This window comes from Amblyomma americanum, chromosome 3, assembly GCF_052857255.1.
Source record: "Amblyomma americanum isolate KBUSLIRL-KWMA chromosome 3, ASM5285725v1, whole genome shotgun sequence".
Classification (NCBI taxonomy): domain Eukaryota; kingdom Metazoa; phylum Arthropoda; class Arachnida; order Ixodida; family Ixodidae; genus Amblyomma; species Amblyomma americanum.
In genome coordinates, this window is record NC_135499.1 from 182,383,387 (window position 1) to 182,488,236 (window position 104,850).

General features: G+C 45.0%; 4 protein-coding genes across 18 annotated transcripts; 2 read left to right on the top strand and 2 right to left on the bottom strand.

Annotated features, from left to right (window-relative positions):
* Positions 1 to 14,071: 14,071 nt before the first annotated feature.
* LOC144125584 (rhodanese domain-containing protein CG4456-like) lies at positions 14,072 to 25,913 on the bottom strand. Of its 5 annotated transcripts, none has more exons than XM_077659077.1 (7): positions 25,776 to 25,913; positions 24,382 to 24,487; positions 23,055 to 23,183; positions 22,060 to 22,107; positions 20,301 to 20,420; positions 18,929 to 19,091; positions 14,072 to 15,185 (listed from the first exon to the last, which is right to left on the bottom strand). In XM_077659077.1, exons 2-7 carry the CDS (start codon positions 24,482 to 24,484, stop codon positions 15,119 to 15,121), a joined length of 630 nt encoding a protein of 209 aa, XP_077515203.1. In that variant the 5' UTR covers positions 24,485 to 24,487; positions 25,776 to 25,913; the 3' UTR covers positions 14,072 to 15,118. The 5 variants fall into 5 exon arrangements, with proteins under 5 accessions (XP_077515203.1, XP_077515202.1, XP_077515205.1 ...); XM_077659076.1 differs by lacking the exon at positions 25,776 to 25,913 and adding an exon at positions 25,581 to 25,670; XM_077659079.1 differs by lacking the exon at positions 25,776 to 25,913 and adding an exon at positions 25,360 to 25,477.
* A 27-nt stretch (positions 25,914 to 25,940) lies between these two features.
* LOC144125586 (rhodanese domain-containing protein CG4456-like) lies at positions 25,941 to 32,049 on the top strand. Of its 2 annotated transcripts, none has more exons than XM_077659081.1 (4): positions 25,941 to 26,103; positions 27,007 to 27,165; positions 29,265 to 29,427; positions 31,862 to 32,049. In XM_077659081.1, exons 1-4 carry the CDS (start codon positions 25,941 to 25,943, stop codon positions 31,959 to 31,961), a joined length of 585 nt encoding a protein of 194 aa, XP_077515207.1. In that variant the 3' UTR covers positions 31,962 to 32,049. The 2 variants fall into 2 exon arrangements, with proteins under 2 accessions (XP_077515207.1, XP_077515209.1); XM_077659083.1 differs by lacking the exon at positions 25,941 to 26,103 and adding an exon at positions 26,258 to 26,622.
* Positions 32,050 to 39,097: 7,048 nt separating this feature from the next.
* Positions 39,098 to 50,571, bottom strand: LOC144124301 (uncharacterized). The gene is made up of 7 exons (XM_077656937.1): positions 50,523 to 50,571; positions 50,281 to 50,372; positions 46,300 to 46,440; positions 45,066 to 45,542; positions 43,493 to 43,804; positions 42,218 to 42,446; positions 39,098 to 40,136 (listed from the first exon to the last, which is right to left on the bottom strand). The coding sequence occupies exons 1-7, from the start codon at positions 50,569 to 50,571 to the stop codon at positions 39,343 to 39,345; spliced, it is 2,094 nt and encodes a 697-aa protein (XP_077513063.1). The 3' UTR covers positions 39,098 to 39,342.
* Positions 50,572 to 51,374: 803 nt separating this feature from the next.
* On the top strand, positions 51,375 to 104,520 carry msn (serine/threonine-protein kinase msn). Of its 10 annotated transcripts, none has more exons than XM_077659084.1 (29): positions 51,375 to 51,790; positions 59,300 to 59,365; positions 59,692 to 59,748; positions 60,595 to 60,639; positions 61,201 to 61,281; positions 61,369 to 61,417; positions 61,663 to 61,724; positions 61,826 to 61,916; positions 63,455 to 63,527; positions 63,952 to 64,009; positions 64,169 to 64,223; positions 64,540 to 64,736; positions 65,700 to 65,812; positions 68,189 to 68,409; positions 72,613 to 72,794; positions 75,391 to 75,614; positions 77,752 to 77,893; positions 78,316 to 78,810; positions 81,766 to 81,915; positions 87,136 to 87,394; positions 91,017 to 91,234; positions 92,059 to 92,125; positions 93,687 to 93,856; positions 95,585 to 95,665; positions 96,762 to 96,782; positions 97,197 to 97,275; positions 97,566 to 97,646; positions 98,469 to 98,608; positions 100,518 to 104,520. In XM_077659084.1, exons 1-29 carry the CDS (start codon positions 51,728 to 51,730, stop codon positions 100,599 to 100,601), a joined length of 3,624 nt encoding a protein of 1,207 aa, XP_077515210.1. In that variant the 5' UTR covers positions 51,375 to 51,727; the 3' UTR covers positions 100,602 to 104,520. The 10 variants fall into 10 exon arrangements, with proteins under 10 accessions (XP_077515210.1, XP_077515211.1, XP_077515214.1 ...); XM_077659085.1 differs by having other exon boundaries at positions 91,017 to 91,228; XM_077659088.1 differs by having other exon boundaries at positions 87,172 to 87,394.
* The last annotated feature ends 330 nt before the right edge of the window (positions 104,521 to 104,850 follow it).

Sequence of the window (104,850 nt, forward strand, 5' to 3'; positions counted from 1 at the left end):
GAGATGAGGGATTAGGGGACTAAAAGGAGGAAGAGAGAATGGAAAAAAGGCATAACACACACACACGCACAACGCTGTCACAATTTGTCACTCAATCCAGTCGCTATCAAGTAGGCAAAGAGTGCCTTGTATGCCTTGAGGGCAGTCGACTGCTGTGGCCACGGACCGAGGATCTTTTGCTCTGTTAATGGGCGAGGATCGAGGCGGTCCAGGGCACAACACAGTGTATGTCTTGCACTCGCAAATGCAGGGCACTCACAGAGAAGATGAGCGATGGTCTCCTCACAACCGCAGCTCTCACAGGCAGGGCTCTCGGCCATCCCCATCCGGAAAGCATAGTAATTGGTAAATGCAACACCGATCCATAAAAGGCATAACAGTGTTGCGTCGCGACGTTCTAAGTTACGTGGAAGACGAAGGCGCAGTTCAGGGTCCAGTGCCTTGAGGCGGAGGTTGCAAAACTCTCCCGTGTTCCACGCTGAAAGTGTGAGCTCCAGCGCCAAAGGGCGAAGCCCACACGCAGCGTCAGGTCTCGATATTGGGATCCTCACTGGAAAAGTCCGTCGTTGTGAGCAGAACGCGCAGCCGCATCGGCCTGGTGATTACCGTTAATTCCACAGTGTCCTGGCAACCATTGAAAAATGATGTCATGACCTTTGGAAACGGTGCCGTGGTACAGTAGACGGATCTCAGCAACAAGTTGCTCCTGCAACCCGCGGCGTAGCGCAGCTTGCAGGGCTTGAAGGGCTGCTTTAGAGTCGGTGAAAATCGTCCAGTCATGTGGAGGTTCTTGACTGATGAACTCTACCGCAGCCCGTAAGGCTGCGAGTTCCGCACCAGTTGAAGATAATGGATAGGTCGTCTTCACTTTCATGAAGATGGATCTGGCCGGTATCACCACCGACCCCGCAGAACTGGTCGAGTGAACTGATCCATCTGTGTAAATATGTATGCGGTGACTGTGGTAAGAATGCAGGTGATTCAATGTCAGTTGTTTGAGAGCGGGCAGTGATACACCAGCTTTCTTTGTAATGCCAGGACTATAGAGGGGGGAATATAGGGGGTGATAGAATTCCTTAATTTTGCCCACATATTTCCTCCTCTTTGATTCTCGACAGTCAGTTTCGTTTTGTTATGTTTCCTGTTGACAGTGCTGTTGCTATGTCCCGGATACTTTCTCTCTCCTCTGCAGCGAGATGCACAGGTTACAGGGATATGTTCACTGCGACCAACGCCACTACTATATGCGTATTTCTTATCGTGTTCATGCATGTACGCTAATACACGTGCTCCACTTTGTTTTCTGTTAGCCAACGAGGCAAAGGTGGGGTCTCTTTTTCTTCTTTCAAACGGGCATCGTTCATTTTCGTCAGACTAGAAGACGCCAAGCTAAGTTTACGTATGAACTATGTGATAGAAATGCTGAAGGTAAGCTTGCCCTCTTCAACATTTCCACCACAATGTTTATACGTAAATACGTAAACTAACCCGAATCGATGCAAAAATGTTGAACGCGGAACACTGCAGTGCGAACGAGGGTGCACAAAAAGTATGTGTGCATTCCATTACCGCGCAAATTTCCACTTACCCTTCTTTGTTTCGGCCATTCTTCGGTCTTTAGAAGAACTTGTTATTGCACTAAAGAAAGCGTGTCGAGATTCACAATGCGATTCCTTGCTTACTTGCATTTTTTCAAGGTGGGGGTCTCGTCAAATTCTCCTCTTGGGTCACTCAGGTAGCCAGGGCCTTCCTTTCTGAATAAATCTGTTCATTGATTTGCGATCTTCGGTTAATCAAATTTTGTTCGTCAAGATTTGATGAGATTAGACGTTCTTAATGAGTACGCCATACTGTCGCGAAATTTATACTATCGCAAACCGCTCTATTTGTTTGAATGAAACGCGCGGAAACAAATTAGATGTAGCATGAGCACAGTTCCAAATTATTACTGAAAAAAAGAACAAATTACAGCCACTGTTGCAGCAATGTAGCGCGAAATTCATCAATAGATGGAGGCGCTGGAGGGCTCCATGCCTGTGCGGCAGCAGGGTCTGTTATCACCGCTGTTACGTTTCGGCTACGACGCGCGGTATAGCCGGCGCGGATGCAACGGACGCCGGGGCTTCGTTCAAAGCGGCGGTCATTTGGACCCGTTCAGTGCTGCCGTAACGCCTCCCGCCAAGCGCGTCCAGGCAGGTTTCAATGCCACGTGTCGTCGTGTGTGCGTGTGTGTGTGTGCATGTTGGTGCCCACGCTTGTCAAAGCGCGGCAGCCGGGGAGAGGAGCTCCCCAACTGGGAGGCGAGGAGGTCTGACCGGCGCCGGCCCGGCGGACGCGCACGTCACGTCTGGACATGTCGAAGCGTCGCCGTATCGGGCGCCTCTTCCCAAGCCGTTCCCTCTTGCCCTCGACTCCGAGGGTATAAAACGCCGCTGCCCCGGACGCCGAGAGGGACATCGATTTGCTTCCTTCGAGTAACGTGGTCGCCCTGACCGGCTGCTCTTTTGCGATGCCAGAATAAACAAGTTGTTCTGTTGCCAGTCGACTCATCCTTTGCCGGGACCTTCGGATGTTTCCAGCTTTGCCCCAGGCCGCCAGGCCAACGCTACCCTTGGGGCTTGCAACCCAAATGCAACAACTGGTTGCCAGCGGTGAGATCCCGACAACGGAGGCCAGCAGCGAAGATATGCGGTCAACTCTATGCTGAGCAGCACAACGACCATCCGGGAGCAGTGCAACGAGCCCTGTGTGATGACTGGTTGCCTGCAGCGGAACGACTGCGCTGAATTCTTGGCTGCGAGGTTTGGTGAGTGCGGGACTTTCTTCTTCTGAGTTTTGCCAGGCTTTTGTTAGTGTCAGAAACAGAGCTGGTAATTGTGTTGTCGTTGCTGCCGGGTTAGTTTGCGGCAAGACAATAGTAGGCAGTAGAGAAAGCAGCATTCGGAGCAGCCATGGATTTGAAGTCGTTGCGCAAACCGAAATTGCTGGAGCTTGCAAGAGAGTTGGGTCTGGATGTCTCAGACAAACTCAGAAAACCAGAACTGCTAAGGGCTATTCTTGAGTTGGAGGCTGAGGATGACGAGCTGTCGGAATGCCTTGAGACCATTGAGGAGAGGGAGCAAAAAGAGGAGCGCGAACGTAAAGAGCAAAAAGAGAAAGACGAGCGCGAACGTAAAGAACAAAAAGATAAAGAGAAAGAAGAGCGCGCTTTGGAAATGAAGCGTCTCGAGGTAGAGATGGAACGCGCTCGTAATGGAAGTCAGGCACACGGTGCAGGAGAACGAGTATCGTTCAAAATGACTGACCTGATGCGGCCGTTTAAGCTTGGAGAGGACATTGGTTTGTTCCTGGTTAACTTTGAGCGAACGTGCGAGAAGCAGGGGTTCTCTCGGGAAACGTGGCCACAGCGCTTGCTCACTTTGTTACCCGGCGAGGCGGCCGACGTAGTCGCTCGCTTGAAGAGAGAGGAGGCAGAGGATTTCGACCAAGTGAAATCGAGTCTGCTAAAAAAGTACAGGCTGTCAGCGGAGGCGTTCCGTCGGAAGTTTCGGGAAAATGAAAAAGGCAGAAGTGAGTCATATACAGAGTTTGCCTACAGGCTTATGTCAAACATGCAGGAGTGGATCAAAGAAGAGAAAGCGTTTGGTGACCACGAGAAAATTCTGCAGTGTTTCGGGCTAGAACAGTTTTATAGTCGGTTACCTGAGAACGTGCGGTACTGGGTCTTGGATAGGCCAGACGTTAGTACAGTGGCTAAAGCCGCCGAGCTAGCCGATGAGTTTGTGACGCGTCGGGCTCGCGGAGCTAAGGACGGTCAAAAGGGTGAATTTGGCTCCAAGTCTGAGAGGCCGAAGTTCACACCCATGAGAGCAAGGGGGGACACACGTAGTGCGGATGCGAGTGAAAGCAGTCCGACCGAACGTAAGGAGACGGCGGCAGCCGAAGCCGAACGCAGAAAGCGGTTCGAGAGGAGGCAAGCGCGCGTGTGTTATACGTACCAGAAGCCGGGTCACTTTTCGGCGCAGTGTTCAGAAACAAAAAGAGAAGTCGTGTGTTTGTCATTATGTAGCACTGACGAGAACATGAAGCTTCTCGAGCCTTACATGCGAGACTTCCTCGTGAACGGGAAAGAGTGCCGAGTGCTTCGTGATTCCGCAGCTACAATGGATGTAGTTCACCCCTCTTACGTAGAACCCGATATGTTCACGGGCGAGTGCGCGTGGATCAAGCAAGCCGTGGAAGCTCACAGCGTGTGTCTGCCCGTAGCAAAAGTGCTTATTGAAGGACCTTTCGGAGCACTTGAGACGGAGGCCGTAGTGTCATCTATGCTGCCCCCCCAGTACCCGTACCTATTTTCGAACAGGTCCGATCACCTCCTGCGCGAGAAGGGGCTTTTGTTTGGTGAGGCTAGCGTTCAGGCCTTAACCAGATCGAGAGTTCGGGAGCTCGCTGTAAAGCGGTAGTTGCGGGGCCGACGTTGTCGAACAATGAGAAAGGGTCGGAGGCGCAGCAAGCTGATATTCAGAGCACGTCCGAACTGAATAAAATTGAGCCTGTAGCGTTGAAGGCACCAGGTACTGGAGAGGAAATGCCCGACACGGGCAAGTTAGAAGAGCTTCCGGTCGAGCTTCCGGGACTAGGCTCAGTGACGAACAGGGAAGACACTGATCAGGTCATTAGTGACTTAATCATTAAAGCACCGCTGTCGCCTGAGCAGAAAACCGAACTACACCAACTGTTACAAGAGTTTCAAGGTCAGTTCTCTGAGAGGCCTGGTAGGACTTCTGTCCTTACTCATGATATAGAACTTACCTCCCCAGAGCCAGTACGATCCAAGGCGTACCGGGTGTCACCCCGCCAGCGTGATATTATGGAGGCTGAGGTAAAGAAAATGCTACAGCTCGGTGTTATTGAGGCGGGTGAGAGTGATTATACCTCCGCTTTGATTTTAGTTGAGGTACCGGGCAAGGAACCTCGTCCTTGCGTCGACTACCGCAGGCTTAATTCCATCACTAAGGATCAAATTTATCCGATCTCTAACATCGAGGAGCGCCTTGAGAAAGTTAGTAGCGCTCAGTTTATTTCCACCCTAGATCTTGTCAGGGGTTATTGGCAGGTTCCACTTACAGAAGAGGCTAGTAGGTATGCGGCGTTCATTTCACCAATGGGAACATTCCGTCCTAAAGTTTTGAGTTTTGGTTTGAAGAACGCGCCATACTGCTTTTCAAGCCTCATGGACAAAGTGTTGCGGGGACAGGAAGAATTCGCTTTACCGTATTTAAACGACGTAGCGATATTCTCCGCATCCTGGTCTGAGCATATGGCACACTTGCGGGCAGTGCTAACCCGCCTGCGCGAAGCGGGCTTGACAAAGGCTCCCAAGTGCCAATTAGCACAGGCCGAGGTTGTCTACCTCGGTCACGTGATTGGACAGGGTCGTCGCCGCCCCTCTGAAATAAAAGTGGCCGCTGTGCGAGACTTCCCGCAACCGCGCACGAAGACCGATATTCAGTCGTTCTTAGGTGTCGCCGGCTACTATCAGAGGTACATCCCCAGGTACTCCGATATCGCGGCTCCCCTGACTGATGCTCTAAGAAAAACAGAGCCCCAAACAGTCGTCTGGGGCGAGACAAAGGAAAGAGCTTTTAGCGCCCTAAAGAGCGCCCTAACAAGCCAGCCTGTGCTACGATCGCCAGACTACACAAAAGGGTTCGTTGTTCAGTGCGATGCTAGTGAGCGAGGCATGGGCGTTGTACTGTGCCAAAGGGACAATGGAGAAGTGGAACACCCCGTCCTGTATGCTAGTCGTAAGCTGACCTGTCGTGAGCAGGCGTACAGCGCCACCGAGAAAGAGTGTGCGTGTCTCGTGTGGGCCGTTCAGAAATTGTCATGCTACCTAGCCGGCTCGAGGTTTATCATTGAGACGGATCACTGCCCTCTCCAATGGCTGCAGACCATCTCTCCCAAAAATGGCCGCCTCCTGCGCTGGAGCCTCGCTTTGCAACAATATTCCTTTGAGGTGCGTTACAAAAAGGGGAGTCTCATCGGTAACGCCGATGGCTTAAGTCGAAGCCCCTAACGTGGGAATCCGCCTCAAAGTTGTTTGTTACTGATGTTTTCTTCCTGAGGCAGGATTTTTAACATATTGCTTTTGTTTAGTGTTTCAAAGTGATTATGTGCTTTCTAGTGCAATTTTCCAATTTGTGGACGCGTTCTGAGTGCTGCTTGACTACTGTAAGCAACTAGACAGTAGTATTAAAGGGGAAAGAGCCTGGCAGAGCTTAGTGAGGGTTGTCTCGTGCTTGCTGACTGAGCGGTTGCGTTTCGGCGTAGTTCTAACGCTTGCTGGGAACGAGCACAAAAATGGCAACTCTCCCGAAGTCACTTTGCAGTGTCCTGTGTGATCCTGAACCTGAGAACGAGGCCTTCTCTGTGCGCTGCGCTCAAGCAACGTCGAGGGACGATCGGTTTCGATTACGAGCATCATCGAGCGACATCCCTCTGGACAGCGGATGCAGTCCCCTGACCATCGGGATCTCCTTCTCCCGGCGGGGCGGTCTGTTACGTTTCGGCTACGACGCGCGGTATAGCCGGCGCGGATGCAACGGACGCCGGGGCTTCGTTCAAAGCGGCGGTCATTTGGACCCGTTCAGTGCTGCCGTAACGCCTCCCGCCAAGCGCGTCCAGGCAGGTTTCAATGCCACGTGTCGTCGTGTGTGTGTGTGTGTGTGTGTGTGTGCATGTTGGTGCCCACGCTTGTCAAAGCGCGGCAGCCGGGGAGAGGAGCTCCCCAACTGGGAGGCGAGGAGGTCTGACCGGCGCCGGCCCGGCGGACGCGCACGTCACGTCTGGACATGTCGAAGCGTCGCCGTATCGGGCGCCTCTTCCCAAGCCGTTCCCTCTTGCCCTCGACTCCGAGGGTATAAAACGCCGCTGCCCCGGACGCCGAGAAGACTTCGATTTGCTTCCTTCGAGTAACGTGGTCGCCCTGACCGGCTGCTCTTTTGCGATGCCAGAATAAACAAGTTGTTCTGTTGCCAGTCGACTCATCCTTTGCCGGGACCTTCGGATGTTTCCAGCTTTGCCCCAGGCCGCCAGGCCAACGCTACCCTTGGGGCTTGCAACCCAAATGCAACACCGCCTTTCCCATAGGATATGAGAGAGGGCTCGCTTTGCGGCCGGTTCATTAGGGGGCATTGACAACATGACATCACCCCCTTCGCATCATGCGGTGTGGGAGTGGGCAGCCACTAAACCCTCTCCAATACCACCCGCAGATGTACGCATCGTCACTCCTCTCTCCACATACTGTGCCTGCCGAGACCCGCTGTTTCCGGCTTCCTCTTATGGAGCCTCTTTATCCACATACAGCAAGATAAGCCCAAGTGGGAGTAAATGGCTTGTCCTCTAGAGCGTGCGTGCAATAAGGAGGTTCTGTTAATTGTCGTGGCGCAGGAGTTCACTCGAACCCGGGCTCCTTCGGGTAGCGTGTTCGAGCCTTCGGGCTGAGGAAAGGTGGAACTTGGAAGTTGGGAAAACGAAAAAACAAGCGGGTTTACTGGTACTTTGAAGAAACCTACTTACATAATTTAGAAAAGAGCAAACAGTCACAAATTAAAGGTTCATAGCGTCGAGCGACTGGATGAGCCTTGTCGCCAGGGCCCAGAGCGTTCGTTCCCGCTCAGGACGCTCGTTAAATACTCTAAGGCTCCGCCCTTTTCACCAGGCGGTGGCCAATTCAACGCGAGGCACAAATCGGAAGAGTGACACAGCACATAGCACGCGGAGGCACCGTGAGAATGGGCGAAAAAGAGGAGGAGGAGGAGGAGGAAAAGTTCAGGAGAGTTGGGCGAGCTTATGGGTGCGGCCCTCATTCCACTGACTTGAGCTGCCCTGCGGACCTGTTGGAAGAGGGCCCGTTGGTCCTCCGGGTTATCGCTGGTCAGCAGCGCCTCCCACCGCTCAAAAGTCGTGTTTTCCGTCTGTAGAGTAGTGTTTGGTTTGGCCCCACCTCCCCACGAAATGTGGAAGAGTGCAGGGCGGGCCTGGCACCAGGGACAGGTGTCGGAGTATAATGTTGGGTGCATGAGATGTAGTCTATGGAGGTTTGGAAATGTGTTCGTCTGTAGCTGCCGCCAAGAGACGGCACCGGGGTGTCTAATTTCCTATGAGGTGGAGAGAAGTGTCTCCTTTGAAGACGCTGAAACTCGAGGCGTTCGTTATACCTAAAAGATAGAGGGGTAAAGCGGGCACGGTTTGTGGCTCTGCTCGGTTGATGATGACTCGAGCTAGAGCATGTGCCCTTTCATTTCCCTCCAGTCCCTCGTGGCCTGGCATCCAGGTGATTTGGTGGTGCTTGGTGAGGGGTGTAGTGCCCCTGAGCCGACTGACGTGCTTGGGAACTCGGCCTCTCAGGAAGTTTCGACACGCGTGTTGCGAGTCTGTGATCACATGGGCGCTTTGGCCTTGTGACTCGTAATGCCTAATGGCAATGGCCACGGCGGTGGTCTCCGCGGCCGCTGGTGTTTCGGCTCTTACAGAAGCAGTGAATAGAGTGAAGGAGAGGTGATCAACTGCCACTACTGCGTACTTTTCATGGTCCGGGTATGCTGCGACGTCAACATAAACCACGTTTGGGGAATTGGCTAGGCGTCGGCGTAGGTAGGATACTCGCGCTCGTCGTCTGCCTCTGTGAACGTCTTTAAGCATATGCTTCGGTATCGGGGCCACGCTGATGTATTTTCTGTGCTGCTTTTCTAGAGAGGGTTGAGCATCCAGTGCGCGGGTGTCCGCAACTGTGCCTACTCGGAGTAGGATAGCTCGTCCAGCTTGGGTGGTCTGAAGACTTAGTGTTTTGAGATGCACGGATGGCTTCTGTTAGTTCCGCAAAGGTTTTGAAGCTTCCTAACGCAGTCAGACGCTCCGTCGAGGTGTTTTTAGGAAGTTTAAGGGCCGTCTTGTATACCCCCATATGATGGTGTCAACTTGCCGCTCCTCTTCCTTTGTTAGCGTGTGATAGGTTAGTCCGTATGTGATTCGGCTAAGTACCGGTCAGCGCTTCCACCAACCGAAGAGTGTCTTCTTTTCGCATTCCTTGGCGATGCTTGGTAATGCGGCTGATCATGCGAGCTATCTGGTTTGCGGTGGTTTTGAGAGTCTGGATGATGTGGGTAACACGGAGGTTGCTCCGTATCCAAAGACCAAGAATGCGGATCAGGTCAACTTCCTTGATGGCTTGACACTCGATCGTGAGGTTGATGAGACCTGAAGAAACGTATCTCGGGCCATGTGCCCGTATGATCTCCGATTTCTCCGGGGCGCAGTGGAGGCCGCTTTGCGAGGCGAAGTCCTCGACGATGCGGGCTGCTGATTGTAGGGTGGTTTCTTTTTGACCCAGGGAACCCTTTGTGGCCTATATATAGTTATATCATCCGCGTATATGGTAAAACCTACATTTGGAAGTGCTTGTAGTGCACGCGATAGTCTGAGCATAGCAATGTTGAAAAGCAGGGGAGAAATAATAGTTCCCTGAGGTCTGCCTTTGTGTGGCATATCTTTGACGTCGGGGCGGGTTTGTCCGATGCCTATCGTGGCCGTGCAGCCCGTGAGGAACGCACGCACGTATAAGCAAAGACCTTTTCTCCGCCGTTAAGGTTTTTCATGGCTTGAAAAATCGCCTCGTGGGATATGTTGTCGAAGGCGCCCTTTAAATCTAAGGCCAAGATGAGATGTTCTTGACCTCAGGGGATGTTGGTAAGCACTTCTACTCGCAGGAGCAGGAAGGCGTCTTGGGCCGAAAGCCCTGGCCTGAACCTAACCATAGTAGGGGGAAGAGATCACTGTCCTCAATATAATTTTGGAGGCAGGTGTGGATGACCTGTTCACAGTTTTCCTAAACATGATGTTAAAACATGATGTTAGGGAGCTGGGCCGGAGGGAATCAAGTGACGGCCGCTTGCTGGGCTTGGGAATTTGGTGATAACTTCGGCATGACGGCAATCCTGAGGTACAATGCCCTTCTTCCAGAGTTCATCATTGAAGTAGTCAGTGATGGCTTTGATATGCGCATGACGGGTTACGAATAATCGCGTTTGTGATTTTATCCGTTCCAGGAGCGGTGTTGTGCTGCGATGCACGGGCTGCGGCTTGCAACTCGGCTATTGTTATTGGGGCATCAAGTGTGGGGTTTGGAAGGCAGTTGTAGGTGGTTGGACAAGGTGGTATTGGAGTGTCGCCAATGTAACGCGTCCACAAAGCGTCCGTGAGTTCCTTGCCGGTCCCATGGATTTGTTGAGCTATTGATTGGAGCGTATTGTTCGGGGCGAGGAGGAATCGGAGGTCCGCTGCTACTTCGCCCCAAGCTGCACGTGTCCATCCAAACACAGGTGCGGCGCCGTGGCTGCAACCTCAGCGGGCTCCCTCTCCGGTCGGGACGGCTCTTGTCCGTCACGGTTAATCACTGGAAGGCACCGTCCCCTCTTCCCTCAGTCGTCTTGTCGATCGTCGGTCGCGGCGATCCAGACAAAGGGAAGGCCATCTCCCCCCCCTCCTGAAGAGCATGGGAAAGATTCCGCAGGCAGGTTCCTAGCACATCCTTTTTATCGTGGGGTCCTCGTGGGGTCAAACTACCTGTCGTAACTGCCGCTACCGTGGTCATCCTGGTCGATGGAATCGTCGCCTTAATCCCCTTCGGCTGGTGTGCATCCCGTTCATAATTATCATACTCCATCTATATGAAGTATCCCATTTACTCCCCTACACGAGGAAGGTATTCAAAAGTACAAGGGAGCAAAATGTTCTCTCCCAAAAAGAAGGAAGGTATTTAGAAGTAAAACGGAGCAAAATTATTACTTCCCACAGAAATGGAACGCATGGCACCATGTTTATGCATCCTCTTCCTAGGCTTACTTTTACGGCTCTCCCGGCGATGGAAACGGACAGGAAGCGTCACGGGCAGCCGGCGAACCGACTTGGGCGACTGCGTTGCTCTGACGTGACCCTGCATGATTCACGTTTTTTTTTTTTTGCCGTTTACAAGCACGGTCAGTGTTACTCGAATCAGCAAGGCGGAGGCAGCAAGTCTGCTGTTCTTCCGCTTGGTTGCCTTCATCGCATGAAGCGATGTAACCTAACAAGCTCTATCGAAAGTTCACAGCTCAAGCGAGGTTTCATTGGAATTTTTGTGGTCACGCACCACGCTACAGTTCGCTAAAAGCCAGGGAATAAGTTGAAAATGAGAACACCACTGGAGGCAATCTGGCATGGCACTATTTGCTTGCCTCTTCGTGCTCTTAAAGCTTCATTTTTTAGCAACGATGCAGCCTCACAAGCTTTATTAAGAGCTCAACGTAGAAACTCTGTTCCAACGCAGTTCCATGGTGATGCACCACGATATAGCCGACTGCAACACACTGCACGAACCACGCCTAAAAAATCTGAGAATGAGGCCTATAATCGGGAGACCTTGCGGGATGGCGGCGCATACATAAGGTCAGGTACCGTGAGAGTGCGCTCGAGGTTTGAGAAGATCTCGGCAGAGGACCATTTTAACGCAGCTTACCGCTGCGTAACACGGTAACTCTCCGAACCATTTAACATGGCAGGCGCCCGTGAAGCAGCAGAAACAAGCGGTGAGCCTTGGACGATGGCAACCGCTATTATCATATGCGACCGAGCATAAGCAGGCGAAACGCTGGGTGGCTGTGCGTAAAGCGCAAAATTGTGTATTTCATTTCTATATTTGGGGTGTTAAGATCATTTCGAAACAGGAGTATAAAGAGAATTCTCCAGTTTGCTCCATCATTCAGTGACAGGAGTACAAACTTCATTTTCCTCATTCTTACTACATATTGATGGAGTAAATTATTCGTCACAGGGAGTTTAAAGGCCGACGTCAGTCATGTAAACCCCTATTACCGTTGATTCTTATTTACAGTGTACACTAAGATGGATGTATTGGTAATGTCAAGAGCACGTGCTGGCTTGTATGTACGTGAGCCTGCACGTACCTCCCGTCGCGTGCAGGCCATCACATGCGTGCATTCTCTCGTGGACATCGCCGCGACCAAGATCTCGCGGTTCGAGCCACTGACAGCTGTCGCTGAAAAAAAGAGAGAAAAAGCTGCGGTCTAAAAATGATCGATAAACATCAAACGAAGCTGGAGAATAATAATAATTGGTTTTTTGGGTAAAGGAAATGGCGCAGTATCTGTCTCATATATCGTTGGACACCTGAACCGCGCCGTAAGGGAAGGGATAAAGGAGGGAGTGAAAGAAGAAAGGAAGAGAGAGGTGCCGTAGTGGAGGGCTCCGGAATAATTTCGACCACCTGGGGATCTTTAACGTGCACTGACATCGCACAGCACACGGGCGCCTTAGCGTTTTTCCTCCATAAAAACGCAGCCGCCGCGGTCGGGTTCGAATCCGGGAACTCCGGGATCAGTAGTCGAGCGCCCTAACCACTGAGCCACCGCGGCGGGTCTGGAGAAGCGCACACCCGCTTTTTAATTTTGTGTTGTTTTCATTGCTCGTTCGTAGCTTTTCACTGACGAAAGATCGGCTCGCATGCAGTTGCGTTGTGGTACTGATCCTCTACGGACTTCTATCGCCGTGCCAGCTATCGCTTTCTCACGAGTGCAATGGATTGAGCGACACAAGACGCGGAAGAATTTGGTTTATGGGGGTTTAACGTCCCAAAGCGACTCAGGCTATGAGAGACACCGTAGTGGAAGGCTCCTGATAATTTCGACCACCTGGGGTTCTTTAACGTGCACTGACATCGCACAGCACACGGGCCTCTAGAATTTCGCCTCTGTCGAAATTCGACCGCCGCGGCCGGGATGGAACCCGCGTCTTTCGGGTCGCATAACCACTGAGCCACCGCGGCGGCCAGACGCGGAAGAATCAAACGCTCCCTTTCGGTAACTGTATATGCAGGAATATGACAAATAAGACGCTGGTGCATCAGCGTATTCCCTTCAGCAGCCTCATTATGTGCATGCGAGCAAATGACGAATCTCGGTCAACGCCAACGCTTAAGGACGATTGAGAAAACTTGCACGAAACAGCTACCGATAAGATATGCTCTCGTGGGTTTCGGGCCTGTCTATGCAAGGTATCACCTGTGATGTTGTAGTCATAGTAAATGGATGCCTCTTATGCCGGCAGGACCCACGAAGTACAGTGGTCGCTTTCTGTGTCTTAATTACGCCCCGCGACGACAGGTGGCCTCCAGGAAGTGTGTGGCGTAGTGTGGCGACGCGTGCCCTTGTTCCTTTTTTCTTCTCTATAATTGAGTGGCGCTTTTGTTCTACAAGACAGCGACACTAATGAGTACTTGTTCTGTTCACGCTGCCGCCAGCGTAGACAGTGGCAAAACATTGGAGCTAAATAATCGGCCCATGTGTTGCTGTGCGAAATGGGACACGTATAGCCAGGCGGCGAAATTCAAACTTGCGGACTCAGAACCTATACGCGTTTAGCCGAAACGGCTGTCACTTGACGGACATGTACGTGCGAACCTTTTGCAAACATAATTTAGCGCACCACGGCGAGCAGACTGGAGACAAATGCCGCCTGGTGCAGCCTTTTTTGTAGTGTGCCGCATAACTTTCCAGAGCCCCAACGTTCAGCGGCGCTCGGAGAAGCAAGGTTACGCGTGGGGTGACGGTGATGAGGCGGCGAGCGCGAAGCGGTCACGTGGGTTTCTGCATACGAAAGGCGAGCGGTTTCGCCGAAAGAAGGGCACTTCTGTTTATTGTTTATTTAGGTTCCAAAGCGACTCAGGCTATGAGAGACGCCGTAGTGGAGGGCTTCGGATAATTTCGACCGCCTGGGATTCTTTAATGTGCACTGATATCGCACAGTACGCGGGCCTCTAGCATTTCGCCACCATCGAAATGCGACCGCCGCGGCTGGGATCGAACTCGCGTCATTTGGGTCAGCAGCCGAGCGCCATAACCACTGAGCCACTCCGGCGGCCGGGCACTTCTGTCACTATAACTTGTTTGGATTCATGCAAGCACATGCAATGTTCAGTGTCACGAGAATTTAATTAAGCAGAGACATATCATTCATAACGCACAAGTGCATTTTATTATTATATAAACTTAAACAAACCTGCAACAAGTGGATCACATAAAAAATGACCAACTTTAAAGGCACACCCAGGACAAATTTAAGTTGGCTTGTATCAAGAGATTACGACGCTCCAATGATAAAGGAGGCCACTCTCACTGAAAACAGAGCTCTTATAAGCAAGAAAAGGTCAGAAAATGAAATACAGGTGTCATCACCACCCACCTCCACAAGCAAACTGCAATGACACCAAGGCAGTTTTCTGTGCGCGGATTCCTTCCCAACAATCCCAGAGGCCTCTGCAGCTCTTGACAACACAGGTTTGAATCGATGGCAATAAATTAGTCTTTTGCAGAGCAGATTTTTACTGAAAACGAAAGTCGGATGGAGCTGCCCTCAGTGGCCCTTTAAGGAAAGCATTCGACCGAATCATAACTTTTATTTTTTAGTATGCATACAATGGCCAGCTTGGATGGTCATCGGCTGGTTACGTATGGGTTCTGCAAGACACACGTCAGACATATATCAACCCTAACACATATCTCAAAACAACATCCTTCTCAGCCGTATTATGACAGAAGACAGAGATTTTGCATGCACTCACCTGACGTGCTATAGAAACTAGAGGCCTCAACAGCTGGCCAAAACTAACTACTGCACATTTCTAGAAGAACTTCTGAGGTAAAAAAAATACTTTGTCAGTAAAAGAAGGCAGTGAAATAAGACTTGACTTGCCCAAACAATATAATTAAAACGTAAAATAGCCCAATGCTTGTCAAAACTGTCATTACCATTTTAAATATGACAGGGTGATATTGGTGCACTCACTGTGCTTAAGCATGGCATTTCCTCTACCTGTGCTGCCTTACCAGTACCTGCTCTAACACAGCAATCAAACTGGTCTACTCTGTTGGTGCAGCGCACAGATGAACCAGAACAGCAACATCAAAGAACCTAGACATATAAACTAGATAGATAGCTAGATAAACTCTTAATGTTGCCATGAGATGACCAAGGCAAACTTTGCAGTTGCTGGTTCAGGTCAGCCCTTGATCACCTCTCCTCCACGCTCCTGCCAGTCGCAGAAGCTGCCTCTGTAGAACCGGGCTCTGTACATGTAGCAAAAAGAACAGATTAATAAAAATCTGAACAAGCACGATCTCCAAAAGGAAAAAAATCAAGTTGGTCAATCATAACAAAATCCAGAAGAACAGGTAGAAATCCAGTGCATTCAGATGAAACCGGCTGCGACTCCAAGCTTCCGACTACTAAACAATCAATGTACAATTGTTTAATGTGTTCAAATTTGCCACTACTTCTATTTCCTTCACTCCAGCACAAACCGTTCTGATACCCTCTCTCAGAGTTCTCAGCATGAGAGACTATTGCCAGCGTCACATTGATGCCAAGCAATATAAATTTTTGTAAATACCTTTAACAATGACACTCACTGCAGCACATTAAGAAAACAGGTTTTGCTCCCATATGAATAAGTTACTGACCGAACATTACCTTGGCAAAAAACTGCAAGAGGCCGCACACAACAATTGGTAGCATATAAACACCAAGAGAGCAGACACGTCACTTCCTGGGAATTTCACATTAATTTCAGTGCCACATGACGCTCTCTAGCTCTTTATAAAGCATAAAATACATGCCATAGAGGATGAACTTGTGAAAGTTTCTTAGTGCAGGCAAAGCTGCAGAGTGCACTTGACACAGCTCTATCCCAGCATAAAAATGTTTACAAAGACAAATGGGTGTTATGAAGCCACCTCTTACACCACCTCTTTTGAACATTTGGAAAAACAAAGGAAACTCAAGATCAATGCTGGAAACAAAAATTCGCATTTAAATTAGAGGTCTGCACCACAAGCATAGAAGTTCACAAATAACTTAGCAATTATGTAGTTATTGACTGACCCAACTTCAACTACTACATTGCAACTTGTGTGTGATTTACCTGTGATCGGTTTCTTAGGCTCATGTGACCTTGTGGCATCGCACCTCCCTGGGGGGTCATATGACCTTGCAATGTCCCACCTTCCAGACCAATCAGCGAACTTTGTGACAATGAACGACCCCGGGTTGCTCCTGACAAATTCTAAAGCCATCCAGTTTGCTATCTAGAAATTAGGTTGCTCCCAACCTAGCGGGCAGGTTGTGACGACATCACAGGACTACATGACCTCTCTCGACCAATCATTAATTTAATTGTTGCCTGCCATGGTTGCCAGGTAATGATGGCGCACAAGGTCACGTGATCTCTCTCGACCAGTCAGCAATTTTCATGACACCGGACATTGGCGAGGTTTTGGTGTAACAACTCTAATGGTATCACATTAATATTCGAAAATTACCGAGTACTCGGTAGCAATGTAATACAGCGACGACTTTAAATCCAACCGTGGCAAAACCCCAATGATGGGCAAATTATCTGAAGATCGAGTTTAATGTTCTGGAAAACAGTACAAAAGGCATTCAATTCGCTTTCTTCTCCACCGTTTATCGTGTGGATCAATCTCTTTCAGGCACTGCTAGGCTTGGACCAAATGTGAAATTTCGCAAGTGGGCTTTCCCACGTAACAGACGTCATCAGAACAAGATGGCCGACCACCGGTTTCGAAAAATCAATATGCAAAAGCGCACGGTTTTTTGCTTGATCCTTCCATAATGTGTTACACACTTAACGCCCACACCCATGGCACTCGTCCTGTCGCCTTCACAAGTCTTCTGGTGAGAGCTCCGCCACTATGATATGCGGGAGAACTCAAGGAATTTAGCATGGGTGTTGCTGGAAAAACAAAAAATAGCCTGGATGCGCAGTTTTTGTTTCTGAGCTTGGAAGGCAGCCTGTGGCGATGGTGTCTATCGGCCGCTCATTAGCTAGCCGTCTGAACCCAGTTGCATGCAGCTTTTAGACGCTGACTGGCGTTGGCTTTTTTCTTTTTTAGAAGTAGTCTTGCCGTTCCAATACTAATGCGTGTTCCCCTTGCTTACGTCCGCATTGTTCTTCCAACATGTCAAAACTGCGCACTCATTACGGGCTGTTCGCTGTTTGTGCGCTGGAGCCTTTTCTTTTTTCTTCCGGCCCTTTTAAGTCTGAATTCTCAAGGTTTTAGTACCATCATGTTACCTTTAGTTGCCAGTTATGTGTAAATTCATAGATTTTATTTTGTTATTAATTCTGCATTTCTCCATAACAGGTTGCACACTGTTATGCTGCGTAATCAAGCAGCATGCATTAGTGTGCATGTTGTGTTCTTGATTCTTTATGGAGCTGAGTGGTAGTTTTCTTTATTAGTTTTCTTTATTTCAACTGCGAAGACCACAGACTACTTTGAAAAAACAAAAAACAAAAACACGAACAAGGACATTTGGCTGCTCATCTTTTTCTGAAACTTTTTTTAATACTTAACAGATATTTGATATTTGATTTAATATTCGAAGGCAGTTTTTCTCCTTAATCGTATTCAAAAATTTCAATATTTGAACAACCCTAGTATCCACTGATGTGCACAGTTTGTTTATATCTTTTTTCAGGGTGACAGATTTTATCATTGCTCTTGATAGATGTGGAAATGCTTTTGTTGCAACAACCTCTTCCTATACTTTGCAAGTCACAATTAAAATAAGAAGCTGCAATCCATCCTTTTATGCTGCCTGAACTAAACAGCACATTCAAACCTTAATAGAAAGGCTAGAACACATTAACATCATGGTCATGTTGAGGCAAATTTGCCAACACTTCAAAGAGTATAATGCGGTTACATATGCGCAACACCATGCTGTGCAATAATGCAGCATGTATTTCCCACCGTGCAATTCAGACCATTGGCAGTGCTGATACCATAAAGTACACAATAAATATAGTTGATTTTCTAACAGCCATTTCACATTTTTGGGACCCCAGTGCAATGCTTACAGACTCCCACATATGGAACACTTGATACTTTGGTATGCCATGCCCTTGCTACATATTACACGGCATTTTGGATTTAAGGAAATTAGTGGTAGGCAAAAAACACAGTCTACTGGACAGACATGTCATCTCTGATGGAAGTGCAGATGTCATGTGTGCTCACACAAGCTTATCAGTGACAATGCAAGATGGCACAGGCAGCTTGGTGGCTCACTGTAGAAATATTGAGATGCAAGTTTGAGAATACAGGAAGAAAAATCTGATGCAATTCTCATTTACAAGATAGTAAACTAGAGCGGTCTTGCACCTTTTTACCATTGCGGTTTGTATCCTATTCCATTATCTTGTTAAGAAGTTCACTTCGGGGAACACTGGGCAGTATACAAATGACCATCAGTGCAAGCACAAGAATGGAACCAAGAACATCACTGACTGGTCCATCTTGTTGCCACGCACTTTTCTATAAACGCACCATGAAAGCAAGGAATAAAAACCAGCTTATGTGAGATATTAAAAACCCTTGTTTGGTCTTATCAAAGTAAACTGCTTTTCACGCGTGTTTTTAACATTTTTCCCACTCTTAAAGGAATTCGAAGCACATTTTATAAAGGCTGTAAAATATGTTGAGAATGAAGAAGAGTAACATGTATTATCACATACAACAATAATTTTTCAGAAGTAGTTGGTATAGGTGTATTTACTAACAATTCCCTTCAGCTTCTCTAGAGCCTTTGCCTCTTCTTACATCATTCCTAGTTCCCCTGCGCCTGCACCATTTGCTTCGGTGCATGTTCATGTCGGACAGACTGCAGCTCTGAAGAGCATGGTCATGCCCTAACGTGTTTCCTCTAGGTGTGAAACAACCTGTACACTTAACTACAGCATGTGCCACTCAGTGTTAAAAAATATGCAAGACTCAAGTTAGCTTACGCATGGTATCCCTTGGCATGAGCTGTCTGCATGGCACTTGTGGCCCGCACACCTTTTCGACATGAGAAAATAACATTGGGATCATCTGGAGATGGCTTCTCCCGACCATACTTTTCCTTGAACTTCTCTGGTGACATTTCAAGTGCAACACCAATGTCGTTTACTGTGAACAGTGAGGAGACAAAACAAAATGCAGATGTCAATAGTATGACAACCAAGGAAGTCAAATATAATTTTCTCACTAGTTTAAGGAAGCAGAAGACCAAGTGCAAGATCAAACGTGCCTACTGATAGTGCAAGGCAATGAAACTACAACTCAAAATGCCTTGCAGCCACTACCAATGATGACTATGGTAAGCTTTCTTAGACAAAGCCAAATTAGAAAAAGAATCTTTTTGCAGCTTTCACACAAGTAAGGCACTCTTCCTACAACAAAGAAAATGAGACTGTCTCCACAACACTAGGCACTCTGCAACGGCCCAAACATCATACATTACAGCTAAGTTAATAATTTTGTATGCTTACATTTCTACAGAGTTAACAAAGGAATGACATTAGAATTGAGATCTGTAGTTATGTCTGTTATGAGAGCCGAAACTATATAGGACGAACAAGTTTTCCTTGCAATTATGACAAAGTTGCTACGTAGCAGTGAAGAGAGGCATTGCAAGGCATTTAAACAAGAACAGGCAAGCTATCAGCATTCATAAACGGTGTACCACAGTACTATTACTTCAAAATAAACTGATACATTAAGCATCTAGGCATTGCATCATGCAAAAAGCAGAAAGCTTTATTTTGTAACGAGCCAGGGCAGCTGACAACAATGCTTTAAGTATTGAAAATAAATAAAATTCCCCACTGCAAAGTTGTAGCTCATCAAATGAAACGTGTAATTAGTACAATATCTGCAAAGATATCATCATCATACAAGGGTACTACCAATATTCTACAATTGCAAATTTTTCCCAAGCATGAGATAGACCAGTTTCCCAAATAATACCCATTTTTAAATGAATCAGTGCCAGCCAGGTCTCTTTAAAACTCACCAACTTCGTAGCTAAATTTATTCCAGCAGACTTAGAAAGAAATTATGACTAATTAATAAATACCAGGCACTTACTTATAAGACACAGTACATTGCCCAGAAACATTGCAATAATTTCGTCCTTCTAAAAAAAAAAGCTGTCTCCTATTTGTCTCTTAAACTTGTTCTGTAAAGGTGAAAGACACTTTACGACCAAGATGCAACAAATCTATGCTCCAGCATTCTTCATGCCCTGAAAATGATGCACTGCAGATGTACATAGGAAACACGAACAAAAAAGACTAGTGATACAACTGACAACACGAAATGAATTACACCACTTACGGGGGATGTTGACAGCGCCCGGTATGCGCCCATCATTCACAAGTTCCTTGGGTTCTCTCACATCAACAAAGAAAGCTTTCCCCTTCTGAAGCAGATCCTTCACCTCTTCGTAGTCACAACCTGTACAAGATATCAATGTTAAAGAATAAATCTTCTCATTTTTATGCATTTCTCACGAAAGCATCTTTTAAACAAGCTTTCACATGTAATTCCCTTAATGCAGTCAACTCAAGAGTGTGTGTAGTTCCTGCAAAGGCAACAAGAAAAAGCCTACTATGGCGGTGATCATTAAAGTGATTCAAGATAAATAAATGAGCATCTTTTTTGTTTCTGTAACACTTCCACCCAGCCATTCATTGTGTCCTCCACTGCTTACTGCAATGCACAGAATTTACAGAATTTATTGTAAGCACAAAATTACTGATACCCTAGACTGCTTTCGTTACGTGCAGTAGCCTCAAGAACTCAGAGCCTGCAAAGCCAATCATATGCTGTGCACAGATTACTAGTGGCATTGCACGACAGATGTCAATATATGCCACTCCTAGCAATGATGCTAACCTTGCACTAAGGAGAAGTCCTACACTGTTTAAAAATGCATAAAATACACGCGCAACAGTAATGTAATTTTTACTATCATGCATTCATCTTATGTTTATGATGTACTGCTTTAACAACCTGCCGCCTTCAAATGTTCGTACTCATTGCACTCTATATAAAAGCACCTAGCATACCAGGCAAAATGAAAATTTGGATATTGTATTTTGCAACAGTCCAAAACATAGCAGTAGGCTGTATAACACCACAATAGGTAATACAGAATAGAAGGCACCTTTCACTTCCGTGTAGGCATTTCCTTCAAATATTTCACATCTTTGCAATAACAAAATCACAGGTATTTTTATAGTGAAGCAAATTTTGAAACATTAGTTCACTTTAGTGCTCAAGTGCAACAGTGGATTCCAGCAGTAACAAAGTGCGTTAGGAGGCAATTTATGTTCATTTTATTTCATATATTATTTATTTCAATTCTTATTTTCTTAAAAAAATAAGGATTTTCAGTGCCAGCAGCATCAACAGTTAAAAACCAGTCTTGTAGCGATAAGGTACAAAGTTACATCTGTGGACAGAACTTGCTAATGCATAACCCTCAACTATCAAATTACCATCAGTCTATGCATTGTTACAGGTTTTGCAGCATGAAAATATGCAATCTGAGAATGTGAAAAAAAATCGCCAGAAATCCTGCAATTGCCAGAATGCACTAAAGTCTGCTGAGGCGTACAGCACTCACTGTACTAATCAATTCACAATTGAAGAATGCAAACAATTACTTTCACTAAATGACTGAAACAAAAAATTTGCATTAATACATGCACGTTTCTTTGAAAAATTCTCAGAAAAATTACTTTATGCAGTTCAGCCCAGTGACAAGTTGAGACAAGGCTTTACCTCCATCAGCCATTGTAGAAGGGTGCTCCTTAGGCTCTCGTGGTAAAGTGGCTCAGACGGAAATGCTAAGCCTCTATATATACCAGAGCCCTTCTCCACTCCTCCTCTACAATGTTACTTCCACCAATAATTGCTTTGCAAACAAATCTGCAGTGAGCTGCGAGCCAAAGTTAACCTAGCTAATGACCCGGAATAACACACACTCCCATTAGTCCACAAGCACCGCCCCTTTGAGGACTCTAATGATGCAAAGCGTCCTGCAAGCAAATGTATAATGGTTCTACTCTTCAGTGATGAGAAAACTCACTCAGGTTCTCCAACGAGGCAACCTCTTCACTCTGGCCTGTGCTATAGGCTGATCAAAGAAAAAGAGTGTTATTATAATAAACTTCCACAAGAAACACAGCTAGTAAGGCATAGAATGGGCAATGTGTATGCAAGTTGTGCAAAATGAGTTTCCAGTTTAAACACTCGCTCTTAAGATATCTGCTTTTGGCTTAACTGGTGAATTTTATGCACCGAATAACACTGAGGGCTACAAGGCACACAACAATGAAGGGGTCTGGATTAATTTCAACCCCCTAATGTTCTCTGATGTGCACTGAAATCTCAGTACTCAATTTTGCACTACACCTTCGTCAAAATGCACCTTTATGACAGACTATACGTGTGACCTTGAGTGCAGCAGCAGAGTGGCACAGCTACTAGGCCACTACAGCAGGCGTTGCAGCCAGGGTTATCCCTGTAATGCCCAGTATATCACATACAATACAGACTGTACAAGTGCCAACAGTTTTCATTTATGTTTACAGAAGCATATCAAATCCCTACTATATATCGCACAAACCACATTTCCCAAAGTATATTTGAAAGCAAAGACCAAGTGTCAGCTGGCAGTGATGCAAAAGAGGAGTTGAAAGATCCCTAAATACAAAAGCTAATCCTACTACTGGTAGAACATCCTAAATCTTCAGTAGTCCTACTGCAACATCAGAAGGTGATGTAAATTTTGAATTCCAATGATAATCCGATGACAATATGTCTAGATAATTACATTTTGTGAGCAAAAAAGAAGTATCGAAAATATTTCAGCTGTTTTGAATGCTATTCTTTCATGTGCTTGTACTAAATGAACAGTGCCTAATGGGCCCCTGGCAGCTCCTTTGAGAAGCTCATTACAGGCCGTGTGACATGGCAACAACTGCTTTGAGGCGAAGCTCTTATTGCGCTCCTGTAGGTCAAGGAATTTCAAGGAGGTTCTGAATCTGCCGTGTGGCACAGGTATTAGTCTTTACCACAGACCTTTTGTTATTTGAAGTGATGTATAGTATTGTCCAGCATTGTTGAGTAGCACCCTCTTCATAGTGCTTGTTTTCAGAGACTTCCTCAAACTTGTGCTGTTTACTGATCTTGAACAGAGGCACATGCATGCTGAAAATAACAATTTAGCAGAGCATACACCATCACTGCACATGCTGATTGTTCCTAACAAGCATAAAATAAAATCATGAGCACTTCATGCACTGCAACATTTCTCCCATTCCTAAGGTGCATATATATTGAGCTTAAGCTTTCATGTTGGTCTGTTCAGTTTATTAAAGCTAATAATAATGCACATACATACGCCTGTGTTGGCACACTGTCAATAAGGCTAGGAGAATATACTTACTGAGGGCAAATGAATACACATTCACACAAGCATGGTTTCAAAATGTAAATACTGGTCTACTTGATATACAAATGACTGTAGTATGCTGGTTACAAGGTGAATTTTTATGAAAGGTAAGAAAAACACAGCACAGTGACACTAGTTGGGTGACAACTGTTGACGTTGCACGTGCTACACGCAGACAGTTCCATACAGCTTTCAGCATATTATCATGTGCAGTTAAATCACGAAAGGAAAGGGCCAAAAGAACCAGACTGCCAACAAAGGATGCTTCAGGGTCTTTTAAACCATCAGCCCTATTTGCACATATGGAGATGTCGACGTAGCCATATCATATATATGGCTACTGACAACTATAGTAAAGCAGATTTTTGGGCAAGTTGGTGTTGGTTCATCATGACAAAAACATCGCACACACTGATATAACACAAAGAACAAGAAAGAACAAGTGGTATCTTCCTTCTTGTTCTTTCTGTTATGTAAGAGTGTGCGCTCTTTTTGTCACGATTACAACTATAGACTTGCAACGCTAAACGCGCACCATAAAATGCTTATCTCGATTTAACTGTTCGCTTATTTGCACCGGAATTTGATGCAGAGATGGCATACAACAGCCTTGGTTTCTCAGTACCAGAATTGGATGATGTACTTTCCTGATTTGATGTCAATCCGCGTTGTATACACAGCATTGACAACCCAAAACAAGCAGCTTTCGCACAGTGCACGTTTAGCATGCAACAGTTTGCACAGGACTTTCAGTTTTATTGCAATCACAAGGATCAGTATTATGTTGCTGAATTCCACTAATGGAAATGACAAATACAAGGCCTCCAGTTTCAACAGCACTTCATGGAGCAAAATCAGGTTAGTACACTGCCCACACAGTTTATTTCTTTTTTTTTCTAAAATGCTTTGTTTTATGCAATGAAGCAGCAATGCAGCAAGAGCAAAGAACATTACCTTGCTCCTGCTGGTAGACAAGAGTTTTGAGAACTGGTTCATATGTTCGTAGTTTCTGTGGAGTTCGAATGGCCAGTGTGCACTGCAGCCGGCACAGTGCCATAACCTACAGTGGCAACAGACAGAGAAAAAAATTAAGGAAAATAAAGGAATAAAGGAACTGACTGCAGCATGTACACGATATCACATGCACACACACGAAAAAAGTGTGTCAAGGGTTCCCGCCCTCCTCTAGCACATAAAGGTGTTGGTGCACCACCACCTCCCCCAGTTCTATCTGTATCACAGTCCCATCAGCCAGTAAATGAGCATGGCGACTTGTGGAACCACACTATGCACTACACAGCGGCATACTAAATGTACAAATGAGGTGCTTCTCAGAACTTTTCACTTGCACGGGCCAGTAACCGCAAGGAAAAAAAAATAAACTGAGAATTTCCTTGTGATGCGTGTGAAGACTCGAAATGTGAAGCAGCTCCAAGAAAATTTTAACTGCTAAAAAAATGCAGGCGGGAAGATAGAAAATTCGGTTACAATCAGCACATGAAGAGCACGACTAATATTCTTTCTTCGTGGCTGTTAAACCGCTTAAATATCTGTTCTTCCATTTGCCAAAACTTAAGCAAAAATACGATCCCCACCCTTGAATTACCGCCACTGCGACAGAAACGAAAGTAGCATACATGTATCTGCGGACCACCGGACAGCGGACTGGCGACCGCCGATCAACCAAAATAATTAAATTCTCCAGCAGGACCTAAAGACTTGCGGACGTATAAACTACGTGCGGCAAAACTTAACAGCTGACAACGGTGAGATTATTTCCACTTTGCGTTCAGTTGGCCGCTAACTCGGCCAGAAAGCACGGGCACGTGACAGGCTACCGACTGAAAAGTTGCAGGTTCCAGGCTGAACGTAAGTGACGGAAGGTCGTTCTATTCCACAGAAGCAAACGATAACCAGTCTGCCTACCAGTACCACGCCGTGCGGAGGCTTGTACTATTTTCTCTTTCTCTCGAACAGCTGACAGCAGTGTGCAGTGTTGCTAGTACACCGTAGTGTCGCTGCGTTTATTACCCTCATTTGTTGTCTCTAGCCTGTACGGACGTATTAAGCGTTTCAAATTTAAAAAAGCGCTAGCTACCGATACATTCAACAAATGAAAGGAAAAAATAAACTTGTATTCCAAATTAACTTACTCTTATCATACTTGTATAGTCCAAATTTAACTTCCGCATTTCCCGCCAATTTTCTCTATGACAGGTGAGAACGTGTGCTGGTATAACTGTAGTTTCTGCACCAGCGCAGCGCGAAAGCGCCAACCACAGTTTAAAATCTGCACAAAAAGCAGAACGCACATGTTGAGCCGGGTGAAACCGTGCACGTCAACTCACCGTTACTCTGGTTGCACCACTCAGGTTTCTAGAATGTCCGCACTAAAATATTGTATTCTGTGCATCCGGCCTTGTGGGAAAAGTTTAGCAGTGTAGCATTCAGGCACGGCTGCGGTTCGGCTATGGTTGCTATGGTTCAGCCAAGGTAGATGGTTCAGCCGCGAAATGCATGTGCGTGGCGTGCGATGTGCGAATACGACTGTGCGGCGGAATATGGAGTGCGGCATCATCAGTCGTCATGACAACGCTGTTGCGCGGCTAACTTTCTTTGCGTTGAATGGCGTGGACCGGAGCGCCGCGTCTGTTCAAGGGCCCGCTGATAGCTGCAGTACGTCTTCTTGAGAGAATCTTGAAGTTTTCTTCGAATCGATATCCGCAAACACCTTGAGCGTGCGACCTTCGCGGTACACTCTGCAATCTGCTTGGCCAAAATCGAGATCGCTGAATAGACCACGGCGTGAGTATGTAGCGTGATTACGCGTCTGTGCGTGAAGACCCGAGCGTTCTCGTTTACCTGGTCCCTATGCACATGCGGAAAAAAAAAATCGGTTAAATACGTTACGAGCTGTAGGTGAAATTTGAAGCTCTTCCGGTCATTCCGGTTTTCGGTTGGAGGATCGCGCGCTCGGTCTCAACAGGAAAACGATGCAGAAAAAGACGACGACTACGCATTTCTAGCGCATTCGTTACATCGTTAGGGCCTAAAGCGTGCGAGAGAGCAAGGTCGACATGCGGTGCGCCGCTGCAGCGTTTCTCTTTTGTGCTGTGTTTGTTTTCTTTGGGCCAGCTGATGGCACGCAGCGCCTAATTAAGAGGCCACACCGAGTTCCGAGGTCTAAGCACTCAGGTGAGGCTGTTTCAGGAGCGTAAATACTTTTGTCAGTCCTGCTGCGCAGAATCCCTAGGTCCACTCTAAGCATTCGTGTAACGGGGAGTCAGATGAAGGAGTTGATGTGTCACCTCTCAACAGTTTTCATATTCGTGTGTTGAAAAGTATAGAATGGCAGCGATATAGGCTTTATGCAAATGCTGCGCTGTGCTGCAGGGCTTTGAATAGACGAATTTTAATTATGCATGTATACTGATATTGCGAGCTGGTCAGATTCCCTCCTATTGCTTTATTCTGTGCTAAAGTTTGCTTGTTAATTTCGTTGTGCTGCCATTTGCTTCTTCTCTTTTCTTGTGATGGGTATTTGTGGAAGTTGCTTTTCAAGCTGTCACATTTCTTTAGGACCCAAGATGACTGAAGTAAAGGCGAAGTTTCCGGAACTGACCTTTCAACAAGTCAAGGCTGTTTTAAAGGACAAAAACAGAGGGGTTGTGGTCGATGTTCGTGAGCCAAAGGAGCTTCGTGAAGATGGCAGTATTCCAGGCTCTATCAACGTTCCCTGCAAGTGAACATATTCCTTTCTCGTAATTGGTTTTCAATGTGAGATGTGAGTTTTACCTTCCTGATGCTATTTTGTATCAGTCAGGTGTATAAAGTGTTTCATGTACTTGCTTAATAGCCTGTATTCCCAATTGCAAAGCTGGCACATCATTGGTTATAAATTGCAATATGCGATGCCAATTCCTTGGAACATTGCTGCTGCAGAGGCGTTCCACTGGCAGGAAATATTACACAACCTTTCACCATTATTATTGAATATCGACATCACTGTTTAGGATTTTGAAGCAAATGTTTTCATTATTTTGAACTATTTTAAAGCAAATGTTTGGTCATAAGCTTGATATAAGCTTGGAGTTTCATGTAACGTTACATAACCATGTTGACAAAGATGTTTTTGCTCAGAAGCAGAGAAATTTGCTATTGGTGTTTGTTTTCAAAACTGCAGCATTGATGTCAGCATTATATGAGCTGCTAGCAGTGGTAATGTTTTTATTTGGGAGATGACGTAACTGGCAATCCAGTATACCTAACTTTTCAATTTCATCCTCACCATATTTTAATTCCGTGCCTTAATTCCAGTAGTCTCTTATGCCTGGGTACCATAAAAAAAAGAGAATGATTAATTTCATGGCATAGCTACCTTTCTGCTGTGGCTTGTAAAAGTTGGCAGCCCTCTACGTTTAATGAATTTTTCTGCTGTTCGGATTTTTCTGTATTATTTCTGCTGACGTTTAGATCTAACTAAAGTGCCCTCACTGCATTTCAGTTGTGCACAAGTTTTCACTGAATTTCACATCGCATTGCAGTAATCAGGCCGTCAATTTTTTTTCTTGAATTTTATGTTTTTTTTAAGACTTGTTCAGTGTTGCATTTTATTCTGCAAAGTTTCATTGTTGATAATAATAATAATAATTCATTTTTGTGTGGAAAGGAAATGGCGCAGTATCTGTCTCATATATTGGCAGACACCTGAACTGCACCGTAGGGGAAGGGATAAAGGAGGGAGTGAAAGAAGAAAGGAAGAGAGAGGTGCCGTAGGGGAGGGCTCCAGAATAAGTTCGACCACCTGGGGATCTTTAACGTGCACTGACATCACACAGCACACGGGCGTCTTAGCGTTTTTCCTCCATAAAAGTTTCCTTGTTGCAGAATAAAATTTCAATTAACTTTGACTTCAATTCATTGATGCTCTGTGTGAACTGTTCACCTAGCAGAAAGCAAGGCAAATTGCATGTTGTAGCAGTTCAACCTCTGCCTTCCGCATAAATGTGGCAAGTTTTTGTCAAAAGTTATCTCAGCTAAGAAAACATTTATTTTCATGTGGCAGTTCATGCAACCTTATTGGTAGCAAATGGGTGGCAATAAGAAGCCTTTATGTAGTGAAAGTGGTTCTGTAACATCCTTCTTGTCTGAAAAAAGATGCAGTGTGGTGACTGATCGCACAAATCTCACGTGGTCTGTTGCGCCTTACCGATTCAGCCATAGTGTCTTGTTGTGGACTCAATTTAGGGATGGGAACCAGTTGCACACACACTAATAATGTTGATATCTGCTTGTACTTAGGAAAGCTAACAAGTTACATTCATTGAAATGGGCCGCCATGGTGGCTTGGTGGTTATGGCGCTCGGCTGCTGACCCGAAAGACGCGGGTTCGATCCAGGCCGCGGCGGTCGAATTTCGGCGGAAGCGAAAATACTAGAGGCCCGTGTACTGTGCGATCTCAGTGCACGTTAAAGTACGTCAGGGGGTCGAAATTTCCGGAGTCCTTCACTACGGCGTCTCTCATAGCCTGAGTCGTTTTGCGACGTTAAACCCCCATAAACCATCAATCATTCATTGAGGTGCTGTGAATGTAACCCTAGAATTAAACTGAGTACTATGTGTGCCATATCTTCTGCTTGTTGTCCAGACCTGAAATATACTGGTTTTCCTTTATTGAAATATTCATACAGCATGTTGGCATGTGCTTTCAAGGTCATCTTCAAGTGCCTATTTTCTGTTATGAATGCAATTCTTAGAGTAATGTCTTGACTCAGTGTCAGAATTTTTTTTTTTCATTATGTATTCCATTCTTGGTTGTTTGCGCCTCCCTATTGCAGTGGGAGATGTACAGACAGCATTTGAAATGGATCCCGGCGCATTCAAGAGTCATTACCATGCTGACAAGCCTGACCCCGCCAAAGACATCATTTTTTCCTGTCGCTCTGGGCGTAGAGCTCTGATGGCAGCAGAAAAGCTACAGGAGCTGGGAACCTACCATAAGTGAGTATTAAGACTGCTCTTCCTCAGTGAAAGCACATAAGTGAGCCGCCTAACATGGCCTGCACTCAGCTGGAGTATATTTTCCCAACAGTGTTGCCTAGGTTTAATTAACGCAGCACATACTGTGCACTTTTGGGGACTAAGCAGTTTGCGCCCCTGAATGCCATTTGCAGGAGATTACAAGAAAACTGGGAAAAAGTCTTATCAATGTCACGAGGAGAACTATAGGCTTTAGCAGCTCGACTTCAGGTGCTGTAACAGTAAAAGAGGACATCATTGTACCACTAATGAGTATAGATTATGACATATTGCATCATTAGGGTTATGAAGGCTATGTGCTCCTGCACCATGCTTTCACCTGTGATGACCATCTTGTTCGGTTCGCTTGTTGTTCTCACATATTCTCACTCTTCAAAAAGTGCTGGTGTAGTGAGTATTTTTGTGCTTTTTGTGCATTATTAGGTTTGTGTGTTAAAAACGGTGCACTCGAAAGAACACCAGTTAGGTCAAGTCCTACTTTCTTGTCCTCTATACCTCAAGTGGTGCATTTTCTGCTACTGTACACATATATCCTTGTTGCGTAAATCGAGTGCTGTGAAGCCTCACATTTATGCTACGAAAGACTGTGTGTGCACAAGATTTTGACTTCAGTTGTATTAATTCAAGCCAGCTTAGAGCTTACATGAGTCTCAACTTGGCCAAATTTTCCTTTTTTTGCCTGATATCTCGTCAGGAGTAGCAAAATCAAGCAAGTTGTTTCATTTTTATTTTTTGCAACTCCATTGAATCAAATTTTTTTTAGTGCTCACGTGCAAGGATGTACAGGCATTTAAAAAAAAAAAAAAACTGTCTTATGAGTATATGTGCTGTCAACACATGCACACACATATGGATGTCATAGCACAAACAAATAATCATGAATGAAGCTGTGGAAGACAAATAACATAATGAGCCAAATTATGCTGAACTGAACTGGTTTTGCAAAATATTTAAGTGCAGTGGCACATGCTCTCAATGTCTCATAACCAGGTACAGCTTTAGTAGCACGTTTAACATGCATTAAAGGTTACTAACACTTTATATAGCAGTACACCTGACACTTACAGTGGCACCGTAGGGCATATAGGTATGTAACTCAAGTTAAATATTTTTAAAGCGTGGCAATTGTTGCAAAAACGAAATTTAAGCAGTATTGCTTGTGCTTGCCTTGTATAGGCCAAAGTATATTTATTTCACAATTAACCTAATTGCTATTACACCTATTATGTTAACCTATTACAAAATTAATTCTGTTTCATTGTTACATGAAACACCCTTTGTAACATGCATGCTTAAAGCTTGCACCTACACAAGGAACAGTGTGTAAAATACTGACAACAACAAGCCAGTATGGTACAAGAATTTTTTGCACTATAGTTGCAGAGGGCTTTCAATAAGGTGGGGTGGTGCAAGATAGATTGTTGCATGTTGCAAGTGAATTTAGAAGGTGAAGACAACTTTGGCCAATGCACTTGTAGACAAGATATTGTTGGTGTCAGTGTTTGGCATTGCCCATGAAAAAATTTCCGGTGCCAGCTTGAAGACATCAGTGGTTAAGAGTTTGGTTGTGTATTTCGTTGTATTGTTGTACTGTCAGGAAATTGGCCTTTTTTTTTTAACTCCTAGTAAAACTTAAACTTCCTGCAGAGTTTACTTTATTCTCTACGCTTTATGACATCACGGAGGCCAAACAATCTTTCATGCCTGATTAGCAGTCACACTGATTAACAAAGACTGCCCGAGCTGTGTCTTAGCTCTCTGTGCTGGCCATGGACAAAGAAGTTTCAGGGCTCTGTGTTATTGGTGTCATGTCCCTGAAGCTTTTGGTGCACTTTTTGGTTTGTTGGTTCTGCTGGAAGTGCAGTTGGTATTGCTATCAATTGACAGTGTTTTCAACATGGGCTGTCTCTAAGTAAAAGGGACTGGAAACTGAAAGAGTGTTGCTTGCAGCTTTTATGGCATTTTTAATGTAATTGCAGACTAATATAGCACACTTTTGTAAGCTTCATGAAACGACCATGGGAAAAGACAAACCTTCAAGACAATGGATGCGCACAATCAATGCCTACACCCATGCTGTCTAACTGTGTTCTTCATTAGTGTCCTTTCATGCTGCTTAATTTGGTAGTCGAAGTGCACCAACTAGCCTATATCAAACTTTAGCTATAACGATGTATGATGATGCACCTTAGGTTGTAGGCTTTTCATTCCATGACAAAAAAAAAAACACCCACTCTTGCTGTTATAGAGGTTGTTGGAAGTAAGCTAGATGACTACGTGTTTTGCAGACCAAGCATTCTGTTGCATATAACAATTGGGGTAAAATGTGGCAAAGTTTAGGGTGTATTTGTTTTTTGCAATAGAAGTTGTAATATGCTCTCTCTCCCTCTTACAGCATTAAAGTGTACCCTGGCAGTTTTCAGAACTGGGTTTTGCAGGGCGGAGACTTCAATCAGGCACCCCTAACCGAAGATTCTACACAGGACCAAGTTTGAGAAAAATGGAGACACAAGTGAGATACACTGTTACTGTGTTGTCAGATGTGTGCTCATGTTAATAAATGCTGTTGGTGCTAAAACAAGATTACATCTGTTGTTTTAGTGCTTTCTGTGCATTACAACATGGGTATTGCAAAGATGTTCTCTTAAATTAGGACAATGGCATGTTGACTTGCCTTGTAATGCATAAGGCATTAGGAAATACAATGGTGCATGGGCATTTTAACATCCTTGAGTGGTCTTGACCAGTGAAATTACTAACCCGTGTACTGTGAAGACACTGTCTATACAAGCTGCAATCACTACAGCATAGAAATTTTATGTGGACCGAGTGGTTGAGCATGCGGGAGGTGCGGGGTTCGATCCCCAGTGCCACCGGGTGCTCACTGGTGATACAATGGGTACAAGCTTTTCCCTGGTCCGGTGATCGGCTTATTTAGGGTGAAATGCTTGGGAAATGAATCTTTGACACCACCCTGAGAAGTCGAAGATACCTTGTGCCATGCCGCTCTTTGGCCGCAGATGCCATTGCGCCATAAAAATCCATAATCATCATGTTGTGTGACAATATGCACAAATAATATGTGCAAATGTGATATGTATGTACAAAGCATTCTTTAGCAAATGGTTAACATTAGAACAGCAGTATACATAGTATACATAGCTTCAGAGCAGCGATGGCGTAGAGGTAGAACATCCGCCTCGCGTGCAAGAGGACCGGGGTTCAAATCCTGGTGCCGCGCAATTCTCCACCGGGTTTAAAAAAAAAAAGAAAAATCCGCGTGTCGATGGAATTGCATAACCAGGCCTGGAGTGCGGCCTTATCTCGGTGACCAGAACCGACAACGCACTCTCTCACCAGAGCAGGATTTGGCCACCCTGGTGTAGTACTTGGCCACAACCTTCTATGATCAAACCAATTAACCCTCGGCCCTCAGTCCCCAGCGGCTGCAGAGCAACTGACCACGGTGGCGGTCAGACCTGTGACGCAGCGGAGGGTGCTAAGAATCTCTGGCTCCGGACAGGCCGCCATTGGAATCTGAACCTGGCAACGTTTAACGCTAGAACTTTAGCTAGTGAGGCTAGCCTAGCAGTGCTGTTCGAGGAACTAGCGGGAATTAAATGGGATGTGATAGGGCTTAGCGAAGTTAGGAGGACAGGTGAGGCGTATACAGTACTAAAGGACGGACACATACTGTGCTATCGCGGGTTAAAGGATAGACGAGAACTAGGTGTGGGTTTCCTCATTAATAAGGATATAGCTGGCAACGTAGAGGATTTCTACAGTGTTAACGAGAGGGTAGCAGCAATAGTAATTAGGCTGAATAGGAGGTACAAGCTGAAAGTGGTGCAGGCCTACGCACCCACATCCAGCCATGATGACCAGACCGTTGAAAGCTTCTATGAGGACGTAGAATCAGCAATGAATAGAGTAAAATCGCAGTACACTGTACTGATGGGCGACTTCAATGCGAAGGTGGGCAAGAAGCAGGCTGACGACCACGCGGTAGGTGACTATGGGATAGGCTCTAGAAATAGCAGGGGAGAGTTATTAGTCGAATTCGCGGATAGAAATAATTTACGGATCATGAATACCTTCTTCCGCAAACGAGAAAACAGGAAGTGGACCTGGAAGAGTCCCAATGGTGAGATTAAAAATGAAATCGACTTCATACTATGCGCTAAACCTGGCATCATTCAGGATGTGGCCGTCCTCGGAAGGGTGCGTTGCAGCGACCATAGAATGGTAAGGTCTAGAATTAGCTTAGACTTGAAGAGGGAACGGAAGAAGCTAGCGAAGAAGAAGACCATTAACGAGTTAGCCGTAAGAGGGAAAGCACAGGAGTTTAGGATAGCGCTGCAAAACAGATACTCGGCTTTAACTGAGGAAGATGATCTTGATGTTCATTCAATGCACGATAACCTGACATCAATAATTACGGAGTGCGCAGTAGAAGTAGGCGGTAGGACAGTTCAAAAAGATACCGGGAAGCTATCTCAGGTGACGAAAGATCTGATTAAGAAGCGCCAAAACATGAAGGCATCTAACACTACCGATAGAATAGAACTAACGGAGCTATCAAAGTTAATAAATAAGCGCAAGGTAGCCGACATAAGGAAGTTTAATATGGAGAGAATCGAGCATGCTATAAAGAACGGAGGTAGCCTAAAAACAGTGAAGAGGAAACTAGGCATAGGTAAAAACCAGATGTATGCATTAAGAGACAAGCAGGGCAATGTCATTAGCAATATGGATAAGATAGTTAACGTAGCCGAAGAGTTCTACACAGAGCTGTACAGTAGCCAATGTAATCAGAGCGCCAATGAGAAAGACAGCAGTGCACAGCAATCCGTCATCCCGCCAGTAACGAAAGATGAAGTAAAGAAAGCCTTAGAAGCAATGAAAAGGGGAAAAGCAGCTGGGGAGGATCAGGTAACAGCAGATCTGTGGAAGGATGGAGGGGACATCGTGCTAGAAAAACTAGCCACCCTGTATACGCAATGCCTTATGACCTCGACTGTACCAGAAGCTTGGAAGAATGCAAACATTATCTTAATTCATAAGAAGGGAGACGCCAAGGACTTGAAAAATTACAGGCCGATCAGCTTACTATCCGTTGCCTACAAAGTATTTACTAAGGTAATCGCTAATAGAGTCAGGGCAACGTTAGACTTTAATCAACCAAATGATCAGGCAGGCTTTCGTAAAGGATATTCCACAATAGATCATATTCACACTATCAATCAGGTGATAGAGAAATGCGCAGAATATAACCAACCTCTATATATAGCTTTCATTGATTACGAGAAAGCATTCGACTCAGTGGAAACCTCAGCAGTCATACAGGCATTGCGTAATCAGGGGGTAGAAGAGCCTTATGTCAAAATACTGGAAGATATATATAGCAACTGCACAGCTACTATAGTCCTCCATAAAGTCAGCAATAAAATTCCAATAAGGAAGGGCGTCAGGCAAGGAGACACGATATCGCCAATGCTGTTCACCGCATGTTTGCAGGAGGTATTTCGAGGCCTGAATTGGGAACAGTTGGGAATAAGAATAAATGGAGAATACCTAAATAATCTGAGATTTGCTGATGACATTGCCTTGCTGAGTCACTCAGGAGGGGAACTGCAAATCATGATCAACGAGTTAGACAGGCAGAGCAGATCGATGGGTCTAAAAATTAACATGCAGAAAACCAAGGTAATGTTCAACAGTCTAGCAAGGGAACAACAGTTCACAATTGGCAGCGAGAGCCTAGAAATTGTGCCGGAATACGTCTACTTAGGGCAGGTAGTGACAGCTGATCCGGATCATGAGAGGGAGATAACTTGAAGGATAAGAATGGGGTGGAGCACATATGGCAAATTCTCGCAGATCATGAGTGGCAGTTTACCAATTTCCCTCAAGAGGAAAGTGTACAACAGCATAATCTTACCGGTACTCACCTACGGGGCAGAAACGTGGAGGCTAACGAAAAGAGTTCAGCTTAAGTTAAGGACAACGCAGCGAGCCATGGAAAGAAAAATGATAGGTGTAACGTTAAGAGATCGAAAGCGGGCAGAGTGGGTGAGGGAACAAACACGGGTTAATGACATCCTAGTCGAAATCAAGAGAAAGAAATGGGCTTGGGCAGGGCATGTGATGCGGAGGCAAGATAACCGCTGGTCTTTAAGGGTAACGGAGTGGGTTCCAAGAGAAAGTAAGCGTAGCAGGGGGCGGCAGAAGGTTAGATGGGCGGATGAGATTAAGAAGTTTGCAGGCAAAGGGTGGATGCAGCTGGCAAAGGATAGGGTTAATTGGAGAGACATGGGAGAGGCCTTTGCCCTGCAGTGGGTGTAGTAAGGCTGATGATGATGATGATGATACATACTGTGCTTTTCATTTTCTGTTCTTATTGTTATGCCATTTATTTATTTACGACTGTGCTAGTTTTGTGAGAGGCCTTAGCACAGCCAGGCTGGCATCAAAACATAAATTTTACGCATTAATGAACACACTTCTTAACCTCATTACTTTTAGTATAGTGACCAAGTAGCTGAATTCAGGTTTCCACACAAAGGGCTCTTGCAAAGTGCGTGGTTGTCAGTAATACATTAGTGTGGTGCTACTCTTCAGACAATGAAGCGAGAAACTACATAGAATGTTTGCTATATTCGAATCAGTGTGAAAACATGAATTTTTGCTACGTAGAAGACGAGGAGGAGCGGGCACTGCCGCGGGATGGAGCACTCGCTCTAGGCGGACAGACAACGCAACAACGGACGATTTTGCTCGGGTTTGGTACCCATCAAATAAGTGCTCACATACTAAAAATGCCATGGCCTCCGTTCCGAGAGGGCATTACGTAATAGTCTATTGCATGTGCTTTAATCGTAAAATATGTAGGACAACTGTAGAGGAAAGCACCTGGAGAGGCTTATAATTCTCGGTAAATCAGTCTTAACTTTTCAGTCAGCTCTTGCTGTCACTGTTCGCTGAAATGTAGCCATTTACAGCTGAGGGAAACTCGTGATAAGATTAATGCGAGTGCGCATTGTCTTATTAACACCATTCCAAAGGCACCAGTTTTTATGTTGGCTTGGAAGAAGTAAAAGTGCTTTCAGTGTGTACAAACTAATCAGGAGTGTCATTTAGATGTTCATGCTGTCTTCTGGCTGTATACTTTCGGTTGCGAAGTGTTATCTTGCTGTACTCAGATGTTTTGAAGCCACATCTGCATTCACAATGGCATGGTGTAGTATGGTATGTGGGGTTTGATGTCCCAGAGCTGCACCCAGGCTATGCAAGGTGCCGTAATGGAAAGCTCCAGATGAACTTCGACTGCGTGGGATTCTTTAACCTGCACTGACATCGCACATCACATGAGCATTTATACATTTTGCCTCCATCGAAATTCGGCCGCCACGGCCAGCATTCGAGTGTGGCCTCAGCAGCTGAACGCTGTGGCACACTGTAGCGCATTCACAGTGGTGCACATTGAAGACCACCTAGGAAAGTTTGAAACTATTTTTCTGTTGTTTTGTTAGTGACCATTTATTTCTACTTTCAAACAGCGAGTTTTGTTATAAGAAATCACCTTACTTTAAGCAATGCATGATGCTACACTAGACAAAGCCGAAGCATAGTGAGAAAAGTTGCAAGCTGCTCAGGTATCTATTATTTTGGCGCTATTGCACCAATTTTTGTACCATAATTTTGTCTTTCATCAGGTAAAACTGTCCTACATGAGCCAGTTACCAGAAAAATAATGGAACGGGTTGTGTTTTGGTCAGGTCTTCAAACCTTGCTTGAAATGCGTGTTTCACATGCAAGACAAGTGCACAAGAGATTTTCCATCATGGCTCAGTGGCTAAGGTATTTTGCTGTTAAGCATGAAGGCACAGCTGTGATAGCCAAGTTCCATTGGGTGTGGAATGCAAAAATGCCTGTGTGCTGTGCCCATGTCGGTGTACATTAAACTCAGGTGGCTGAAATTGATTCGGAGTCCTGCACTGTGATGCCTGCCTTTGTTGCCTAGGTGCAGCTTCAGACACTGCACCCAAGCTTAAACCCAAATGAGTTAAAACAACACCAATTTTTCAGACTGTTTTTTGCTTTGGAAATATGCTTACGACATTAGTAAACATGGACCACCACATGCAATTCGTCAGCACTCAATGATTTGGAATTGAATTTGTTGTTCAGTATATTGTATTGGTTTCAGTTGCCAGGTGGTGGTTGCAACATTAAAGAGTAAGAGATCACATGAGGCATACAAAAACTGCAATATAACCACTGCTTTATAGTTTTAATTCATTCAAATTTCTTGCTCTAAACTGTTTCAGAAGCCAGAATGGCAGAAAGTGATCAAGAGCTATTATATTGCATTTTTGTGTGCCTCGAATGATCTGGTGTTCTCTTGTGATGTCTGAAGTCTTTAGACAGCTGAAACTGAAACCGAAACTGCATGGAAGAAAAAGTTTAATTTATAGGTTACGTACTGATCGTAGCCGAATTTCACATGATGCATCATGTTTTTTAATGTCTTGCACATCAATGGAAAGCAAATATGTACTTTGAAAATTTTGGTGTGTCTACCTCTTTGATTTGCGGTTGTAAGTTAAAGCTTTGTTTTGAAACACGTTTTTAGAAGTTTGCATGGCTGAAGAGCCTCATCAAAGTTGCAGACAAGTTAGTGCACACATACCTACCTTATTTAATCTAGTCTGTCCGCTGATTTTCTCTTGCATAATTGTAGCTGCTGTTGGGTGCCATATGCAACAGAAGCTAAAAAAAAGCTAATGATTTATTTCTTCAATTTGGTGGCAGGCAGATTACATTTTGGTTAAATAACATGAGAGGACGCAATAGCATTAATGGCTCTGTTCAGTAGCCTCGGTCCCATTTGTGTATAACTCCACATAGGTTCTGCCTACATGCCTACATATGCGGAATTGGTCATTGTCTATTTTACATTAAGAGATTGCGGGAGTCGTCGTACCACTGTTTCAAACACAGCCACCGATGGGGCTTGAGAGACCCAGATTGCTCTTTCTGAGAAACCTCTTGCGACCACCTGCCACGGTGGGCAGTTTGCTCACACTCCTGTTGGTAGGTTGTCACCTACTATGGTAGGCACGTTGTGGTGACTTCACAAGTTCAAGTGACCTAGGTGGCACGAGGGACATCTGTTTTTTACAATGGCGACATTGCTGATGCCAGATTTTCTGGAGAACGGGAGCCTGAATGCTATCGCGTTTAGATATGAACTGGTGACAGTTGTCAAGGTGAACTTACTTTGCGGCTTCAGATATTTCTTGAAATTTTGAATCATTCAAGACAACACACAAGTGGAATGATGTACTTATGTTTCTAGCCTATTGACACCAACAGTCCTTCGGAGCAATAGTGCAACAGGACAAGGGACCAAGAACGAGTACACACACAGCGCTGTGTTTGTCTACTCGTTCTTGGTCCCTCGTCCTGCTACTCATTCTTGGTCTCTAGTCCTGTTGCGTTATTGCTCTGAAGAATGAATCAGCAAGCCCAAATTTCAGCGTTGCACATCAACAGGCTACACATAAAAACTTGTCTAATAAAGTGACCTATAAATTGTCTAAGTTGTGTCACTTAGCAACATCTGCAGAAATCGGATAACTCAAGCTTTATTTCAGCACAAAAAAAATACAAAATGTAGAAAATTCAACTCAAAAGGTGCTTCAGTCTAGGAGCCTTCCAGTGCCAAGTCAACAACTGCGCACATCACCTTGCCTCTGTCTGCATACCGTGCTGTGTCGTCTTCCTGCAGCTTTTAAGCAGCTGTGGCAGTGTTTTACTTGCGGCATCAGTGGGAGTGCTCTTCTATATTAGGAAGCCTAACCTGGGATATCGTCAAGTTTCTAGACTTTTGCCAGGAATGTTCATGTTGTAGAGAGTGCGTGACCCCACGTCAGTGTCACTGTCTTCGGTGCCGCTGTCATCCGTGTTGGTTTCGCCACTGTCATCGGTTTCGGTCTCAGAGTCGTAGTGTGCATCGAGAGGCAAGTCGCACTCAAGTTGGTACCTTGGTTCTTGCTCCAAGTCTAAAGGGGGATCAAGGTGTGGTTGCATCCCTGTCTGCACTCCCGCCTGTATCTCAGCCTGTATGCCTGCATCCATGTGCATTTGAGCCTGTTCAAAAATGGAGCCTTGGGGCTCCATGCCTGGCTGCTTACCATTCTGCAGCTCCGTCTGATACCCAATCTCAGATGTTATGCCAGCATGTGTCTCCACCGGTGTGTCTTCCTGCAAACCAGTTTGAATCTCCTCTTTCATCTGCGTTTCGATCATTGGCAGTGCTGGTGGCTGGTGCACTACAATGGTCCCCAGTGGCTCTGTCATGCCAGGTCCGCAGGCAACAGTTACGGCTCCACTTGTTTCATTCGTTTCTTGAGCTCCTTCGGGGGGTGTCTCATCATATGCTTGGTTTTCAGGGGACACTGGCATGGTCTGCTGCAGCTGCTCATGCTGCTCTTGCTCTTGTTCTTGCTGCTGCTCTTCTTGTTTCAGTTGATGCTGTTGCTGTTGCTGCTGCTGCCCTGGCATGGCCGGGGTCAGCTTGATTATATGCGGTGCAGGACGTGGTGGCGGTGGAATACCACCCATTCGTGCAGAGCAAGAGCCGCTCGATGTTCCCAAGGTGAGACCTGCAAAAAACCAGGGAATGATCTTTAAGTGGCAGTGGCAACACAGTACAGAACACCTGCGATGTCTATGCATGGGGAGACATTGTAGCCAAGCTGCTAGCTTGCGAGCCAAACCACACATTGCGAAAGTTTTAGATTAAAAAGCGTAAAAATTTAAGGTAGTCAGCAGCCATGTCAGAAATGCCCAGAACCAAGAAATGCAGCCTTAGGCATTAGTGTGGATGTTAGGGAAGTTTGAAAAAGGGCATTAAATTTTGTTATCTCGGATTGATTATACAAGGCCTTCAGAAATAACAGTCGAGCCCGTACGTATCGGACCCGAATTTCGAATTGGGTATTAGCTGTATCGAACACACGGATTATGCTTTTAAATATCCTGTTTAAAAGTATAGGAAAGTCTCACAGTATATCGAACTCCGATTTTGCCGCATGTTAGATATATCGAACTGCACGCCGCACCCCCGCAAGTGGCACTTCTCCTAATAGCACTCTTCAAACACAATTCACACTCAGAGAGTGGTCAAGTGCGTGACTTTGGGCACGTGCTGGCAGTGCGAGCGCTGTTAGAGTGTGACGTGTTGAACGTGGTGGGTGCTCAAGGGTGGCCTTCTATCTCTTGTAGTCATGTGGTAAAGCCAACCTAACTAAAGCCTAGCGGAAGCCCTCACCTGGTGTGCTTCACTGCCGAAAGCTTTGCCAAAACCAATTAGCTGTACCTTCATTTTAATGAGCGATTATTCTGTTTATAGTGTACTGGTAATAGGCTTAGATATCTTATGATAGGCAGTGGCTAGTTCCAATGAACCGTTAGGTGTGGCGTTGATGCTAAGCGGGCTTTGTTTTGCCAGGCCAAGCATTTCGTGCACTGAAAGAATCGCACCATTAACCTGGGTGCTATGTATTCTTGCTTCCAGGTTACAGATAAGCTTATCTATTGCCATTTTTTGTAAATCGAATTATGGTTGTGTCGAACTATTTCGCGAGCCCCTTCGTGTTCGATATATCCAGGTTCAACTGTAATGCGTACTCCAATGGTAGCTGCTGTTTGCATACAACAGTACGTTAACAGAAAGCTTTTGGAACATCTATATAATGTAACATTGTTCATCACTAATGAAGTGTTTACATTTTTTTAGTGCTTATTATGTCATTAAAATGCAAAATGGTCAGATATTTGCAAAAGGTGCATGGGAAGCTTTGTGAATTACGGAATCTGAAATAATGGCACAGCTAGCTAGTACCAGCATTGCCTAATGAAACATGGTTTTACTCTGACATGTTTCTGACACGACTTACATAGTGAGCATATGATTTTGTTTATTTAACGCAGAAAACTCTGGTCACCATCATGCAGCTCACAGCTCTATGCAATATGAAGCTTTTCGGTGCCAGAGTAGTTTTACACTGATCTGAACATGTTTGAACATGTTTTGTTTGTCTGCCTTATTGCACTTTTAAAAACAAAGTACTTGAAGAAATGAAGTGATCGCTTGAATGACTGCATGCTGTGTGGAATTTGGATAAGTCTTGGCAGTTATTTTTAACAAGTTGCTTGGGCTAATTGTAGCAATAAATAAGTGGTGCAATAAAATGATTTTTGCGAGTGTCTTAGATTTTGGCTTGGGATTGACAAATTTTGCATCATGTTTTACCGCAACATTTTCAGAGAGCCTGTCAATAGTTGTAATTTTTACAAGGCTTTAGAAAGGAGCTGTACCTCCAAGTGCTTTATTTTCCTGGTTATACATTCACCTTTGGCTTCTTGCTTTTTTTCACTCAACTATTTGGAAGAATAAAAAGAAATCTAACTGAAATGTACCACAGCGTGTGCACAAAGAACAATTCGGGTAAAACCTACAGTGTGCCTGCGCTTTCTCTGCTCTCTAAACAAGTAATGTGACAGTGAACAATACTGGATTATTTTGTGCATTGCAGAGACAATTGCATTCAAGCACAGCAAGCACAGTTCAATCAATCTGTTGCTGTCTCCACCTCATTTGCTGTGTTGCCGTGTGTGCATTCATGCATGCATATGTGCATGTGCACGTGTAAAGGGGCTGATACCCATTATGGGTTCGTACCCTGGTGCGAGCGCAAGTGGCTGGCCAGGTGTCCACTCTGGGCAAAGGCCTTGTCGCAGATGAGGCAGTCATATGGGCGCTCGCCTGTATGCATGCGCATATGGTTGCTCAGGTGGCCCGTCTGGGTGAAACGCTTCTGGCACACAGGACACGAGTGGGGGCGGCCACCAGTGTGCAGCCGCATGTGGTTGTTCAGGTGACCACTCTGTGTAAAAGTCTTGCTGCATACCTGCACACATGTCCGCACACAGTGTCACTTACTTATAAACAGGTATACGACCTTTGCAACCTTGACAATTTGTGCTAGTGCACCTACATCGCACTGCAGGTTACAAGACGCGTGCGAGTGTTATGGAGTGGCATTGTGGTCCAATAGACTTGTGGCAGGGTGGAGGTTATAAGAAGTAGTACATCTTAAACATTGACACATTTGTGATTCATGTTTTCTAGTTAGAAATAGCAATCCATTTGACCCAGTAAGAGGGACATACCAAAGCTAACTAATGCTTTCCTGGAGTTTAGTAAACATTGTCCATGTACGATGTTGCACTTTGCATAAACATAGAGCATAAAAAGCTAAGTATGAATTTTTCTTCAAAATCATTAGCTTGCCATCACACGAACTTTGGCAGAGACCACGTTTCGTTTTGTTAGCTATGTTGGTGCGAGTACCATAATGGTTCTTGCGCTAACTATTGCCACTGAACTAGTATAATGGAACAGAATCAGATCATGCCTGGCAAGTGTGTGTTCTCCAAATGTGTTGCACTGTGCGACTTCTCAAGGTCATGTAGTTGATGTTGCAACTTTTTTCATTCATATCTTTTGGTGTTTGTTACTTGGTGCTGCTTAGTGCAATCATATCTTGATAGACTCATACCATGTCAGTCATGTTGAAGTCAAGTTACTTAATTATTGTCTTAGTACAAAGAAAACTTAGAATGTCTAATCATGCCAGAAAGACATCAACAAAAAATATTTTGCAGTCCTATCGTAAGTCTCATACTTAAGTGCCACATGGACAAAACTGACTGTGCACAGCAACTAATTCAATGCTGGGTGTTCATTGAAGAGCTGTTGTTAAAGTGAGTCCAGCTTTGATTTTACATGCTTCAGTGCTCCCTATGTGCGTCACGCATATTTAGGAATGCAAGAGTTTTTGATGAAAATATAAGTGAATCTAGACAGGGAAACAAGTTTTTGTCAGTTCTGCAAAATGCTAGATTTAAGGCAGACCAGCCTAGCCTCTCAGTGGTTGCAAGCACTCAGACATACCTGGCACTCAAACGGTCGCTCGCCCGAATGCAGGCGCATGTGGTTAGAGAGGTGACCACTCTGAGTGAAACGTTTGGAGCAGACAGTGCACTGGTAGGGCCGCTCGCCCGAGTGCAGTCTCTCATGGTTGTTGAGGTGGCCACTCTGAGTGAAACTCTTGTTGCAATACTTGCACTCGTACGGCCGGTGATTGGTATGCATCCGTGTGTGGCTCAGCAGGTGGCCACTCTGCGTGAATTTCTTCTTGCACACTTGGCACTCGTATGGCTTCTCCCCCGTGTGTAGCCGCACGTGGTTGTTCAGGTGGCCCACCTGTGCGACGGTCGCCATAGCAGCTCTCATGAGTAAACCTAAGTAGTCACCAGGACAGCATTGCTGTTTTCGGCAAGCAACGCCGTGCACAAATGAGAATCCGCATCAAGAAGAATGCACTGTTAGAGAAAAGAAAAAAAAAACAGGAAAAGCAGAGCAAGGTTTGTCTCTAGCTGAGCTTAGAAATGTTTTAAGAGAGAGGTAGGAAGAGAAAAGGTTAACCAGAAGAGGGGTCCATTTGGCTACCCTGCACTGAGGGAATGGGGAGGAGGGGTTGTAAAAGGCAGACCAAGGATGTCGGTTAAGGATGATTGTGTGGCAGGATCACAACCTGTCGTGCAAGCCCGATGCCCACGGGAGCTGGAACAGTGCCTGGCTTGCCTTTGGGGCTGAGGATCGATGTGGCATCCATCCAAGGATTTTGCTCTCCAACAGCGGGCGAGGGTCGAGATGTTCTAGGGCATAGCACAGTGTTTGTCTTTAGCTCTAAACGCAGGGCATTCACAAAGTTTCATCACAGCCACAGGTGCATAGGCAGAGCTGTCAGCTATGCCAACAAGGAATGAGATACTCTTGATAACAGCACAACATAACATCTCAGTGTCTTATGTCCATTAATATGGACCTTAAATGGTAGAGAGTGTTGTCCCCACTGAGTTCCCAAGCATTTTCTCCAGACTACAATTCGTTTATCCGAAGAAGACTGTCTGGTTTTAAAAAAAAAGAAAGTGGCAGGGGTTCAACGTAGTTAAGCTGAGTACACATACGAAAGCAGGGGACACTCCACTTTAAGGGCCTTAGTGGGTCAATGCCCATATATGCAGAATTGCTAATTCTCTACATTCATAGATCGCGGTAAGTCCTCACATTACTACCAGCGCAGTGGCGCAGCAGTTAAGTGATGCGCCACTGCACTGGCAGGTGGCTGTTTCTATCGCAGCCACTAGTAGGGATTGTGCGACCCATGTTGCTCGTCCCAAGCAGTCTCTCACGACCAAGACAAGGCACACAAGACAACAAAACAAGGTTCTTGCTCAGGACCGGTGCATCTGGAATAGTGCTTTTGCACTAAAACTGGTCACATCATCAGTATATTGCTGGGGTGATGATCAAGTTAAAATGCATGTGTCAACCTCTATCATTGAAAATCATCGCTGCCTTTCGAAAATACTCATTACCTAGAGGCAAATTAAACAGTCACCAACTAGGACTAGCAAACCAGCTGCTGCCTCCGCCAAAGCAGCCAGGAAGCAGTGCACACCTGCTTGAACTTTTTGGTACAGATGTAGCAGGAATGCAGTGATGCCTGATGGGAGCCCCGCCCTGAAGAGCTGCGACGGGAGCGAGATGGTGGTGGAGGGGGTGGTGGTGGTGGGCTGGAAAGCAAGGGTAGTGGGGCCACCTTGTCGTCACCAGCCACCATCGATTGGCCATCCCCTGTGAAAGGTGCATGCAGCTCCATGTGGTTGTGCAGGTGCATGGGATGCTCAAACCTCTTGCCACAGATGTAACACTGGAGCCGAACGCATGGCTCAATGGTGTTTCTCTTGGAGCGCGTGTTGTGCGCCGGCCCAACTATGGGATTCATGGTAGGCGGTTGTGGTGGTGTGCCCATCTCAGGCGTGCCAGTGCTTGTGCAAGGGTCATAGGGTGTTGGCATGGGTGCCACCACGCACTCGTACTGCACGGGCATCGAGCAGAAGTCCATCAAGTGCATAGGTGGAGTTGTCACAAGATCCTACACAGAGAGAAAGCATGAAGTCACTCAAGATTTGCGCTGTTAAAGTTAAATAAAAGAATCACAGAGATGTCACAGTGTACTGTCTCTTATAGCAAAAGCTGTTTTAGCTTTGGTTAAACCATATTGTCCTTCATTCTACTGTGGAGTCTACAGTGTCAGCCTAAGACCTTAATTACTTAGTGAATTCATTTAGTCTAACCTCATTAATGGAGTTTAAGTTAATTCAGTTCAATTGCCAGGCGGAAAAGTGGAGAGGGGGAATCCCCTTTTCATGTTTGGGGAAGAGGATGGAGAGGGCAAGTTTGAGAGGGAAGAGAGAGAGAGATGGGCTAAGCATTCTCTTATGGCTGATGACGTATTTTTCAATGTGGAATAGTGCTAAATGGATAAAGCAAAGCTACAGCTCTCGCTGATTAATGCGCTAAGCCAGCCAGCTTAGCTCTGAAATTTTTATTTTGCAGGCCATACACTGATAAGATAGCAAAAAAGAAACCTTATACGTAAGTTGCATATGACATTCACTTTGGTGTTTCCCTGTGTCAGTGCTACAACATGGTGCTTTATGTAGTCTGAATGACATCGTCCAAGAAGTGCATTTCTGAACTGTAACACATGGAATGGACAGATCACCTTCAGTATTCCTATACAGAGAAAAGAGTTTTCCCTGCTATTGTCACACCCAGTTAGCGTTCTGCTTGATGCTTCCGAAGAGAAAAGAAGCAAAAGGGAAAGGGGAGCATTCACAAAGCCCTACCTGTATGCCATCACCATTCAAGGCCATGGTTGCTTTAAATGGGAGCAGTTCCCAGCAGGTTTGTCCTGCTTCTGGCCTAGGAACTGGAATCAGGTCAAGTTGTGTTGTCAGGAAACGAGGACTTTGCCAGAAAGAAGAGGCCTGCCAGCAGGAGAAACATTGTGACTGTTAGCACTTGGGAGGCCTTGGGCATTGAATGTAGCTAGGGGTAGGACCTTTTGGTTTAAACCAGTAAAAAAACGAAACCGATTAACTTACACCAAATTAAATTTTTGAAATTTGGTTTTAACGGAAAAAGGTCAGTATTTATGACAAGCATGCCACATCTAGCTGGCTACTGAGTAGGCGTTACGCTCATTCAGGGGAGGAGACTAGCAAAGTAGCGGAGCCAAGGGTGTATAAGGACAGTGGCACAGTTGGATAAATTAGTACTGTCATGCATTTTGAGCTATTTCTCCACCACAATACACATCTCTGCTGATGGATGCTCCACATCGTCGCCAAAAACAGTATGCAAACTTAGCATTGTTCACTTTCATCACCTGCTTAGGGCAGTTATTTTGTTAAGCCGGTTTCTTCACCGCGTCTAAGGACACTGACACGGAACTAGGCATAAAGGTCGCAAAAAATGTCATTCTGGCTGCCGTGACAGTTGAGCGACAGTTACATCGCTGCCGTCAACAAGACCACCATGCAATGACCCGTTCTCTCGCTGAACCCAGCGAAACAATGCAAATGCAACATTGCAGCCCACTTGTCACCATTAAACTTCCTACTTCAGTTTTTATCTGGCGGTCCCATCAGTTAACTTTCATTACCTTTTAAATGGCGATAGCATTTCCTTTTACAAGCTGAGCTTCAAATACGAACATCTGTCTGTTCGTAAATCGAATGGTCGGGCTCACAAAAAGGGCAAGATAAACTATGAGTGGCTTTGGGCTGCTCATGAATACCATATGTCACCAAAAAAAAACAGTAATTCATGTGTATAAAATAATATTTGCAAAAATAAACAACAGAACACCGAGTTCTGAATCAAAAACTAAAAAAAGTCAGCCAAATTCTCAGAAAATAAAAACAGACTAGTCCAACCATTCGGTATAATATGCTCTTCCATTCACTTATGTTGGAAAAACTTCAGGCTAACAAATAGCAAGTCAAAATAAAATGAGACTCCTAAAATCAACTGCCTCTTCATACTCTGTCTCACATTTATTGGCTCAAAACTGAGACCTGCAGCTGTTGCCTTCCAACCAGGCACACAATCATACCCATGCACTGTATTCTTGAGCAGTGTGTTCCTTCGCAGCGGAGTGCCATCAATTATACAACTTGTCAGCTTCGTTAATATGAGATAGAACATTGGGTTTGCGTGAAATCCTGAGCAATGAAAAGTGTGTAGTGCAAAGAATTTCTGCATAGCCCCTTTTTTTTGCATAGTTGAATACTTGCATAGGCCTCATTGCTTCCACTCCAGTAGTGACAATAAGTACTGATAAAAATGTGCCCGCCAGTTCGTACCAGTTAACAAAAAGAATGCTGAAAATAAGGGGGACATGTTCAACCAACTGGCTCAAATTCAGTGGTGTGCTTTGTAGGAATGATTTAGTGTTGCGACGTTGTGATGCCTTTCACTATTTCAGAGATAAAGCCGTAGTTTAAAGTATGAAGAAAAGATGTAAAAGGATGCTGGATGGCAGCTCCACAATGGGGGAAAAAAATAATAATGGGATAATAGGCACAGCTGGCTGGGTTCACTCATAAGTGCACCCATTCAGGATCGCTTGGGCTCAAATTCAGATCATGATTAGAGTAGAAGTTATCCTGTGCTGAAGTTGAGGTTTCAATCAGTCATAAGGCCGGGCTCAGATCTAAATCATGATCTTTGCTGTAATGATTCTCAGATCGTATTCAGATCATGATCTGAGTTATGATGCGTTAGTTCAGTCTTCACCAGCTCAGCCATTTTTCTCAGCTGGCTTTTTTTTTTTCTGATTGATACTTGCACAGTAATCTCTCATCTGTGGCCGTTACATTTTCCTTCTATTGTTTCTTAGTCCTATACACATGATGTAGATAAGGTATTACCAGATGCTTTTGAGAAAAGATGATATGTGGTCAAGATCAAAGAATGCTAAAAATTTTTTGAAAAGACCAGAAATGGACAAAAATACAGAACCATGGCAATGATGATCTATGAGCCTCAAGATCGCTTGAAATTGTTTGTGATTTAATGAGTAGTTGTACGAAACCTTGAATAAAAAAAAAACATTTTCTTGAAGCAAGGAGCAGTGTCGTAATGACGCCCTTCACAGTTCTAAAATGCATTTCTTTAGATGTGCAACTGGGATGCAGGGAGATTCAGCACTTAGATGGGCAAGCCCAGATGAGTCATAAATCTAAGTGCATGAGACAGTCCTATAAGTCATGAGTCTTCAGTGAAAGTGAGCGAGCCCAGATGAATTTTACTTCAAAATCGCTGAGCCTAAATGTTGTGCTGGCACATTGGACTCTTAGGTCCTTGACACAATAATTCAAAAACACAAACTGTACCATTTCATGCCGAATCTTTTCCTGATTATTAATGTTAGTTTTTGTGTGATGGGCCCAGACATTGCATCTATACTCAAGTTTTAATTTAAACATAGTAGCATATTGTTGTGGTCATTGCACAGACATGGGTTGTCTGTGTTGTGGACCAGGCTGAATTCAAAAGCAAGAGCTCAAGCAAGCGTCGATGCTTGAGAATGTATCCAGACACCTGTGCATAAGCAGGTGGTCAGTATCTTTTTAGGACCCTTTAAATTCAAACACGAATGACACTAGTTGGATTCCAAAGCCTGGTTTAAAAAGCTGATGATTGTGTTGTGTTTCTAGGTGGCGGTCACATATAATTTTGGCCCCGTAGCACTTTCATCCACTTGTGGTAGCATCCAAGTTTCAGATTAAAATCATTCTCTTGTCTCCTAAACCATAATTTATTTTTTTTTTCTTCTCTTCATACTCATGTATGAGTTGAGTATATAGCACAAACTCAAACTCCATATTCTTTCTAGAACACTATTGGAGGAGTGATAGGTAACTGAATATTTAGTGTTGGTAGGTGTCACTCAGGAATATGCTGGCAACACAGGAATGCATGATTTAAGGAGTCGTGATGTAATCCTTGCACCATTTCGAAGAACAAATTTTGTTAGCACTAATAGAATTTGATTATAAGTTTAATTGTCTGAATAAGGCAGGTGAATATGGTGGGCTTGCATGTCATGTTCATATGTCATCAATCACAGACGACACATCTCGCGGTCGAACCTAGGCCATGAATAATTGGTTTTGGGGGAAAGGAAATGGCGCAGTATCTGTCTCATATATCGTTGGACACCTGAACCGCGCCGTATGGGAAGGGATAAGGGAGGGAGTGAAGGAAGAAATAGGTGCCGTAGTGGAGGGCTCCGGAATAATTTCGACCACCTGGGGATCTTTAACGTGCACTGACATCGCACAGCACACGGGCGCCTTAGCGTTTTTCCTCCATAAAAACGCAACCGCCGCGGTCGGGTTCGAACCCGGGAACTCCGGCTCAGTAGTCCAGCGCCCTAACCACTGAGCCACCGCGGCGGGTTTAGGCCATGAAGACTGTCTCTGGTTTCAGGCAGAGCGAGGCGCGCGCCTGGGCAAATTATACTGTCTGGAAAAATATGGAGAAAATCGCGAAAATCGCGGAGACAGTGCAATTTCAATAGTCAGATGAGGCGCGAGGAAATCATATGGGCGTGCGGAGAAAACCGAACCTCCGCTCGACCACCTCAAGAGCCATGTAAGGCTTCGGGTTATGATCGCCGGGCAGGTCCGCTATCCGAAACACGATGCCGCGACGACCGACCCAAACGCTGCCCAGGGGTAGAATTCAAGGCCTGCAGTTTCTCTTTCTCGTTTTCTATTGTCAAATGGGAGAAATCAACGGGGCAGAGAAGATCTCACCTGCTGTTCGAGGCCGTCTTCTTTTTTGCTGGCCAGCTGACACGCCCGACGGCAGTGAGCGAGCTCGAGGCACGCAGTGCGCGTGCCACGGGCTCTCCACGAGAGTTAAACCGCCTTAGCGCAGTTACGCCATCCATTGGCTAGCAGCCTTGCTCTTGCTTTCGGCAACATGGTGCATCTTCGTTAACAAGACACGCTGAATTTTCCATCCAACATCAGGCTAAAAGCGAAATTAGCTATACCGGTGAGTATGCAATCGTCTGCATCACATCTGCTCGACGCGTTCAGCATGAAGCATCTGAGAGTTCTAAAAAGGCGTCCTGATGGAGTTACATAAAGGTTCGATGTCGCGATATACGTGGAAAAGCGAAAATACGAGATGGCTATGTCTGCGTAATAGTGTACATGAATACTTCACAATACTGTGGTTGCGCATTGTGCGTCACGATTCTATGAGATAAAGCCGTCGGCGATTGTGTGGCTAAAGTGTGCGCTCACATTTAAGTGCGCGCATTCGCTCAGGACATTAAACTTGAGTCAAACGTCTTGCGTGTTCGAAGTCTTTTGAATGAGTTGCTCGTTTAGTTTAGTTTCGCGCCGCACAATCACGCGCTCGCGTGCGCGCGCCGAGAAACCGAAACTGGTCGCTAGTGTGCTAATAGAAGTTGAGACATTTCTGGTGTCCAAATTTCTGCTTTGAAAGAGTTACAAGGCTGTAGTTTTTATTATTTGTAACGTTTTTTATTGAAATTACGACCTTTTAGTTTAAACATGAATCGGTTTGTGTAATCCAGTAGGAAACCTCGATGCCAGCGCCGCTGGGGTGGAGACAACTTCAGCGGCGCCGCCATATTGAATCACACGGGATCAGCGGCGCTAGTGTTTGTAACGGCGCCGTTCATGCGCTCGGCGCTCTTCAAAGTGCTTTAACTTGAACGGCCTTTTGCAGCGAGAGCTACACTGGGCTACCAGTCGAGCATTTCGCGGTACATGGGAGAGCGGGAGGCCAGTTGTGATTCAATATGGCGGCGTCGCTTAAGTTGTCTCCACCCGGCGCTGGCATCGAAGGACTCTAGTAATCCAGTGTACGCAGCGACGTGGTACGGTCGCCGTAATAATTACGAAAGCAGTTGCGGAGGTGGAGAAACGGAGAAAGGCTTGAGACCATCGCAGTGGGCTGCATTAGTGGATGTTGTAGAGCGAGCATTGACGGCCGGTTGTGTTGGTGAGGTGTGCGAAAACATCTGTGATGAGAATCGTAAAACTACGTTGTGTTTGACACTATTCAGCTAAGTGACTGTGTAGGACTAATGTGACTTTACATCACTACGCTCGAGCCGCCCGGAGTCCCTTTCCGTGTTTTATTCGGCAAGGGAGCCTCCTAGAAGGCTCTGAGGGGCGCCCGAGCTCTTTTGTTCCTATCGGCTTTCTTGCTGCAATCAACGCCATGGCGCATACCCAGCCAAGTGTAAACTGCAGTCTGGATGACATTGACCTCAACAGTTTAAAGGTATGTGAAACTACCTGCTCTGTAGAAATTGGTCTCTCACCTCATTTACTCATGATCGAGCATATCGAATCTCTGTAGTGTCAGTCGGGGAGGCTGCTTTTGACGAATTCCGTCGAGCTAATAGTGAGTTCTTTGATTACCATCTGGCACTCAAGAGACACACGAGTGCGTAATCAATCGATTATGCGTCCGGGTTCGCTCTCCGTCGACCCGAGACGTATGCTGTGGAAGTCAGCTGGTCAGCCGGAATGCCTCCTTGTCTGCTAGGCCTAACAAGTTGGACCTCTCGCTGGCAGTTTCCCTTTGATGGGGGACGCTTGCACGAGCAGTTCTGTGCGCTCCGTTTTAGCTCAGTTACGCGCGCGTGGTGAGAATATTTACTCGAGACTTGTGGCCCCCCGCGCAGACTCTGCTTGGGTTAGAGATTCGAGCTTCCCTTTTCGCGTTCGAGAAAGCGCCGCTCACGCCCAACCGGAGGCGAGAGCAACATTTCATGCTTTCTACCTTCACTTCCGGCATGGTTGCGTCTCTGCCGCTCGGTCTTGGGTTTCATTCCTTTTCTCAGCCTTGTAGATTGCGAGGATAAGTTTGGTTTATTGTGGTAAAAGACTATCCTCTTTGGGAGGCGCTTTTTTTTTTTGTCTTCGGCTAGCGCGCGTTCCGCTGCTAGTCAACTTGGTCCACTCTTGCTGCTTCCGTCACAACAGTCGCTGGGCCGATGCCCTGTCGCGCTTAGCATTACTCATCGAATGTGGATTCCCTCAAGAAGAGCACGCCTTCACCGCATCCTTTGCGTTGTGCAGACGATTGCGGCGACATTTTTTTTAATTTCGAACACTTCATGTTGGCCACATACATGGTTTTGGGCGTGCCGTTGGTTTGGTGGCGCATCGGATAACGCAGTTCCTGTGCATCTCGTGTAAACACAGGCAGATAATGCGTGACTGCAACCAACAGTCAGTAGAGCACATTCAAGGGCGTTGGTGTGTCCCACGCAAGCATGCAAGCAATAATAATAATAAAAAAAGGTTTGGGATAAAGTCGGGTTCATTGCACTCGTCTCCTGTTTGCATTTATTATGAGATGCTGGTATTTTTTCTTGTGCCCGACGTGTCCTGACATAATAAACTGGCCTGCAAATTGTGACGGATTGTCGCAGCCGTTGGGCTGTTAAGAGGTTACTGTAGTCGGCGCGTGGTTGCGTAATCGGCGCTCCTGCATGTAACCGAAACTGGCTATGTGCGGTTGAGGCTTATTTTTGAGAAGTGACTGCTGTTTCCAGGCGCTCAGGGCGAAGCGTAATGGTGCACTTAGCGTTTAATCAGCGTTGCTCGCGCGCGACTTTTTTCATCGACTGCTCATTGGTACCTGTGATTACTGCGTGGGCGGTGAACCGCAGCTCGCAAGGCTTTCGCGACAGTGAATTCGTGCGACGTGTTGTTCACAATGGACTGATCATCGTGTCGCTTGAGATCTTGTGCGATATTGTAATATCTTGTAATACCACGAATCCTGAAAAGTGAGGTGTTGGGTCATTTGTGACTCGCTGCGTGACGTCAGTGCTTTGGGACTGGCATGTTGCCAGAAATTGGGCGCCTAATTTGCGCCTCTCTTTTTCTGCTGTTCTGCTACAGATGTTTCTCTGAAGCGTGATGGCAGCATTAGTGAACTGTAATGTCTTGTTCTCTTTTTGCCCCGTAACAACGGTTTAGCTTGGGCTTTAAGAGATCAGTGTAACATTTGTTCCTTGTACAATTAAAGCGTTATTAATTCGAATTTCACAGAACTGGAGAAAGTGTCCGAATTTTACAATGTCAAATTATCAGGAGGACCTAAAAAAGACCATAACAAAGTGTCCCATATCCACATACTTTTATTTGCTGAAAAAAGAAAAATTTCTAATCATTGATTGCTTTGGGGAAGAAATTTGCTTGGCAGTAGCAATTTTTCGCAGGTGTGCCAAATAGTGTAGTGCGCCTCCGCCCGCTCTCCACACACAGATGCTAACTGTCACACTTGCTATAGGAACGATGGGCACATGTGCAGATCGTTCAACCCACTTTGTTGTCGCAGGTCATCTGCGCAAGCGGGCTGATCATATTGATGGTCTCCTTGGTTGTAGTCTTGTCGCGTTTTTTTTTTTTTCTTCTAATGGCAGCGGTAGCCTAGTGGTATGAGCATCCGCCTTGTATGTGGGAGGTGCCGGGTTCGGTCCCCAGTGCCGCCGGGTACCCACCACCGGTGATACAATGGGTACAAGCTTTCCTCTGCCTGGTTCTCGGCTTCTTAGAGTGAAATGCTTGGGAAATGGGTCTTTGACCCCACCTGGTGAAATGAAAACTACCTTGTTTCATGGCGCTCTTTGGCTGAATCTGCCCTTGTGCCATAAAAATTCATCTTAATCATCTTTTTTCTTCTATTATGTATGCCCCATCCCACTTAAGGCTTTCTAGAAAACTGGCAGTACTTCTGAAATAAAATTTAAAAAAATAAAATAAAAGCAAGCCCACAAAGAGGACCTAATGCAAATATTGATTACAGGCTGCATGATAACACAAAACACTGTGGCAACGTGGTCACTGTGGCAACACACACGCGATGAAAGCAAAGAAGAAAATGGCAGAGAGCAGTAAAATAGCATCCCATTGTACCATATTAACTGATTATCATAGCACTGAGTATGGTACTTTTACAATTGTGTTTGACATCAGTGCCATTCATGCTGTTATGGCCAGATCGCTGAGTCCCTATCATCATTACCTCATCTCTGGCACTCTGTATACACACGAGCCAATCGGAGCATGGCCAAGTTGCTCCGAATTAACGATATTTCCATGCCACAGAATAGCATATATGCTTGGTGGGACCGGATGACGTGTAAGAGTTATCCTGTTTTTCCAAATTAACTGGGTTTGAATTAACACAGGTTTACTAAGTTTTTATTTGGACAAATAAACTGTGTTCCGAGATAATGGCTATACAGTCCTTGGTTAATTTTGATTTTGCCATTTCTATGTGTGAATGGTCTCATTTTTCTGGTGCAGCAGCAGAATGCCGGTGCTGCAAAAAAGTGCTGTTTTTCTTTTTCTTTTTTTCATCGCGCAATGTTTCGAGAGCCATGAATACTTTTGTGCAGCTGTGGGGTATTTTTTTTTCTTTCCTAGCCTGCTGAACACATTTACCTAATAGCAGCTTGTGGTTGCAGTTCGGTCAGATTGTCTTACTTTCAGATTAATTTGCGTCTTTGAAACACGGCTTGCTGTCATTTGTAGTATACACAAGTCCTTTCTGTCATTCATTCTCAACTACAAAGGTGCCATTCAGTAGTTGTACCACATTTGTATTTTTTTTCCTTCATTTACGCGGTGTGCAAGGGCTGCAATTAAAGCTCGCTGTTTGATGTAAGCATGAATTTTCAGAAATGTTGAATGATTTGAAAGTTTGCACTGATTGCACTTAACAGCTCATACAAAATTGGAGTAATGGCCTGAATGCAAGGCGTTCTTCCTTTACTCCATTGTTTTTATTAATCGACTCCTACTTGTTTAAATAGTGTTTGTACTGTTGGGCATGCATTGTTGCATTGCACCCACGTCGGATCACAAGGCAGTGACAATGCAGAGAAATAACGGGCACCCAGCACGAAACTTGGTGACCTGAAAGCAACATTTATCTTCTTCTATGACATATAACAGTGATCATTGAGCATTTCGACCAACATGGCCCAATGCAACTCTCTGTGCCCAGAAATATTAACATATTTAAACAAGTGAGAGCCAATTAATTAATAACCATAAATTGTATTTTGGAGCATTGCTGCAAAGCACGATAGAAATGCTGCCATCGATGACAGGGCACTGAACAGAGCAGCAGCCGCATGAGTCAGAGGAAAACGAAGACAAAAAGGAAATGCAGGAAATATACCTATAGATAAGCTATGTAATTATATTGTATGCCATCAGCTGTACTTGTTGAAATTATTGGATGGAACATGATGCAGGGAATTATGTTCGCAATGGCTTACAAAGCTGATTATTGTTATATGAGCTGAGGAATTTTCTTTGTTCTGATAAAATAAGTGTTTAGCCGGTCCAGCCTTTCTAGGCAAAAAGTTGTTTCAATGGTATCTTATGGTGCGAGATGAGTGTTGGTTTCAAATAGTTTCACTTCAGACTTGAGAGTTTCTGAGAGACTTTCTGCCAAGTAAATAGAAAAATCTGCAGAACAATCCAGGTCCCTCTGTATGGGCTTCATTAATTAAGCGCTTTATTGAGCATAAACATCACTGTAAATGCAGGCATTGGTTAACAAAGGGTGATGGGACCGTATTTATATATTCTAAAGAGTATCTGCAAGGACCCCTTGGTAACTGTAGCCCATCAGATGAGTAGCGGAAAAATGCCAGTCAGAAGCATGCCAGGCAAGAAGATGCAAGCTGTCTGTTGTGAACTGTGCACCTACAGAAAGTATTTAAACTAGGAGGTAGGAAAGTTTAGGTATAAGAGGTAATGGCAAATACCTCGACAATATATACTGGCGATGTTATGCTGCTAAACAGTTCAGGGGACCAATTACTGCAAGTGATCGAGAACCTGAAAAGTCCAAGTATAATGGTATCTTAATGAATGATATTGAGTGAAGCAGCGAGTTTGACTCGTAATGAGGGACTGGAACCAGTTGGGGACTATATCTTGGCCATGTAGTTGCTAGAGATGAAGTATAAAAATGAAAATCGTTCAGTGGTTGTGTTGTGGATGCACTCAAATTAACTTGCCTTTATCCTTGAGAAAGAAAGTGTCTAACTGGTGTATCCTACCATTCTTTACCTGTTGGGCCAAAACGTGGAGGTTTACAAAAGAGCTTGAAATGGGACTAAGGTTGGCACATCAAATGATGGAAAGGGAAGTGCCCGGTGTAAAGTTAATGGCACCCTCAAAGCACTTTTTGAACTTAATGACTAGGTAAGTAAACCAGCCCAGTAGCTGCATTGTATGCTAAGGAACAGAAGCCAAATGTAATGCCCTGCGCGCAGCAGAGGACCTGCAGACTTAGTCCAAAATTTTCTTCCCATTTCCAGCATTTGTTTGAAATCTCATTTCTTCGCAGCGGTGGCCTAGTTGTTGAGCATCCGCCTCGCATGCGGGAGGTGCGGGGTTCGACCCCAGTGCCACCGGGTACCCACCGGTGATATGATGGGTACAAGCTTTCCCCTTGCCTGGTGCTCAGCTTAAATTATTTAAGGTGAAATGCTTGGGAAATGGGTCTCAGACCCCACCTTGAGCAGTCGAAAATACCTTGTGCCATGGCACTCATTGGCCATAGCTGCCCTTGCGCCATAAAAATTTATAATCATCACTTCTATTTAACTCTTCTGTGTTGTCTTCACTGCTATTGTCCCATAGTGGTTGGAGTGCAGCTGCTATCTGGATTTTTTTAGTCCTGTTGTGCACTTGTGCTGCCAGTAATTGGCTCGCACTCACAAATGGGGGAAAAAAAAGGTGCAGTCATTTCGCAGTACATTGCCAGAATATTGCAGGGCCAGCACAGACGTGTCCAGCATAGTGAACATCTGGAAAGGAAGATGAAGCGTCGCAGTAGCAGAGGGGAAATTTTCAGCCAGTAATCATCCTTATCACCTTTGAAAAATCTGGCTTTTGGGGGGGGGTCCATGAGTGTGCATATCATGGACGAATTTAATTAAAGGAAATTAACTTTGGCACCATGAGGAAATCAAAGAACGGGTAAGCAGAGGTTTCTTATATATAGTGTGCTCAAATGGTTAGTACCTAGGGAGAAGAAACATAATTGAGGATGGCAGGGAATGAAGTGGAGTGATGAGTGAGGGAGCTTTCTGGGACCGGTGCTGGTGCAGGAGGACAGGTTTCTTTGGAGATCAGTGGCGAGTGAGAAACTGGGGTTTAAGTGGTGGGAATGGTGAAGTTCAGAAACCTGGAAAAGTTTGTTGCACAATAGTAAAGCTTACACACCACAGCCTTTGAAACTGCATTGTTAGGATAAACCTGATGGCTCTCTCTTAACCTTTCTAGCTTTATTAGTCTTGATATTTTTATTTGGATGCCATGTGACACTTGCTAGTTTCAACATGGGACATACAGGTTAAACATGCACCTTGCTTTGTGCTTGTGTGAGATTGATCACTTTAATCAGTAATGCCATTTGTATCAATAGATTCCTTGATCTTGATAAGCAGTGGGCCCTTGACACACTGAGGTTGTGGGTCATGGGTTCTGATCTCACCAGTGGCATGTGGTTTTTTTTTTCTGCTTTATAATCAATTTTCTTAAAAATAAAAAAATAAATACCCTGTTAATGTCCCATTGATGAACACGACAAATTAAAAAAAAGAACAGCCCCTATGCTCCTTGTTTTCAGTGACTGGTGGCTTCTGTTAAGGGTGACATGTGACAGACTAAAGGGTCAGATAGCAGCAGCCTTACTTATTTCATTGCAATGCCAAGGCCACTTGCTGATGGTAGCAAAGCATTGAAACACGGAAGAAAAAAGGAAATGGTAGAGTGTAGGTGCTCTGTCCTTCTTTTCACACCTTGAGTGCATTCTGCATTATACTGTGCATTTTTTGAGCACAACTAACCTGGAGGGCAGCTTTTCACTGCAAAAATTCCTCAGCTAAATTTAATTGCACCTTACTCGTTTGCAAATAAATAAATCCCTTTCATATCTGGTTCATGCTGAAGTAGGGTCGCCAAAAAGTTCAGACATCGTAAGCCCTATAATGTTGCAGCTGGTTCCTAATGCTTAACCCGTATAGGCCGGAACTTCAGAAATTAAAAAAAAATTATATAAAATGTTTTTATGTATAAAATGTTTATTTCACTTCACAATTCCAAATTTTTATTCATAGAAATATTTTTCTCAGCTCCGACTTTTGAGCCGTCCTACAATGTAGGATACTATGCAAATTCGCTACCTGTTATGTGTATAGTAAAGCTTAAAACATTTTACATTTACTTTAAAATCACATTCCTCCTCATGCATGATGGATTCCTTGTGGTAATGTGTAAAATTGTTTTTCTTGCAGAATTACAATGCAGTAGAATTTCAAAAATGGCATTCAGGGAAGACTGGTGCATTTTTCTGAATACACACAACGAACAAAAACGAAACGCACATAACACAACCCTTGCACACGAAAAGTTCCCTTTTGAACCTACGCTAGCGGGCACAGGCATTTACGCAATAAACTTTGAGTTACTGCGCGAAAGAGCCTTGTCCTACATGTAGGAGTATAGGCATATATAGGTTAATTGGCAGTGTTCTATCATGTAAGCTTTTGGGCAGTTAGGTAGGTCTCTTATCTTTAATTTATAACTTTTTATTGTGGTATGAATTTTGCTTTAGTATTGAACTTGTCATTCCATAAGTATTTAAGTGTCAAATACTTGGGGCCTTTTGTTCTGAGAATGTTCGTTTCAGACATGCTAGTGTTGGCAGGTTTGTTGGTAACTCCTGTTTTCATCTTTTTTGCAGGACCCCGCAGGTATATTTGAACTAATTGAAGTAGTTGGAAATGGTACCTATGGTCAGGTGTATAAGGTATGTATACTGTTGAAACGTATTTTTGTTAAACAGTTGCTTTCATGATATGATTTGGTCGAGGAAAATATAGTTCAGAGTTTGCATTCAGTTGGTTAAACGATAAATGAGTCAGGTTGTGCATAAAATATTTTTGTAGTTTAAAACACTGAAAATCATAAAGGCAGCTTGCCGGTAGTACCAAAGCAGTAATTTTAGCGGATGGATCTGCTGTGAGTAAGCGAACACGTAATATACATCCATTGCTGAATCATATTTGCTAGGGAGAACAAAACCCTGGAAACAAAAGCTAAATAAAAAAAAAACTTGTGTTCTGTTCATTGCAGGGTCGTCACACTAAGACTGGACAGCTTGCTGCCATCAAGATCATGGATGTCACTGAGGTGAGGGTTTTTCTGCAGGAATGTGCAGGTTGCACAAACTGTGTGAAAATGACCACCAAAGCAGTGATGTGCAATTAAATGTTAGTATGGTGAGCTTTACTTTTAAGACTGCAGTTAGCTTTATGGCATGCAATTTGCAGATTAATTTGCCATTAGTAAATGGCTCCAACACATGTCATTATGAGGCAGGCTGCACGAAAGCTGCACGAAGTCTCCGAGCTGATGCCTATGCCTTGCATAGGTGGCGTTTTTTCACCTTAGTTTAGCACACTGTTCTTAACTGAGTTGTGTTGATATTTTATGAGCAATGGGGTTTAGTAAATATATGACTGACCCATTTCATTGCATTTCTATCACTGTGGGCATGAAGGAAGGAACCTGCTGTTGTAGACGGGGAAAATTGGTAACATTAAACATGGTTGTGATGATGTTGAATATTCTTGCAGCTTCAAGAAGATGCGTGACACAATGTAAGAGTTAGTGGTCTGTCAGTGCATGGCACACATTTTTACTCAAAAATGCCTTGCATATAGTTTGAGAGTGTAGAAAACTTGCGCTTGATAAGTAGCATCGTTTTTCTTGACCCTTAATTGCCTGAATTTAGTAGGAAAATAAACTGCATGGCAAAAAAATCTATTCTTGTGTTGTTTAGCACGAGGCATTTGTTGTGCTTTATTAATATTAGCCTGCGAAGTGCTGCTATTGAGGTATCTATAACTTTTGGCAATGATCTGAATGCTTGCAATGCTTTAAAGCCACCACATTTAGCACGTGAGGTTTTTCACCTATTTTATGCTGCTTTAGGTAACATTTGTAATTTGTACTTTTTTCTTCTCTCTGTTATAGGATGAAGAGGAAGAAATTAAGCTAGAGATTAATGTCCTCAAAAAGGTAAGCGTACTGAGACAAGCCTTTCTTCATTTAGACAGTTAGAATTAGCCGAAAGTTTACACTAATACCCCCAAGCATCTCTAAGGACTCTGAGAATTGCGCACTTTTGTTCATGTGTGCACGTCCAGATGTTTTGTTTGTAGCTGCTCATAAATTTGTAGGGAAATAGTTAAGCATTGCATTGCTTTATTAAGAACTGTATACTGACATCACAGACATACTAGTATAAATGCAAGCCACTGGTAATGTAAAAACCAGCATATCATTTAAAAATGTTTATATTGTTACCGACAAACGTAGCAGGAAGTAAAAAGCTCAGCCGTTTACTGCGGCAAGGCTTGCCAAACAGCCGCGCTCATTCAAGACAAAGAACACGTTCGGCCACGCGCTGAGAGACAGGTTCGGCTACCCCGTGGCGCCGGCACAATGTCAGCAGTGTGGCAATATTCATGTGTGCATTTAATTCTGCTGCAGAACCAGTACACATATACTTGGACTTTTGTGGTGAACTTTAGCATGAGCCAAATGGGTTTGACGATTGAATTTTTTTTTTTTTTGTAGTATTCCCACCACCGCAACATTGCCACCTACTATGGGGCATTCATACAGAAAAGTCCACCAGGCAAAGATGATAAGCTCTGGGTGAGTATATCATTCTATCTGCCACAGGTAGCGCCACACAGTATAGTGCATGCATTACATTCTCGTGGCTGCTGTTTTCATTTCCAGTTGGTCATGGAGTACTGCGGTGCTGGTTCAGTCACAGATCTGGTCAAGTGTAAGTACATTTAATTGGTTAGATATTAAGCATGCCAGCAAGGAGCAAACTAAGACACTTGTTCGGCCAACTTCACTTTTGGTCTGCACTTTGCGTTTAGCTCAAGAAGGCGCCAGAATCATTGACTCTCTCATCAAGCAGCAGTGTTCACTTTGTTGAGTGGTGATCTCAGTAAAAACTTGTTTTAAGCAGCTGTTGTATGCTAAGTGTGCACATCATCACTATAATTGGAATTCTATTTGCAGCAACCAAAGGCCAGTCACTGAAGGAAGAGTGGATTGCGTACATATGTCGAGAGATCCTCAGGGTAGGTGATGTCTTGTCTTGTCATGAGCCATTTTGGGTGTAGGAGTGCTAGTATTGCGGTGCCAAGTCGTCGTCTTCCTCTCTTCCACTCCTTGCATGCAGGGTCTAAGCCATTTGCATGCAAACAAGATAATACACCGAGACATCAAGGGGCAGAATGTTTTGCTCACCGACAATGCTGAAGTGAAACTTGGTGAGTCTTATTTCGGGTGTCTAAATTGAGTTGTTTTGGTGCTGGTTGACCTTGGTGGGAAAAATTTTTCTTGCGGTAATAGATTATACCAAACTTAGATACATTGCTGAATGCTTTGCTGAAGACTTATCTAACGGGTAGTGCAAGAATGTTCATTGTTGTTATTCTTGTAAAATAAAAAAGATAAAGTTCTTGCACTGTGTTGTTTGGCTCTGTTCGTAGTTAGTGCATCCCACTACTCAGGCAAGCGCAGGCAGTTTACAAAAGGTACTGCCATTTTTCTGTGCCAGGTGCAGTCCCATGCAATTAAGCCCGTTTTTCAGCTTGGCATTTCAACGACAGCTTGCTTATTTCAGAACAGGACCTTTGCAGTCCAACTGTAACATAGGTTTTTCACACCTTTAATCTAGCTTTTGCTGATGTGGTGTAAACCACGTGCAGCAGCTTATAGTGGAAAGCTGAGTAGAGTCCAGCTTTTTGTGGCTGCCTGACTGCCTCCTAAATATCTTTATATATTTGGACATCACCGAAAGTGCAGCTGAACATGGGGCAGCCACGCTTGTAATGCACTACCTGGGGTAACCCACTGATTGTTGTAGCAGAAGGCTTAGTTTACTGAATGGCACTGCATGTTTGTGGACATGGTGTCGAAGGCAAAGTGTGAGTAGTTGGCAGAAATTTAAAGAAAGGGAAATGCAAACTCCCTGTGTAGCAATATAGGAATGGGCTAGGCAGTATGTAATAATGCTTTTTTTAAAATGGGAACAGGAAAAATTATTGCCAGTATGATCTTGAGAACACCTTGAGAACATGCCAGGGACAGCCAGCTCTAAACCGTGTGTCGAAATTTATTGCTGCTGTTATTTTATTGGCAATTGAAGGTGTCTGATTGTGCACAAAATAAATCAGCAGATCTGTGTTGTGATGACTTGGGTAAGTGAAATCAGCTACAACATTGCCGAGCTCCTGTTGTCTTTTAGGCAGGAGTAGTAATATTTTTTGTGGTTTTTTTTTTTGCCACAGTTTTATTTCTGGTGTTCAATGAAACATGTTGGTAAGGTAGCATATGTATCTGACATGTAGGATCACTGGAAGGATTGGCATTTGGTTATTGTGCAGCTTGTTGGCACTGTCTGATGCATGTTATACTAATTGGTCTTCATGGAAGTGAATGACATGGTGTAATAACACGAATATAGCAAAATCACAGCAATTGCTCTTCAAAACCTGCTTGACCGTAGCTCTGCGGCTGTAATGGAATAACTACTACAAGAGAGAAAATCCTCTCCTCAAGTTTCTTTACTGCACTTGTGTTGCCTTCTTGGTATTCAAAAATTGGGCACCATGGAGCATTACAGCCTCTCTAGAACAGTACCAACGAACTGTTTCAAGTTGCACCAATCTACTTTTTATTGCTTTTGTTGCATTATTATTAAAGTCTCGTTGCGGCAGCTTTCCTGAAAATTCAGCTTGTAGTTTTCGGTCTGTGCTTACAGCATTGTTGGTGGATGTGCTGACCGAGTTGCTATTCTCTGCAGTGGACTTTGGAGTGAGTGCTCAATTGGATCGTACAATAGGACGGCGTAACACATTCATTGGAACTCCATACTGGTGAGCTTCTGAAGGGTTGTTTATTTATTGACTTTCCTCTACGTATCTCCTTACAGACCAGTGCTTTATGTTATAATTTTCTGTACACATGTGAGTGACCATTTTGTGCGATGTTTACTTTGCGGCAGTGAGCTGTATCGATACTAAAGACTAGTGCTCATATTGTTGCATTGTACGTATGTGAAAGGATGATAGGGCCTATATACTGTGCTTGAATTTTCTTTATTTAAAAAACTTAAACCTTCACTCCCTGTTGAAGTAAAAGCCAAATAACCTTTAATGCTATGTTACTTGCATGTGCCAGCAAGGGTTCTGTAATATTTGTCTTAGTTGAGATGTTAATCAGTCTGAACGCTTGTGAACAAAGGACAAATATGCCTTTCTAAGCATTGTTCTTGCAATTTTCTTTTCTTTCTCTAACCAGGATGGCCCCTGAAGTGATTGCGTGCGATGAGAATCCAGATGCCACTTATGACAACAGGGTGGGTATGGATTAGCTATTCTGAAGTATCACACTGCAACTGTAGGCATAATGTAACACACATTTGTTTGCACGGACCATGTTAAGGCTCACATTCTCGTGGCAGTCTCTGCTAGCCTGTGTAACAGCTTCTTTGCTTAATCATCATGTCCCCATACAGAGTGATCTGTGGTCCCTTGGAATCACTGCACTGGAAATGGCAGAGTCACAGCCACGTAAGTTTACAACTTTTATCCTGATCGTTTGATGTTAGCCAAACAGCCTACTGTGCCTTCATAGTGAACTTGGGATCACTTCATTGTGCCCAGGGTTCTGAAATGCAACTGTTGGGATTATATTTGATAATGTTAGTGAATTTGATTTGTGAGTAGTTTTGCAGTGTGATCTGCATTTCAGAACTGAACTGAATGCTTTCTTTCAAGTATGAATGTTCAAAGCCTGTTTATTCCTTTCAGAATACCTCTGGCCTTTTTTGTGTATACTGGGTGCATTATTACTGTGGCTTCTCTCTCTCTCTCTATTTTTGTACAGCTCTGTGTGACATGCACCCTATGCGGGCCCTGTTCCTGATTCCCCGGAACCCACCGCCTCGGCTAAAATCTCGCAAGTGGGCAAAAAAGTTTCACAGCTTCATAGAGACAGTGTTGGTGAAAGACTACCAGCAGAGGCCCTACACTGAACAGCTGCTCAAGCACCCCTTCATCAAGGACCAGCCAACTGAGAGACAGGTGTGTGCCATAATGGCATGGACACTCCAGTTATATTAGAGATGTGCCAGTGGGGAAATTCTCTGTCCTTGTTTGAACTGACACTAAGGCTAGAAGAGCAAGTCAGACTACGCTGGTGGTTTATGCTTTGGAAATTCCAGCAGTATTTTTTCTATTTGAAAAGGTGATTAGGCTGATAAGTCATCCTTTGGATAATCTAGCCACTTTTCTGCATGAAAAGGGAACTGTTTGCAGAGTGAAAGGCAAATGAAGATGGCAGCACAGTCAGAGCTGAGGACACTTGGAAACTACTGGCACTGCAGATATGGCAGTAGGACAACAAAAATTTGCCCAACTGCAGTATGCCTTTTGCAGAGACCAGTCTTCTATAATGGATCCCGGGGTTGCAGTAGCAATTGAACCATAGCTAGGGAAGCAGGATTACACACCTACTGTTTCAGGTGAACAGAGTATGGCATGCTTGCTGAGAGCTTTTGTTATGGCTGTTGCTAGGTGTGTATGACGACGTCCACTGTCTGCAAACCAACTCACCGTTCTGGTGGTGCCAGCCTTGAATTAAAGAGAGCACTGCAGAGCTTGGGCTGTCGTGTTGAGAGAAGAGTTGCAAGCGCCTGAACTCTGCAAACTGAAATTCTGCTTTTGTAGGCTTTGAAATGTCATACTGTCATAGCTCCCGAGTTAAAAATCAAATCAGCGCTACTGCCTGTGCAGTCTGGTACACTGCTCTGTGTGCAACAAGACATTTTGCAGCGAGTTCTTTTCTGTAATCCAGACAAGGTATCAAGGATCAAGAAAGGTTAGCTCTTCAAATTTGCCAGTTTCTCATCAATGCCAGTGGAGCATAAAGTAGCATTGACGTTTGCATTGTATGTATGGGACATTCAGTATGTTATCATCTTTGCCCTGAGTTGAGCCCTTAGGGGTGCCCCTTTGCAAGTGTTGCCATTTCCCCCCTTGGTGCAGGTACGCATCCAGCTCAAGGACCACATGGACCGGTGTCGCAAGCACAAGCGCTCAGCCTCTGGAGCAGGAGGCCCGAGGGAGGTGCCAGGCGGACCAGACGATTATCGCTACAGGTTAGTTGCGTCATGTTACTAATGGCAGCCTAAAGGCATGTTTACACTCCGATGTAGGACACACGCTGACCACGCTGACCGGGCAGCGTGGTTGCACAGAGGCTACCCGGAGCTGGCATAGCAGCACGTTGGTGGGAGTTTGTTGACCAATTGCAAGTGTTTGCTAACCATTCGCGGGCGCTCGGCGTTTGATGTATCCAGTGTGTAGTTCGTTATAAAAAATACATTTTGCATACATAATGCTAAAGCTACTTCTAAGTGTTCGATAGGAAGCGTAATCCACTATATCAGAGTTCATTATATCTGGGTTTGACGGTAGCACTGAGGCACGTCAAAGCCTCCAGAGTGTAGGAGGGCCAAAGTTTCGCCTGGCGCTGCATCACCAGCCTGATGTCCTTGACCTCAACTGTTGCTTGTCCACATGCCAAGAACAGCTATTTGGTGCAGTTGGGGTGCCACTGCAGTCTAAGTGCACTTTTTATAACTTGGAGCCACTCGCAGGTTTTCATGCGTAGTCAGCACATGAAGGTTTTCATTAGACAAACTGTGGCTCTCATTTGGAACAGAACAAGTTACAATGGATTTTTGCATACCAAAGCTACACTCAGACAGAGGCATTGCAGCAGTGGCAGGCTTGGATTAAGTCATACATATAGTTGAGCTACTTGTTATCACATCTTATGGAAACAGTGCAAACTGACAAGGGGTGGAGGAACGGACACAGCAGATGTTGTTCTCAGTTGCATTGGGGGTCTGCACACAAGTAGCTTTGCATTTCACCTCCATCGATGTTCCTCGAAAGAACTCGAGCTATTTTGGGGCAGTGGAATTCAGACATAACTGTCAGCTGTTTTGGAAAGAAAGGGAAGTGTGAAATTTAAAATTGAAAACTTCTTTAGCACTTGCCTGCATTATTGTAGCCTGACTGCTTTATTAAGCAAGGTGCTGACTGATCCCCAAGCGTTGGAGTAACCCATAGTCCTACTGCTCAACTCACAAGTGGGCTAGCGTCAAAACTGTGTGCATTAGGCAAAGACGCTCTGGACAAATGGCACCAATGAAGGTGCACATGTAGGGGTGGCAGCAGGTGCAAAATAGGAGCTTATTTTCAACACTTTACTACAGGAGTAATTCGCCGAGCAAAAATTTTTGTTGCCGCATGCTGCTAAATGATTAAAGCATGTAATGCTGGGAGCAGATTTCTCAATTATTGCTTGCAAATTATTATGTGCACTCTAATTTAGACCGCTCGTTAACTAGTTCTATCGACACAACCTTGCCATGTTGCAAGCCTACTAATATTGGCTTAATCTGAAAAGTACATCTGTATTAGATTCCTTGTACTTCAAAATATCTAGCCACATGTTCTGATGAGAGTTTCTTTTTTGCTCCGTTTTCTTTGCAAGCGGAGGATTGTAAATGTTGTTATGGTTCCGGGTGCTCTTTTCCTGGCTGCTACGTTTCTTTGAGCCAGTCCCGTCCAAGCTGCCATAGAAACCCATGCAATATAAACTCTGCTGTTACAAGGAAACTGTAACAGCTTTTCTGCATACTACATCGCGAGTGTCACTTCATGGTAGTGTTTCACCCCTTGCCAGCATTTTGACAGCTTACATTTAATGCGTGCGGAACAGTGACAGGGCCAAAGCGGCCCTGACACCTGCAGCTTAAAAATGAAATTTCTAGGTTCGAATAGGCGAGGGTTGTGTAGGATTAAAGCGGCCACGTGGATATGGTGCAGTAGCACGCCGCTCAAGCAGACGAAGAGCCATTGCAGGGCATCTCAGTTTCTGTGGATGCGAACAATCACATGAGCCACAAAGCCTTGCAAATGCGAGAGAAGCATGTTCTCCTTAGTAGAATTAAAACTTTAAAAAAGCAGACAACGGTGCACGTTTTTTTTCATGTGCGCTTCCTGGCTCTCATGTTTCCCTAATATTTTTTTTCTGAGGTCCTATGAAAAACGCAACAGCAGACCTCTGCTGTATATTGAGAACTGCAAAAGTGAAAAACTGGTAACATATTTCAAATAAGCTCAGAAAATTGAATAAGACTGAAGAGTTTCCTAGCATTTGATCCGAAAATGACAAAAAAAAAACCACTAAGACCCTTGTTTTCCCTTATAAATAATAAAGTGCCCAATGTTGAAGGTTAGTGGCCTGAGAGATATGACAAAGTGCCCTCCACTCGCCGGACGTCACCAGCATGCAAATGACTTTTAGCTACTCAAAGTACCTTTGATGGTGTACAGTGCCAGAGAGGGCCAGATTGCTGCCCTGGGTTTTCTTGTGGCACGGTAGTGACTCGTGGCCATGTAAAATCTTGTGCTAACATGGCCAGCTCTGCATCTGGGCTCTTTTTTTTTCCTTTCTGCAGTGGCAGTGAGGGCGAGGATGAGGACGGTACAGCCGGCGAGCCAGGCTCTGTTGAGCCAGCACAGCGCGACCTGACCCTGAAGCGCAACTTCCAGCAGCTGCAGGCTCGGGACGGCACCCTAACCGCTACCCCCCAACAACAGCAGCAGCAGCCGCCACCACCAAGCAAGCCACCTGAGCTCCCTGCCAGGCCACCACCTGTGCCACCACAGAGAGTTATTGGTGAGTGACATGTGTCTCACCTTTTTGTTAATATCAGAACCATGCCATGATTGCATCAGTTTTGTACCGGCTGCATTTTTCATGCTAATATTCCTGTGGCCAACAGAAGCCAGAAGACAACCAGCATTCTACTTGACAGTAGCTAGTATTGTTGTGAGGGGTGGCTACAAAAACACTTGTTACCATTTTGCTGTCTGTAATGTTATCTAGAAGCCAACTGCTGTGCTTATCTTCTCAGATGTTCAACTTGCTTAAGTTAGTGAAAGCATGAAAATAGCGGCATGCAAGCCAAGCAAACACAATCAGACTTCATTACAGGTAATGTCCTGTAACGAAATGCAAATATGATGTGAGAAACATAGTCAGACCCAGATATATCGAATTCAAAGGAGATCCTCAAATAGTTTGATGTATCAATAATTCGATATATAAAAAAATGGCATTAGGTAAGCTTATATGTAACCTGGAAGCAAAAGCAAAAATACATTATGCCAACACTTGCGGTGAACTTCTTGCAGCGATGTGCCATCCACCGGCGTGCTGGCGGCACACCGCACCCAACCTACTTCGCATTTAAGCTCCTGTGCTTTGGAACTGCCAACTGCCTATCATTAGACGTTTAATCCTATTGTCAGTACACATGAGAATAATCTTGTTAAAATTAAGGTACAGTTGGTTTCAACAACTCCTTCTGCAGTAGAGCTGGCGAAGCACTCCAGGCGAGGCCTGCTGCTAGGCTTTAGATAGGTTTGCTTCACCACATTGCTGCGATGTGGAGGGAAAAATTTACAGGAGACCGAAGGTCACCCTGAGGCACTCCTGACATCCACCTCGTCACACTGTTTCACAGCGCTAGCACTGCCACGGGGTGCCCAGGGTCCTATCTCTGCTTGAGAAATGTGTTCGGGGAGCACTGTTCGATATATTGAACATTCTGCTGAACACAAGCTTGATAAACATGGACTGTAGCGGTATACAGTAGAACCCCGCTGTTACGTTCCTCACTGCTGCGTTTTCCCGTCTGCTACGTCGTTTTCATCCAGTCCCGGCATAGCTTGCATAGGATCCAATGTATAAGGAACCCCGTTGTTACGTAGTAGCTGTGAAAACATTCCCGCATGATACGTCGCAGCTTCGCACCCCTAACACGCCTGGGCTGAAGTAGGCAACGCGCTGCAACCGCCATTTTGACTTTTGGCGAGTTTTGGCCGGGCTTGGCTATGGAACTGGCTGCAAGAAGCCGCACGCCAGTTCGAGAGGCCGCCACTAGGTGGCGGTTCGTGAAAAATGCTCTCACTTTTACGGTCGCCGCATGGTTGTTGAACGGGTCGACTCCTCTTCTATCATGCTATCGTCATTGTGCATTAAGCCTCGTGAACGTCGAACTAGTGCTTAGAAGGCGTCGCGCAAGCGGAAGGCGCTTTCCCTTGAGGAAAAGCTGGATGCATTAAACGCAGTCGACAGGCAGGCAGCGCGGAAGAGAGTTGACATTGCCAAGGACCTTGGTCTCCCACCCTTGACGCTTAACAGCATCGTCTCGAAGCGTGCCGAGATAGAGGGAAATGCCGCGCTCTTCGGCCCGAAAGCAATGCAAGCTCGTGGCAAAAACGGCAAGCCACCATTCTGGACTTTTTAAAGTTCTAAGCGCACTCTGTGGAAATAAATTGTCTATAGTTGAAACTGCACTTTTTCATTCATTTTCGGAGCTTTCCTCACTGTTGCGTTTTCCTGGCTGTTAACGTTTTTTTCCCCCGGTCCGGTGAAAAACGTATGAATGGGGTCCCACTGTACTTTTATGTGGATTTCAAGGGGCTGTTGTGACTGTTCGATATAAGCAATTATTCGATATATCTGGGCTCAACTGTATTTCCATCCAACTACTCATGGAAATTGAAAATTTAGTTTTTGTCTTCGTTGAAGTATCTTCATTTCTCCACCAATGGATGCGATTAAATATTAGAATGATTTGCAGCGTGCAGCAACCACTCGACATGACACTGTGCCAGCATACTGATTCTGACACTCTTGCTATCTTCCTTTGCAACAACCAAGGTTCCGCTTTAAGCCGGCTTTTAGGATGGACATGGCTTCCAAATGGCAAAAAAATTTGGTTTTCTAAAAATCAAAGTATCTGCTCATACGACTTTTTTTTTTATGCTGTCCCAAAGTTTCATTGCTGAAAACTACCAAGAAGTACTCCAAAAATATTGTTCTATCAAGCCTTGTGGTGCTCTGTATCGTGAAATGGTTGATAAGTCTGCATTTTCTGAACCCCTTGTATTTGTGGCACCATTTCTCGACGGATAGCTGGTTTCATCATTCTCAGACCGGGCGCCTCAGCTTGATTCCAGACGCAGAAGCAAACACACAAAAGGCAAAAGTTTCTATGTCATGCCATGTGAGTGCTTGATGTCAGCAATGGTCTCCTCAACCGTTGCCCCTAGCAACTGGTGTAGTTTGCATGGGAGCAGGTGGCACAGTGTCTACTCTTGTGTGCTCCGCTAACTACGTTTGCTCATCTCACGTTAGATTATTTTAGATTCGAACTTCGGCGACAGACACTGTTTTGAAAAGAATGACGAAACAACGCATTGTTACAGCGAAAGCGAGAGCCGCCAGTGGCCAAGTATGGTGGGAAGACCTCTCTGAAGGCTGCTGCGAGTGAATGGACGCTTATCTAAAAACTTCAGGCTCCGATCGTAGTGTATGTGCAGTAAGTGGCTTATCACAAATGGAAACCACGCGGTGGATGTCATGGAGCGCAGGCAAACAGTTTGGGCGCTGTTGCTAAAGCGCAGCAATCTACTACAGGTAGGTGAAGCGTTCAAGTGTGTGCCATTTGGAGAGAGGAGTCATCAAAAGGGCACCAGGATAAAAGACGGATAGCCAAGCAATGCTGCATTCAAAACGACACCAAGGGCTCTACCTGGGTGCCCTCTGGAGAAGTAAACACGGCATTTAACTTTGAGTGCCTTTTTCTCAATACTGCTTTTCTGGCTGTTGCTCACCTTGTGAAACTGGTTTTTTTCATGACTGTTTGTTTTGTTGCATTCCCAGAACCACACCAATTGCAATGACAATCTTGATTTGGTATTATATTTTGTACACAGCCTGCATGTCTACAGCAACTGTACCGCAAAAAGTGACGACTAAAAATTTAGGTGCCCAAAAAAATCTTCAGATTGTCTTGACATTTAGCGTACATTCAGAAATCTAGTGAAGGTTTAACCAGTTTTCTGCCATATACAAATACAAATACCTTTATTTCAATATCGAGGACGTTAGGAGTGTACCCAAAAATCCTATGGCTGGCTTGACAGAAGGGTACACCCCTACATACTGATAAAACGGCAGAAACAGTGCACGGACGGAGTGTCAACAACAAAAGGATTATTGGACATAGCTACAGATTTCCTTGTAAGTCATGACATTTTGTCGAATTCCACAGGGTGAAGAAGAGAACAAATTTGCAGAACAAAAAGTTTGAGTTATATAATGCTTAAATCTTGTGTACAGTAGAATCTCGATGCTACGAACGTCACGGGGTTGTGAAAAACATTTGTATCATCCGAAATCCGTGCTGCCCAAATGAACAGAGTCCGTATGCAGAAGCACAGGAAATTATTCACGCGGATCTCTTTATGGCTGACGGGATTTATGTATTCACGGTCGTGCACCTTTTTTCACTACACATGATGCTTACCACACAACTGGCGATCGCAACGTCAGGGGAAGGTACAGGCTGTGCCACTGCTCACTCGTGACGTCGACGGTGTGTACTATGCTGCTCCCAGTGTGTACTGCGCAATTACTGATGGCAGCATCGGTGATTTGCAGGCAGTGCTTAGTGCTTGAGGGTGTGGTCACAGCTTACACATTCGTGTTGTTCGTAGTGGCACAGGAGAAATTTTGTAACATATCCTACGCATTTATGCTTAATGCACTCGGAACAGGGAATATTGCAAATTCTTATCAACTGTGATCATATCATCAGGATCCTACTGTACTTAGTTTTGGGAACATTACTAACATGCAATAAATTTTCCTCTAAATTCATTAAAAATAAGTTTGCACTGTAAGCCGTGTCCCTTAAGCGCAGGAAGAAATATGCTGTTGCAAACCTACAGAGTGTCAAAAGGAAAAGGCTAAAAGAATTCTGTGTCCGGTATTGTGCCAGTCTCCTGATGGGGCATTGTGTTGCAGTGGTGCCAGATCCACCACCTCCCAGCAAACCGTTGCCCCCAATCCCTGTGGAGGAGGAGCGCAAACCAGCCACACCACCACGTAACCACCAGGCTGGTGCCCGCGGAGGTTCATCACACCAGCAGCAGCAGCAACCCCTGCCACCTCCACCCAACAGCAGGGGCCCAAACCGCAGGCCAGAGGTGAATAGCTGGCCATTTTCTGTGCTGCTGTGTTTCTGCACTTCTGCCAGAGCCACAGGCTGGCTCTAAAAGCCAGTCTTTCATGCCTGTACACACAACTCATGTATGTTGCTACTAAAGCAGTGAAGTTGTAAGTTTGAGGCACGCTTTGAACTGGCACTTAAAGGTGTGCAGACACGAAATTTATTATGCCAGCCTGCCCCAAGAGCTGGAATACAGTGCAATCCACTTATAACGATATTGAGAAAACCAGAAAACCCGATTGTTATAACCGATTTTCATTATATCTGGACCGGCGAAACAAAACAAAAAAAGGATTCACTTATGTGTTCCCCCATGCATGTAGCCACCGGCAGTCCGTTCGCAGAGTTTTTTTGTCATTTTCTTCAAAGTATCTTATTCTTTATCAAACTTTCAGACAAATTTTGGTAGTAAACGCCATCCGGGCGGCCAGACTCCAATCGTTGTATCGTTATATACGATTTATTTTTACATAGGGGCAATGGGAGAATTGATAAATCTAAAGAATTTGATCATCATAAACGATATGTTGTTATATCTGGTATCGTTATAAGTGGATTATACTGTAGTAACAAATGAACAAGCAGCAATTATAATAGTTCTTTAATGCCTCGCGTGACCTAAGTTCAAGTTGACATCATAGGCACCATTTCGCCTTAGAAACCGAAACATTGTGAGAGAACAAACTCAACTATAAGTTATTTACCGGCTGCAGACGATTTTCACATAGTGATTTATGTTTACAAATGTCTTGCATACCATTACAAAGACCATAAACCATTACAAAGAAACAACACGCAGCCAACTTTTGGTGCGCATACCCGTGAAGTTGGAAAAACTTTATTGAAGCGGAATTCGACTCCAAAAAATTTAAAAAAAAAGTTATGATGGAAAATAATTGTATTACCCTGGATGGTTAGTGACAGGGAGTCGTAAATACTGCATTGTAGCAGAAATGTCATTGTTTCACTGTATTTAAGCATATGTTAAAAAGAAGTACCTTGTCTATGGTGCATTCGATTCTGTAAGTAACATTTTTTTGTTTGGCCACCAATGAATATAGAGTTGTAAAAGGATAAGCAGGTAATCTTCAGGCAGTTTCATAGGTCTCAGTGTAGATAGATAGCTCGTGGGTTACATACAGACTGTTCCTCAGTTATATGAGCGTCGTAGAATGCTTCTCACTGTTTAACCAGTGAATTGTTCTAGCTCAAATTTCGCACAGAAATGGAATTTGGTCGGCAGAATTGTTTTATACCACATTCCTTTGGAGTACTTGCCTGAATCAATAAGAAGTCAGATATTCGCATCGTTTGCAGCAACGACTAAACAAAACGGGCCACTCTATCAGCGATCGCACCGGTGGCGCCAAATCGTTGGTCGACCGTGGAGATTAAGCGAAGGATGGGGGTCTTTTGCGGGATGTTTGACGACTTTTCAGCAACTGCTTCATCGGTGATCACAAAAAGCTTAGTTTGGCCAAAACTGCACTAACTTTGAAAACTTTCGTGGTACAGGATCGTCAAACGTCCCCCAAAACACTCCCCCTCTTCCTTTGCCTAATTTCCACGGCCAACAAAGTAGATGGCACCACCGGTGCAATCGCTGAGAAAGCGACCCGATTCGTTTCGTCGTCGCCGCAGACGATGCGAATATCCGACTTTCTCTTAATGATTCAGGCAGATACCCCAAACAAGTCTGGTATAAAACAATTCTGCCAACCAAATGCCATTTCTGCACGAAATTTAAGCTCGAACAATTCACCGGTTTAACTGTGAGCTGCATACTATGGCGTGCGTTTGATTGCGGAATACGCTGTGTGAAGCATTGCCTTAATTCTCGTGGTAACTCCTACATTCCAGCTCTCAGATGTAGCTTGCAAAAAACTGTTCACTACTTAAATCTTGACATGGAATTTCAAGGTGCCTGTCAAGGCTGTGGGTTCAATAAAGCCTTGTATTAATTCTGGCGGTAATTTCTTCACTCCAGCTTTTCATATGTAGCTTTGTGAAAGGATGCTTCACTACTTAAAGGGACAGTGAGGGCAACCTCATCCTATTCTTGTTCTTAGTAAAAATTGATTGTCTGCTCTCTTTCAATGCTGATGTTAGATCAGCAGCAAAAGACTCATTTATCAAGAAAATTGGGTTTAAAAGCTTCCTGCCAGTCGGTTCAAACTTGTGATGTCCTGACCAAAAGGGGGATGGGTTGCCGCTGTTTTTAAGTGAATGGCAGAATAGTGTATACCCTCTGGGAATACGCACATGAAAATCTGTGTCAACACAAGCATTTTCCTTGAGAAATTTGCCAGTGACGGCAGTGATGGCGGCGCCTGTATTTCGCTGTTGGTCTTTTCTAGCTTATAAAAGCTCCGTTTTCGGGAATAGTGGCCTTTTTGCAATTAGAATGCGATACTCTACCGACACAAGCCAACTTCTACTTGTTCCCAGTGCCCCTTTAAAGGAACCATGACTTGGAATTTCAAGGTGCCCGTCAAGGCACCAGCGGGGTTGATTTGCCACTGGATGTGCTGCTGTTCTTTGCTAGAAAGTGCATGTCTCTATTCCTTCCATAGGAGCTGGAGGTGTTGGCACAGCAGCTGAATGAGCTTGCCTTGGGTGGGGCTGGTGCACGGGGCTCAAATGGTGCTCGCCTGGTGCCAGCACAGAGGATAAACGGTGCCCAACCGAGCAGGCCACCTCCCACTGGCACCGAGCTGGTGGGCTCAGATTCCGACGAGGACGACGGCCTTATCCAGAACGATGGCACTCTTTTGGCATCGGACCCACCTAGGCCTCTGTATGTGGTGAATTCCTTCTTCCCAGCCCTATTTTCTCTGTTTTTCCTTTTTTCTTCTTCATTTAGTTGCTTTTTTAAAGAATTTCCTTTCGAGAGTGGGTGACCATAAAGTTATAGTGCATCCACAGTAAGGCCACCTGCAGCACAGTGGAATCCTAATGGGTTTATTTGGCATGAACCTCTTCAGATGACATCATTTCATAATGTGATCAGATAGCAATGTTCACTTTGGATGAATTTATAGCGACGCCATCCGGATCACTACCCCTGCAGAGACTGGCCAGAAATGGAATTCTTCACTGGGTCCATGACATTAAGGCCAAGCAGCCTGCCTATCCTTTTGCCTAGTGTTAGTGCCCATGTGAATGTGATGTTATATGGCTGCACAGAAAACCTTCAAGATGGTCTTTACACCTGGTTCAGCCCAGTTTTTACCTGTTCGGTGCTGTTAAGAGCTGAGCCTACTCCAACAGCATTTCGAAAAGAAATACAGTAAAAGCTCGTTAATTCGAACTTCACGGGACTGGGAAAAAAGTTCAAATTATCCGATGTACGAATTATCGAATGGCCTTGAAAAAACTGACAAGAACCAATTGCATTACGGTATATGTACCGTATTTACTCGCATAACAAACCCACTCACATAATGAACCCTTCCACCCCTGATTTTTGCCTAGCAATTTGAAAGAAAAAAAAGCGTCAGTCAACACTTCCTCCGTTTTGCACCGTCACGGTCCACAATGCGTTTCTTGGCAGTGCACCAAGATGTTGCGCAGCGATGACATCACGGTGTTGTGTGTTTACCGTTTGTTGTTAGCTTTAGCAAGGTGCAGAAGCGAACTTTGCAGAGTGCCAGCGCTTGTCCGGTTGTGCAAGCCTCGTTTTCAGTACGTTTGCCTTTAGGGCGACCCACATGGAGCGAACTTGCGCTGCGGATTTTGAGCGGCGCAACGGAAAACGGGCGGCTGTCACCAGACTGCTGCCGCCAGGATTTAGAAACGGCGTGATTCCATATGCTTAGTAAAATGCTGAAAAGAACAGCTGTGCATTTACAATTAAGCTATTATTTATTGAATGACGACAAAGAGGACGCATTATTCTTTGTGACCCCTTTCTGAACCAAAATAGTTAACCAGTTTGAACCTCCTGCACTTCCTGATGTCAACCGACGCGCAGTGGCTAAGCCTAGCAGCTTTGAAAATCCAGAAGCATTGTGAAAATCAGGCGCGTTTCATCGCTAAAATTTTGTGCTGCAGGCATCTTCAGACAAAGCGAAAGCTTCATGCGACTTTTGTTTGCCGTAAATATGGAGGCACGGTGTAGCGGCAACGACGAGTTCGCGGTGAAGCGAGAGGCTGCTTCGGCAGGCGCGGCCATGTTGTAGAAGCGGGCGGAAGTCAGACGCTGTCGCGCCCTGATTGGTCCACGCTGACAGCCCACGTTGGCCGCTTCCGGCCAGTGGCTGACCGTCGGGCGATGCTAAAAGCCGGCATCATGATTGCAGCTGACCGCATGCTTCTGTTATTGACTGATGGGGGGAAAAATAGACGACACTTTCAAAGAAAAAAAAAAAAGTTTTTCGCACGTAATTTGTAGCGCCCGTCCAAAGTCATAGCCTTTCATGGACGTTGGCTGGGACCGCGCCAACAGGACTTATCCGTATTTCGAAATTAACAGGGCTCGAGAGTATTTACCGTACTTACTCGCGTAATCCTCGCACTTCTTTTCCCTGAAAATCAACGCGAAGTTTGGGGGTGCGATAATTATGCGGGGAAAATTTTCAAGCAAATGTTTCGGAGTGTTAAATGCAAAGATGAATGGGTGCAAGATCAGGATTGTCAGGTCCGCAATTGTAAATATAACGAAAACATTACTTTCAAGCGTAACTTACCTTCGTTATGAAAGTACAGGGTGAACGTAAGCACAAGCTGCTAAAGCACTTTATTTTCCGCGCACAACCTCCCCGTCACTACTCGCGTTGCGTACGTCCTGCAGGCGTTGCATACGTCCTGCAGGCAGGTCGCAGCTCGTAGCTTTGTGACGTTTTGATTACATGTGGAGAGTACTTTTTTCGTTGCATTTCCCTTTGATGGCTCTGCAAATGCTTTGTGTGTGTGCGTGCACTTGGCCTTCGCAGGCCTCCAGATGGCTACAACCAGGAGACACTGCGCTGCTTGGCGTCTGAGGACCCTCTCATGTGTCAGGCTCCCAACCGTCCCCTGCCTCCAACACCTGACGAAGAAGAAGGCCGCAACGATGCCACACTTGTCATGCGCAGGGTCGGCTGTTTCTCCTTGCTTTGTCGCGACCTCTGCCCCCAACCCCTCCTTCTGGTCTGGGTGTGGGTCATGACCATGTGTCTAACTCTGGAAGTTCTTGCATGTTCTCTGGTATTACTTACCCCTTCAGTTTCTTGTCTCTGATATTGTTTCATGTGCAGCACCTTGCCACCATTTTCAAAGATATAAACTATCTGTCGTTCTTATGCTTGCACTGAAAAAATTGTGCCAGGCAGTGAAAGGCCGTAAATCACAGTCTTTGCATAATGCACCACCTGTATAGAAGACATTCGTAATAATGTACTGGATTTCATTCATGTGCATTTAAGCTTTGGTGGAGCGCTTTGTTAACAGCTTATGGCTTCCACTGTCATGGCCATATGCATTAGCAGAGAAGCTGAATGGCAGGCGCCACCTTACAGATACCCAGCAACAGCAGTGGCAGCAATGAACAAAGGCATTCATCATCAGCTGCAAAGAATGACCATGGAAGAACACCTGCAGCTGGCAGCACGTCGGCACCAAGTGCTGGCAGCCGACGGTCAGAAGAACACCCCAGGCGTTCCAGTCACTCCCAGCAGCAGCAACTGCGACCCAAGGAGCGGCCACGGGAGAGCAAAGGACGTCGGAAGGAGTCGTCGGCATCGGCAACAACTGCATCTGAAGTGGCCAGTCGCCCGGAAGCACGTCGCCCCATGGAGCGAAAGCACTCTCAGCAGCTCCCCGATCGTGCTGACCGCAATCCAGCAGCAGTGGCCGAGTGGCTCATGAAGCACTCCGGGTCTCCCCCAGTCAGATCATCGCTCAACTCGTCTGGTGGAACTCCTAGCCCCGAGAGACTTTTACGCCGTGAAGGAGGAGATACCACGAACTCAAGCGGTGATGCTGCAGTTTTGCGAGAGGAGACAAGTAGTAAGGTCAGTGAGGTCAAGGAAGGACAGAACTCTGTACCATAGCCCTGCAATACTTTCTAGTTACAATTCCTGCGATACCTTCTAGTTACAATTTTTTACGATCAAGCTGTGCAGGAGGAGTAAAAAAAAAGCTATGGCTTCAACTTACTGGTATGCTTAAGTGGTACCAACATAAAACATCGTGCCCATTTTTACTTTAGAATCTACTGTAATTGGTTGTTTTGTCATACTGAGAAAATATTTCAACATTAGCAACTAGTTTGTTCACATGTTGATCTGAAAAAAATTTGCTGGTTGAAAAGTAAGCTTTGAACCTCCAAGGTTTACAGAATGAAGCAGCCATTAAAAAATTTTCCTGTAGCCTAGGTGTGCAGCCTGAAATTTAAAGGTGCACAGTTGTGGTTACATGCACATGCTAACTGCGCCTTTCACTTCCTAAAAGTGTGCTTTGGCTGCGAGTGGGGTTTTTTTTTTTTTTTCTTTCAGGCTCTATGTTTTGTAAGCTTTTGCAGCTCATAGTGGGTTCCATTAATAACTGTGAAGTTGCATTTGGCGATTACTTGGAACTGCTGCACATCATCACAAATGCCTACCGGTTTTTTTCTCCTTTACAAAGTGATGCAACAGCTTGCATTTCAGTGCTTTTTGCATCCTCATGGTTTTGTCCTGTGGCATCGATCAAGCTTTTGCCAACATCTTTTTTGTGAAATGTCCAGGGTCCTGTTTCTGCTGTGTGTCCTTCTCTGTGCTTGCCTACTAACACTGCTTTCTTTTTTCTGTCTAATTCTGCTTTCTCCCTGGTTACTAACACCGCTTTCTTGTCCTGCTAAGGTCTTCTCTGCAGTAACTTCTCTTCCTTCTTCTCTGAGTCAGACTTTCTCTCTCGCATGGTTCCTCTGCAATCAGCTGGTCTGGGTGGCACTTCTCTCTTCCTCAGTCTCTAACCTGACCTGTAACAAGCGTTTCACTGCTGGTTTTATGAGAATGAGACTTGAGTGTGCTGTGTGCGCTTGCCAGTTTCATCTTAGCGAGTAAGAGCCTTGCATCTTTTACTTATTTTTTTTTAGATGTAGTTGTTTCACTTTTGTACTGTCTTAAGTTCATAATAAGAGTTTGTGTTCTCATGTTGATTCTGACTGTTATACTTTGTCTGATTTATGCATAGTTCAGCAGTGCAGTGTTGAGAAGGTGCAGATAGTGACATTCTTGCAGACACATTTCTCAGGGTGCAAGTCCATTGCGGTACAAATTTCATCTGATCAAGCAGTGAAGGGCAGGCTGTGTTATTTACTACTTTTGTGCACTCAAACAGCTTACTTAGCACATTACAAAAGTTACAGCACAAGATCAAGATGTTTTTGTTTTTTTATTAATATAACGGGTTGTGCAAAGTTGAAATCTAGGATCTAATGGGCAAAGGAACCAAAGCTGTTCTTACACAGATGGGTAAAATCAATGTGTTGTACAATTGTGCAATATTATATGCAGACGGAGGCAAAATTTTGAAGCATTGCAGCACATACTTGGGCTTTAGTGGGAATCAAGTTTCTCGTAGTTTCTGTATTTGGAAGCACCAATGGTGGCGAGTTCCACTGGTCGATCTGGAGCAGCCTTTCTTGCTCCTTGACAAAAGAATGCATGTTTAATTGCTCAGCCCGAATTGAGTTGGCATGGTGCCTTCTCGACCTGCTGAGCTGAGGTGGATTTCGCCGAAACTACAACTGTGCTGTGCTATCATTTTAAGATTGGTCAGGCCAAGTTCGCCTGTTTTTAGCGCAGTTTGTCGCATTGGCGAGGGACCCTGAGGAATTGCTTACATTTCTGATGTGGTGTTGTCAGTTTGAGTAGCTATACCTCTTGCTCCAATTAAATCCAAATAGGGGTTGAAGTAGCTGAAGCAGCAGCATTATCACAACCACCACCACTGACGATAAAACGTATGTGACCTTCGAGGCACTTTGAAGAATGTTTCCTGAGCCACCTCATAAATGGCTGAAAATCGTCCACTACATTGACGCTGACGCTGTATTGCACAACTATTTGGAAAAGGGTGGAGTATGATTACGAGGAAAAGAAAGGTTCAACAACTATCTCGCCAAGGGTGGACTTCTGAGGACTGAAAGGGCAGGGAGAGTCAGGTTTTTCATGTGAACAGTATTCAGACATGAAGGCATAGTGCTCGGCTAAATGCAGAACACCTCAGGAGTTCATTGCGGGATGCGACTGCTCCGAGTCATGGTTAAGTACTGCTTGCAAAAATGTAGCAAGCAGGTATCAGGCCAAACTTCCATACATCTGTTCATGTATGAAAACTTCTGATGGGCCTTCTACTGATGCGTGTTTTTCACAAGCTGATCAGTATTTAGTCACTGTGGCGGATTTGGTTGCTCTATAGTTGATATGGTACTCCACTGCTCCAAATGAACCAGTAGAACCAGTAGAGACTGAGTTTTAACGGTCTCTTATGTCTTCCGAAAGTGATAAACTTGGACGGTAGTCATCTGCAAACCACTGCACCGTAGCTGCACCGTATTGCCATCAAGTGCAAAGGCTCGCTAGAGTTCCTGCGTAAGCTCCCTCTAGGAGCAGAGTTTCACAAAGGTCGGTCGTACTGCTGCATGGTGCGCCGCCGCATGAACTGGTTCCACTGCTGCAGTGAAGTAAGTGTGAATTGAATGATGCCTGGAAACTTTCACAGAGGGGCACTTTTGCTCTTTGCAGTCTGGAATGAAATTCGTTGGCATGAGCATCGAATTTTGGCTTGCAGAACCGACGACATGCATGTTGCACTCAACTTTTGAGGTGTAGGGATTTATAGGGCTGCCTCATGTTCAAACGCTCTAATGCTTTAACCTGTAAGCTGGCTTGCATTTGTAATAGATGATGACAGGCGTTGTCGGATGAATCGTCATGCATTCGAATATGTAAGCAACCGTCCTTTCTATGTGCCTTTTGTAGGGCAACCATGAAGACCGGCTGGGTCGGTCTGACCTGTCCCAGAGTTCGTCGGGCAACCTTTCCAGTGCCCGGTCAAGTGGTGGTGAGCTCCCAGATTTATTGCCACGTAATGCCCAACAGCGCCAGCAGGACAAAACCACATCTGAAGAGGTGAGACACTTATAACACAGCCTGCTTTTGGTGGTGCACATGTAATTGTATCATACTCATTCCTAGCTTGCTTCTCTGGCACTGCCCTTTAGAAGCCTGCTGTTAATTTTGATGCCACCTTGCAATTCTTAGTGTTAGAATTATTTCTGAAAGGACACTTTTATAACCTAGGGAAATTGTGTGTCATGACCAGTCAAAGTAAACTTAATAGTGCTTTGTAACATTTGTTTGCTTTAAAACCGGAAGTGGCAGTCTTATAATGTGTAGGAATGATGTAATGGCCTATCAAAATCAAAGAATTGATGAGTTGAAAACTTTTGGGTGGGGTAAGTGAATGCTTTATTCTGTTTCAAGATACTTATTAATCATTTTCTGCATTAGCTGCAATTGCAACTAAATAATTTTTCAGCTGAGAGCTCATGCGAGCTAGTGTTTCTGTTAAGCCAAAACGCATCTTTGGGCACAGTGGATATACCTGGCATTTTGGCGTGGGTGCTCATTTGCTGCTGGCTAGCTTTTCCACCAGGGTGGAGATTGGGGATAAGGGTAGATCCTTGTTTTCCTTCATACTTAGGGCTGCACCTTCTGTTGGCTGTGGGAAGCTGTCTCTGCTCCTTTGAGCTCAGGCTGCAGTGTTGGCATTAAAACATGTGAGAAGCATGTCTCTTGAGCATGTGGTGCTTAGGTTGAGGCTGCAGCGGTGACCAGGATTGAAACCAGCATGCAGTACATTTGGGCTTAGCGGTGTGGGGCTGTAACAAGGCTCAGTCATGAGCACAATTGTGGCATGGTGTAAGCTGTGAAATAGCAGCAATTTGAGAGAAGCTTGGCAGTGGTTCAAAAACACTGGCTTGTTGGTACGACACCTGTCAAGTAAGGAGCACACAAGAAGGCAGGAGCAAAGAAGACCAGATGGAGCACTGAGCAACAGCACTGGTTGTGCCCATGGTCAGCTGGGTAAGGCTTGTAGAGGTCGAGCTGAGGGAAGATGGAGAAGACGATTCATCAGTGAAAGCTATATGAAGTACATTTAAGATGTCCACTCCTGTTTGTCAGGAAAAAGTATTTCATGAAGACATCACTCTTGGAGCATCCTGCAAGGTCTTCAAATTTTTGTAGCCTTGTTACTGTCCTTTGGAATGAAGAGACGTGCATGAAAGGTCAGGATGAGTACCGCACTAGAAAATTTCACGTACCAGGTTGTCCTCTTTCATTTTTATTTTTCTACATTTGACTTCGAATTGCTCTTGGGGGCTGGAGATTACTCAATTGCCACCAGTATCTGAGAGATTGGATAGTCTGGAAAAACAGACTCAGCTGAAACAAGTCACTTTAATTTCCAGGAATTGCTTATCATTTTAAAGGATGACTAACATAGTCATATCACTCGAGTCTTGATGAGTGTGTGCAGCCTTGCTGTACACAGGCATCAACATCTCAGTGATGACTTGTTATAAGCTTGATATTCAACAGCTGCACCCTAGTTAGCATGTTCATGTTGCCTACAAGCAGTCTTGATAAGGAAAAGTCCAAATCGGAAAGTAAGCACACTGAATCAGGAAATGCAGTGTGCCCACCATATGGGTGTTCGAAAGTTAAGAAGAAAAGGATGAAAGGCAGAGCTGCCTGCCCTGGCTTTCGTTATAATCTGGCAATGTGCAGTTGTTTTCCACTATGCTACTCAGATAAGACGTGGCATGCCAGTTATTGTCGGCATCATGATGAAAAAAGGTCAGGATAATGAGGCATTTTTGTCAGTGAGCACATGGTCTTCACTTTGAAGAGCACTGCCATTTTCGTTTTTTCACGGTCTCTTCGTGCTTGTGTGTCATCTGCACACTGCTGCTTCTTCTTGACAACCCAAGATGAGGGGACTTGGCTCAGTAAGGCTCCACATATTGCATCTGCCATTCAAGTTTGCATGGAATATGTGTAGCAGTGCGACAAGTGAACACGCTGATGTGCAATGTGCCCAGTCACTGCACCAGTGGGTGGGGACAGTCGGCTCCACTAGGGGCTCCCTTTGTTCGGACTCTGTTTTCATGGTTGCGTTAACCGTTTGGATTTTAAATTAATAAGGTTTTGTTGTACGAACACTGTGGCAGCTTCACTATCCATGGCGATGGTCTGATTACTGTGAATGGTATCCGCAAGAATTTCAGATATGAGGTGCTGTGCATCTGAACCAACCAAACTGATTGTGTGAATATATTGGCACTGTGGGATGAATGATGGAACTGCAAAAAAAGTAAAAAAATTCTGTGTCTGAGAACTGGGTCAGCAGCTCACTTTACAGTTTTCCTTAGGTGCACTGCTACATAGGCATGGCTGTAGCACATTACCTCCAATTTCACTGTCAATGGCATAGCGTTGTTCAACAAACACACCTGTTTTATGCATTATTTATAATTGGGAAGTGTTCTAAACCATGGTGCATGCTCATAACTCTTGGGTCATGCTTCCTTCTGTAGGGGAACTGGCTGAAGCAAACTTCAACATCAGTTTTAGTGACCATGCCTGTGGGGAGATAACTTTGTATATTTTGTGGCAATGTGTCTGGGCTCTTCCGAAAATTTCTCACATCTTGTTTCTGATGATTAGAGCAGTGAATTACTCCTATACATGCTGCATGTGATGTAACCACTTAGGCACAGAAACATTGGCACCTCCTCTTTTAGCTTTTTCTTTTTGTGCACTGGCTGCTCTGGCATCTTGCACGGCTCCTGTGCAAGGCTCAGCAGTTGTAATTTGCAAATCACTAGGCATGCTTCATCTAGCCCCTCCTTTTTTTATTTATTTATTTATTTTCTTTTCCTTTTTTGTTGCTGTGCTTATTTAATAGATACCATGGCTTCCCAAGCACACAGTTATCTTAGCTGGTGTTCGCATCCTGCATGCGGCTGTTTAAAATATGCAATTGATGTAATCCTGCCTTCCAAACAGAATAGTGCCAATTCTGGACTTCTGGTTGTTACTTATTTCGGATACTGCCAGCCTTTATTTAAGGCCTTAGGCAGGAGAGAGCAGTACAAAAACATTCAAACAGAACATGGTATAAAAAGCATCACAAGAAATTTTCTGAGCAGATTGTGAGTGCAGAATTGAAAGGACATCAGTTCTACTTGTACACCACTGCTGTAACAGAGAGCTAGGTGTGACTGCAATGCATCAGTCGTCCTTCTGAGAGGCTTAGTGTACAGGCTGCGCTGGCCGTGGGGCACCCCTGAAATCTGTTTTACCACTTTGGGAAATCACATCATGCAAGTTTTCACTTGTATGTGCTTACACGCGCACACACCTCAAGCATGTAAGCAGTGTGCGGTGCGGCAACATGTAGGCAACACCTACTCTGGCACCTACACTCAAATATTGTAGTCATATGTAAGTTGACACCCCCCGTCCTGGGCAGCCAAAGGAGGAAGGTGTGCACCTAAGCACACTCTTGTGGTTTCTTGCGGGAAAGCATCATGATGCATGCGCAGCTAAAGGCAACAGACACATAATGACGCAATTGCAAGGCTAGGAGTTCAGGGCAAATGGAGATCAAGGCAATTAAAGGGCACACCTTCCTGCCTTCCACACTTGAGTGTGGCCTGACTGAGTTTCATGCAAACCACCAAACAGAGTTGTCGGCTATAATGTTAATGTACTCCCCCTTGGGCTAAAATGGTGGCCACTCGCTCATGCATGCCCTCTCCACATTCTTGCTAACAATGTTGGCAGCTATTTTCATAAAACCATTTTTGCAGCATATTTTGGGGATCAGGGTGCTCTGAAGTACAAAAATATTCTTTTTAAACTAACTTCAACAGTTGTTAAAGCTAAAGCAGTGAGTTGTTGATTTCGTGCCTCTTCTGAAAAATGTAGGTATTACTGTGATGGCGTCAGAATTCAATTTTTGACAAATCACATTCGAATGAGCAGTTTTAGTTTCAGGTCAAGTACCCGTGTAAGTGGACCATTTTTTGTAAAAGGAAGGTAGAAGACAGATGTGACACACACGCCTCCTCACAGTGAACACTATGATGACTTGTTGGATGCTACAAATGTCCAGTGTCCTTAAAAAAAAAACTGCTGTTCGGCATGTTTCCTGCGGCTTGGTAACTACAAATCGCTGCAGCCAGCTGCTACTTGTACAAAGAGATATGTGGCATTCTTTGCTACACGTATTGTCTGGCGTCCCAAGAAGAACTTGGAAAAAGGGAAGGCACATTCGCCATCTCACTCTGGGTAGACACCTGAACTGCACTGTGAAGGAAGGTATGAAGGATGCGAAAGAGGGGAAAAGGCAACCCCTAGTGATGGGAATAAATAGCTTGCCTGCCAACTCTCCCAAATTTTGACCAAACCTCTCATTTGTACAAACAAAACCTTAATTCTCCTGAAAATTTTTCCTGACATTGTTTGCAATTATTTTTCTCTAAAAAAAAACTTGTTGCAGGCGATACAGGTGCACATAATTGCTAGCGCTTGCTTGTCATGTGGCCAAAGCTAAAATTACCACACCTACTAGAGGCTTTTGAAATAAGCCTAGTTGGAAAGTTCAGTTTTTGAAATTAAACCGTGCTTCAGGCACTGGTCACACGACGCAGGAACAACTGAAGCACGCATTTTGCTATACAAACAGACATTGTCATAATTTTGCACATTTGAAATGCGAGATCAGCTTGCATATTAGCTTGGCCCTTGTTGCTCATTTTCCCTTTACCTTTCTAGCGTATACTCATATATTTTTAGTTTATTTAACTGGTGCATTTGTGTTTCTTTTTCTTGGTTGTATCGATGCTGGAATAACGCTCTTGCATATAAAATAGTGAAAAAAGGGTAGGTGCTAATGCTGATGTCATAATTCTGCAAACATTCCCCCAGTAACCAAGGTAGCATAACATTTAGGGAAAGGTATTGGTAAGGCATTGCAATGCCTTGCAAGGAGCCAGCAATATTGCAGCTGAAAAGCTTCGTTTGAGTTGCCTTACTTGAGCTGCTGCCAAACGCTTTATTCAGGCATCTGAGGCGCGCATTCTTGATTGCTCGCCTTCTTAACTGGTTGTGGCTGAGCTGTGCAGGTTTTGGGTATTGTGCACTACAATGCATGCATTCCTTTCCACTGGTGTCTGCCTGCATGTATGCCTAAGGCCTGGCCACCCTGTGTGTGCGTCCCGTCTTCCTTTTTTTTCTCCCTGCCCCATCCCTTTTTTTTTTCCCCACCATCTCCCGTAGTACCGGCAGGCTCTTAACCCGCCGGCTCCGCCTCAGTTGCAGTTGCAACAGAAGCAGCGCTCCTTCCTGGCGTTTGGCTTTAGTGCGGGTGGGGGCAGCACTACGGGGGGTGGGGCACCACCAGCCCCGTCTCCCCGACGGGAGTCCCACGTCAACGTCAACGTCACACCCACCTCACACGAGGCGGTGAGCACCACCCCGGAGATTCGCAAGTACAAGAAGCGCTTCTACTCGGAGATCCTCTGTGCAGCTCTCTGGGGTGAGCCGCTCTTCTTTGTGCCCCCGCTTTACATGTTGCGCCCCATGGTCGTGTGTGCCATCTGTCACCCTGGTCCCTAATGCGCCTATGGTCAAAGCAAGGGCACGCACATCTCTTGGTGGTGCAGCTGCATTAATTAGTTTTGAGGGCTTTGGAGTTATGGCAGAATTTTTTTTGGTCATGTCTAATCTTTAAAGCAGCAAGCAACTGCAAACACTGCGTTGCCGGACAGACCCGTGGTCAATCTGGTTATGCGTCCTGCGCCGTGGGGACCTCTGCGACAGGTGGTACATTATTAGGCATGTGCGAACAGTGAGTTTTCAGTTCAAAGCAAATAGGAAGCGAATGGTTATTTTGTTCGAATAGTTTTGAAGTGAAGCGAATATTTTAGAATCGAAGTGAATAGTTTGCGACTGGAACTGTAGTAGTAAAAAAAAGTAGTAAACAAAAGGCAATTCATTACCGCTCAGTAGTATACGCCGAAAGACTGGGTTTGTAGGATTCAGTAAAGCAGTTAAAATAAAAAATGAAAAAAAAAATTCTTTCAAACTTGCATTAGGCAATGCCCAATCAGTAGCAAATCAAAGTGCACTTAGCATCATAGCCACGAGCTTTTACCATGCGATTCTTTACATGCCGCTGATCTTAAGTATAAAAGTTGCTGATAGATTTTTCGGATGCTGAAATTTCGGACATGATTCATAATCCAGACGTGGGGCACCGAGTCACGCATCCCAGAAAGTTCAGTGTACAACTAGGGCTGAAATTCCGGATACGTTGCGTCTGAAGCCGAAATTTCTCCAACCTCATTTGCATGGCATACGGTCACGTGACCGCATGCGTGATCCCGTGTTCTTACCACCGTCGGAGGAAGCTATGACCTGAGTCATCCTTTACACGAAAGTTGAAAGATGTCAGCGAGGGCACCGCATGCGCACTGAAGTGGGATGCGATACCCACAGTTTCTGGAGTGGATCTTTCCATAGACCAACATCAAAAAGTTGTGCATTGCGGTGCTCCGGTGTGCGTTGCGATGACCCGACCCATACAGACGCATGCCCAGCATGAAGCGCAAGGAGATGTGAGCATGCCGCCCTCTTCCCCCGTACACATGCACCGCCGCACAGCGTGGGGTGCACCTATCTTTGGAGAGAGCAGGTTTAAGGCATTCTTTTAAGGCGAGTACTTTCGTCTAAATATGCAAAACTGCAGCAGATAAGCGCGAAAGAGGCGTACCCCTATGCCAAGATTGTGACCACAAGAAAGTGGATTGGATTGGAAAACATTTAATTCGTCAGAAAAGGCAGAATGCAGACGATCCGTGCTAGGTGGCTATCAGTGACTACTACAAGAAAATGGAGGTGCTCTTCGAAGTGAAGACTGTGCACCTGCGTCAAAACACTTTCGGTGCCGGCCTTCTCATCGTGGTACTTAAAATAACTAGCGCTTCACGTGTTATTTAATTTCCATTATTGAAATGTGCGTAACCATTAAGGTATCACCAGCTTCGAAATGGTTTCCAACACCGCAAGTACGAAAGCCAACGCAGACTGAGCACTCGTCTCGGTCATGTTGGTAGTTCTGCATTATCTTTTTCGTCATCTTCGTCTTTCGGGCCCTCCGTGCAGTGGGCACAGCACAGTTTCAGCCACGGCATGTTCACTCTCATATCTCAGCTTAGTCCCATCAAGCATACTCCAGCAGTGGGCCGAACCATACCGCCATTGAAGGTGGAGTTTGTGGACGCGGCCGCCGCGTAGTACCATATTTACAAGATTGTAAGTCAGCTCGAATGTAAGTCGACTCCCCTAAGTCACATTTCCGAAAAATAAAAAAAAACTTCCGAGGTTGTTTAAGCTTGGCCTTGAATAGTTGAACACGATAGCATTATACAGCGGCCGCGGTTTATCGCCAGCCGCTATCGGCTGCCGCGCGCGGCCGTGCCCGTGGGCACATTCCAAAACGAAAATGTATTGGGCAGTGGACTACTCGTCCACACTTGCATCATCGTCTTCACTAGCGCTGCCGTCGTGATCGCTGCTGTAGTCCCACAACACGTCGTTCTAACGTCGGCGTCCATCGAAATCCTGCACTTCGCAAACAGCCACATCACGGCATCGCGTGGAACAGCTAAAAATTTTTCTTGCTGCAGCTGCCACGCCTATATCACTCGTTGCGAACATCAAACTTGCGGCCCGGCACGCGGCTGTTCGTTTCTGCAGCGTAAAAAATGGCAGCCATCTTGAATGTAGCCGTGAACGAGCGCTGGTCGCATGCTTGACCGCGAGCACAAATAATGACTGACGATGCACTACATTAAAAATTTGTGAAATGCGGCCGGCAGTAGTCAAATGCATCAGAGCCAAAGAGAAACTACATGTGAATGGCGTCGGCTCTTCTGTCGGCTATCGACACTCCCCGACACTGCTGCTGTTCCGAGTGGGGGTGCCGCCTTGATTGGATCAGCGGCCCTTCCATCAACTATCAACGCTCCCTTGAGTGCCGAGCGCACATTTGAAAGTAAAAGGAAAACTTGTTGGACGCTTGAGCTTTCCTTAGAACGCGATTGTGTTATTTGGCCGCCGCCGCCTATCAGCAACCGCAGTCAGCAGCCACATGTGGGGAGTGTGGGGTGCCAGTTTGCTGTTTATCGATAGCCGCCATCGGCTGCCGCCCCGTGCACGCGGGCAGGGTATGTCAGTTCTGCATGTTGACTTAGCAGCTGCTAAAGGCCAGCACCAAGAGCGATGTGACGGAGCCACGCAGCAAAAATGCAGCCACGCTGTAGCATGCCTGGTATCTCGTTTGTCTCGCCTTTACTTATAGTGCGATGTTTTCGTTTCGATTGTAAGCCGACCACCCCACTTAGAGTTTTGAAATTAAAAAAAAATAGGTCGACTTACAATCGTGTAAATAAGGTATGCACGGCGCATGCCGACATCCAGAGTGGTGAGATCGTGTGGAAGTGTCAGAACGTGCATAAGGCCATTGACTGCTACTTTCAGCAGCTTATATTCCTGAATTCTCCGACTACTCGAAGTTTGAGAATTCGAAGTTCGAAAATATTCCAGGTTTTCAAATAGTGCTATTCAGCTATTCACCTGGAAACCTGAACCAAATACCACATTATTTGCTTCTATATTCAAAGCATTTGAATATTCAGACAACACTGTGCATTAATAACTTGACCTACGGATAATTCTATCATTTCGTTCAGTCCAATGAAGTCTGAGTTAACGAGATTCTACTACCCATCATGTTGTTCTTAGTTGCCAGTTATGTATCATCATTAATGTATTTCAATTTGTTACTCATTTTTCAGCATGACCACAGTACAGGTTGTAAACTGTTGTGCTGTCTAATCAAACAGTATGCATTTCTGTGTGCATTATGTTCATTTCTTATGTTGCTGAGGCATTCTAGGTTTGTTTATCAAGATACAAAGGCCATACACTACTTTATCTTCTTCTGAAATTTTTTTCATGTTGATCAGGTACTTGATATTTGATATAATTTTTTCTTCATGTTCATGTTCGATTCATATTCGACTATTTTAATATTCACACACCCCTATTGAACAGTGAACATTCCCTGGGGCCTTTTCTTCTCGTCCACACCAAAGGGGTGAACCTGCTGATAGGCACGGAGAATGGCCTGATGCTGCTGGACCGCAGTGGGCAGGGCAAGGTGTACCAGCTCATTTCGCGTCGGCGCTTCCAGCAGATGGAGGTGCTTGAAGGACAAAACATCCTGGTCACCATCTCTGGCAAGAAGCAGCGAGTGCGCGTCTACTACCTCTCCTGGCTCAAGAGCAAGATCCTGCGCACTGATGCGGTCGGTGTATGTCCTCAGCCGCAGCTGCACTGCATGTTGCCATGTGTCCCTTCTTTTCTCTGCTCATATGCTGCACCTCTATGAGGGACAAGTGGCAGGATTATGGCACCTGTTCATTATTCAGGCATAGCATGGCAGGTCATAGTACTAGTAAAAATGTGGCAAGTCAGGCAGGAAGGCTTGAAATTGCTAGCTCAGGATCCAGGCACGCTGCCCATTGCACCATATAGAGTGGGCTAAAGTACCATAGTTGCAAGGCATGTTGCTACTTTGATGAGGTTTTGCAATTGAAAGCCTCGTGAGTTTGATAAATCACCACCGCAAAATTGGCATTATCTTTTTGCTTTCATGTTGTCTGTCTAAAGAAAGCAAACATGGCAAGCATACTAGGCAGGATAAATTAACATGCTAGTATTGACTTGGGCTTAAAAAAAAAGGAAAATGTATTAATTATGGTGCTTTAAGCATATACTATAGTGTTTTTGTTTTTTGCTGGGTTTTGCTTTTTATTACCCTCAAGCTTCGAAATAATTTGACGATATCTGAAGTTGGTGACTTGTCCTACTTGGTTTTGGGATTGGCTGGTTCAAATGTAGCCATCAGAGGGTCTAAGAGGCTGGCAGTAACTCTTAATCCCTCGAGTTCAATGACTAGCCTTGCTTGTCATTTAGGCTGTTGGTGTCTCAAGTTCTTTGAAAAATGAACCTGTGTTTTTCAACTTTCCTGCGCTTCCTGTGTGCTGCCGGCACAACACTGCATGATTGGAAAAATCCTTTTTTGAATGGCACCTCTGGCATGGGAGTGCTGATTTTATTTTTCATTACTTGCAGCAAGTCGAAAAGCGCAACGGCTGGATAAATGTCGGGGACCTCCATGGTGCAGTTCACTTCAAAATAGGTGAGCCCAAGTTCATATGTTGCCCAGTGGGGTGCCTGATGCACGCTGCGCATTATGTAAATGGGCGAGAGCTTTACACACTCTGGACTTTCAGGGATAGACTTGTCAGCTTTGAATTAGTTGTTTTCCCTACTGTGGCTGCCATCTTTTCTTTTTTTGTGTTGTGTGCAACTGCCCGCTTTCGCGTTTCATGGGAAGAAGTGGCAGGCTGCTGTCTGTCCAAAAGATGCGCATGGTTTGAGTAAAAAGATATTTACCACTGCCACTTGGCTCTGCCATTATCAGGGTGGGGTGTTGACTGCACCACTTAGCCAGTGAAAGCTAAACTTTGGCAAAGATGTCTCAAGACGAATGGGTTCTTGTGATAAGAGCGGAAATGTTGGAGCTGCTGTGGCAAACAGTTGAGCCATCTCTGCTGATAAAGCTGTTGTTCTTGTGGATTCTTGCAGAATCGCACAGATGTGTGGTTAGCACGGCACCGTTCTGAATGCCTGAGCGTATAGCGACTTTATTGTGTTGCCTGTGCATTGCCAGCAGACAAGCTTTCAACAGGCTCGCTAGGTAGCACAAAACCTAGGCATTAGTGGTGGCATCCTTTTCTTAACCTGTCGCTTCAAATGTGGCACAGTCCCTTGCTTTGTGTCAAAGACAGCCTGTAGCAAATGCCTTTCCCATTTCAAGCATGCATGTGTGAGCACACCAGTGCTGCTTAAGGACAGTCGCAGTGCGTGCCCCCTGTGCCAGGCCCAGCCAGCTTTCTGACAGAGATTCTTTCTTTTTTTCTTTTCTTCTCCTCTTCTTCTCCCCCTGGCTTTCTCCTCACTCCCCTGGGGGGGCCTTCTCTGTCCCTGCCATGACTTGCTGAGCGCAGTGGTGTGGTCAATTCCCCAACACGATCTAAAGGAGTGGGAAAATACCTTTCGAATTTGGAGTGGCAACGGTAACTAGAGCTTTCATCCCGTTTCTTGGACCCCTCTGTGGCTTTCTTTGTTTCTTTTTGTGTTTAATCTGTATGTTTCTGGCCATTCTTACCTTTGGAATGCTTTTACTGGGAGATTTATTGCTTGTTATGGCTATGCTTTTGCTGTCTTGCTTTTTCTTGGGGGTAATGGGCGGCATGGATTTCTTGGCCTGTTCCAGATTGGCTTCTCAGTAGTAACATTCCTCTAATGCGTGTTCATTGTTTGTGTTCACCTTGTCATGAAACAGCATCTGTATATTTTCCTTGCACGAATCATCTGAACAGAATGCTTTTGCTTCACTTCGAAACGAGTGTAGGTTACATTATCAGTTTGCTTTTTGCTTCTGTGGACTGTAGCTTGGTTCGTACCATTCGTAGGGCGCATGCTTACCTCCCGAAAAAAGCGGCGACTTGTGGGCACGAGGTAGAAAGTGGAAATGTTTTTAAAAAATCTGTTCAGTATTTTATGCGGAGAAGTAGGTTTGTGTGTGGCGCGGTGCACGAGAACTCTGCAAGCAACTGGCCATGACGTGCTTGTGGTCACGGCCTGTGGTGAACATTTGACAAGGACCTGTATGTTCTTGTTGTTCCCTTTTGCAGTGAAGTACGAGCGCATCAAGTTTCTTGTGATAGCGCTAAGGGACAGCATTGAGATCTACGCCTGGGCACCCAAGCCATACCACAAGTTCATGGCGTTCAAGTCTTTTCCCGAGTTGGTCCACAAACCTCTCGTGGTGGACATGACCATAGAGGAGAACATTCGGCTCAAGGTGAGGAGGCATTTCTGAGGGTTTGTCACACATAGAGGTGCTTGCATTTGGAGTAGCACTAGATCGTAGGCAGTGCTGTCCGGTTTGCGGAGCCGTGTAAGCATGCGGAAAAATGCCTCAAATCGCATCACTGCACGGCTTATCCAACAATACCACAGCCTCATCATGCCCCTGCCTTTCCTTAGCTAATTTCCAACTTTTACTGACTAACTCGTACTCCTATGCCTTGCATGCCAAGAATACTGACATTTTTTTTCGATTAAAACTGCATTTCAAAACTAAATTCAGCATACTTTTATCGTCTCTTTAAACCAAAAAGTACAACCCCTAGTTACAACTGATAAACTATTTTACAGTATAACCCCGCTGATACGTGTTTCATGGAACCGTTAAAAAAAAAAAAACGTAACAGCCGGGAAATAGGACAAATTAAAAAATGACAATAGTTGGCTACTGAACACGTTTATTGCCATGGTAGTGCTTGAAAAAGTCATGCAACGTTGTCTGTCGCATTTTCTCGCGTCCGGTGAGCACAACTCACTTTTCCAAATCTAGCATGAACGACGGCGAAAATGGCTGCGAGGTGCAATCTGTCCATCCACTTCAGGTTAAGAGCAGTGCAGTTGTGCAGTTTTGGCGGTAAGCTTATTCACGTGCCGCCTCGTCTGAATTCGAGGAAATTCGTGACAAGTGCGTGCAGCTCGGGTGGTATCTAGTGGTACTGAAGAACGCGCTCCAACACAGAATGATATTGCATCACTTCCTGCGGCTCGGTTGAGGAGTGATGAGATCTTTTATTACAGACTTGTAGCATAGCACATGCCACTACTGTGCATGAGCAAATTATTCTGAGGGTGCCAGATGGTGTCACGTGCGTGTCAGTACCGGGCATACCTGCCGTCTTCAGACCAGTCAGCATGTGCTCTCCGACCGCGCTCTGTAGCGGTGGCGGTACACACTATGCAAAATCTATTACCTGCTGTGAAATAGAAAGCATATTTCTCTGCTTCAAGGCTTTGGGGGATGGGTAAGTACAAAACTTAGAACCAAAACCTGTCAGCTCTTTGCTAGTGATGACAAACTTTGCACATCTTTTCACACCACTCAAGCTTTACAGCTTTGTTTGGGAACTAAAAGGTACATACTCCAGAGTGCTTCTAAATGGACGTTTTATTGCTCCAAAGTGCTCTATACTGATTCTAAATTGGCGTTCCTTTGCTCCAAGTGCTCCGAAATTGCTCCAAATTTCATTGTGCCAGTAGCATCACTGCACATGGTAAAGCTGGCGGTACTGTGGTTGTTCATATCCAATATATTGTTCTAACCTGTATTGTTATAATTGGCTTTGACTGCAAATGCTCCCTGGCCCTTTAACAGAGGATCACTGGTTAATGTATTTTGATGTTCCAAAGCAGCATTGGGGCTGGAAAGTGCAGGTAGAAGAGTACAGTGTGTGCACTCTCTGGCAATGCCTGTGAGGGTTTACATATTGTGAAAGAGAAAGACCTTTGTGACAAACAAGCAAGAAAGAAAAAGCAGGAGAAATTTGGTGTGAACTGGTCTTTTGATTACGAGTAATTTTCTCCAGGGAACAGCAATGGACATTTAGTCTACCTTATTTTATTTCCTGAATGCGGTGCAGCTACATAAGCTCAGTTGCTTGCATTCTTCTTGCATGTATGTCTCAGGCTACTTGTCCTATAATAAATGTCTGTGAATTTGTTACAGGTGGTGTATGGTTCATGCCAAGGGTTTCATGCAGTAGATTTGGACTCTGGAGCTGTTTATGATGTTTACATTCCTTCACATGTAAGTTAGCATTCTTGAACTACTTTCTGTTTAAACATGTCATGAAGTTGGTGAAATGAGAAGAATGCTTATTAGACAGCTATTTTCTCGTTCCTGAAGGCATAGTTAGCTGATGCCAGTGCAGAAGGTTGCTTGTTGGCCTTTCAAGAGCAGTTTGTATTAAGGTGGCACACTCCCTGTTTTAGAAGTGCAAGGGATGCGAGTTTTCTCGTTTTTAAAATTACATCGACAGATTTGAAAATGAAACAGCACCGTCTAAATTGTGAAGCAATAGAAGTGATACCAAATGGGTGCTTCTTTGGGGTCCCTTTTATTGTCTGTTCTCAACACAGCACTCTTTTTTTTTTTTTTTGCCTTCAACATGTTAACCCTCTAAGAACACTTTTTTGTTTTGTTTTGAAAATAGTGCGATATACTGGTACCAGTGTTGCCATCTGTAGGCAAACTAGGGAAATGCTTTGGATGAGCTCGACGCCTTAAACCGGATGCAGTGTGCCAGAAAACACACAAGCTGGACTTATCATGAGCCAGAAATGAGTCTGCTTATGATGAGCCTGGCTAGTCCAAGTCTGCTATGGGGTCGAAGGGACACAGAGGACGTATCCGTGCGATTTGTTCTTAGTGAAAATCGATTCTATGGCTCTTTCTTGTTATGCTTGTTCAGCAGCTTTGCTGCATGTTTCATAGAGCTAAGGAGTTATTTCCCAGGCAATGTTGGCATGTGATTCCACTCACACTTGTGATTGTTGCAAGCTGAAATCTTGCGTCCGAGCAGCAGATGGTTCCAAAATTGGCACTGCAATTTTCATTCTGTAGATAGAGGCTTGGTCAGCGTAAAAGCGAGGGCTAGGAGCTACTGTGCCTCTGTAGCATCCCAAGCCACTTCCATTGATTCAGCACCTAAGGGTGGGTGCACTTAGTGTACGGTAAGCCACAGCCTAGCTTAGTAGTGCACTCTCCATGCACTGCTTAGTATGCATATGCGCTGGCTATGAATACGTGAAATTTGGCTTGGCTGCAAAGCGTGATTTGCAAAAAGGGTGCATGCTCACCTATTATGGTGTGTACTTTTCCCCCTTGTGCTGTCATGGAGCAGTTCCAGGAACGTGCAGCTGGGGTAAGCAGTGCGTGTTGACCAGTCGCACCGTTTTGTTGAAAGCCTGTTCTGCACGCCTGGGGAATTATGGGGCCACCTGCAGGCAGTCATAAAGTGCACCTTTACAAGCATGCTGTAATTTGCAGCTAGTGCACGAAGTTTTTCGTTTTAATGAATTGCATTCACTTTTATTATTATTAGCGTCGTATTTTCATCTCATACTCAGCCTTTTCTTTATTTTTTTATACCTTTACCATGTTTTTCATGTTGAATTTGGTACTTTTCTTTTTTTAAGCTATTTTCTACTAGCTGCTGTTTCTCTCATTTGCTTTGTACCTTTGCAACACCATAGAAAATAGCATCCTAGCATATCTTTCTGCATTTCTTGGGAAAGTAGTTGCTGCCAACCTGAATCTGATCCTGTACCATTTGCAGAACCAGAGTCAGATCACCCCCCACACCATTGTGACTCTTCCAAACTCCAAGGGTGTCCAGCTCCTGCTCTGCTACGACAGTGAGGCTATTTCTGCGCTTTCTTTTTTTCTGGTGGCATTCTTCATTGAGCCACCTTGACTGGTATTGTAAAGAAAGGGATTTGCCGCCCTTTGCCATTATTAATGGACTGTTCAGCCATGCCTTTTTCTTGAGTGGAAATACTTGCACACCATGGTGCACCTTTCTGACAATGCTACTTTGCTGCATGCCTCACCAAAATTGTGGTAGGGTTCAGTGTTTGATGCCCTTGTTACCACTGCCAGTGTGGACTCAGCTGCCTCCTTGGTCTCTCTCATCTTCACATTTCAGATGAAGGTGTTTATGTGAGCATATATGGCCGAGTCAGCAAGAACATAGTCCTGCAGTGGGGAGAAATGCCTACTTCAGTCGGTAAGACCCCGTGCTGCTCACTCATTTTACTTTTGCATGTGCCTGTGCCCTGGCAGTTTGATAGCATCCTGAGAGCACGCACCAGTAGCATCACTGCAGCAGTGGAGTCTCCACCAGCCCAGATGGCAGCGTTCATGGCATGATGCGCTCGATTTTTTAGCTGTGCCAGCTTCGTCTTGAAAATTCATCTCATGGAATTCGGCCTTAAGAAAGTTGAAGGAGCACGAGCGATGTCCCACTCAACTTTGTAGCGAGAGTTGCCACTGTTCTTCGTTTTTGTGAGCCATCTGGTTTTTTTGCCTACAATGCATTATGCCACATGTTTCTGAAGCAGCCTGTAATGCCTCTCCTCCTCTCTTTTTCTCTTGACACTTGACAAACTAGAAGAGCATCTCTGCATGCTTTGCTCAAATTTCACTGTAAGCTTCAGTGAGCTTACCTGCGATTTAATCATTTAGTCAAGCGTTCATATGAAACCTTTCTGCTCAAGAGAGGGCAAGGAAGAGCACGAGCAATGTAGTCTCTGTGCAGTAACCTAGTTTTCCCATTTGTTTTGTGAAAGAACACACATGTGGCTTACGCTAACAGTTTTCTCATTCAAAAACAGTTTGATTAACATCCAGTTTTTATTATCCATATTATGGATTTATTGTTATTCAGTTAGGAATAAAAAGATGCTGTGTGGGGTAGGTTGCTGCAACATGTCAGTCAGCAAGCACTTTAGTCTCTGATAAGAGCAAGACAGTGCTGCCATTCCACACTGTGTCTGGAAAAACGGAGGGTATGGTGATGATTGAGTGTGCTCGTCATGTGGCAATGCAGCTTATGTCGGCACGGGCCAAATCATGGGCTGGGGCAACAAGGCCATCGAGATCCGCAGCGTGGAGTCTGGCCACCTGGATGGCGTGTTCATGCACAAGAAGTCACAAAAGCTCAAGTTTCTCTGTGAACGCAATGACAAGGTACCACCCTGTTTTACTTGCTGCTGGTTTTCTTGCATTGTGGGCAAGTTGGTAAGCTTCTTTCACTGACATTTATCGAGGAGGAACACAGTAGTTGCCATCTAAGTATTCTGCAGGCAGTCAGTCACTTGCAGTCCGCTGCGCTCCTTTAGACACGTCGTCACCATATACAGTAGAATCTCGGTGATACGAACCCCAGTTGATACGAATTTCACAATGATACGAATTCGTGAAATTCCCCGGCCAGATTGCATTGTGTACGATGTGCAGAATTTCAGATGTTCCGAACTCTCTCCCTTGCCTCTACGAATGATACAAACGCGCGAGCCGCGGACCGGACCCTTGAGCACTAAACGCTGCCCGCACATCGCCAACATCGCGATCACTAATTGTGCGGTACGCACCGCAAGTAACGAGCTGTGGTCACAAAGCAGTGAACAAATCCCGTCAGCCGTAAACAGATCTGTGTGAATGGGTTTTTCATGTTTCTGCATACGAATCTTGTTCGTTTGAATGATACAATATTTTGGATGATATGAATTTGAATTTTTTCGTGACCCCCGTGAGATTCGTATCACCGAGATTCTACTGCATAGGAGGGGGGGGTGGGGGGGGGGGGGGGGGTGTACAAGATTATTGCATAAACAAGAGGGAGAGAGCACAGAGAAAAAGCCCCCCCCCCCCCCCCCCCCCCCCCCCCCCCCCCCCCCCCCCCCCATAGCAGTTTAGTTAGGGTGGGATTACTTCATCAGTTTTAAAAATGGAAACACCACTAACTAGATAACAGCTGTCCGGGAGACGGGGCGCCAGAAAGTTGGCTACTTTTTTCTGTCCACACGGTAGGAGTAGCTGCAGGATATATATTGCCAAACGTGTGGGTCTGCACACTATTGCTGTGGATACATATGAGGTTATTTGGGTTTTTTAATTATTTATTTATTTGCCCCTTTGTCACATTGTTCGTCTGGTTTTGCTGTGGTTTTCATGTTACAAGTACTGATGCGCAAAGTGTGGTAGTTACCTTGATGCCATGCAGAATGCTTTTAGAACTCATTGAATGTGTGCATAAATGGTGGGTTGTGGATTAGCTTTTGCACGTGATGGGCTGCAAATCTGTTTTTATGAAAGGAGTGGCATAGCACATGTGAGCCTTTGAAATGAGGACTGTTCCAGCCTGAATGAGGCATTTGATTACCACAAATGCAGTGCAAGGTAAATCCAGGTGAAGTGACTTGAAGCCAAATAGCAGAGTGAAGGGAACCATTTCTCAATCTGCTATTGAAATAGACAGTCGGGTGTTTTAGAGACACTGCACACTGTGACAGTGATTTTTCTTCACAAATTTGCCATTGATGTTGAAAAGAACATGGACAGCGTTCTTTAAATGTAACCAAAGATCCAAAAAGTTTAGAGTGGTTACTTCCTGTCGTAAGGCATGGAGCTGGGTTGTGAAAGGAATTATCTCGAGGCATGTGCAGTGCATTTGAACAGCTTAGGCTTGTTCTGGGCCAGGTATTGTATTTTACTGCAGCGCAAATTTTCCGTGTACAGCACTAAACTCTTTGTTGTGGTCATGTTGTGCATGTGTTTTTAGCCTCTTTTTATGATTGGCGCTTCACATTTTCAGAACTTTCAAGCTTATGAAATATGTTTAGCAGCTTTCATGGCTTTCCTTTTTGTATAGAAAGTGGCAATACCTTCTTCTAGCCCCCATGTGGCTGTCTGCACTAGTGAAACTAGTGGAGAGAAGCTGTTTCATGGTTGAATGGTTCTTTCGGCTTTAAGACACAAGGACAAAATGTTTAGCTCTTAAACACTTGTTCCATAGTAAAGCTAGGGACCCGCAGCTCTGAAGGGTTTCATTTCTGGCCCATCAATTCTGTGAACATAAATTTTTACCTTCTTGCAGGTGTTCTTTTCGTCGGCCAAAGGAGGAACCTCCTGCCAGATCTACTTCATGACCCTGAACAAGCCAGGGATGGCCAACTGGTAACCACTGCACCAGGCCCCACCTCCACTTTGAGCCAGCAGGCATCAAAGCAGCCTAGTTAACAGCTCTGTTTGCTTTTGTGTCACACCCTTCTAAATCTTTGTCCTGCAGTGCTTGGGGTGTTAAATCTCCAATTGGTGTTAAAGCTTTGCATCAAGAGCAGTGATGGCATCGTTCATGCTTACGGCTTCCGCTCCATGCTGAAACTGGAAAAGTGCGCGCACAAGCAAGCTATTTGCATTACGTGAAACATCTTACAGCCTCAACGTCTCAGTTGAAAAGTTCACCGTAGCTGTGCTCTGTGTCTGTGGTGGCAGTGTGTGTGTTTATCTTGATTTCTAGCATTCAGTGTTTGAGCTGTTGCTGGGCGTGTTTGTTCATGCCCTGGCAGTATTGTGTAGCTGTTCCGGTGCGTACACCCTTAAAAATCAGAGGTTTTGTTTTGAAGTACCTGGCTCTCGTTGAGCTTTGATATTCACTGGCATATTGGAATGTGGAACTTTCGACTGCTCCTAGAATTAGTCTTCTGGCAAATTCACTTTTCTCTCATTTTTTTTTTCCTCTCTCTCCAACTGCACACAAAACAAGAATTCCACTATGCTGTCATGTTGGAGCACGGCATGAGCAGGAACCTCCGCACATTGCCGAGATGTCTGCCACAAATGGCTAGAGCATGCTATTCAAAATATGTGCCCGCTGTAATTTTTTTTGTGTGTGTGTGTGCGCACTGGCAGCATGCCAGCTGCTCTTCGCACTATTACTGATGAATTGTGCAGCATAGCACAGTTAAGAACTGCTGTTATTTCCAGGGTGTATTATGTACGCCACTTTCTTCATTGGCACCTAGTGATTGGCATTTTACCTCAAGACCATGCTGTGGTTTTTACACGTCTGCAAGGATGTGCCTGGGTGTCAAAAAACTGGCCAGACTGCCCTGCTGTAATGTGCTTTTGGCTCCCCTCGACTAACCTTTGCTGCTGCTGCTCATACTCTGGACATCTTTATTTTTGTTGTCTGCCATCGCTGGAAAAAGTGCTTCTGTCCCAGGGATGTATACATACATATGTACTGCTCAAAGCAGAAGCTTGAGTGGCCAGCAGAAGGAAAGAAAAAAAAGAAAAACCTCCCGCTATGCTTTTATTGCAAGGTTGGCTATGTAACGGTGCACATAGTTACATATCTCCTTTTTTTGTTTGTGCAATACTGCCTGCCCATCAGCAGAGTAGCAGCGGAGCTCTGCTGCTGTCACCTCTGCTGCTTTCTTGTCATGGTGGTCCAAGGGATTGTTTCTCAGAGCTTTGTTTGGCACATGGCTGTGACATGTGAAGGCTGTTGTTTCCTTGGCTTCTTGGTCGGTGTTGTGGCCAGTATTTATCATGTACAGAATTGCTGTGTTTTAATTTTTCTCTCTTTTCTGGGAGATAGAGAAAGACCTCCTTCTGTCGCTGTGCATTGTCCTCCAGAGGTTTAGAAGTGTCGTTGTGAAGGTAAAGCTACTCTGATTGTGTTCTCTGTGGAGGAAGTTTGTAGAATTTGCTAGCACATTGCAATCTCTGCTGGCAGACCTGTGGTATGAAATGTGTAATTTGTGACATGGGTTGTGTTTCAATTCTTGGTGTATGTGCAAAGTGTTCAGTAGGCATTTTAACCCTCCTCACATTTTCAATACAAATAGTAAAAAGACTGGTCATGAAACTGAATGGACAGTTTTTCATTCGAGAGGCTTCTCACACATATACCTGCCTACTAAACGAAAGACCTTCAGACTTGCAAGATTGTTGATTTGGCCATGCTGTTACGGGGAACGCTCATGTCTCGACGTAACACACACTGCTTAATCAAGATCCGTTGAGTGCGCCAAATGCTTGTGCTACCTTCGGTATTGGTTTTAGCTGTGAATACAACTTTCATCATGGGTGGCCCTGGCTGTGCCATTTCTAAACAAAGCTCCATCATAACAGCAGCTGCCCTTTGTCGTGCTTCTTGTGTAGCTTCTCCACTCCAGTTCTTGCTTGCCTTTCGCACTGTGTTGTTTTCTTTGCTAGAGCAAATTGGAATACACCTCATGGAGCACGAAAATTCATAATTGGTAATGACCCAAGCAGCCATTTCTGTTGGTCACAGCATGTTAAAGCTAATATGTATGCATCATGTTTTATTTGCTCCAATCTGTGAAAGCAGATGAGTGAAGGGGGAATTAACTTTTCCTTTTTTTTTTTCTATTGAAGTAATTCCACTGAGGGCCTTGCGTGAATGCCCTTTTATTTCTGTTCATTGTTGTACAGGTGCTAGTCTAACACCCTCTCTTTGTCCTGTGTGCCTGTGGTTCAGGGTGTGAGCAACCTTGGTGTAAATTTTTGCAATCTGTCTCGTGTACTTCCGACGCTGTGCACCTTGGCACCTCCGAGGTGGCTTGAAGTGACTGTGCACTACATTAGGTATCCCTTGCTGGTTTCACTTGGCAGTGGCAGCAGTGTCAATGAGAAATGGTGAGCAGTGCACCAAATAATTGTTTCATTCCTCTAGCCTCGGCATAACATAGTGCAGCGTGCTCATTTACTTTGTGCTGGTTTTACACAGGCGGTGCATTCAGACATATCATGAAGAAGCCTCGACCCAGTTGCACTGTACAGCAACCCTTAGGCTCAGCCGCTTTCAAGTTTGAATGCACTAAGGTATTGTGTGGCCACTAGGCAGGCACTTGGTAAACTGTTGTAGTCTCCAGCATGCTTTGCCGCAGCGTTTCTTTTTCTCTTCCGCGCTGCCTGTCTCACTGGCAGCAGCGTTTTATTCTGTTCATGACGAGGGCAGCATATGTGCAAGAACGTTGATTTTCTTACTGGCCAGCAAATCCATGCCTAGTTCTCTTCTCACTGAGCAGACCTCTTCCTTTTTCTCTCTCCTGCATTCTTAGTTGCTTCAAATTTCTGTTTGAAGCTTGGTGGCTTTGTTGTGTTGTACTATTTAGTTTGTTGAAAGGGTGTAATGCAACCACTTGGGCTTTGTTTTGTATATAAGTATCAACAGAAGCTCCTGCTTACAGACGACAAAATGGCGAACAAACTCACTCAAATGCAAGCAGAAACATTGTCAAAGTTTGGCCATCTTTTGCCACTGGCTCAGTGTAACGTCGTTAATAGTGCCAAAGCCTTCCCATTTTTATTTTGTTTTGTTACGGGCTCTTGTTGCTAGCGGCACTTGGTCCCCTTTTGTGGTTTTTTCTGTATGTCTTGCACATGTCAGAGGTGCATCTTATAGTCAGCTGTATGCGATAAGAGGAAAGTGTGTCCATGTATATAAATATATCCATATGTTACATGCTTTATGAATAACGGCATCTTTCTCATATTTGCTTGCTGGAGCATATATGGTACTTTTAATAGAGAAACTAATAACCAGTAGCTTATTTATGACCAACTGCAGCACGGCCGCAAATTTGGGAAATTGCTTGCGGCACGCGCTGCATGGATTGCTTGTAGGAAGCGTCTTGCCCGTGCTCAAATGTGCCCTGCTACACACACATAACACACAGCAGTTGTATTTCCGAAAACTTTCTTGTTGAGAGGAGTGATGTGATTTAGCTGCGCAATTGCTGCTGGCAGCCTGTACAGTCAGGGGCGCCACATTCAACGGTAGTGTATCACTGTTATGCGTTGTAGCGTTGCGGTCGTGCTGTGCATAGAGAAGTTGGAGCGAACCAAGGTGTACAATGGTAGACCCATATCTATTGAGCTACTTCACAAGTGTGTGACCGGGGCAACGTGTACTGAATGATGTCATATAAGCCAATCTTTTGCAAAACGTTATCCCAGGGGAACTTTTTTATGAGTCTTCAAGGAAAAAAAAGAGCAACGACTTTGTAACATACACCTGCGATTTTATATGTTTTAGTGATTCTGTCAATAAAGTTTTACAGATTTTTTTCCTGGTTTCATGATTGGTCGATGTATTAATGCTTCATGATAGTGATGTTTATTTGCACTGGCATGATTTGCAAGTGCTAACTTGCATGTGAAACGTGTTAAATGACTCAAGTTGGAAAGTTTGGTGGATGTCTGGGCATGATTTTGTCCAGTAAGAATTGATTAGTGGACTTAGTAGACTTTTAGTGAGTACTTTGTTGAGCACTCTAAAGGCCAGTGCATGCCTAATGCCAGTATTTGTAGAACATGGGAAGAGCTCGCAATTTGAATAGTGTTCACAAGGGCAATGTAATCCCGCCCTAAGTATGGGCAACTTTGCACACGTCGTG

Bases quoted from the DNA above. Each gene is read 5' to 3' on its own strand.
- LOC144125584 (XM_077659076.1), bottom strand. From the start codon at position 25,619: ATGCGGAAGTTAAATTTGGACTATACAAGTATGATAAGA. The intron at 22,108-23,054 runs GTCTGTGGTAAA...TTCTTTGATCAG, and splicing joins ATCACTTCAAATAACAAAAG to CCTATAGCACAGGCCAGAGT. The intron at 15,186-18,928 runs GTAAGCTAACTT...CTACATGTACAG, and splicing joins CATGCCAAGGGATACCATGC to AGCCCGGTTCTACAGAGGCA.
- LOC144125586 (XM_077659081.1), top strand. From the start codon at position 25,941: ATGCATGTGCGTGGCGTGCGATGTGCGAATACGACTGTGCGGCGGAAT. The intron at 27,166-29,264 runs GCAAGTGAACAT...TCCCTATTGCAG, and splicing joins AGGCTCTATCAACGTTCCCT to TGGGAGATGTACAGACAGCA. The intron at 29,428-31,861 runs GTGAGTATTAAG...TCCCTCTTACAG, and splicing joins GAGCTGGGAACCTACCATAA to CATTAAAGTGTACCCTGGCA.
- LOC144124301 (XM_077656937.1), bottom strand. From the start codon at position 50,571: ATGCTGAACGCGTCGAGCAGATGTGATGCAGACGATTGCATACTCACC. The intron at 45,543-46,299 runs GTAGGGCTTTGT...CTCTCTGTGTAG, and splicing joins TGAATGGTGATGGCATACAG to GATCTTGTGACAACTCCACC. The intron at 42,447-43,492 runs GTATGTCTGAGT...ACATGTGTGCAG, and splicing joins AGCGACCGTTTGAGTGCCAG to GTATGCAGCAAGACTTTTAC.
- msn (XM_077659084.1), top strand. From the start codon at position 51,728: ATGGCGCATACCCAGCCAAGTGTAAACTGCAGTCTGGATGACATTGAC. The intron at 61,418-61,662 runs GTAAGTACATTT...TTCTATTTGCAG, and splicing joins AGTCACAGATCTGGTCAAGT to CAACCAAAGGCCAGTCACTG. The intron at 97,276-97,565 runs GTGAGGCTATTT...TTCACATTTCAG, and splicing joins GCTCCTGCTCTGCTACGACA to ATGAAGGTGTTTATGTGAGC.